This window comes from Neopsephotus bourkii, unplaced genomic scaffold (genome assembly GCF_033783945.1).
Source record: "Neopsephotus bourkii isolate Nb327-2 ecotype Australia unplaced genomic scaffold, CSIRO-AGI_Nbou_v1 NB_272, whole genome shotgun sequence".
NCBI lineage: Eukaryota > Metazoa > Chordata > Aves > Psittaciformes > Psittacidae > Neopsephotus > Neopsephotus bourkii.
In genome coordinates, this window is record NW_026900781.1 from 11,587,515 (window position 1) to 11,731,069 (window position 143,555).

General features: G+C 42.6%; 3 protein-coding genes and 1 long non-coding RNA gene across 19 annotated transcripts in view; 3 read left to right on the forward strand and 1 right to left on the reverse strand.

Annotated features, from left to right (window-relative positions):
- The first annotated feature begins 3,324 nt into the window (after positions 1-3,324).
- On the forward strand, positions 3,325-10,111 carry LOC133208608 (uncharacterized). The gene is made up of 2 exons (XR_009724449.1): positions 3,325-7,174; positions 9,806-10,111. It is a non-coding gene; the product is annotated as an uncharacterized LOC133208608 (long non-coding RNA).
- Positions 10,112-12,495: 2,384 nt separating this feature from the next.
- Positions 12,496-55,149, forward strand: DUSP22 (dual specificity phosphatase 22). Of its 11 annotated transcripts, none has more exons than XM_061346603.1 (7): positions 12,607-12,632; positions 18,961-18,994; positions 26,283-26,365; positions 40,584-40,633; positions 46,870-46,944; positions 48,450-48,621; positions 51,343-55,149. In XM_061346603.1, the coding sequence occupies exons 3-7, from the start codon at positions 26,357-26,359 to the stop codon at positions 51,526-51,528; spliced, it is 492 nt and encodes a 163-aa protein (XP_061202587.1). In that variant the 5' UTR covers positions 12,607-12,632; positions 18,961-18,994; positions 26,283-26,356; the 3' UTR covers positions 51,529-55,149. The 11 variants fall into 11 exon arrangements, with proteins under 11 accessions (XP_061202582.1, XP_061202587.1, XP_061202583.1 ...); XM_061346599.1 differs by lacking the exon at positions 12,607-12,632 and adding an exon at positions 12,639-12,946; XM_061346601.1 differs by lacking the exon at positions 12,607-12,632 and adding an exon at positions 16,294-16,596.
- Positions 55,150-76,516: 21,367 nt separating this feature from the next.
- On the forward strand, positions 76,517-94,697 carry IRF4 (interferon regulatory factor 4). 3 transcript variants are annotated; one of them, XM_061346613.1, is made up of 9 exons: positions 76,517-77,161; positions 77,646-77,832; positions 78,586-78,674; positions 79,235-79,376; positions 81,306-81,413; positions 82,705-83,058; positions 86,559-86,671; positions 93,362-93,436; positions 94,267-94,697. In XM_061346613.1, the coding sequence occupies exons 1-8, from the start codon at positions 76,958-76,960 to the stop codon at positions 93,395-93,397; spliced, it is 1,233 nt and encodes a 410-aa protein (XP_061202597.1). In that variant the 5' UTR covers positions 76,517-76,957; the 3' UTR covers positions 93,398-93,436; positions 94,267-94,697. The 3 variants fall into 3 exon arrangements, with proteins under 3 accessions (XP_061202597.1, XP_061202596.1, XP_061202595.1); XM_061346612.1 differs by lacking the exons at positions 93,362-93,436; positions 94,267-94,697 and adding an exon at positions 90,335-91,108; XM_061346611.1 differs by lacking the exons at positions 93,362-93,436; positions 94,267-94,697 and adding an exon at positions 88,489-89,743 and having other exon boundaries at positions 76,520-77,161.
- A 19,544-nt stretch (positions 94,698-114,241) lies between these two features.
- Positions 114,242-143,555, reverse strand: part of EXOC2 (exocyst complex component 2) — a 127,426-nt gene continuing 98,112 nt past the window's right edge. For all 4 annotated transcript variants that reach the window (XM_061346617.1, XM_061346618.1, XM_061346615.1 and 1 more), the window contains 5 exons: positions 125,375-125,430; positions 122,109-122,231; positions 119,698-119,759; positions 118,258-118,317; positions 114,242-115,951 (listed from right to left, as the gene is read on the reverse strand). In XM_061346617.1, the coding sequence (XP_061202601.1) occupies positions 115,858-115,951; positions 118,258-118,317; positions 119,698-119,759; positions 122,109-122,231; positions 125,375-125,430 (395 nt within the window). In that variant the 3' untranslated portion in view covers positions 114,242-115,857. The remainder of the gene's footprint in view (positions 115,952-118,257; positions 118,318-119,697; positions 119,760-122,108; positions 122,232-125,374; positions 125,431-143,555) is intronic.

Consider the following 143,555-nt stretch of genomic DNA (forward strand, 5'->3'; position numbering starts at 1 on the left):
TCGCTATGGCACCTAGATCTCTAAACAGAAATTTCGTCAGCCACCTCTATTCCATGATGGAATCTTTTCCATCATGTATCTGTGCTTACACAGCAGCATGTTGGTAATATATGTACCTGTGAATTAGTCTCAAGCTCCAAAGATGAAGAGGTAGTTCGGAAGGAAGGCTTACTGACCTGAGATATGTTTTCCCTGTAGGAAAACAAATTGTGGTTTAAGCCCAGCCTGTAAGTCAGCACCACTGAGCTGCTCACTTACTCCTCCCTTTTTTCCTCCAACCCTCCAAGGGGTGGGGAGGAGAATCAAAAGAATGTAACATGGGTTGAGATAAGAACAGTCCAGTAACTAAGGTATAACACAAATCACTACTGCTACCACCAGTAATAATAATGGTAGGAGAAATAACAAGGGGAGAGCATGAGGGACTGAAAAATCTTTGATCAGACTAAGCATTATTTAGCAACAACTAAAAACACTGGTGTTATCAGTGTTGTTCTCATACTAAAGTCGAAAACACAGCACTGCACCAGCTACTAAGTAGAAAAATGACTGCTACAGCTGAACCCAGGACATAAATAATATATTATTTACATGGAAAATGATGAATTTGCTGGTAGAAGCATTAAACACTACTCAGTCTCATCTCTCTTCATCCCATTGCTTCTCGTAAGCCAGTTTAGAAAGTAGGTATTTTCATTTACTTCAAAAGCCCAACTTTTCTTTTATACTGGAAATGAGTTTAACCAGAAAAATTCAGCCACTCCTCTGGAAAAAAAAAAACCAAAACAAAAAAAGGTCCAAAATCAAACTCTGTGTTAAAATTGCTTTAAATCTCAGTGGCTGAAGGCCAGATCATTGGAGGGCAGAAATGAAGGTAAAGGGCAGACTTTCATAAAAAGAGAAGCAAGCAGTCAGCTGTAACTAGTGTTTGACCCATCTACTCTTCATGTTTTGTTCTTCTGAGGTTTCGTCTTTAGAAAATGAAAACCAGTAGGGCATGGAGCTGCAATGTGGGAATAAGAAGGGGTCTGGGGGGACTAGTGAGATGACTGAGGGACAGATATTAACGGGAATGATAAAATGGGAGTTGGATAAATATGTACTGCAGAAACAAGGTAATCTTGCTTCTACATATGCAGAAAACCTGTGCTTTGGGTGTTGGATTGAGTAATGATACATAACTGCAATAGAATAAAGAAAACATTTATATTTTCTTCCTCATTTTGGTTTTGCCACATGGCCAGAGGGAATCAGCTTCTCGATTTTAAGACCTGGCATTAAAGTTTTCAGTACAGAATCAAGTATGCACTGAAGGTAGGACCACAGAGACCAAAATCCTCTGTGTAACCACAGAAAGGCTCACACAGGCAGCATCAACATAGACTTCCCAAACATCAGCATACAGCAATCTTAGAATAACAGAATCACTCCTTCCAGCCTTCTTTTCATCCTTCCTTTCATCCTCCCTTCCTTCCTTTCCTCCCTCCCTGCACCCACTCACCCACAGTACTAGAAATGGTAGGGTGACCTTTTCTATATCAGAAAACTTTCAGGCTTTTCAGTGAATGTTGCACTTGATGGACTGGATCTGGCTGTCACCTTTTGGTTTCAAATAAAACATAAACTTTGTTAGAGGTTTTTGAAGACAGAGACACACAGTAGTTTGACTTAGCAAAATCACCCCTTTTTATGAAAGATCTATTTAGAATTTCTTATAGGGGCAGAGGCACTGAATGTGCAGCAGGAACAGGATGTCATAGCTCCTGTTCCTCAAGAGCCAGTGCTTTGCCTTGGTCTGTTTCCTGATGAACTGAAGAAAATATTATTTCCAGTCATGTGTTATAAAATAATCCCCACTGTTGGAGTGAATAAACTGGAAGAGGTCTGTGTGTTTCAGACAGCATCTTGCTGCTACATAAGACTGTCCACCAAAATGTCAAATGGAAATACTTTTCTTCTGTATCACTCCTATAGGTGTCAGTTATGTACAAGTGGAGGAGGCTTCAGCAAGGAGGGCCAGTGAACAGCTGCCATTTCTTCATGGGCTGTATGAACATTTTTTCCCTTGAGCCTCTTGGGATTGGTATTTCAACCAGCCTAAGTTATTGCCACCTGGCCTAGCACCAGCTCTGCTGCTCAGCTGTGAGTCGTAGCAACAGACATGGCAGAAATACGTCTTGGGAAAGTCACAGCAGCATTACATATCCCAGGGGACGTTTATCCCAATGCTTGCAATTTCCATTAGCCCTTCTTCTACCTACATCCTTTCTACTGAAGACACTGCTTTTAGAAAAGACAATACACAAAACAATGTGTGGAAATACTAATTTGCTCATCTCTTCATGTTGCTTCTTTTTTCCTGTATTGAAGGGGACAACATATTTGATTAATGTAAGATGCTAAGATGACTTTTGCAAATACATCTGTCATCATCCTGCTGACCCAAGATGTGGAATGAAGGTGAATAAGGTGAAGATGTTTAGATTCATGTGTTGGGTTTTTGGAGTTCTTCAGGTTTGGAAAAACTGCATGTCTTTTACCTCTGGCTTTTCAGGCATGTTTTCTGGGCACTGAATATCTGGAAACACTTTGAGGAAAAGGGATCTCGGGGTCCAGCTGCCACAGCATATTTCTGGAAGCAGTTTTGTTCTAGTAACTTTTGTCTTTGTTATTTCTTTCCTACAGTGATATTTTATGTTCAGCCCTGCAGGCAACCTGGTGCCATTAAGCCACATCCATCCTACTGTTCTGCAGTGCTTCCAATTTGCATGGAAAATTATTCATGTTAATAACTCTCTATTGTTCATGTCTTATCTTCCTAAGTCATGTCAGAGAGCTACACTTACAAATGCTTCTGTCAAAAGGCTTCTGTACACTTTATAGCATGAAGTGACTTGTCTTCAGGGAATTCCAATGAATTCAAGGCTTTTAGGGACGTATGTAAAACCAGACAGAATTCTTAAGATTTTCTTAACTTTTCCTCAGGTCATGTTGTTCACCTTGGCCTTTGCTAGCAGTCTCTGACCCAAATATTTCTGCCTATGCTACTGCTGAGCCTTGTCGTGTTTCAGAGGGAGACCACTTGTCATTCTGCATGGTGATGGAAGGTGTTCAGCTCACAGTGCAAGGGAAGGGTCCTTCCTCAGCTGATGTCCAGTGAAGGTATTGATTACAGGTATCACTTGAATTCAGCAAACACAATCTGTCCTACCTTTGCATTTGCTGCAAAGGGGTTTGCCTCTTCCTGCAAACCAATGGGATAACTGCTGGTCTTGTGAAGATACCAAGGCTTTTAGATTCATTGACATTTTTCATTGTTTGTACACAATTGCAGAAAATTGTAACATGTTTTTAGAGTATAAGGGAGTGCTTAAAAAACATCAAAGCATCTTTTCAGTTGCTGTTTAAAACCACTCTTGTTTCTCAGTTTTTAAACACTATCACTCAGCACTGGTTTTGCTTCCTAATGTTGATTTGCTTTCAGCTGAGCTTTTGTTTCACAAACTTTGTGAAACACACCTGCTTAAACACTTTGGCAATATGAAGCAAATCTGAAAATGGCTCAGCATCTATTATTTCATAACTGAAACCCAGTCAGGTTTCTTTTGTATTTTAGTATGATACTGTAAGCCACACAGGAAACCTACCTTCATTTCTATAGTGACATATTCTAGAATATTTGGTCAGATATTATCAACTATATAATATATTAAAATTACTCAGTGTTGGCGCTACTCCTAAATACAAGCCCATTGACATGCAGTATAGCTCTATTTGGATATTAAGAGAGTATAAAATGAGTTTCATTTTCTGCCAGATGACAAACAAAGTAACCATCAAAGCAGGTGAAATAATAATAATTATAAAATGAAAAAAGACAGTGTGAAATTTCCGGAAATAGCTTCTTTATTTATTTACAAAAAGATTAGGTCATCAGGTGAATCTTTTATGACAAATGTGTTCCTGTTCCTACTGAATCAATGACAAAGTTTTATTGACTTCACTGGCAGCATAAGCTGTTCCTGTTAGGCAATAAAAATATAAACCCTGACTCTGCCTTCATGGACATCAGTAGAAGGTTGTATTAACCCTACCCAAGTCTAATTAGCATTTGACTATTGCATTCCCTCCAGGTGGGTCTGACTCCATCTGAACAAAGTAGAATTGTTCACAATGAAGAGACAAAAGTATTTCTGCTTACAGACCCATGTTCAAAGACATGAGTTAATGAAACAAATCTCAGTAAATCTACTGATAAGCAGACCATTCAGCCTCTATCATCAGCATCACCAGATGTATTTCAGTGGAAATACACTGCTTTTCACCAATAGTGCTCTGGCAGACTACACAATTTTCTTAGGTTAAGGGGAAGCTTAGACATCAGGAAGTCTAAAAACTTACTGGTCTCAGAGGCAAACACATCCCCTTGCTCCCCACCCTTCTCCCCAGTACAATTTCCCCCAGCATTTGTAAAATGGCATTTTTCAGAAACCTTTTCACAGGCTTCCCAAGCCTCAAAAGGCTCATTGAAAAGCCATAGTTTGAAGGAAAGTCCTTTTATGAATTATTAAATGGTTAGAGGATGAAAAGCAAAGCTGGGAACTACTGATCATTTTTCACAATTAAAGGAAGTTGCAAGAGGAAGGCAGGGGAAGGAGACTGTGCCAGGTCCTGCATTGTCCAACACACTGACAAATGGGCTGGAAGAGATGGTGGACAGCCAACGTGGCTGATTAGACAAAGTTGTTTCCAATAGTCAAAACCAAAAAGCTGCCTGAGAAGGTAGCACAGGGATCTCACATTATCAACTGACTGGGCAGCAAAATGGCAGAGAAAATACATAGCTAATAAATACAAAACAGTGCATTTGAGAAAAATACAGCCCTAATCAATGCAAACAGTTCTGAATGAGCAGTTGTCACTCAAGGAGAGTTCTTGGCATCACTGTAAATGTTAACATAAAAACACCAGCTTAACATTCAGACCAGGGACTGGGTGTGCACTTGGCTCACAAACCTGACCTGCTGGTTGCCAAAAACTGGAAAATATGAAAAGGGAAGGGACCCTTTGTACTCACCCTGTCTCCCATAGATGCCCACTACTTGCCACTGTTGTGAGAAGATGTGAAGCTGTATGAATCTTTGCTATGACCTAAACCAGCTCTTTTACATCCTAGGTAAAATGAAGTGTCCAAGAGAGTAGATCTAACCTGCAGTCCCAAAGGAAAGTGAAACTATAGAGAAGCGTACAACCTGAGAATCGATGTCTCAAGTTGTTTATGTAACCAAGTCCCAGACAAAGCACCAAAGGGTCAGAACAAACAAAGCCTCAGAAGAGACCACAAGGAGACCTGAACTAACCCCTGACAGGTTAAAAGCTTGCTAGGTGCTGCTGGTGCTTCAGCAAAGGGGATGACTGAGACTCCAAAATACCACAATAAAACATCAGAGAAACACTTAAAAAGCTCAGAGACAGGTGTGAGCAACATGTCCTGTAACTGCAAGGTGTCCAGTAGGTACAGAGACATATTTCAGCTTAGTGAACAGAGTGTATACAAGTGTCTACATGGTACAACCCAGTTGCCAGCTGGACTTAAACCACAAGAACAAGGAAGACAGTATCGGCAATTCCAGCAGTTTTTCCCTTGGACAGACACTTGTTGAAAAGAAAATCAATAAACTGTCAACCTGAAAGCAAATGAGACTCATTGCACACTAGTAATTCTCTTCTGTGACATAAATTTCCTGATGACTGTTATACTGGACAAGGCATATGGCAGATTATGATGTCTGAAAATGTCTTTAGTGTAATGACCCTGAATTTACACCCTGTGCAGTGGAGCACAGGTTTACATACCAACATCAGATGTTAATCTGTACTTAACCAGGCCTTATCAGTGGAATAGTTTGTTAGCAGTTGATACTTTGCTCAGCAGGCACAGTGCTCAGCAGATGATGGTAGAAGAATGGGAATTTGCAGAAGTATGGCGAGACAGATACAGAAATGAACAGTAGAATATGAAGTCCTGGCATTGTTACTGCTTCCTGAGCTTGAGATGGTTCACATCCCCAGAAGTACTAAACAGCTGCTGAGAACAGTTGCTATCATACTGATCCAGAATGTCTCAGGTGACCATATACTTAGAGAGAAAACACATTTTTTTATTATAATTTGCAGAAGACAGGCAAGGGGCACTGGGTCTGCTACTTAACCTGAGAACATCTTAATGTTTTATACTGATACACCCCAAGAGGCATGTTTCTTGCCTAAAAGTGGGCTCTGGCCTCTGCTCCCCACTCATCTCCCATTCTCAGCTGCCCCACAGAACACTCACAGACAGCACACTGAAGTGTCCTGCTTGTGCAGAATCACAGATGCACTGGAGACGTCCTGTCAGACTTTCTAGGTAAGCAGGTAGCTTGGAAGCAACTTTGGAGGGGCTCTGCTCTCACGATCAGGTAGATAATTACAACAGGCCAAAATAACCAAACCAAGTGAAAACTCTGCAAGAAAAAGCAAGTTGCTAACTCTGGATAGTATTTTATCAGGAGTGAGCCACCAGTACAAGCAACAATGCAAGGGCTTCAGGAGTAACTGAGTGTACTTGAAGAATGTAGTGAATGTGTTGGAAATGTAAGTATTTGGACTGCAGTTTTCATAAGCAGTGTTTAAGGGCTACTATCTTACATCTTGGCCAAGAAAACAAAATATGTAATCAAGAACTGTAGCTTTAACAGTTTTCAGTTTTCCAAACACAGGGCATTTTAAGACATATCCCTTTAAGCAGAAGCTATTGGGAAAATGTCATCAAAATAAAGATCTCTACCCATTGTTTTGGCAGGAGGCAGGCAGTGATTACCGAAAACCACAGTCTATGCTGAGTACCATGATGGTGGAAGGATGGCGAACTACCTCTTGGCTCTGACCACACCTTCTTCTGCATAGAAGTTGATTCAAAGATTCCTGCTGGCTTTGGTGGGTCACATCCTAATGGCTCTCAGCTGGTAGCATCTCAGTGATGTTCACCAAGTTCCAATGCGAACTTCAAAATTGACCTCTTTCTACTCTGAAGAGTTTTCATGGACCATGTAAGCGAAGTCCAATGGATACTATGGTCTACAGGTCCTGTAGAGAGATGTTGGGAAGGCTGTGTCCCTTTAGGGACATGAACTGGGTATGTACATGAACTGGAAGAGAGGTTAAGTTATTGTAACATTAATTTTCCATTTGAGGACACTCCGACATGTGCCCAGAGAAATGAATACATAGCTAGCTTATCAAGCAAATGCATTTGGATATTTTCCCTCACACTCAGCAATGGACTATTCTTAGTAACTAATAATACACATGTGCCTTGCAGCATGCTTTCTGATAGCCTTGTTTCTATTCTTTAGGGATCTAATATTTTACCTTATTTCCAAAGAATCATGGATTATAATAAAATGTCTTACTCTTTTTATAATGTGTCTGTTTCTTACAGTGAAAAATCAAAAGAGCTGCTGCTAGGACCAACTTCTTTCTTATATATGCATTGGAGGTATAGGTGTCGGGTTGACCCAGTAATATATGCAAGTCAAAACAGTGCAAATTAAGGGTTAGAACTGACTCCTATAAACGTTAAAGAAATTATGTAGTTTTTAACCACTTAGAGATTAAAATCAGAATTTTCATGGTGTATTATTTTTTCTATCTCTGTTTTCTAAACATTTAAACCAAGCACCCCACAGCAATCCCAGTATCTGCACTTAATTTGCAATCCATCGTGTGTTTTAAGGTGGATTCTTTTAAGCCTGTGTACATGCGAACAGAAGTAGCTGTTGGCAGGTTCAGAGACACGCAAGCGCAGGAATTTGGTACACAGTTGCCATGGCAGCTAACCTACATCTAAATTATCCTATACACTTTTCTCAGCCATTCTCTAAGCATTGTTCCTCCTGTCTGAATTGTCGGTTCTTTTTTTTTTTTTTGAAGACCTGCCTTCTGCCAAGCCCTCCTTTGTGCCACTTTGGAGCATCATCTGCTGGCTCAGTCCTTTCACCACAGTGTACTCCATATTCTGTTTCTATTACCTATTAGTGGAAGGAGGAGGAAGGAGTACGAGGCAGAAGCAGGTGATAGTCTTCCAGCTACTCATAGCTTGTTGAAAGCTGGTTTTTGCTGAAGCAAACCACAGCGGTAACTCCCTTCAGTTTCAGGACTTAAAGCTTGCTGCAACACCACTGATTTTGACAAAGTTACTGCAGATTCAGAGTGACATAATAAAAGCCAAACTTGGCCTTAAGACAGTGGATTTATCAAATGATGAATGCATCCTGATCTGTGGATACGTGGCAGTAAGTCAGGGGGCTAACTCTTCTGTCCAGAAAACAGGCTTTGATGTGCTTTAGCAATGCTTATTACCAAGTAGAAATATTAAAAGAAAGGGCAATTAGTCCTCCAAGCTCTTTCCCTTCCATGGACCTCTCTCTCAGCACAGAAGCCTAGTGCTATTTATGAAAAGGTTTCATTCTTTATTTCTGGTGAAAAACTTCCATTCTGTCAAATTGTTCTGTTTCAGAGGAAAACCATCATACTGGCTATTTCTGACCAAACATCCTTTTTATCTCCCTTCTTGCCTCCTCTGAGAAATAAGTTGTGACGCTGCTTCAGGGGAACCCAGCCCAGGTCTTATCAGTTCCTGACAGATCATGGGTAGCCAACATGCCTTCTGCCTATGGTGGAATGTGAGCTCAGGGTTTACAGAAAGTGAGATGAGAAGATACGAAGCAGAGAGTATTTACTCACTTATGTTTAAGTGAGTAAGCTCAGTGTACTGCCAAAGCAGAAGTTTTGTCTAATTTTTAACTAAGTTCAGTTTTGGTATCAGTTTGACTGTTTGTTAGTTTACAGGCAATTGCCTAGAAGACAATTGCTGCTGCTGAAGACTTGCCATTGCCAAATACATTTGTGTGTAAAGTCAAGAAGTGGGGATTACTCAATTTATCATCTTCCTATCACAAGAAGTAGAAAGATCCACAAATTTGGAAGACTACAGGCCATGCTAAAGTGAGCTCTTTTCAGGGATACTGAAATCTATGAGATTCACCAAGAGCTTTTTGCTCTTATTTTCTGCATTCATTTATTCAGTCTATCCACCCATCAGACTATTTATTCAAGCTATCCAGGATGGCTTGCTTTTTAAAATGGAGTTCCAAAATACTAGGAACAGTGCAGATGCTAAGCACAGGGAATAAGGTCTTGAGAAATGACAATGAATAAACACTTCATGATAATTCAGGCTTGATGAAAATCTGCCCCCATAAATGCATTATGTGGTAGTTTATTAAACAACAGGTAAAGAACTAAAACAATCATGTTTTGGAATAACTGTCAAGAGAGGTCTGGCGACAGTATCAGTATCCCCCTGTGAATAGACATGTGGAGAAGCTTAAGAGAGAAGTGGATTTCCTCCCACTGCTTTTTCATCTCAGTACGTTACTCTCTCCCACTCTAATTTTTTCTCTCTCGCTTCAAAATACTGCATGCATACAATAACATTCTAATAAGAGAAACCACTGCAGGCTGAAGTAGGCATCCTGAAGTGAGCCATGAAACTTGAAAATAAAACAGAATCAAGGTTCCCATTCAGAATGGGAATGCATAACACTTCCCATTCAGAAAAAAAATGTCAGATACTAAGTTAGATAGACATGTCTTCCATCCGTATTTCCTAATATAACAATTTCACATGGATTGTTGTACTTGTGCATGGGACTTTTTAGGGCTTAGTGCAAAGGTCAGAAATCCTGTTATTTGCATTTTACAGATAGAGAAGCTGAGTTACGTGGAAGTGGATTGCTGAGTCCAGATTTCCAGCTTATTGCCCGTAAGGCCTTCCGGTTATATGGTCCTCATAGCACAACACAGATCCATGCAGTTATCAGGGATATTATTTATTGTTTACCCTTTTTTCTCACAAAAAAGAAACTACTTGCCAAAGTTGTTGACAAGGAATTCTATCACTTTGGGGACATGATGTGTTTAGTAGTTATTACTGCAAGCTATGATTCATACCATTTGGACCTCAGTTCTATTTTGCACAGCATGAGAATAAAGTAAATTACATTCTGGAGAGCTTTGCCAATGAAATACTAAAGCCAGCATCTGCGATCAAGCTCACTGCTATGCTTTTCAGCAGTACTGAGGGGGAAGGGAGAAGTACAGTACATTAAGCCGGAATAGTTATCCTTTGTGGCCTTACAGAGAGACTGCTATGATGGTTTTGAGGCTCATGATGGCATAATACAGCCCCCAAACTCTGTGGAGCCTCAGCAGCGATAGGTTCAGGAATAGTTAAAAAACAGAATTAGTGTCTTACTGGTGTTCCCCTGTTCTGCTGTGTGCCGAGGCAGGGCCAGGCACACTGCTAGATCTAAGAGGCTGGGGATAGGGGGAGTCATAAGATGAAGCCAAGGTCCTAACCCCAAGCGATCTAGGTTGAAGCGTGTACTGGCTTCCACTGGCATGGCTCCATGCAGGAGACCCAAGTATGCAGAAAGCAGCAGTGGCTGGCTCACACTGAGCCTCCCGTAACCTGGGTTAAGCTATAGCTTGGCAGTGCTCCCAGGGCCACTCAGTTCAGACAGAGCAGAAGCAGCCTAGCCTCCCCAGCCCATGATTCTTGCTTGCCTCTTACAACCCCAGAACAAGATTATCCAGCAAACCTCTTGCTAGCTCCCTGCCTCCTCACTAGCCAGGCCTGTCCTGCCTCAGCTGGCTTGGGCTGCATTTCTCAAGCAGCCTTGCTCTTAGGCATGTTCCCTTCTCCAGAAATCTAAGCATCTGTGGTGATGCCATGGCTGTTTCAAGGTAAGAATTTTCCAGCCTTCTCAGCAGCTAGTCTGATGGCTTAACTTCTGTTGGTTTACAAGCATATTGCTGGCTTCTGTGGAAGCAGCACTAGTTTTTGAGGACATAGCAATCCAATGACAAGACACTGCTGAGGTGACTGGTCCTGTTCCCTGTCTCCATGTGGCCTGGGTCTGACCCCATGGAAAGTAGGCTGGCACCCCCAGCTTTCTATGGTCTTTATTCTCTGTATGAGTTTGGTGCTGGATCAGACAGGTGTTCAGGGCTGCTTAAGGAATGGGCACAGAGGTGCTGCTGAGGGTAGTGGGGAGGATGGCCTCATGTTTGATTGCAACTGGAGGTTGTGAGATTGTTCCCTTAGAGTTTGCTTATACTGGCAACCACTGCCTCTGTGCAAGAGTCCCACTGCCACCCACCTATCATTTCAGAGTTAATCCATCAGTTATTTGATACCTGTCAGCATTACCCTGCTCTCCATCTTTCACCCTTCCACTGCCTAACCTGGGCTGCAAATGCCCCTGACCTGCTCAGTCCTACTGAAGTGTGCCCAACAAATGGCATCTTGACATCTTATTTTATGCACATTTCACACTGATGCATGTACAAATGCATAGGGAACCTGATGGTGGCTGTAACAGCACCATCATTTTGCATTTGAACCACTAAGAATGTAACTTTTCAGGGGGCAGTATAACTGCACTGGTTAATGGGACAGATCTTATGTAGTAATAGCCTGTGCCTGTGTATTTAAACTGTGTGTCTCTTAACGGCCTTGCCTGTATTCCTTATCACATTAATTCTCTGGGGTAAATTTCCTTCCCCAACCACCTTATCACCCATTATCATGCCTCCCTGAAACATATCCCTGTGGCTAATGGGATATGGCTGTATCATGTCAAGTTTAGCTGTGTTAACAGGGAGCAAAGCGTGGGTTTGGAAGGACCAAGCATGCCTTTGAAGCCATGCCTGCCAAAACGCTGCCATGAGCGGCTTTCCCTGCTTGAGGAGGAGGGTTGGACGAGGTGACCTCCAGAGGTCCCTCCCCACTTCAGCCAACCTGAATCCGCAGTGTTTGCTTCAGACTGTTTGCTGTCTCCTCTCTGTTCGTCTCAGTTAGGGACACCAATGTCCTTCTCCTACTTGCCAACCCACCACACCTGTAGCATGGCTGGGCTCCAACAGCAGGAGACCAAGGCAGGAGCGTACTGTGACAGGGCAGAGGTCGCTTTGCTAGGCCCTGCTCTCTGCATGCAGCCTGGGCCTCACACCTGCAGCCTCACACCAACCCTCGGCACACCGGAGAAACACAGCCAAGCAAATGGTAGGCTGTGGCAGCAGCCCTAGCACCCAATGCCTGGTGCCTTCTTTCAGGCAGGCCACTGTGCTTGCCGCCATGGCCCGTTTGAGGTCGAAATAAAACCGGTTTCGGGACCGCAGAGGCAGGCAGGCAGGACCTGCCTGCTCCAGCAACGCATGCCGCAGCTCTGCCCTCCCCGCGCGCAATGGCAGCGGGTGGTTCATACCAGGGAGATGATCCCGCCGAACACCGCTGCCACTTCCTCATCCCTTCAGGAATGGGGCGAGGCCGCTCAGCACCGGTCACCCGCCGGCTACTGCCGGCCGCTACAGGTGGGGTAGGTCGGCGGCGCGGGGGGCGCTGGGATGTGTAGTTCCTGCGGGCGGGCGGCGCGGGAGCGGCTCGGCTGTGTGGACTACAAGCCCCAGGGCGGCGCTGCGCGGCGGGGCTGTAACCGCACTGGGGGAGGAGGCGGCGGCGGGAGGAGGTAGTTCCTGGTGGCGCGGCCCCGCGGCTTGGCGCGCCTGGGGGCGTCCGAGTGGAAACCTGTCTCCAGCCGCCAGGCAGCCAGCAGAGAGCCCCAGCCAGGGCGGGAGGGGGGAGATGCGCCTTACCCTTCCCCACAGCGGCAAGCCGCAGCCGTCCTTGATTAACAATTAGCTGGTTCCCTAGTCACCCCCGGCAAGCAGTGTCCCATGCACGCTGACCCACCGCCGGCAGCTCGTTAAGCCGGCAGCTGAGGGCTTCTCCCGCGGTGCTGGCGTGCGGGTCGCTTAAGCCATGGGGAATGGGATGAACAAGGTAACGCCGCTCGTCGTTGTTGCTGTGCGTGAGTGCATGTGCGCGGGCGAGGCGCGGCGGTGGCCGCGGGTGGCGGTCCCTCCCCGCGCCCCCTCCTTTGTGTCGCCCCTGGGCGTTGGGTGCCGCCGGGGCAGACCGCGGGCCCCCGCGTAAGGAACAAAGGCCAGGGCAGGAAGGGCTCTTCCCTTCGACTTCAGGGGTCCCCCGCCCCGCTGCGTGGGGGGAGGGAAGGAGCCTCGGCTGCGCGGCTCTCCCGGGGCGCGCCTAACCCAGCCGCAGCGCGGGCAGGGGGAGGGGGGCCCTGGTTTCGGTGATGCTCGTCCGGGCTTCCCCTCCCCGGTCGAAGCGAGCCCACGGGGTTCGGGGGGGCCCCGCGCCCCCAACGGTCGCTAACGGCTGCAAACAGCCGCCGTGCCCCCCCGGCGCTGTGCTCCGGTCAGCCTCAGTGCCGGGCCCTTCACCGGCGGGGTCCCCCGCTGGGGCTGCCATGGCTGAGCCGGCATCCCCGGCTTGCGGCAGGACCCGGAGCTGTCATCCCGGCCGACCCATCGTTCAACTTGTCCGGCTCTTGCTCCCTGTCCCTGACCACCCGTACTCCCCAGGCCCCTCGAGGGTCTCCCCGGGCAGGCCGGTGCGAGCGCCAAGCAGCCGGTGTGTACGGGCAGTGGCCAGAGGGCTGGCCCCCGTGCTGGTGGGACAGGAAAGCGCTTGGCCCAGTGGGGATAGCAGCGAGGAAGTAAGATGGATCTGTTTTGCAAAGGGTGTTGGCTTTTTGGCAGTGGGGGCTTATTGTAAGCGCTGATTCCCCTGGCATGCCGTGGTTTGTATCAAGGGATAACTGTGATTTTTCTCAGTATCTCCACCTCTGTTTTAAACCTAGGTTTGAAAGTGTGGTGGTAACTAGCCTTTTATATATAGCTTACTGTGAGGAACAGGAGTTGAGTCATCTCTTCTCTCAAGCGTCCTGCTTTGGGTACTTTGGGAGTAGCTTTGCTGTAAGCGTGGCCTCCGCCAAAGCGAAGAAGAAGAGCTAGAAATACTTGCTCATGAGTTGTCCAAGTCTGACATCTTTGCGCCTGGAAGCCAGACTGGTGAATGTCTGGAGTGCTTAGTGTGCCACCTGGGAGCTGAAGCCTTTTCATCCTGTGGATTAGAAGCATTGAAATAGAAACATTAGGCAGGGGAACGATCTGGCTAATTAGTCCAACCAAGTTAGGAGGTAGAACCTCCCTTGGTCCTCTCCACTTGTTTTGTAGTCTGGCGATAATGTTGTGGATAAGTGGCCACTCCTAGGAGGTACCTACAGGGACTGGCCAGTTAGGAAGAAACACAGCTGGAGAGACTTCTTTTGGGCTTCTGCTATGTTTGCAGTATTCTCTGAGAACACTTGAAATTATCAAAACGTTTAGAGGGACAGGATATGGGATGCTAAAGGTGCAGTCTCGGGCAGGGGGAAAACAGACAGTTCTCAGTCCTTTGATGGTTAGCACTCTTTGTCTGCATTACATCTTCCTATGGTACTGTGGGGGCAGGAGTTGGCAATCCGTGACTCCAGGCAATTTGGTTATTTTAATGCTGTTAGTTGTTGCCCTGACGCATACCGACTGGAGCTTTCAGCCCAAGCATAGTACTACTTTTATTTTTCCTTCTTTTTTATGATAGTATCAAAGAGGAAATGTTCAGCAGTTTTCAGAAGAGCTGGCTCCTTTAAGGAGGCTACAACCACATTGGGTACTGGCCATCAGGGTTATTTTTGTAGGGGTCCCGTGTGTAGATCTGGTACTTGCCACCTTCAGAATGTGCCCCTGGATCATCTGTTCCTTTTGATCTTGTGAGTCAGTGAGTGCTGGAGGGGTAAGGGAAGGTGTGGAGTCATCAATGCTGATATCGGGGCATTTGCTTGACTCAGTGTAGTCTATCAATACAGATTACATTAGTTTCAAACTGAAGTGTGTGGTTTGTTTTTATTTTGTGCTAGAGCTATATGCAGATGGTAGAAGTAAATAAGCAGGTTATCCAATGGTGGATTATTTCATTTAGGGAATCTGTTTGTACTGATGCCAGGGGAAGAGGATTAGTGGTGACCTGTAATGGGTATGTTAAGGAAAAGCTCCAGAGCTTGCTACAGCTGCTGTGGCTGCTCTTGGATGCTGAGCCCTTCTCAGTGGCATGGTCCCCTTGTATTTTTCTGTCATACGATATTGATGTATTTCATAGCAGATAGCAGTCACACCTGACTTTCTGTGGCCATTAGTTCTGATCAAGGGCTAGAGGCCTTGCATTCCTTTTAGGTGGGTTTGTCTTATGTTGCTAGTTGTCTCTGTAAAATCAGATGTGCCTAGGGTTTTATTTTCCTTAAGCCCACCTGAGCCTCCTGACTTTTCCTAAATTAAACTGAAAGCACTGGTTTATAAATACCCTTCTTACTCTGCTCAGAAGAAAACTGGCTAGTGAGTGTGTGTTGATTTAGCTACTATTAATTTTTAGTGCTTTTCTTTTTACATCTTTTACGTATAGGATGAGTAACGGGGTCTGACTTGAGAAATGGTTTGGCCTGAGTTGTCTTCATGCTTAATGTCTAACTTTGACTTGTAGTCAAAGTTCCTGCTGAACTGTCTTTACAAATTACAAAGGTATTTTTCTGGAGCTGAAGTCTAGTGGCTGGGATGGTGACAAGAGACTGCAGTCCTTAGATTTGATTATCTGTGAACAGCATATGCTTAGTAAAGAGTGTTTCCTGGGTTTTAGTTCTTGTTCACCCTGTCAGAGTTAACTGCCTGTTATCCATGCAGACTTTTCTGAAGGGTTGTGTGTTATCTCTACAAAAACACAGATAAGCCCCATTCGTTATAGAAGTTGATGCATAAGAAATGTAAATGACTGTGAATAGTCAGAGCTGATGCAACCAGTTCTATGGAAGCCAGTGAAGCTGCACCAGTTTGTGTTGAGTGGCAAATTCCACTCCCTGACCTGTGCTACTTGCCTGTGCCGATAGGCAAGGTGGGCTTATCTTCTCCTTCTACAGAACCTGACCATCTCCAGAGAAAGCCCAGTGAACTCCTCTGGAGCACCCATCTATTTCATCTAGAAGCAAACATTGGGCCAGGAGTTAGATGCTTTATTGTAACTGTATGTCTGTATAGGAAACAGCAGCAAAGTAGCCCTTGAAGCCCTTTTCCAGAGAGGTGTGTTTTCAGGAAGGACTTCTCTGGACTTCTTTCCAGAGAATCATTACCAGCTGGAGCAGCTATCATCCATTGCAGGGCGCTGCCTTTGTGCAAGGTGGAGAAGGTGAGGTGCTTTCATGCGATGTACAAATAATGACGGGCGTCTCTTGGTTGTGCGTTCTTCTACATCTGTTATTTAGTCCGTGGTCATTTTCTTAATGTTTCGGGTCATATAAGGAGGCTGCTGTTTTTATTCATAAAGCAGTGGTTGAAAAGTTCACAAAAACAACCACCTTATTTTCCTTCTCTTCTGACTCCCACCCCTTCTCTCTCACACGCCCCTAGCAGCCATCGGCCTTCATTTTGCACAGCCTGGAGTTGCAGTTACTGAAGGCAGTGTGAGATGACACAGCTGAAAGTTCCCAGCCGTAGTCTAGTGCCGAAGTATTAGTCAGCACGGCATGAAGATTCACTTCTTTCCAGGTAGCTTTCACCCATAGTTATGTTTCTTGCTTCTAGAATGACTAGGACAACACGGGTAACATGTGTTTTTGGTTGCACGGTGTCCTAATTTCCTATCTAGCATATAGCGTTGCTTCATGATGCACAAATGCAAACTTCTGGACTTTTCCTCCTTTGCCAACAACAATCTAAAAAGCCTATTTTTGCAACACCAACACCTCCCAGTTTCTTGGTATCTTCAATTTATAATGACTAACCTTAATGACTGACTGGAATTTAAGCTTTTATCCTCTCTTGAGAGCACATATTTGATGTAGAAATAATGTCCTGGAGTCTAAAATGCTGTAGTTTACAGTAATGGTGATGTGATTTGAGATTTGTGCTGCCGACAGGAAACACCAGATAGCTATTTAAACATATCAGACAGGCTTTTCTCATGATTTATTTTTTTAAGCTTAAGATGAGGGAGCTGGCTGGGGTGATCTGATTGGTGAAATTCATTCATAACTTGAGTCTTCTTTTGCTTTAGAGCGTGTTTCCTGTTTGCAGAATTTGGGCCTTAGCAATGGTCTTTGGGTACTCTACTCTCTGGAGCAGCTACAGGCTTCTGATTTCTGGCCTAGGCTGGTAGCCTTTGAGAGCTGCACTTCTAGCAGAGTCATCAGGTGTGCTTAAAATGATGAATTGGGCCATGAAACTATGAGTGTTGTGGTTGCAGAAAGGTACTGCAGAATGTTTTCAGGGTTCTTTTTCCTACTTGATAGCCTGGCACTGGAAACTGCCCTGCTGATTTCTGATGCCTTTGTAATAATGTTGAATTTGTACAAATGAAGAGGAAAAGAAAGAGAAGTCTGAGCTTATCTGTGCAAAACTTACAGGTGTCTGTTTGTACCAGACTAAAGGAACATTTTCTTATCTAGCTGGTGTTGTCAAGCAACCCTTGATTTGTAAGCAGTTCAGGGTACACCAAGGGCCCCAGAGAAGTGGTCTTTCAATATCACTGGTGGAACTGAGTGCTGTGATTAGAGCTGGTATAAGAGAGATCATCCAGCAAAGCTGAGAGGGAGGAATGTTTGCACAAAGTGAAGCTGCAGAGTGTGTGAGAAGTGCTCAGGCTTTGTTTTTTTGCAAGGCTAGATAAGTAGCAGTGAACATGTTTTTATCACATGAAAGCCCTGGAATTAAGGCGGGTCATAAGCTATTTTGCAGGCCCTTCTACCGCCTTGCTAACCTTTGCGTGGTAAACTGGGTCGCCTTTCGGTGGGAAGGCTGCAGTGAAACAGAGGCTGGGGTGATAATCCCCGATGAAAAGTCCTTCATGACTTTCGGAACTTCGCGGCTGCGGGGCTGAGCAGAATGGGTGGAGTTTTCCCTTTAAATAGCTGTGCCTGAGAGACTGTTGCTGCTGTTGTGGTGACACTTGGGTGTTGCTAAGGCTTTAGGAAGTCAGCGCTGACATATCTGTATTGGTGGTATGCTCTGCATGCACCGAAGTAAATGGATCATATGGTTTCATCACTGCAGTTCTGGTCTCTTCAAAGGAGATGGGCGTGGGTCAGAGACTTCAGGTGGCAGAGGACAGAATTCATGGCCAAAAAATGTGGTTTTGGTGTGCCTGGGTTTTTTTTCATGTCCTTACTGCTGTTGGCAAGTTGGGAGGGTTATGAAAGGATGGGAGGGGTAGTGCTGCAGTGTCACCTGCCTCTCTGTGTGTGTGCACAAATGTCCTCAGATTGCACAGTGTGGTCCTCAGGGTGACCTTGAAACTCCCCAGTTAAAGTCTTGCAACTGAGCACTGTGCAGACTTGGGAGCTTTGGTGTAAGTGGGTAGATCTGGGAGAGAAACATGCAGCTTGAGGACTTTCATCAGTTCTCTTAAGAGAGATTTCCTCTATGGAAGAACCCCACAGTGCTGCAGCCCTTGACTTGCATGGCTTTGCATTTCAGAAGACTGGAAGGATGTCGTTTTGCAGTGCTTTGTCCAGCTTGCTTAGCAACCTCAGGCAAATCACCCTTTTTGTATGAAGTTTCATCATTAGTTAAATGAGGGTAACTCTTTTCCTGCTGTTGGGGGGAGGGATGTGCTGTGAGGCCCATTTGGTATTTGTAAACCACTTTTGCTATCCTTTGAGAGCCTCCTTTGTGTGAGTGTCCCCATGATTAAAAACCCCTGGCTGCCAACAAATGCTCTCAAAAGTGTGGAGTACCTAAAGCTATGTAGTTTGAGAAGGTTGCAGAGAGGCACAAAATGTTGTCAGTGCTTTTTAGATTGTGTTTGACAATAGTCTGCTGAAGTAGTATGTTCCATCCTGTATGCAAATTAAACTTTGTCAATTTGTCTTACCACAAGATATCTGTATTTGATGCTATATTTCTTTCTCACAGATTCTGCCTGGCTTGTTCGTTGGCAACTTTAAAGGTAAGATCAGTTCTATCATTATCTCTAGGATTACTTAGCAGGGGCCTTAAGGTGTTTTACAGGCCTATGGAATTCACTTACATCTCTGCAGTTTCTTTAATCCCATCTTGTTTCATTTCTGGATGCACCTGGTAGCACCTAAAGAAGAACTTGTCTGCTCTCTCATCCATGCGCTGTTCTGCAAGTACTTTAAGAGAAGAAAAATGAACACCATCTCCTCGGAGCATGCTTCAGCTGGAATTCCTAAACATTGGCCTGCCTTAAATGATTCCTGTGCTTGGCAGGCAGGCCGGCCTGTGAGCCAGACAGATTCTTTGTAAGGCTTATTTCAAGCCTTCCTTATAAGTAAACACTTAGTATGCCTTCTGCTCGTTGCTTTCATTATTTTGGTTATTTATAACAACTGCTAAAGAGTTCTGTTATCACTGCTTGTGAGACTGATAGGTCTGCATATTGCTGTCTGACCACTGATACTTGTACTGCCTCTGTCACAGATGTAATATTATATGGATTTGGTTTTCCTTTTTTTCATGAGGCTTATTTTTTGTGTACAGAAAGACAGAACCATATTTAGAAAACACAGGAAACTTAATGTAGGCATCCAAATAAATGACCTGTTCTGAAAGTCGCCAATTGTGCCCATACAGTCGTTTTCATACCTGCGGACTGTTTCTGCTATGCTTGAGTACAAAAGCAAAGCAGGACTCATAGGGGCAGTTGTGATATCCTGGCCTTCCTGATCTGGCTGATATCACAGCGGTCTATTAAGACTGGACACCATCTGCATTAGATTTAGATGGTGCTGCACCTCCTCTCTGCCTCATGCCCTCTTCTACTTTTTCCCCTCTATCCCAAAACCTGTGAGTTCAGTGGGTTTTGCCCAGTTTACTTGCTTCTGCGTTGCTGGTCCTGTGTTTACTGCCCCTTGGGAAGTGGAGCTGAGCACCTTGTGAGGCAGCCCAGAGGTACACGTGAAGTTAAAGGCTGCCTTTTGTCACACTGGGATGCAAATGCAAGTATATCAGTTTGAGGGGAGTTAATCATGCCATGGTAAGGGAAATGAGAGGATGGAGGTGAGTTTATACTGGTGGAAGTAGGTAATGAAAGGAGAGAAAAAAGAAAGCTAGCAAGATAAAAGGAAAACAAGGGGAAAAAGGATAGTTTTGTTGCTGTCCTCCCTTGCAGTGGTATGTCAGAGTGCTCTCAAAACTAAGTTGGTCGCAGCCATGTTGCTTCCTCATTTTCATTTATTTTATTTCATTTTTTTTTCCTGTCAAGAAATTTAGGAGAGGGGTAGGATGGGAGGATGTTTGATAGTGGAGTCCTTTAGGTTTCAAGCTGTTTGGCAGGATGGGCTCAGGGAACATGGCTCTCAATCTGCCCCTCTCACTGTGGCCATCTAGTAAGACCTTGGTAGTCCAGCCAGGGGAGCAATACTTAGCCAGAGCATGTGTTTCTTGGTGCAGTTCTGGTTTTGGGTGAACCAGGTAAGGGGAGTTGGCCAGGGTTGTAGAGTGAGTCAGCATCTCTGTGGAACCCAGGGCCTGAGGCCCTCTGGCTGGTGCTTCTCTGGCCGCTCAACTGTGTGCCTTGCAAATGGTGCTTAAATGGCATGTCAGGGCACTTACACGCAGAGTAGAGGCATGCACATGAAGGTGGTGTTAGTGGGCAGTGCTTCTGGAAGTCGGGCAGAAAAAAAAAGCAGAGGCTGAAATGCTTCAGCTACTGCCGTAAAGTGTAAGGGTGGGTTGGCTTTAATCCCAGTGTTTGTGTTCGATGTTCTGTTTATCAAATTGATTTAGAACACAAACAAAATGTTCATTTATTTATTGCTATGACCTTTGCACATAATGCATTTAACCATTATGTTCTATCATCATGAGTATCTGCTGTTACAATCTTAAGTTAGCTCTCTTACCTGGAGAGGAAGAGAGAAGGTTGGTGTTACAGTACTTCACTAATACAACAGCCAACTCTCTGCATGCCTTGTTTCTCAGCGCCTCCCCGCTCCTGCCCTGCTTAAAAGCAGTTTGCATGAGCCCTCTGTGCAGTGAGGTCATCCCAGTTAGGAGCAGAGTTTGATTGCCATGTTCTTGGGGCACGTTCTGATGTGTGGCACTTCTTGAAGAAGAGACTAAGAAGTTTTGAGGCTGCCATAAAGGGGATCCTTGGCTGAGAAATGCTCAGCAGAATATATAGTTGGGATTGGTTAGAGTATCCCAGTTTGGGCAGTTGAAATGTCTAGACACTTTCAAAGACATGGTTTACACAATTATTTTGTGGAATGCATGTTAGAGCATGCGCCTATTTCTTCAGCTTGAGCCAGCTAGCTTGAGTTGAATAAGGTGGCATCTTCTCAGGAAGAGGAGTAATACTGGATCCCTGGCATTGTGCATCTCTCCCGGACTTAGTGCTGAGGCTTCGTAGCCCCGTCATGGCCTCTGTGCAGGGGGTAGTAGAGAGGAGGGAGCATCTGCGGAAGGCGGGTCAGGGAAATCTCTCGCAAGTGCTCTGATCTGCCCTCTGGAGGAGAGCTCTTCAGGCAGCCGGGCCCGCAGGGTTTCTATAGCTAGGTCAAAATGGTTCTTCCAGGCACACTCCTGTCTCCTTGCTGCATGGGATAACCCTGGGGACACTGACAGACTGGGAATAGGAGCAGTTGTTCCAGATGGGTGCCTCCCTGCTGAGTGAAGGCAGGATGTTAAAGATGTTAAACACTGTAATCCTGGATAGCTGTTACCTGCGGAGGAGGTATCCAGCAGTTGTTCTGATTGGGGAATTATTATTCATTTCTACTTTATGTATAGGGTTTCTTACTGTCTTTTTAGGTGTAACCAACTTAAAAACAATCTGTGACAGACAGCAAGTGCAGACTCCTCTGCTGACGAGATCTCTGTCTGAGAGATAAACTGAGGAAAAACTTGTGAAATAAATCTGTGGCAGAAAAGGTTTGTTGTCTTCTGCTACTCAGACTTTTGGGCACATGGAATGAAAGGGGCTTTTATAGCCACCATAGCGTCTTTAGGATAGAAATTTATTTGTAGTCCTGATATGGAAAACACTGAAGAACATGCTAAAAAAATCTCCACAAGTCCACATAACTTGAGTGTGTCTCTGGAAAACTCCTGAAAAATCATAGATCTTGGCATGTCTTTAAGTGCGTATTATCTTGTAAGATCTATAAGCATGATTCTGCTTATTAATAGCATGTTAACACTGGTATGTTGCTGAGAGAGTGTGTATGAGATTGGACAGCTAGAGGGCAGAAAAATTTAAGAAGAACCACAGTTGCCCATACAAAATGCCAAGACTTGAGTTTGATCTAAATGCCCAAAGAAAACTGAGCTGCTGGGCTTCCTCACTGAAAGTTAATGAAGAGTTATTTCTTTGCAGGTGGGAGACTGGTGGCTAAGAGAAAACTGAGGGAAGAGAAAGAAGTAGTTAACCTTCCTGCCTCTAGTTTGGAGAAAATTTTGGGTTGCTCCACATGTACCTTACAGATGAAATTCAGTCTTCTCAAAAGACAAAGAGTTTATTGTGGGATTGCATGCTGGCGTGTCTACTGCATTGGAAACCTGATGTCCCTTGAAAGGCATCTGTGCTCATGATGAAAATAGGTGCTTTGTCCCTCAAGAGACTGATATGACAGGGCTTTTTAGCCTGTTTCTCTGCACAAATAGAAAAAAAAACCCTGTTTCTTCTGATAGGAGGCACTAAATGAATGCTTATTTGGCACCAAAAGGTGTAGCAGTAGTGAGCACCACAGACTCAGGAGTATTTCTACCTTGAATATTAAAGACCTTGTGTCCTTCCTTATAATCATATTTGGAAGATTCAAGTTTTTCCAATGGAATATTTGGGGGCTTCCTGATTTGAAGGGGAAAGCCACAATATGAGGTTTAATTCCCCCCAAAGAGTCCAGTGTTGCTGTGGATGAGCTGGAGAGTCTAGGGAAAGTTTCTGCCCTTCCAGTTAATAAGTGTTAAAAAGGCAGTGCCCACCAAGTGGTTCTGCTGTGTTTATGTATATCCAGTTAATACCTATTATCAGCTGCTTTATTTTTTGGGAGGGTGGGAGGTGGGGAGTCCCCTTTTCTAAGGTTTTATTTCAGGTACTGAAAACAGGAGAGGGTAAAGATTCTTTTTTTTCAGGTTCATGGTTTGAAAGAAGATGCTTATAGTTACTCTTATTAAACAGAGTACGGGACCCTTTTTCCCACCTTTCTTGCTCCCTGAAAAGGTCATTCTGAGATGGTGGGACAAAATATGTATTAGAACATAGTGTGAAATGGGGACAGGAGATGTGGAGGTTTTGTTTATGTGCGTAGTTTCTCTGTCTGTGTGTGTCTGTAAGTGCAGATGGAGTCTGGACCAAAGCTTTACTGATGGGAGGCCATTCTCAGTATTAGCTCTTAATGCTCCAAACCACTAGAGAGGAGGTTCTCCCTTAGGCAGGTACCTGTCTCTGGTTCTCTCCAAAGCTAGGCTGTTTGCTCCCCACACAGTAAGGCTTCCCAAAGGTGAGGAGAGACAAATTCTGGCACACACACCCAGTGCACACCCCCCACCCCCCAAGTACTATTTTGATGACTGCCATTGCTTTTGCAATTGAGTGCTTGCAGTTCTGTGTATGAAGAGAATAAGGCAGGAGTCATAGAGTGAAACTGAGGGAAAAGAAGTGAAGTGTGGGTGTGGGAGGGAGAGAGAGAGGAAGACTTCTCCGATGTGAATTGTGTCCTTTTTTGTAAGGAGTTTCCTGAAGGCTTTACTCAAAAGTCCACATCAACTGAGAAGTGCTGTATGAGAAGGAATATGAGGTAACCTACTGTGAAGAATAATACCATATGTGATGGACCCTTTGCAGGCAAACAAGGTGGACTCTAATAGGTTTATTTCATCTTTAAATTTGGAAATGGAGTGTTGCATACAACGATTTCAAAATGCAAGCCTGCATGTAGTTGCACAGCACTGTGCTGTGGTAATAGTGATTCTTCTGGCTTTTGGTGGTTCTTTGCATAGCCCCTTAATTTTTTCGGTAATCTATGGTATGAGACCATGAGTGACAGGATATCTCATTTTTACTGCTGTTTAAGTAGCTTTATCTGGAGTATCTGTAGAGGCTTATGGCAGGTGCCAGGGGAACCAGGGGAATTTCCCATTTATAAACTGTTTAAAGTCTGGGTCCAGATAATATAGTCATTGTCTGGGAAGCTTTTTCTCCTGTATGTTTGTGCTTTGAGTGGTTATTTCCTAAAGATATTGAGGACCTGCTGGTTACCCTGGGATGTAGGTCTGGTTTAGCCATTTCCACCTTGTTTCTGGTAATATCTGAAATCTTGCTGTCTATAGTTTTGATGTGTTGAAATTCCTTTAGCCTAAGTCCTTTATTAACTGAAGAACTAAAATAGTTCAGTCCTTTCGAGTTGTGCTGTGTCCATTAGGCCTTTCACAGTGATTCAAAGCACTCAGTATTTAATTTGGATCACATCTTCTTTTAAAGCTGTTTGCCTTGTGTGGGAAGCTATTTCTTACCATGTTATACTGGTAATCAGAGATTGGGGGTCTGGTGGTGCTAAGTATTGTGCCATGTCTGGTGGTATGTATTAACACAGTGAGTTCTAGCCAGCAGGTTCTGAAATATGCCTTTAGCCTTTGGAGAACAGAAAGCAGTGATTTTTAGGGACATTTAGGCTGGCTTCTGGACTTCCTTGTCTGCTTAGGTGTTCTCTGAGGAATCACGACTGCCCTATAAACTTAAACAATCTGGAGATCAGGGGAATTAGAAGACTTCCCCTGGCAAACATTTGTGCTTCTTCTTTGAGATGCTTACTCTGACATCTTTTTAGGAAAGTTTAATTGTTCTGTGAAGCTAGGCTTTAATTCTGTTTCAGACCTAAATCAGCTAATTTTCTCCTGAAGGATTAGGCATCTGTGGTGGTTGTGCAGGCTTGACCAATAGCAAGTGAAATCAATGCAATTTTGACCTGTCTCTCTGTTCTATTAGCCTTAGAGAAGCTTTCAGAATTGGATTAGGTTTAAATTTTATTGCCTGTTCCTGTGCTCATGTGGGTCTTGTCTATGGAGCAGTATAATTAAATGCCCAATTCCTCTTTGTGATGTAGAGAAGGCACTGAAACTTTATAGTAGAGTGGAATAAGATGAAGTAAGAGATGCTAATTGAACTCTTGCAAGTACATAAAGAATGTCCAGGTGATACTATTGTTATTTTTGTACCTAGAGAGAGACAGTTTGAAACCTTTGTGGTCAGTGCTCTTTTTTTTGTGTGCAACCAGGCTAATGTGAACAGATTGTATGGGCAGATTTGCAAGGCAGGTGTTCACAAAACTACTGCTGTAATTGCCATGGTGTACTGTGCCATTCTCAAGCAAAATAGGTCAAAAGTAAATGGACACAAACTAATTTTTACCTGAATTAGTGGTTCTTCGAGGTAATTTTCTAGCACATTAATGGTTTAATATGGGGAAGGTTGCTCACTCATGATAGAGGATCTATTTTACCTTCTTTCTCATAGAAACAAACCTATGTTTTCACAATATCTAGCATCAAATTTTCAGTCGCCCTAGTGTGCTTTCCAGTTTTGAACGTTTGAAACACTTGGTTACAGGTCTAGGAAACACCTTTTTACAACTGCGCTTCCTTGCTGTAGCATTGTGCTTTTTCACACATTGTGCTGTTTATCACCTTGATCTCTCTTCAGAATTAAAATTATGGTATGTATTGGCTAAATGCACATTTTACCCTACTAGTCTCCAGGAAATAAGAATCTAGTTATCATTTTGATTTGCCCAATTTCCTCAATTGAGTTTACTTCAATTCAAGTGTTACAGTGGCTTCACTTCTCAGCCCGGGATATCACAAGGTTTGTCTTCCAAGTGAAACTGCATCTCCTGAAGGGGTATTTGTGGGTAGATAAGAGGTAAGCTATTTCTTGTACAGCTCTGACTGCTTGTTCAGATGGCCATCACCTGCACATGGGCATACACAGACTTACATTTCAGATGCAAAATACATGAAACTTCTGACTTAAGAACATATTCCTGAGTCACTTAAGCTGGTTCTTTATATAGTATATAATTTGCTTTGGAGTTAGAAGTGTGTCTTCCCATTACCCGCACTGATGGTGTTCTAGAACAGCTGCATTTGGGGTTTTGCTTTACTTCATGAAGCTTCAAAAAAAAAAAAGTACACGATAAGTGATTTTCAACATGCAGAGTGGGCTATTTCAAGAGGTTAAAGAAATTCTGTTCCTTTTCTTCCCTTTATTACAGATGCCCGAGATGTAGAGCAATTGAGTAAGAATAACATTACGCACATTCTTTCAATCCATGACAGTGCTCGCCCTATGGTCGAGGTAAGAGGTGTGGGGGACTCCATGGTAAATACTGACTTTGTTGTTGTTGACTGTTACAGCCATCTTGAGGTTAATTTCTTGTTCTGTGCAATTGATGTTTTGAGACTGGTGTTCCCATGTTTGACAGCTGTAGTTTTGGCATCCAGTCTCAGATTTTGTTGTTGCTGCTGTTAATAACAAAAAAATTTAAGTGACAAAGGAAGAAGTAATTACAGTGTCAGTGTAACGCACTAGGGGGATTGTGTTACTTATTTATAGTAAAGGTAAGTTTTCTTATGTGTGCAGGTCAAACAAAACATAAACAACATTCCCTCTCCCCTTTCCCCCTTACCAAACCTCCTTTGTGCTCAGGCCCCTTTCATAGCAGATGGTTATGTAAGAGGTTTGTAGTCCTTTTCTGTGTAAAGTAGCCTTATTTCGGCTAATCATCTAATATAGCAGAGGTTTGTAGGTCTCCAACACTTTAACATGAAGTAGTATTCCCCATTTTACTGAAGGGAAGCTGATTTGAAGAGCTGAAATGACTTGACTTCCAGTGTCTTGTTGAGCAGTGAAAAAGCTGGGACCTGGCTGCAGGTCTTATCTTTTGGATTGTTTTGCTTTCTTCTTTAAACCAACTTACCTTGGAAGGAGGGGAGTTGGGGAGTTTGGCTGGGCTCTGCTATACCTTAAGATCCTGCTGTGTGATTTTTACTTTGGGAACAGCTGTCACCTTAAATTTGTTTGTTCCTTTTCTGCTTTCTACTTTTCATGAAAATATGCCAAAATAGTGGGTAAAGCGGGTGTTAGCTCTCAGGTGCTGCTGGGAATTTCTGCATTTCATTCTCTTCATGTAAGGTCTTTAGTGAATTCAGTCCTTAAACTACAGAATTTCCACCTCTTGCAGGCAAGTCAATAGGTAAGCTGAACAAAAGGTATCCCTAATATGTCATGGTTAAAACCAAACTCAAGTTAATGGTGAACTCAGGGTTGACCTTGTACTTAGGAGTGTGCTGAAGCAGAGCTTTAGCTGTTGACTTTTTATTGTCTCCATTTGACTTCTGTTATGCCTGATGCTTATTAAGTCTGAAATGTATTGAATTTCAAGAGTGCTCTTAGTCGAAGAGATAAACTGGGCAAAGGATATTTAATGTTTCCTGTAGGGTGCTGTTGTCTAAAATGAGTAGGAGCTTGCTTTGTTTTATTATCATGATTAGAAAAGTAGGAAGACTAATTATGGCACAGATAACTATGGCCAGTGTTTCTTGTGGAAGTGGTAGTTTTGGCAGCCCACAAGCCGCCTTCTCGCTTGTGGTGGTGCATCTGTTTGTGAGGCTTCATGGTAAATAGACCTGGGAGCTTTTGTGGGTTAAATATAACTAAGTCACCATTTCTTTCTCTAGCTACTGCCACAAAAGACGTGAAGGATTGTATTTATGCAGATCTGTTCCTAAACTGGTTTACAATAATCTGTCAAAAGTTACAGTGGCATGGGAACAGTTAGTGGCTGTTTGAGGAAGGGATTGCTTTATTCATCTGTGCTTCTAAAATAAATGTTTCTCCAGCTGTGCCTTCTGTTTTCTGTGCACAATATATTCCTTCTTGTGACAGTGGTCTGGAAAACAGCTGTTAAAAACTTCTCCCCAGTTCTTAAAGTAGTGGAAGCAAGTTCCATTTGTCTGGGAGCTGATTATTAATTACTTTATCATTCATGGTCTTACTGTGGTGTTTGTGTGCAACTAAATGCTTCTGTTAGGAACCAGAGCCTAGAAAACATTTACTAGGTTGTGTTACTTCCTTTGTTATTTACATCTTTGTCAAGTTGTAGGTAGGTTTGTTTACAGCCTGTGTATCCACATTGTGCTCAGGGGTTGTTCTCAAGTCCACTGAAGTCAAATGGGAATGCTTTCCCTACATGTCTCCCTCTTCCCCTTTCTCCCCAGATTTCACTGGTGGAAAAGCTAGGGTTCAGAAATTTGATGTTATTCAGACCTCTAAACATGGAATTGCAGTGATCTGAGAATCTGCCCTCCCCAAGATTGTTTTGTATGTGTGTCATGTTGATTACCTGTAAAAAGCTGCCTTTTCTTGGACTGCAGTAGTTGCATTTGTCTTTTGCTGATAATATTTTATCTGAAGTATTTCCTATTTAACCTGTAGGAAATGCTGCATATACTTCATTCAACAAAACATTTTATTTAGGTCAAGCTATGGAAGGTGGTTTTAGACATCAGAAACTCAGTAGTGTTGTAGTAACGTGTTATCAAAGAGAATTTGGCCTTTTTTTTGGCTGTCTGCGGAACAAGTGAGTATCTGTGCATACCTTAGCTCTCAAAGAGTTCACAAAGTCAGATACTGAAGTTTCAGTAATGACTGTTTTGATGCAGTAATACTTATGATACAGCACTTAAAGGTGATGATGTTGGGTAAAGAAATGACCAAATGAAAAGGACCAATCTGGCTTCATGGTCCATGCTCAAGAATACAATGCTAAAAAATTAAAAGCAAATGCCAGTGTATATGGTGAACACCAGCTTGCTACAATTTTCCACTGTAGGAACTTACCATATTACCCCTCTGTGATGTTACAGTTACTTACTTGATTGTTTAAAATGCTCACAGTACCTTTTAAAAAGTGTGGTTTCCTCTGTGCTTTATATACCGCAGTATTTGGATATATGTTCCTTTAGTTCCTCATAAGTTGGTAAGCTATTAGAAAATGATTGAATCATTTCACAAGAAAGTATTTTATTGGTTTAGGTTACATAGTGTGTGCCTGTTGTGAAATAACTTAGTGTTCGTATGCAAATTTGGTTTCAGACATTACATCAATGATCATTTACAAACCCTCATGGATGTCTGATTTATGGGTGGCTCGTTATCAAAGATTGGACTTAGGAAGTTGTGTACTTTCAAGCTGGAATAACAGGAAAAAGTGGGTTTAAAAATCAGTTGGATTCTAAGACATTTTATACCATTAGACGTTGGCAGCCTGCATTAAGTGTAAGATACGGAATTGTTCTGTAGGGTTTTGCGGGATTTAGACTGGAAAGAATTTGTCAAAATCTGACCTGAACTATCTTGCAGTATTGCCCCTTAGTTATTTTTGTATGAAGTGTTTCAAGGAAGTTTGTCCTCTGATAAACCCTGAAATTAATTTATGTTTAGAGAGCATCCTAAGGCTGTTGTTCCAGTAAAGTACACCATGGTTATACCGGGTCTTAACCACTTAGGTGGTTTTGTAAAGATGCAGATTTATAACTCCATCACAAAAAACTACAGGTAACTGCTGGTCCAAGAGAAAGGACTGCATACTGTATGGAACAGGGTTTGTTATTTCATATGCACAGAAGTCTTGTGTGTTCCCCCACCCCCTCAAGTAAGAGCAGAGCAGTGTCTGACAGTATCATGTGTTCCTGCAGAGGCACAGAAGCAATAGCTTTGGTGAATCAAGTTGGCTTTTCCAGGTCACTTTGGATGCCTGCCCATGGAATACTGACAGATGTTTTATAACTCCGCACAAAAGCCATATATGGAGGCGAATAATTAGGTTTCATGCCACCTCCATTCTAATCTGTATCTTGATTACTTCAGGTTTTAAGATCTCTGTTCAAAATGTGAGCTACACTGAAAGGCAGATGGGGAAACATATCTCAGAGTGTGCTTTAAACAGTAGTGTATCTTGGTGGTAACCTGTTGAATCTATCCAGCAGGCTGTCATCTATCTTTGACAAGGTCCACCACAACAGCCTCCTCTCTAAACTGAAGAGGTGGATTTGATGGATGGGCTGTTTGACAAATGAGGAGTTGGTTGGACGGTCGCATCTAGAGGGTAGTGGTCTATGGTTCAATGTTCAGATGGAGATCACTGATGAGTGGTGTCCCTCAGGGGTCCATACTTGGACAAGTACTGTTTAAAAAAAATAAATCATCAGGGGTGGAAAACCTGTGCTATGAAGACAGGCTGAGAGAGTTGGGGTGGTTCAGCCTGGGGAAGAGAAGGCTCCAGGGAGACCTTACAGTAGCTTTCCAGTTCCTAAAGGGGCCCTACAGGCAATCTGGAGAGGGACTTGCTATGACGGCATGTAGGGGTAGGACAGGATGGAATGGTTTTAAACTGAAAGAGAATAGATTTAGATGAGATATTAGGAGTAAGTTCTTCACTGCGGTGAAACACTGGAACAGCATAGAGATGTCCCGGCCCTGGCAGCATTCAAAGTCAGGTTGAATGGGGCAACCTGAAGATGTCCCTGCTCTTTGCAGGCGGGATTGGACTAGATGATCTTTAAAGGTCCCTTCCAACCCAAATTATTGTATGATTGATCTCTTGGTAGAACTCTCTTTTTAAAGATAGGACAAATAGCTGTTGGAGTTGGAGACCAAAAGGCTAAAGGTCTGACTGTTGTGATATCCATATATTCTAATCCAGCTGTTGTGGTCAGTCAGAACCCACAGAGAATGTGGAAGCACTCTTAATGACTCCTGAGCAATTCTTCCCCTTATTCCTTCAATTGTTACCATCCAGTTGTTAACTCTACTGCATTAGCTCTGGAGTCTTAACAACTTTTGTGTCAGCTGATGTAAGTGAAGGAAGTAAAGGCAAAGCTTTTACTTACCAAGCATCCTTTACTTACCAGTTGCAGGTCCATTGAATCTAAGAGTGTTCCTCTGGATTTTCCAGGTGTTTGACTCTGTTCCGAAGGATGTTAAATGGAGATGAATGTGGGCCCAAGTCAAACAGGTTTTGATGTGGATTGTGCAGCTGCTTGAAAACAGCTGCTTCACATTCTGGAAAGCAAGTGTTGTAGTGGACTGTCATGTCCAAGTAGCTGCTGCACAGGCAGCATCCTTAATCCTCTCTTACTACTCTTCACACTACCCACAACCCCCCCAACTATAGATTTAAATACTGCCAAGAGCAAGATGCAATTAATGATACCATCTTAATCTGGTACATGCTATCTCCAGAGCAGTTGTTTTCCTCCCCTTTTTCCTGAACTGCTGGCTGTACTAAGCTACTGTCCAGTCTTAGCTTGTGCAGCCAACTGTATCTTTGGAAATAAAAGAACTTCACAGGCCAGCTCATTTTATAAAGAATTTTAGATTATTTTTTTTCTTCAAACTGTACATTTCTAATCACAGTAGAAGTAGGGTTTCAGATACTCAGTATCCAAGAAGCTGAACTGAAAGGGAAGAGCACAGCTAAAAAAATAATCTCTGCTGATCTTTGAGAGCTATCTTTCATACTCCTTGAGTAAAAAGTGAAATGCATTAATAGAATATAGGCAACAAAAAGATGCTGTGACTGGAACAGAACCAGTAAGTGTGAGGAATAGAAGTTGTAGAAAAATAAGGATGGTATAGAGAAGCCGTATAACTTATTTTCACCAGTTTTATCTCTGCTGAATGCTGTGATATGCTTGTTTTACAAGGTGCTAAGAATGGGAAAGTTGCAGCCAGGGAAATCACAAGAGTGAAGTGCTGGATTAAGTTTATGAATTTAAAAAAGTGTGTGGCTGGCTGGTGCATCCAGAACTTTGGAGGACAGTGAAGAGCTGAATGACTGAACACTTATCCAAAACTGGGAAGTGTTTCTGAGATCAAATGGTCACAGCCTGCAGGCTGTGAGTAATGCGTTCATGCTTGCATGAAGATCTGGAATTTTGTTTTGTATTTTTTTTAAGCCTGGCTGGATATTGTAAATTTTAATGCAGTTTTAGGTGGGCATGGTAGTCTGGCACGTTTACCAATGAGCTTTACACTGTACATGTGCAGGCCTTTAAAAAAGGAAAGCAAACCAAGCTCTTCTAGAGGAATTGAACTGATAGGTCTGGCACACTGCAAGTAATCTGCTAAGCATAGTTTGTAGATAGCATTTTTGCAGATATTTTGTTTTTTTTGCTATAGGAAGCTCTCATATCTGCTGTTAGCACTTATGTGATGAGGTTTACTGTGGGGGAGCTTTTACTGAAGCCTTGAAGGGAAATAGTTTCACGTCCTTTTAGTTTTCTAATTCTTTCTTTCCATCACTGGTTTGTGGAAATTTTTCTTCCTGGTTGCGCATTTTGGATTGACTCCATTTTTTAGGTGTGTGTATAACAGGATTGCCCTGTGCTAAAACAAAATATCCTGTGTTGTTTGGCTGATAACTCTGGAAGTGCTGAAAGCTGTCTTAGTGCTGTCTTCTGTAGTTCTGTAACCTGACAGAACATTGTTACACAGACACCAGTCCAGAAGGCATTTGTCTGAACTCAAAAGCATATCACTGCTCAACAAAATAACTAAATCAGGAAATATTTGGGAAACCAATCAGCCCTACTTAAAACAAACAAACAAACCAAAACCCACCAAAAAAAACCCAAACAAACAAAAAACACCCTCCAAAAACAAAATGCCAAAACAAAAAAACACATGCTAATTCTGGACAGATGCTGCTCAGCAAGTGAGAACCGCTAGTCTATTAAAACCATGTATGATGCTGGATAGCATAAAGTAGTCTTGAGCTGTGGGAGGCCATTCATATATGAAAATTGCATCTTCATGACATGATGAGAGAAGTCCCTGCTGGATATGGCTGGGCAACATGTGCTCTGCACAGGCTTTGCTGTCTTTGGTATCCAGCCCAAAGACTTACGGAACTATTTAAAAGGGGGATGGCAAGACAGTCTTCAAAATCAGAGTTGCTAATATCATATTGCAAGGTCATTACTGTTGTGAAGATCAGCTCTGCAAATTAATAATGTAGTCAAGTCAGACTGCTGCATTTCCATCCATAGCACTAAGCTCCTATATCACCAGTGTTGGAAGCTGTCAATTTTCAGCCTTTGTGCTGCAATCAAGAGGAAGCATACAAGCACTTTTTCTAATAAAAACCTTAACTTTCTTCTAGGATGTTTCACTGCCTTTTCATGGTAAGGGTTTCCCCTCATGAGATGTTTCAGAAGACCATGCTGAGCAAAATAGCTACCATTTTTCTTTCAGGTGTAGTGGCACCAGACAGTTCTCTCTGGTTTAAAGTAATGCCCTGTCTGGCATTGGCTCTGCTTGGGAAGTTGGGAGCTCTAACTAATTTTTCAAAAATCATGTTGATAGCCCACTAAGAAGCCTCCAAGAGACTTCTACAAGGTGGGTTTTGAAGTGTGTTGGGCTGAGCATTGATCATGAGGTACCCTGGGCAGAGGCTGCTGTGGTGATGCACTAAATTAGTTCACTGTTTGAATTGCTCAGTACACACTAGCTGTGTCAGGGAAGCACATTCCAGTAGTGGCAGATGGCAAGGAGAAGAGGATGAGAGGACTGTATCAAGCTTTCGGAGATGAGCTGTTTGCACAAGACATGTTTAGACCAGTAAATGCCCGGTGCTTCTCAGAGCTTGGATACAGGGCTGGCCAGAGGAGAGTAAAATGCTGTTGACCCACTCTGTGCAGAGGAGATGGTGTGGAGAGTGTGTTAACCCATGCCTGTTATGTCAGCATATTCCAGAGGTGTAGGGATCATGTTCTGTCATTCCCTGAATGAAAAAGGCAGGTGGGATATATTGTTTTACTGCAGTACTCAGATCCCCTCAGGGGTTTAGGCACCAAGTGTGATAGGTAGTGCTCAGATGTTAGATATGCTCTAACATGCCTGGGAGCTTGAATATGTCATTTACTCAGAGCAGACTAACAAGGTCCTTCCTCTCAGGTGAAGAATGGAGTCATGTAAATATTCTTGGTGTGTTCTAAAGAAAATAAACCACAATTCATTAGTCTCTTCTCCCACTCTGCTTTGCTTCAGATGAGCCAGGATAGATTGAGCCCTTTTTGCAAGTAAAGGAAAATCCTTAGCTCTTTATCATTTCCCCCTTACGGTTTAGAAAGGGGATAGAGAGGAGAGATGGGGAAGGAGTGCTTTAATAGGATGTGCTTTTGATTGGCACATTCCAGCCTTAATGATACAGACTTTTCAAAAGTGTCACTGAGACTACTTTCTAAAAAAACCATGAACAAGCATGGCAAAGAAACCCCATGACTTGTAAAAACTATCGCATTATTCAGTATAACACAAACTGCGTAAATTGTATTGCAGAAGCATCCCACTTTCTCCTGTTCATAATCTTTGTGTAATTTCAATTTCATTTATATTTTTCAAAACTAAACCTGCATGTGTCGTTCACTAAAGTCAATTGGTGGTTGTTTTTGGCTGAAACACAAATGTATTTTCTATGAGTCATTAATAAAATCAGCACCAATGGTGATTGCTACAGAAAGTAACTGAAAGGACAAACAAACGGTTGAACGGTTTTCAGTTTAGCAGGTTCAGTTTGGTGCATTACTGGACAAAACCCTTGATTAACTCCTGTTGGTTTGGTTTAAGGAAGCTTTGTGCTGGCTGTTTCCCACTTTAGCTTTTTTGCTGAAATGCCCTTAAACAAATATAAGTCCTGCCCTCATCTGTTGATGTGACGACTCAAATTAACACATGGTTTCTGACTAACCTGAAAGAACTTGCCAGGTGCTGGAGGTTTGCTATTTGCATCTGGGTTCACAAATATAAGTTTATGGTTTAGGTTTAAAAAAAATTTCTTGGAAGTCATTGATGGTATCTTTACATAAATTTAAATAGAGAGGTTTAATGCCAAAAATACAATCCTGCTCTTTTTTAAACTGATTTTTTTTCCAACCCCTGCCCCTGGAGAACAGAAATTTTGTAATTTGAGTTTTTTTCCCCCTTTCCTCACCTTTTAACATTTGAAGTTCTAGATTCAGGTTTCCAACTACATTTATTTAGTGCTAACTAAAACATCAGAAATAACTGTATGTATACCAGTGGTGGGGACAATGTTCTGAGAACATCTATAGAAAAGAAAAATTACTTAGAAAACCCACTAAACATGAAATACTGAGTAGCATTTTTAGTCCTTTCTCTCACTCTCATGCATACTGTTTTGCCAGAATACTCAGTTTTATATGAAAATTGCTGACAGTTTTCTTTCACAGGTGAACTCTGTTAGCATGATTTAATGTGTAATCAAACGGAACATAATCCTGAATGATTTCAGAACATCTTTGATCATTACAAAGGAGCAAACATCCTTATAGGTGCTGCATTTGTCTTTGCACCTTATCCTGTGGGGAGCTGAAATTATTCTTGGTATCATGCAATTAAATTCGTTTGTGATCTTTAGAGATCCTGTTCTCAGTCACTGACCCATTATCTGACATGTAGCACTTTTAGATGTGTCATTTTGCTACTGCAAAATTCTGTGTGTTCTACTAAAAAAAAAAAAAGCAAACCCATTTTTTAATGTTTAGTTAAAATGAAGCTGGAGTTTCTAAAGTAGAGTATAGGTAAGTAGAATAGAAACAGAGCATTTCTTAAACTGGACTGTTGCTTTTCCTGAACACTTCCTGGAATACTGGATTTAATAACAAAGATTTCATTATCTTTTTTTTTTTCTTTAAAGCTAATGATAATGAAGGTGGTGTTCTATACTCTGAGTTTTCCAAATACAAGTTAACTGTTTGGTTTCCCATCTTAACAGATGACCTCTAAAATCATTTGTATAAAGTAATCTGAACTCCAATTCTGTGATTACTTTATTAACTGTAGTGTGAAACCTCTGCATATATGTGTGCACCTATTTTTTGTTTTGTTTTAATATTCAGTATTTACTGCAGCAGAACTTAGTTCCAGAATCTGTGATGAAATTGTGCAAGTGTTGTTGCTGTTTCTCAAGTAACAGTGAATTTTATGAATTCTACTTAACTCTCGCTTGTTTCAACTTTGACAATCTTGAAATCAGAATACTTGCTCTAGTTCTGTTAGCTCTCACTGTATCGGTTTAACTGTGGCACTTAGTTTCAGGGCCTAAGAGAGATAGAAATCTAGTTTTGGTGGTTACTCTGCTGAAACAAAAAACTCAGAAAAATAAATTATATATTGTTTTACTGATTTGTTTTGAGGGGGCAATTTTAACAGATTAAATACACCAAAAGAAATGTGAGTGCTGCTTTTATTTGATGAGGGTATCAGTTAGGATCATCATGTGAATTATAACAAAGAAGGTTAGAGAAGTGTGTGTGTTGAGGGTAGGGGTGTTCGATGGTGAAGGTGATTGATGGGGAATGGAAAGTGAGCAACAGTAACAAGTGTGAAGAAGTAGCGAATTGAAATGAGCAGAAGAAAGCTTTGTTCAGCATCTCATTGACCTAGAAGCTTGGGTTTGAACACATTCCACATGTACGGACTGTTTTATTACCTTAGAACATACATAAATTCTAAATTTTTTTTCTTTTTTTAAATGAGTAATCTGGAGAAAAACTTGTTTGGAGAGGTAAGACAGGACTGACACAACTGTCAGCTGAAGAAATGTTCAAATAACAGCATATTGGCAGCAGTATTCAGTAAATAAAGTGGGTGTATTAGTTCATGTAGGATTTAAAATTAGTATTTCTTATTTCCTCAGTTTTTATAATTTCTAGCTTTTTGCTTTGAACAAATATCACATTTTGGGATAAGCAGCTATTCTGTAGCACCTAATTTAGTGTGTGTAGGTAAAGTGGTACAATGGCTGTTTTGAGTTGTTCTGTCCTTCCTCCACTGAATAATTTTCAGTGAATTGTCATTACTAGGGAACAAAATAGAGTTAATTTAAAAATAAATAAATAAAGACTTCGGTATGATTGACATGTAATTTCTATTTTCCCAGCGTTCCTAATATGCTATTTGGGTTCAACTTGGGATACTGCATCTGCAACCTGATTCAAGTTTAAGGAAACTGCAGACTGGGTACTGAATTGAGGCCTGTTGAAATTTTCAGCAGGAGCTGGTCTGCTTGGCTCTTCAACAATCTCTTGCTTTGGCTTACTCTGTTTTAGTTGCTGTTTCAATGATCATTGCAGTCTTACATCTTACACTTTGCAGTTTCAGAATGGCAAACAAAAGTGCTAGGTAATAAAAAAGTGACATGTCTCTCTTACATGCTATTACCCCATCTAAAATGTTGTAGGTATTTACTTGTTTGGTTGGCTTAAACTCTTCTGCTTTGAAAGGTCCCTTTGGGACAGTTCTTAGATGTTATGTGCAGTGTATGTGCACAGGAAGGACAACAGTGTCTTGGGGCACAAATATACAAATAACATTATGATCCTGGGTCGTTTAAAAAAAACAAACCCAAAACCCAACAAAACAAATCAAAACAGCAGGCACAGACAGTAGGGTTCAGTGATTACATGTCTTCCTATTGCCAATATGTTTGAAAAATAAAGTCTATCCATTGTATGTGAGGAAAAGCTAATTCCAGTAATCAACATATGAACGTCTACACAGAAAATCCCAAGTCTCATTTATGAATACCTGCTCAATCTTGTGCCGTTGTATTTCAGGTATGCAGTTTTAATGAATGCTATTTGATTCTGTTATTATTACTTCAACCAAGAGAAGCAAAACTTGATGGTAGGGTGGGATCCTCAGGAGTTACCAACTCTGGCCAAAGTGTTTTTGGGTCAAAGTCACTGAAAGTTTCGCTGTTGATTTTTGTGGGAGTCAGGTTAGGTCACTGCACTGTACTTTTGAAATCCCACCTATAACTATTTCTGAGTTGAGTGTGTGATTATTTCCTCATAGGGAGGAGTCCATCACCACAGCTTTCCAAAAACACCATGCAAGTGACATGCGTTTGTCAAAATACCAAATTCCAGTAACTTTAACCTTTCCCTGTCTCCAAAGCTATATTAGTAAAGCTAATAGCTTGATGCTGAACATCTGTGGACAAAGTAAGGAAAAGTGTGGCGTGGGCTTCACTGGAAGTTGTAGGTGCTGAAGCCTTCCAGGATCAGGCTCTGGATGAGCCATTCAGTACCATGTGCGGTCTCTCATAGGCTAGTTTCATGCTTGCTTGCGGTAGTGGGAACTAGTCAGCCATGACAAAAAAAGAACACTGTGGGTCTTAAACTTGTGCTGGTGCTACTTCTGCTTTTAAAGTGAGCATGATCTGAAAGCCCCTCTGCACTCAGCTTGTGAAAAGCACTCAGCATGTGCCACAGCTTCTGAAATCTGTGGAACAACTTGCTTCAGTGCATGCTGGAGGAGAGAACCTTCTGGCATATGGTGTGCTCTGGAGTTAACCCATCTCCTACCTTCAATTATCTTCCTGTTTCTGGCCTTGGTGGTGCAGTTAGTGACACGGCGTTGTCTAGAGGTGTGTGGGAAAGAATAGCATGTAAATTTACGTTCAGGCTCTCATTCTACTGGAGTGACTTGAAGTGATACTAATGTCCAAGGCAGACCTCTCAGATGTGTCATACAAAAGGCTTATTAACATTATTCATCTGTCTCAATATAATTATCATCTTTGGTTCAGCTGCATTGTCTTTTGAAATGAATGTATCTGTGTGAGCTGCTGTGGGTCAGCTTATGGTTGTGGAGCCATCCTGGTTTCCCACAGCAAGCATCCCTTCTGATGCAAGGCAGGAGGGACTGTACTTGTTGATGTCATTGCCTCCAGCAGCAGGCTGCTTTGGTTTACAAACTGACTTTGTTCTTAATCTCTCTCCCCTCAGCTGTATTTTGCCATGCAGCTCTCATGCAAAATGCCAGTTGTTGTCACTGCCTTGGTGTTGGCCTGATGGTGCCTTCTCTGTTGTCAGGCATTGCCGTGTCTCCATCTCCATGCTTAGCACTGTCTGCAGAGTGTTCCCCTCTGACTCTGCCTCCCCCAGACCAGAAGGCCACAGACAAGTAACTCTCCTCCCATTGTGGCATGCTGGGGATGGCCTGTCAGAGTGAGAGAGTCTGGCAAAGCCTGGTGAGGACAGGGCAGGCTCTCAGGTCTGTGTGGCTGTGGAGAAGATGCTGGCTGAAGGGGTTCTGCTTTGTTGAGAAAATGGCTCTACCATGTGTAGTGTCATGGGGGTGAGGTTTCACCATGTCCTGTCTGACACAGTGGTGAAGTTCATGCATCTTGCAGAGGATTAGCGTGATGGTGTATCATGATGCGAGGGATATGGACCTCTTAGAAAAGGGATTGCTCTTTGGTGTGAGATGGCAAGTGAAGTAACAGAGTGTGTGTAGAGGAAACGGAGGTTTCTGAGCCAGCAAAGGTGGTGTTGGGGAAGATGCCTTAACAGTTGAGCAGTGAAATTGTCCTCACCTCAGCTGGCAAACGAAATGCCAGGTATAGATGCATGTTGTGTTCCACCTTGTTGGCAAAGGATCTCTTACAGGTAAATGTATAACTTTCCCTGTGTGTTGAACATGCAGGCTTATTACAGGGGTTTACATTGTTACAGAAAGATAAACTCAGGTGCATTTTATGGTGGATATTTTGCTATGAATCCTGATCTTTACAAGTAAATCTGAAAAATTCATACTGCATTTGCAACAAGTCAAAAGACTCCCAGTGAATGATTTTTTTGTGTGTGTGTCTGAGCTGCAACCTGTATTCTTGGAAGTCCTGTTTAAGAAGCTAGCTAAATATACTTTCAGAAGTGTTCTTTTTCTTAACAGTTATGGGGTAAAACAAGCTTTAAAATAAAATGACAGTTAAAACAAGTGTTGACAATGCAAAACAGTAGTGCATGATTATAGTGTTGTTTTAACTATAACCAGTAACATTTTTAATGCATCAGAAATGGTTATCTGACTTCCCTACTTGATCTTGTAACTTTTCATGATAGCGGACTAAGAAACTAAGGCTAAGTTTGTGGAAGAAAAGTATGAGTTTTACAGTTGTCCTGCTTGAAGTTTCCCAAAAACAAAATACAAAACCCATGCCACAGACATGTTTCTTCTCCAGAATGCATTTTGTTTGGTTTATCAATGAGGTAGAGAAAAATGACTTCATGGGATCAGAAGAAATTGGTTATCACAATTTGAGGTTGTAGCATCTGTTCAGAGAAAATGAAGGGCAGGAGAAGGTGCAATTTAGTTTTGCTAGAAATGTAAGAAGAATGAGATTATAAAAAAGAGGTTTATGCCTCTTTACTAAAGATGCTTCTGTTTTAAGAAGCTCTATTATTGGGCGTTGGGATAAGCATGACTAAGCTATGTGCTGGTGTCTTAGCAACAAAGCAGATGTGAAAAGAGTTTTAAAACTAAAATTTGGCTGCATAGAGATGATGTCTGCTTGTCTGAATAATGGTATGCCTTCCTCAAAGGCAATAAAACCGCACCAGTGTAGAGCAGGACTTGCACAGTGGTAGATAAATGTATGTAACGTGGATGTTTTCTTCTCATTCTTTTTTGCTTCTTTACACAGGGAATGAAGTACCTCTGCATTCCTGCTGCTGACTCACCCTCACAGAACTTGTAAGTTTTCTTTAAAAATAAATTGCAGAACCCCAGAAATCCCTCAGTACTGGTGATGCCCGTTTTACAATGACCTAAAAGATCTCATTCTGATCTCTCACAAGTATAGACAAATGAGGTTTTTAATCCATTAAGAAAACAGAGTACCACTTTATCCCAGCCACATTGGTTCAGACCCTGCTTTTTTTGTGTCAGGGTTTGTAGGAGGATCAGTTTGTCAACACTCTTTGTTTTTGGCCTCAAACTTCAGGAATTTCTTAGTGAGTCTGTTCCTGATTTAGTCTCAGTTTATTCTAGCCATTGTTTTTGTAAATCCTTTTGCTTGGCTGTTCTTTGTTTGTGCTACCTCCAGCCATTAACATAAAGAAAATATTTGAAGGAGGTATGAAACCTTCAAGGGTTGAAGCAGCCTTCAATATAGAGCCCAGTGTGCTAACTACCCCTGCAACTATCTGCTCTGGACTTTTTGAACCTACCTCAGAAGGCCGTGCTGCTTTTGGTAGCCAGCTGGCACCATAGAGAGTTTCTGCCCTGCAGTGCCTCTTGCCTTGAAGGATATATGTACTGAAACTAGGGTGTCCCAGCCTTTCTCTCGCACCTCTGCTAACATTCATGAAACACTCATGGACTTATCCTTGGTTTTAATGTTTTAAACCATTGAGCATAGCAAGTTTTGATTCCAGAGAGAAATCAAAACAGGTTTTGTAAGCGAACTTGGATGGTGACCAGCTCTTTCTTCTAGAGTTCACTGTTTATGTTGGGGAGAGGTGAGGGGGGTTTCAGCCACTTCCTGCTACCAAGTTTTGTAGAGAAACAAGTATTTGAAAGAGGCCTGGGAGGTACGGAAGGAAATGGAGCACTGCTTTTTTCTCACATCACACCAATATTCCGGCTTATGCTTTCAGGGGGTATTTTTAGAGTATGTGTGTATCATACCCTAGAAAGATTCCAGCGTGGCATTGCATGTGTGGTGATTTTCCTTTTCATTGTGCATTTCTGTCATGAAAGGAAAAAAAAGACCAACCAAACAACAAAACAAACCAAAACACACACTCACACTTCCAACCCATAACAAAACAACACTCCAAACCCCTGAATTTCGAGACAGGTCTGTAATGAGAAGGCAGATGACCAACTGCCATTGTCATGGACAACTGGACATACTTTAAATAAAAATAAATGTAAAAGATTATTTTGGGAAGGAAAAAGAATATGAGATTAGAGGGAAATACTCTCATTGTCTGCTGGTACTCTGTCGTCTGTAGCATTTCTGAAAATGTTTTGAAAATCTGTTCCCTTTGTTAACAGAGATCTGGATCAGTTGGGAATGGAAATAGAATGGCATTTGTGATGAGCATTAATCAGTGTACAATTCAGCCCTTCCCTCCCTGTTAAATATCAAGGAGCTATATTGAAAAAACCACCTCCAGCGCTTGAGCTGTCTGGCACAGTACCAAAGCTCTTAAAGCTTCAGTAAGAAGATACAATATTTGCATGAGTGTTGTTTCTGTTATGCTGCAGGCATCTAAAATACTTGCTTTAGTATCAGGTGGTTGCAAGCAAACGTCATTACTTCTAATACTGATACATTTTTATCACTTAAAATAAAACTTGATGAGTAACCGATTTTTCTTTTTTGCTTTGCACAGTTCAGATCTTCAAGTAAAACCAAATCACAGTGCTCACAAATAGCAATGTTGCTTGCTTTGCACATGCAGTCTTCTGAAAGCAAGAGGAAGTAGTCTTTGTTCAGAATGAACAGAATTGACACAATCTTATTTGGGAGCAATTAACTGTACTCCCCTGTGGAGGGAGGGATAGCTGAGGAACAGAAAAGGGAATTGGTCCCTCTGCAATATCTTTGTGAATCTACCCTCTTCTTTGAAAGAGGGATTCTGATGGTGTTAGGGGAAAAAAGGAAGGAAAAAGGTCCATGTGTTTTCTCAGCAATGGTTCACAGGCACAACTGACCAGATACACATTGCTGGCTTACTCTGAGTTACCAGCTGGACTTAAACCATGACACTGGCTCTCCCAACAGCAAGTTTGTCAGATGCTTTGCTGCTACTTTGCAGGTGCTGGCAGGTTGATAAGGTCCAGCATGAAGCCTTTACCTGCTGAATTTTGGGATTGTGAGCTCTTAATTCACTGCAGCTCATTTTTGTGATGGAAACTTCTGGTTTCTTATATGTGTAATGCACATTTACTCCTAGTAAGTTTGTTTAGTGGAGTTCCCTTCCTCAGAGGCGTGAATTGCCAGGGAAATACAGCAGGGATTCCCCTGTTAACATGTGGTTCACTAAAGTGTCTCCAGTGTCTTGCTTCTACTTGCATGTTCTGCTGCTACCAAGGCTAGGAATCAAGCAGTTGTTTTTGAGACTCCAGGTGCTTCCTATGCATTAAATGAGTGTTTTCCCTGGACTGTGAGACATTTACTTTGGACCTTTGACTTTCCCAGATATGTCAGCTCCTATTAGAACCTGTTGCTAAAACATTAATTCTATAGAAATGAAATCTTCCCTTCCTGCCCTGTTCCAGCTAATTGTCTTAGGCTACATATTTCTAAAGGACTAACTTCCGATGGTCAGGCTGTTAGTGGTGATAATATAGAAGCCAGATGACCTATGAAGAAAAATTTAGGTGGATCTTTGTTGCATTTACATAGAATCACAGAATAGTTAGGGTTGGAAAGGACCTTGAGATCATCTAGCTCCAACCCCCCTGCTATGGGCAGGGACACCTCACACTAAACCATCGCTAAAGGAAAGATGCTTCTTCCTATCTGATTTGGATGCTTTCTTTTTAACCTGTATAACATTCATAGAAGTCTGATTAGCAACAAATGAACATGCATATCTGGTCTCATAGCTGCCCTCAGCCTAGTTTTGGATTATCCAGCTTGCTAATGTGTAAGTTAGGTAACTTTTACAATGTGCTGGTAGGGGGACTCCACTGGTGGTTCTTCCTGTGGTATTTTCCCACTGTGAAGATGATGCTGTTCAGGACCCAGCTTTAAGCCTGGAGATGCAAAAGCAAGATATCATGTAATAAATTGTCTTGAAGTAACTGTGCAGTCCAACAAATAGGCTGCAAATCAACACATTTGTCAAGTGCTTTCCTGTTACAGATAATAATCAACTGTTTTGCGGTTAGTGTAAGACGCCATTCTTCTTTGTGTCTGGCACTTGCCACGCAGATGACTGGTCCTTAATCTTAGTTTTCGTGTAAATATGGTTTGTACCATAACTGTGAAAATTAGTTTAGGTAACTGTGTCTCCTGGAGGCAGCAGGGACCCTGATACCATAGGGGTGTGGAGGAATATGTGTCTCTTACTCTCTGACTCAAAGTGAGGAGGGGCTGTGGTTCTGCAGAGCAGCACTAATTCTGAGCTTGGCTATTTCTCTTCTCTTTTTCATGAATACCCGAAACACGCTTGGCAGTGTTTCACCAGTAAGGAAGGTGAATAAAGCTGAGTGAATGGAGTTTACTACTAGCTATATTTAGTACCTTGCAAAGGTGTTATGCTCATTTGCAGGTATTTTTCAAACCAGAGCATTGAAGGGTTTAACCAAAACTTGTGCTAGACTATAGAAGTGAATTCACTGGTGCTTGGAGCTACGCTGTTGGCCAGATTTTCTAGAAAGAGAAAGGAAGGGTGCATGGGAAGAGTAGGATGTTGTCCCTAGCCAAGTTTCATCTGACTGAATCCATTCAATCTTAGATAAGAGCTCCTTCATTGTGCAATAGCAACGCCTCTTGGACACACAGCCCAATGTGTTGTTTGTTCTCTGAGTTTATGTGAAGCTTCTTGTGCCCCTCTCACAGATCTGAGTGCCATGATTTGTTAGAACTTAGCCACTGAAAATGTGTGGATTGGCTGTCTGAGTAGAAATGCAGATTAGTCTGTCTTACGTGCTCAGATGGTTTCTTGAACAACAAAATTCTGAGTTGACAAGTTGTCCGAAAGCTTGGGATTTCACTGTGCCGTGAGGTTTTCCAAAAAATTGACTTAGGTCTTTTCCAACTGTATTTTCCATATTGTATCTAGTGATGTAAGAGCTGCTTTGGAGAGAGAGTCCTGGCCTTTGGGATCCTTCTTTTTTGGATGTTCAAACTTAGATGTTATTGCCTTTGCAAGTTCCACAGGCACTGTCACTCTGTTGCATCACTGTTGTCCTCCTTCAAGTCTTGAGTTTTTATAGTATCAGCAGCTGCACTGTTGGGCAAGAAGGGAAGCTTCCCTTTATGTGGGTATTCCTGATTTTTATGTGGCTACTGGTGCTGGGCTGAGGTTTTTTTTTCTTTTACTCTTGTGGTATAATATTCACCCTGAGAGGGGAAACATCTTGAATACAGGACGTTGTGTTTCATGGGTGTTGAGTGCAGTGTGCTTTCAGGTTCATTTTTGCCCGTAAGCCTGGTATTGATTACCCCTTAAGAAGCTCTTTCCTCTGTGTCGCACACATTACTACTGTTTGCAAGCTTAAATTGCAGGAGCACTCAAAGACTACAGTGAACACCAGCTCTTTTGAACAGGAGGTGCTGCTTGTACCTGTGAGTAATTGCAGGCTGCCCCAAAGGCTTTGCAGTCTGAAAGCCAGAGGCAGGGCAAACAAATGGGGACTGGGTTGCTAAGAGGTGGTGCTTCAGATTTACTGAGGTAATAACAGCTGCCCACTTCCTTTCCCTCGGAGTTGCCCCACTAAAAATGAAGAGGCATAATAAGTAAAGGATAATAAGAGTAAAAACCTTAAGGTTTATAAACTGAGTCTTTAGCTTCTCCACATTCCCTCCTCAGCTGCTTAAAAAAAATAGGTAGGCTATAGGCAGGGGTTGGCTGACACCCTGAGTAAGGGCAGGCAGAGGGGTACTGCAGTCTGAGGTGCTAAGACTGGAAGAAGATGAGGAAGACAGGGCTTGAATTGAGTAGTTTTTCATAGCAAGGACAAAAGGGAGAGATTTCATGTTGCAAAGAAGAAAGTAGTAACATTTAGATGTGTCCTAGTACATGGTTTGAAGGAGAAGGTGAAGTCAAAGTTAAGCGTAAGTTTGGGTAGTGAGTGCCTCTTTGGGAGAGAGTATACCTTGAGAACTGTTCATGTAGTCATGCTGAGTTTAATCTGACACCTGAGCGTTCACAGAATCATAGAATTGTTACGGTTGGAAAGGACCTTAAGACCATCTAGTTTCAACTCCCCTGCCATGGGCAGGGACACCTCACACTAAACCTTGTCACCCAAGGCTCTGTCCAACCTGGCCTTGAGCACTGTCAGGGATGGAGCATTCACAACTTCCCTGGGCAACCTATTCTAGTGCCTCACTACCCTTACAGTAAAGAACTACTTCCTTATATCCAATCTAAACTTCCCCTGTTTAAGTTTTAACCCATTACCCCTTGTTCTGTCACTACAGTCCCTAATGAAGAGTCCATCCCCAGCATCCCTATGTGCCCCCTTCAGATACTAGAAGGCTGCTATGAGGTCTCCACGCAGCCTTCTCTTCTCCAGGCTGAACAGCCCCAACTTTCTCTCAGCCGATCTTCATATGGGAGGTGCTCCAGTCCCCTGATCATCCTCGTGGCCCTTCTCTGGACTTGTTCCAACAGTTCCATGTCCTTTTTATGTTGAGGACACCAGAACTGCACACAATACTCCAAGTGAGGTATCACAAGAGCAGAATAAAGGGGCAGGATCACCTCCTTCGACCTGCTGGTCACGCTCCTTTTGATGCAGCCCAGGATACGGTTGGCTTTCTGGGCTGCAAGCGCACACTGAAGCTGGCTCATGTTCATTTTCTCATTGACCAACACCCCCAAGTCCTCCTCCGCAGGGCTGCTCTGAATCTCTTCTCTGCCCAGCCTGTAGCTGTGCCTGGTATTGCTCTGACCCAGGTGTAGGACCTTGCACTTGGCATTTGTAAAGACATGCAACATCAAGTTACTCGTTTTAAGGAGGAGTAAAACTCTGAAATACAGACCTGACAGTCATCAGAATAAAGCATTAGTGTTTATCACATCATATTGCCTAAGATTACCAGTTTCTTCAGATACAGTGGAGAGTAACTGTACCAGTGAGTTTTGAGTTTCATTTGCAGACACTAACTTTTACTTTGTAAGACCTGTATTCAGTTCAAAATTCTAGAAACAGCATTCAGTGAGCTTTCGGATACATTTCTCTCTTTCTAAGTAGTGATTTTACTAAATAGAGCACTTTCTTTATTTTGCTTCTGTTTTCAGGGCAAGGCATTTCAGAGAGAGCATCAAATTTATTCATGAGTGCCGGCTTAGAGGTGAAGGCTGCCTAGTTCATTGGTACGTATACCACTTCTTAAGGGTTTCTTTACCTTAATTTGGATGTTCATCATTTTAACTAGTTAGTGTTCATCTCCATTTTATAGCAAAATCCTTTTGGACAGAGAAGCCCCCTTTATTTGAAGTGGCCTAGAAGATTTACAAATGCTGTTAAAGCCTCATGCTAGGACTTTTGAGTCACTGGGGTGGGCAGCTGCCTGGAGATAAAAGGAGCCCAAGAAATTGTTCTTGAGCTTCTCATCAAACCTTGTTGTAGGATTGATTTGACTTACGCATTGACTAGAGACATACTATTTATTTCTCGTTATTTTAATCATTGTTTCTAAATGTGATTTCCATAATTCCAATTTAGTTTCTGTAACAGCTATTTTGCTGACTTCCGAATTGTTAAAAAGAAATTCCTCTGAACAGAAATTGCCTTTTTTTTTTTTTTTTTTTCTTTTAACCTTTACACTGCTGAAGCATTCAGATATTGCATTTGTTAATGGCAAGTCTCTCATTGGAGAGATGCTCCTGGGACAGTAGAAAGTAGAAAAGGAAATCCCGCCCTGTTTTTTTTCTTGCTCTCTGCTACTGGTTGTAGTCTTTATGCTGTATGTCCAAGTGACATATCTGAGTCTGTATCTGGAATCAGAGTCATCTTGTGATATGAACACTGGACTTATACACAGATCCTGAGCATAAACCCCCAGTTTGCTACAGACTCATGATAGGGCTGTGCATGAGTCATTTGGTCAGTGTCCATGTATGTAAAACAGGGATAATTAACCTGAATTCTGTTAGAGTTTTAAAAACCACATATTTAAATTTGTGAAGCATTTCAAAAGCATAAACAATTCTTTAAATGTCAAGTGAAAGAGTCTGGTACAGATGTAACTCAAACATATTCTTTATACTTACAATAGTAATAGTTGGGAATTTTTTGTCCAGCACTATCAGACTATTCATAGTGAACGTTTATTACTTTATCCCAGTGTTTCATCTGGTGAAACTGGAATCCTGAGAGTTGAAGTTGCACACTGCATGGCTAGCAGAAAGAGGAAAAGAACTCGAGCAACCAGACATGTACTTCAGCAGTTCAGTTAAAGTTCATTTCAGCCCAATGAAATGGAAGCCTTTGTTTGTAAGGAAGAGGGAACAGTCTTACTTTGCTGCTCTGATCTATATAAGCAGAAGAAAGTGGGTGACTGACTTCTAGATTACCGAAAACCAAATTAACTTGGAACTGTGCACTGTCCCCTGTTTTAAAGAAGACTTCATACTTATTTCTTCCTTTGCAGTGTCATACAAGTTACTATTCAGAACCCCCATTCTTGATCTTGTCATAATTTGTTCTGATACATTTTAAAAAGCATCACCAAAACCCTTTAAGTCAAACATTGCAATATTTCTTCCTTATGGCAAGCAGCACAGCAGTCTGCTGTGATGTTGGGAAGTGATGTTTTTAACTGTGATAGATGAAGTACAGCACTACTTCAATTTATTACGCCATCTTTTTCATGCAGCCTTGCAGGTGTCTCCAGGAGTGTGACATTAGTGGTTGCCTACATCATGACCATCACAGACTTTGGCTGGGAAGATGCACTGTCGGTTGTTCGCGCAGCAAGATCATGTGCCAATCCTAACATGGGCTTCCAGAGGCAGCTACAGGACTTTGAAAAACATGATGTTGATCAGGTAAATGAACTGCAAACAAATGAGCTGTGAAACACAACCCCAAGTCAGATCCTAGGCTACTTCCCATTATTTTGTGGTCTGGGTGGCTTATCTGACTCCCTGTTTTTGCTTTGAGAGAGTGGCTTCATGGCCAAGCCTGCTCCACAGGGGGGGTGCAGGTAGAACTGAAGGTGTCAGGGAATTGTAGATGAGAGAAGAGATGAAGCACAACATCTAAACACCTCCTGCCCAGCTGTGCTCTCAATGCAGTGATTGCTGCATGTGTGCTAAGACAATACATGACTGACACCTTCAGAGAGGTAAAAATGAATTGCTCAGAACGCAGCAGAATAACTAGCCTGTAAGTGCCAGCTGCATGGAAATAGTGGGTTTCCCCTCAACAAATTCATTTGGAATAGCAAGCAGGAAAGAAATCATAATCAGAAATCTTTGCTATCTAGGAGTTAAACTAGGTTTTCATTATGATGCACTTGTCATGTTCTTCTTAACTTCTGTGGCTGGGACTTCATAAATTTTCTGATGTGTAGAACAGTCTCAAACATGACCCTTTGTTTGTTTTCTTTTCTTACCCTTGGAAGGCTTTGTAGGACTAGGGGAATTGAGGGAACAGTAAGAATGAGTGACAGAGTCCGATGAGACAGAGTGGTTTTCATAATACAAAGACTAGTTTCTTACCCTTAAAAAGCACATCCCACGCAAAAGACCTGCTCCCTGTGGGTGATCTGTAACTTCCACTTATGTTAAGAATCTACTCTGCCGTCCTCTATTTTCCGTTGCTCAGCATGTTGCTGTTCGCTGGACTTTTATGCCTATCACGCTAATTAAAAATCAACAACAGAGGCAAACCAAAATCGGAAGGCAAAATACATGAGCAAAGGATGTTGTTTTCATTTTTAATTCCATGCCTGTCATTCTGCTGCAGAGAGCTCAGAGTTTAGAAATTACCATTTGTTTTGCATGATGCAGTTGCAACTGTAAATATTCGTGTGTTTTTGTTAATATTTAACTGAATGTTTCCTGGATCGTTTGGGACTGGTGTAAATGGTAAAGTAACTGATTTTTAAGAGACAGAAGTCAGAGGGGACTTTCCAGGCTTGTCTCCTTCCTCCCTTACAGTCATTTCTGCTCTAATTGGTCTGGGCTAACAGCAATGACAATTAAGGCTATATGCAAATAGCCTGATAAAGACAGTAACGTCTCTTCTGGTTTGTTGGTGTGTTTTTTTTCATCCACCATGGACGACACATTCTGCCTTTTTTTACTGAGGGGGAGGCAGTAGATTGCAAAAAGCAATATCCACCTGTAGTCACTGGCTGGGCTGTAGTTTCCTACTGTCTCTTAACAGCAACCACATCCTTAGCAGGTGTCTGTTTACATACCTGATTTCAGTGGAATAATGCCATCTGCCATGGGTGTGAACTTTTTTCTGATTTCACTAGCATGGGTGTTTTGCTGTGACACTACAGGGTGGTATCCGGTGAGGTTTCTGGAATGGGGTCCTCTAGATATCAGTCTTACAGGAAGGGATTCAGTCACTAAGGTTGCAACATGGTTTGGACCAATTCCAAACTTCCATGTGGTAGTCTGAGGCTTCAGATTTGACTCAGGACATTATGATCATTTAGAAATGGGAGGGAGTAACTATACTGAGTTCTTGTCACCCAGTGTAAATTATCTCTATGGATAAAGCTGTCCATAAGCCCCAAACAGAACAAGGCTATGAAAGCTAAGGCTTCAAAAATTAATACTGTCCCCACTGGAACCACCTGGTTGGGGTCTCTGTCTACTTGCTGCTTCTGCAGAAAAGAGCAACGAGATTGTTAGTGGACTAAAATTCATCAACTGGCAAAAAAAATACAGAGGAGGATGTGATAAATGCCTAAAAAGTTGAGTGGAATAGAGAAAGTGAACAGGTTTGGTTTCCACTCTTCTCTCTAATGTGAGATGGAGTTACCAATTGGCAGGTCCCAGTCAAGGAAAAGGGGAGGGGGTTTTACACAATATGTACTTACAGAGCTTGTTGGCATCCAGATACCTTACGTTAAAAAATTTGTGGATTCAAAAAGTAATCTTATGGCAGAAAAATTCATTTGTTGCTGTCAAACACGGAGAATAGTGCCTCAGCCTCTGAAAGTACCTGAGCTGAAAATTGCTGGAAGCTGAGGAAATGGTTAGGAAAAAGGGTCACAGCATTATTGCCCTGCCATCACCTGATTCTTTCTTCAGTATTTAAATCTGACTGCTTGTACCAGGATACAGAGCTGGGCTGACCTTCAACTGGACCTGGTACTTCTGTTACCATGAACCACATTCAGTCATTTATGGCAGTAATATAGAGTACTATTCTATAGCTTTTAAAGCTCCTGTATTAGCTTCCATGCTAATTCATCTGATTGTGTATGCAACAGGAGGAGGGTGCTTTTAAATCCATACGTCCTTGCCTAGTAGGTGTTCCTTACTCTGTATTTCTCCAGTCAGCCAAGCTGTTGTGGATGTGTATCATTTTTAGGGGATATAAGGGATCTCAGTAATTTCAAATGTGTGTTCCTATGCCAAAGTATTCTGTGGTGTTGTTGAGGGACATGCAGTATTTGGAGAGTTTTTCTTTAAACTACTTGTGTTCTTAAAGACTGTCAATTCTGTAGGACAGGAGAGAGTATTGCTTCTTCAGTCTCATGTTACTGTCTCATCATATTGTATATGTATGTTCAATTTCTGCAGTTCAGGCAGTGGCTGAAAGAAGAATATGGGGAAAACTCTTCTCAGGATCTGCAAGAAGCCAAAAATCTTCTGACTAAATATAAAGAGCAGGCAGAGTTGCAGCAGAGTACTGGAGGAAGACAGTGGAATAACAACTTCTCATCTGTGCAGTCTCTCTCATACAGTAACTACACAACAGAGACCTAATTGTAGCGGGTTGATTTTCTTTTCTTTCTACCTTTGAAAAACATCTTGCCATAATTTCCATCCCATCTTCAGGACTCTCAGCAGTAATCCTGCAAACAACTGATTTGTTGAAAGCTTCTTGATGAAAATATTGCATTATGTGTGTGTGTATGAGTGTGTTTCACACAGTTTTGTAATATGGGCAGGATCAAGCTCTCTGTATGCCCAGGGACATGATCCAGTTACTGTGGCTGATCCAGTCAGCCAGCCACAGCTAGTATCTATCGCCTTAGGCCCACATTGCCTGGCATTTGCTGTGAGGTTAGCTCAACTCCTTTCGTTGGAGGGTAGCAAAGGGCTCTGAGAGATGAAGTCTGGTGATTCAGGCTGTGACAGTTTGATGTCTCTGCACTATTAATGTGGCAAAGATATTATTGCACCTGGACAACTCAAGTCTGTCTCTGCTGTTCCAGTTCACAGTCCATTGACAAGTAATACTGTGGAGGTGGGCTTGAACTTGAATGCTAGGCTGCAAACTGGAGTAGGTGAGATATGGGTACATGTACCTTTCTACCAACAGTAGCATCTAGGAGAGAAGTGGGACAGACAGCTCTGACTAATAACGTCTTCAACTGCCACAGTTGTACTTGCTTCAATGCACGTGAGACAGAGTTGTTGGTAGAACTGCCACAGACTTAAGAGCACCAAGACTTACCACAGCTCAGCTGATGTGCAGTGATTTAAGCCGTAGTCCCTTGATTGAGCATCTTGTCTCCCAACATAAGCTTCTCTGGAGAATAGTTTATCTGGTCTCCAGTGCTGCTGAACTTCATTCCCTGTGGAACACGTGCCTCTTCAACACACGCCCCTGCGCACATGATAACGTGTCTCCAAAGAGTGGGCTCGGTGTGAGCACGAGCACCTGTTTTTCTTTGCTTGTGCTGTGGTTTGCTCTTTGACTTCAGCTACCTCAAAAATGCTGTTCTTGTCATTGTGGTTGTAAATGCAACCTTGAAAATTGCCTTGTGTAATCTTAATCTGACACTGAGTGAAGTAAGTGGGTGCGTGTGTGTGCGAGAGTGTGAGTGTGCATGTATATTCCACAAATGTCTGTATTTGAGGAGTTCACTGTTTTCTTTCAAAACTGCCCATATTTCTGACTGGTTTAAAAATTGAGTTGTTTGAATTCAACTTTCTGCCATGTTAACACCACTATATATTTTGCTGTGATCAGATTTGAGGAATGCATTTGTAAAATATGTGTTAAACTAGGTTAAAACTAGGGGCCATGCTCTGCTCTTGGCAACATTGTGTGTTTCTGGAATAGAGCCATTGCCTGACTCAAGTGTATTCTAAGACTGTAATTTCAAACATGTCTCCAGGGATGCTGGACAGCATATTGACTTCTGATGGTGTAATGGGGGGGTAGCACTGATGCCAAGACAGTGATTTCTTGTCTTTGACTCAGAGGTTGGAAGGCCTATTTTTTTTTTTGAAGATTTCAGAAAATAAAAAAGTACTTCCCAAACAGCCAGGATAGAAAAACAAAACCAAACCCCTCATTTGTTTAAATGTGGTGTATATCATGCTAAAACCTATGCACTGAGCAAGAAGCAGTTGGCACGCTAAATAGACTGTTGTCTCTTTCAAATTGTTCATATTTTGACCTCCCATCCCTTCACAAGATTAGTCTTCATGTGATTTCCTGCTTGCTTTGCGTGGCAGTAAATTCTTTGGGTGGGAGCAAGGCTGTTGGGGTCAAATAAACTCTGGCTGTTCAGTATCTGTTGCCAAGTATGTTCCAAAAAATGTTATGGCTTATGAAATATGCATCTTGCATATCAATAGTTGTCAAAAAGGAAAAAAAAGGGAATGGGATGGAACTGACCTGACCATTTGTTTCATGTGAGTCCAAGGCCTGCATCAGGGTTTTCATTGCACTAACTGCTCTAAGTGTACTGAACACAAGAGCAGGATAATCATGTCTGTGTTGCAGTAAGAGATGCTATTACATTTGGAAAGGTGCTGGAATTGACTTTGTTTTCAAGCTTGTAGCTAAATGAATGATTACCTACTTAGTATATCCAGCAACTGCTCTGTGTTTGCTTGGTAAGAGTAGCCTTTTGCTCTTGAAGATGTTGATCTCCAAATAATTGGCTGTCCAGGAATTCCAGCACAGCAGTGCCCATGTTGGCAGTCACCTCTGTGCTCTGAGGGCTGATGTAGTAATTGGAAATGACTTTGCTCGGTAACAGGGTCTGACATGTGTTGATGATTCTAGTCCATTTGTTCAACCCTCTACTCATAATAGGATATGTAGTGCAACTGCAGCCTGTCCCCAGAGGGCAGCTTTGCCAGAAGCATTCTGCTTGTGCTCTTGCAGGTATCTAGTCAGTCCATTCTGTAGCTGACTGACAACACTGTGTATTCCATAACGCTTGTGGCACTCTTGTCCTTGCAGTAGTAAGCTTTGTGAGTGCTGGTAGGTTGGCAATTGTTTTTTTCTGTTGCGACAAATGCAAGGTAGAATGGGAGACATCTGTTAATGTTTGTGTGTCTGATTATTCTGCACCAGATTTTTTAAAATAGCTTGGTTATTCCCAAAGAATCAGTCTCACAAACAGAATTTTTTTAGAGCTGAATTTGGCTTTAGGGCCATATAGCCACATCTGTGTATATTATGCTGCAGCTTGAAAGCCGATACAGGGTAAAGAAGGAGGATGGAGGGAGTGCCATATTGTCAGTAAGTGGAAGCGCTCCTCTCTTTTCAAAAGACAGAAGAGGCCTTTTTTGTACTCTCTTGCTCACTATTTAGTGGTTTATGTACTGCATACTGCATTTAAGAGTGGTAAAAGAGCAAGAGCAGTCTAAGAAAATTTGAATCTGGTTTGTCCATGTGGAGCAAAATGATAGTTCACACCTTTATTAGCACAAGGTGCAGAAAGGAGAGTAGCTACAGTTCCCACCTTGGCCTGTTAGAAAGGGAGAGGAGCTAACACAAACTGAGAACATGACATGATTTGTCTTCCAACTAGTCTTTCAGTGGCAGTTTGTAGGACATTTCCAGCTATCTGGAACATGACTAGACCCCATCCATCTCGTAGTAGTTGGCCTTTGTCGTGTAGATGATACATTGTTTTGTTTATGTACTTCAAAACACTGTCCTCATTTTATTGTTCACTGGAAAATATATAAAGTTTATAACACCTTATTGAATATCCAGGTTTTAAATGTAAAAGTGATTTTTGGGGGGCTAAACTTGATATCCACGTGTGATTACAAGCAAATGTTTAGTGTTATAGGATGTAGGTAACAGGTTAAATGCATTAGTATTTATTACCCTGATTTTTAACCTGGAAAGAGTTGCTTCCTTACTTTTTGTGGTTGAGTCTGAAGATTTGGCAAATCATATCTCTGCTTTTTAAGAAGGACACTGGTTGCTGTAGTGGCCACTGCCTGTAAAGAAGTCAGTGAAAAATTACAGTAATTAATTCAGCTGGTCTAAGAACTCTCAACCTGGTAAGCTTCTTGATTCTCTGTCTTCCTGGGCATCTTCGCGAAGCCTTGATTGCTTTTTCCAAATGTTTGTATTTAATACGTTATACAATTTTTTTATAAATAAAATTAAATGTTAACAGCTGATCTGCTGCGTATTTCTTGAAACCACTAACAGCGTCCGGAAGGCTTCTGGTCACTGTTTGTATCCCTGCAGGTACAGTAAGAGTACAAAACTAACTCATTTGGGTGGTTAGATTACTTTTTTTCTCCTGCACACAGACTACTTGACACTTCCCCTCTCTCCACAAAGTTCTTCCATGTGAGTTCAAGGATCTGCAGCATAAGCATCTCTTGATAGTAGTCCCACAAGAGTCTGTTGCATGTTGTGCTCTCACTTGTTGCTGGCCTATCACTGTGACACTGGGTATGTGATGAATCCAAATTTTTTATTCTTTTAAAATGCCTTCTTTGCTATAGCACACTGCTTTAGGGCCTAATTATCCGTGAAACTTAACTGATTTACTGACAGCTAAGACTCAAAGCTCTCAGAAGTGGTTTGTCAAAGGAAGCTGATCTGAGGGGCAGATGATGGTTCTTGGGGGGTGGAGAGGGATATTAAAAGCTTGTATTTTAAAGGCGGAGGGGAAAAGCCCCATTTAAATTCCTACAGGTAACACACTGAATTTCTGGTTTGACACTAGCTCTGCTATGAGGGTAATTCTGGCATTGGAGCAGTTAAAACAAAAATCCCAAACCAGACCTAAAACCCCCACCATTCTGAAGGTATCTTTAATCATGCCTAAAGACCCAGATCTCATGGCTACTTCAGTCACTGCTGAAGGCTGAACTTGCAGTTCAACTCCCTCATCGTGAAGGCAAAGGTAAATGCTCAAGCACAGTGGGTTTTGGATCTTTTTGCCCTCTTCTCTCTCTCCCAGTACTTGCTAGTTTATAGACTGCTGGGAATATACAGATGTTTCCTAAGCTATCTCAGGGATTCAACTAATTAATGATACCCTTTCCCAGAATAAAGTTAGTGTGTCTATAGATAGCTTTGAATGTGCTAGATGCACCTTGTTCATAATACACTGAATATTAACTGAAATATAAGTTGGATGGCTCTGATTTTATTACTGTTGTCTCAGTCCTCTTCCTGTTTTACTATGAAGAAACTTTAAATTCCACACAGCCTGCTATGTGAAGCTTGAAATAGTAGTGTACTTCCTTTCTACCTGTTATCCATAGCAATGGCTTAGGTGTATGTGCTGTAGAATTGATGAGACAGAAAACATGTTTAAAATCACTTGTGAGCTAGAAAAATCTCTTTAAGTTGTAGAGGAAACTTTCCCCTATCCCAAAAGGAAAACAGCAGCTTTCAAATGGAAAAATACACTGCTGCTTTGTCTTCCTTCCGACCACTTGGCACTTCTCAAAGGCAGTTTTTACCCAAATCACGTGTAAAAGTTGTGCTGCAACCATGATGCCATACTTCTGTTCCCAACTGTGTGTCTCACCTCAGTGTTCTACGTCACTGTTATGAGTTCTAGAAAATGGCAGTTCTGACTTAATTCATGTAGGCCTGTCCCACTGTGCATTAAACCGAGGGAACTGGAGGGTAAGCCTACATGCCCTTGGATGTGCTCATAACCTGACACAGTTTGGGCTTTGCCAGCAAATTACAAGAGCTCTTCCACCTCCTCAAGAGGACTGTACACTGGGGCAAGGGAAAATGATGATGGTATCTAAAAAATATTAGACAGCATGAGGGACATGGTGTTGCACTGTACAGCGTTTGTGCAGAACCCCCTGGAGACACAAAGCATGCGACAGAAACAGCTATTTTCACACTTGTTCTCAGCAGAGTTTTAAATGTGGTTCTCATTTTCCATGTGCCCCAGCTCCTGCGTGTTTCACAACTATTTCATTGCTACATTTAGCTGCTGTCCAGTACTATTCTTCTGCCCTCACCCAAGGAACAGCTGCTACTTTATACATATTTGAATGTGTGCTTTGCTCTGGTGAGTTATGCAACCTGCAATTTACCAAAAGTGAGTAGCTTGTGAGTAGCAAGATGACTTCCGGTAGTTTCCATGTAGTTTCTAGTGTAGTTAACAGGAGCAGGCATCTAACGAAGTGCGACCAGGTGCCTTTTTGCCCTTGAATGACTGCATGGCTCAGTCCTTGTAGCAGACTCAATTCTGCTTTGCGTGAGCTGAGCACATCTGCAGTAAATTGGGAGTAAAACTCATTTGCAAGCAGCCTCAAAAAAAAAAGGGATTTTCAGCCAGACTTGCACCCAGTTTCCATTTTAGTTGAGGCAATTATGAATATGCAGGCTTGTAACTCCATTATTCATTGAACTGCAAGTAGAGAGATTAGAACCAAGACTTCCAAGCTACTTCAAGCATGAAGTGTTTTTAAGTAGTTTGCTCCTTTGGTCACCTATTCACACAGGCGCAGGCAAAGCACAGGTTTAGATCTGGGCAGACACATTTACAAACAGTCCCTTTGAAAGTCTGAGTTGTTATTCTCCTTCCCTTCTTTCTGTGAAAGCAAGTGAGTAATTTGTCAGATAGAGGGGATGGGAGTTTTGTTATGATTTCTTGAATCGCTTCCTTTCTTCCTCTCCTTTTCCCCTTTTTTGTGTGATGTATTTTTTTTTCAGTAACTTGCGTATCCCAAAACTCTTGAGTCAGTAGAAGTGAGTGCCAGTGTGTGACTTGCCAACAATTTATTTCCTGTGTTTATTAATAAAAAAGCTTATGTTTCAGGGTTGCTGATTGAATTGACTGTGTTAACAAATACAGTTCTGCTGTTTGTGCATCAGTCCTGTTGGGTGGCTGTTTACCAAGCCTGCCATGACTTCTGTGGATGTTGTCATCTTCTGTGGCTATCTGGCTCCTGTATGGCAGTGGATGCTTTGGAAAAGTAAAACTGATCCATGACAGTGCTGAACCTGGCATTTGAAAACTAAAAAAGGGATATTTAACTTTCATGTCTATGCTAAAAGGTAGTGTTTGTTGGGGGGTCAGCATCCTATGCAGGTTACTGATTGCAAACAGTGTTTTGCTTCCTTCTCCCTATTCCTCACTTTTCAAGGCAAAGTGGGACTTTGATGAAAGACTGTAAGTAGGGGAAAACTCTGCCCTGTGTTTAGAGAAAGTATGTGTTGAAGATGTCAGAATTACAGCTGTGTCTATGCATGCTCACTGCACATTTTCCCAAGGATTGCATTTTGGAAGTCTTTGCAAGTAAGTCTGCAGCATGTAACTTTCCCAGAGAAGCTACCTATGGAATCCCTGAAGGCCTCAACAGAAGAATAAAAGAGAAAACCACCATGAATCATCCCCCTACCAACTCTGAGTGCTATCTATGCAAGCTTTGGTCAAATCCTCACATATTAGACATGAGTCTTCCGTTCTTAGGTAACTTGATAATGTCTGGTTTGCACTGGGGTTCTTATCAGACCTAATAGGATCTCCATTTCCCTGGAAGGTAGGGTATGCCATGTAATGGCTTGTGTCCTCTGAGGAGAGGCCCATTTTTGCAGAAGTCTGCAGCCTGGGCCCATTAGCAAGATGCAGAAGGTGCCTCCTGCGCAGGAGTGAACAGGTTGTGCCTTTACTGCCTGGTGCTACCATTTACTCCAGGAAAAACCCATGTGTCTTCGGTTTGAGAGCACTGAAAACCATTGCATTTCTGGAAAACTTGGAGTCTATATATCTCGATCGTTTCTCAGCTGGGTAAGGCTTTATAACTCTAAAGTCAGTAACAGAACAAAACCCACGAGGGTATATTATAGCAATGAACTGATTCACTGCCAGTGCTGGGCTTTACTGTCATTGGAAGGATCTGAAATACTCCCGCTTTTCCTTACCCATATTTTCTTTTCAAGGGACTGAGATGGGCCTTCTGACATGCTTAGAGTTGACCTTTGTTTCCCCAGGGTAATCACCTTGCATCAAGGTGCACTGGAGGAAATGTTGGTCTTACGAGATCTTGCATATTTCCAGCTGGTCTTTTCTCCCTTCAAATTATATATCCCTGATATGCACATAAATTTCCAAAATGGTGTAGAAAAGGTTACAAGAGCACCTGCGATGCAGTAAGACAGGCTAGGAAGTTCAGTAGTTTTGATGCAAAAGTCTTGTGGCTTTGGTTTATCAAGACGGCCATTTAGTCAGCCACCTTTGACCGATCCATAAAATTCTGGACTGAGAAGCATTTGGGATTCTGTTCCCAAATCTGCAACTTGCTGTGTGACTAGGCAAATTGCTTCAGTTCTGGTTTGCTTCGTTTTCCCAATAAACTGGGAAAGAAGTGAAGAATTTCCTAGGTATAGCTCTGCAAAGTCCCCGATGAAAAGCACTGTGTCAGTGTTGGTTGTGTATTGTTCAATGAAGTATCTGCCCTCCATGACAGCGGTGCCAAAATACCTTTGTAACAGGGAGATGTGATGGCCTCTTGCTTATTCTCAACACCTGAGTCCCACCTGCATAGGAGGTGCTGCACAGGATGGTGGTTGGGTATTGATGGGAAGAGGGAAAAATCAAGGTCTGCTTCCTCAGGTACTGGTTGCTGTGTTTCAACACGAGTTAATGTGAAATGCAGGTGTCATTTTTATACAGAAAAAGATGGAGTGAAATGGAGGAGGTCCTGAGCAATTCTCGTTGTGACTGCCTTAGACAAATTCATCCCACAGGTGCATCTGTATAACATAAAATCTTGGGTAAAAATTAAATAGTGGGAATATGTAACATGCCTGTGACATCAAGAATGCAGGGGGAGGCAAGTGGAGGAGGAATAGCATATGGAAAAAATTATAGCATGGAATAGCTAAAGGCAACACTGAAAGAGCTGGCAATACATGTGCTGAGATATGTTCCATGCACTCCAGGAAAAAGTCTTCAGGCAAAAAAAGAGAAAGGGAATCTCTGCTGTTTCCTTTACTTTGGATATATGGTTACAATAGAAAAAGTGATGTCCTGATTTCCTCCTAGGGTTGTGCTGGAAAGCAAGTACACATGGGGAATACATCTAATAAAAGCTGCTCTGGCAGATGAGAACTGGAGGAGGAACAAAATTAGTGCCTCCTCGCCCAAGCTGCTGCTGCTACTTTTGGACTGTTTCATGGAAGACATGAATTTGATTCATTTCCAAAGGCAGCTTGGAAACTCCAGGCAGCAGAGGAAGGGACTCCCAGTGGACTTTGCTGTTTTTTTCTGAATGCTTTGCACTTGGGTGAAATGCAGTGTCACTTCTTGGGTCATTGCTGGGGGGAAGGTTGGTGTGTGGGGACTGACCCTCCAATCCTCAGTTTGAGAGTGATTCTGGAGCCTCAGCACCTTGTAACACATAGAACTTCAGGCAGGGCTGGGGAACTTGCAGTCCCTGCTGTGGGCACCTCAGTTAAAAGGAAATCTCCCTTTAATTTCCAGACAGAATAGATGCAAACTGTGTATCTGAGAAGCCTCTGTCTTCCCACTAATGGCCAAGGTCTCCTTGACCTCTCCATGGCTGCCTCCAGCACTAAGCTGGGTAGTTAGCATTGTTTTAGTCCCTCCAGGTTTCCCTCCCTCCCTTCAAGACTAAAGGTAGTTGCTGAAGACTGTGCTGCTCATTTGTTCAACAAAATTACACACTTTTATCCACTTTCAATTTGAAGCATGTATGTTAAGGTGGTTAGAAACTGAATCTTTTACCTAGGTGTAAATAACTCATGTGAGGGCTGGGCTGCGCACTGGTAAGAGTAGGGAGAGCATGGTTCAGTGAGTGCTCTGAGAGTAATTTGACAGCTCTGATGGGAAACAATAATGGGGAGGAAGAGACAGTAATCAGTGAATCAATCCACTTGTTTAAAAATACCTCCTCTTTTGTGGCTTTGGTTACAAGAATGTTTTGTGGGAAACAGAAAAAAAGGCATTAGTAGTTGTTTTAAACAGGCCATGTTCTAATTTTGCATTTCACAAAGTCTCGTGAACCTCTGAGCAAGAGAATTTCCACCCATGTATGTGCTGGGAGAAGAGAGAGGGCTGATGAGCAGCAGATATGTTAAGCAAGCAATTGCAATTAAAGAAGCAGGAGCTTCTGTGCATGGTGCTCGATTGTGGTTAAGGAGTACATTTGTCTGAGAAGGGACAGGATGAGACACTAGAAACTCCATTTTAACAGAACCTACCAAGATGGTGACTGAAGGAAATATTTGACTATGAAATTGTGAGTAAAGGCATTTTCTCCTGGGAAATGGTAACAAATACAGTTGTGCTTCCACCACCTAGAGTAAAGCCTGCACAGCAAAGAGGACTTCCTACCTGTGCATGATCCCATAGGCTCTGTGCTTCACCACACTGCATGTCCTGGCTTCCCAGAGGGCTCGTCAGCTAGGGTGCCTCCAGGTCTGAGTGCACAGAGCCAGGCCAGAGCTAAGCTAATGACCCTATCCAGCTCAAGCTGAGCTGAGCACAGAGCTATGGCATGGTTTACTGGTGTACCCTAGGGAACTGGGAGCCTATAGTAGCATTGAACTGACTGCTACTATTGAACATGTTCTGCTTGGGAGAGGATTAGTCTGAAAACCTGGAGGGAAAGCTTTAAACATTGAGTGCAATCCTAAGATAAGCCTTTAATGTGCATTTTGACATTCAGAAGTCAACGATGCTTTGGGCAGTTTTGCTTTTTAGCCACCCTTCAGAGGCGGGTGATCAATATTCTTGGTCTGTCACATGTTGTTGCAGCTCAGGAAACAGGAGCTTCACATTTCAGGGATGATTTTTATCAGGCCCTGCAGATGCAAAGTCATAGCAGCCAGAAAAAGGAAGATCTCTGTTATGGTGTATGTTCCCTTCCACCTGTCAGTAATAATTAGATGTGAGGAGATTTTAATGAATATCACATTCTAGAGAGGGGTAACTTAGGTATTTGAACACAACTACTGATAGAGTATAGCCTAATCTTAAGGTTTCAGAAGAACTTGCAGCAAGGTGGTATGTTTAAAATCCTCCTGGCATCTGATTGCTTGAACAATAAACGTGACAGCTCTTTGACTTCTAGAGACGTCTGCTGTGATGGTCTTTGAAAGTATCACAGAAACCATATGAAGAAGAAAGGCTCGCAGTCATTGTGTGACTTTGGCTTGTCATCAAATTTCTCTTTTTCCTACAGTCTCCTAGAGCTTTGCACCAATGATTCGCAGTTTCTGCTACTATTGGTGTGTTGGACAGTCATGATGCATGCTTGTTAAGAGGTGAACAGTCATAACAGATAACCTGATCTCAATGGGCTTTGTAGTGGCCTGGCTCAGTGAAAAGCATCATGTTTTTAGAGGAAAGCTAAGCAAGGCTTTGATCTTGTTCTGCTGGTTTCCTATCACAAAGGGCATGAGGGAACAGCTCTACAAGCAAACAGCAGTGCCTGTGGGAGATGGAAGGAAAATTAGGTGGGACTTTCAGGAACTGTGTAAGTTTCCTGATAAAGATACAGTGAGGTAGAGTTAAGCTTTTGTTCTGGATTTTCTGAGAGGGCAGAAAAGATGGCTAATACTGTGTGTAAACAGAGAGGTGAAAGAAAGACTCTTCTTTGAGAATTACATTGACTACTGTAACTTAATGCACCAAAAAGAAAAGAATAATATGAAAAATGAAAACACAGTGACTAACCAAGCTGATGGTTTCAGACCAGAGCGTATAGACAAACTGGCTCCTAGTCAACTGTACTTGGCAGTATCATGGTTACAGCACTGTTGTAATACCTGTAGTGAGGACCAGGAATATGAGGAAAGCATGAATGCATCAGTAGAGAAGTTTGGGCCCAACACTGTTTAATATCTTCATAAGTGATCTGGAAGATGGGATCAAGCGTACCCTGACCAAGTTTGCCAATGGTACCAAACTGACCAGGGAGTGGACACTTTGGAAGAGAGAGTCATCCTGAAGGATGACCTGGATAGGCTGTAAGAGTGAAATAGCAAGAACTTTATGAAGTTCAGCAAGGACAAGTGTAAGGTTTTACAGCTGGGAAAACACAATCCAAGAATACAGCACAGGCTAAGATCGATCTGGTTGGGGAGCAGCTCTGTGGAAAGGGACCTGGGGTTCCTGGTGGACAACAAGCTCAATGTGGGTGAACAGTGGGCAGCTGTGGTGAAGAAAGTCATGAGGTTGCTGGGTTGCATTAACAAGAGCATCGACAGCAGAGATAAAGAAGTCATCATCCCACTCAGTGCTTCTTAGGCCACACCCTTTTACAATGAATCCTATGGGGAAAACAGGGGTGATGGGCACAAGTTACTCCCAGGGAAATTCTAACTGAAACACAGGAGGAAAGTTGTCCTCAATGAGAACAATCAGCCACTGGAACAATTTCCCCATGGAAGTGGTGGATTCCCTAACACTGGACACTTTTAAGGTTCAGCTAGGCAGGGTACTGGGATATCTTGTCTAGACTTTGCTTTTGCCAAGAAAGGTTGGACCGGATGATCCTTGGGGTCCCTTCCACCTGGAATTCTATGTTTCTATGATGAGATTTAGGACTTGCAGACTTAGACTACACGAGACCGTGCTGACATGTGATGTTCTCCTGACCAGTGGGAAGTTAAGCACAGATTTCCATTCTTTGTACTGACGTTTTGTACTTTAAAGTCCTATCTACACAGAGTGGTGAAAGGAAGCCATAAAATGTAGCTGGAAGATGATGTTGCAGGTGGACAACTTCTGCTCCCTTAAGCTCTGAGGAGGTTCATTAAAGTATGTGCTGAGCTGAACAGGTTTTTCTTAGTTCTGCAGTTATAATAGCCTTGCTTGTGTTGTTAGTGACACATCCCATGGCACTGGAGGCACCTATACTTGTCAATCCTGTGCACTGTAGCTGCTTTGTGCCTTCACAAACTGAAGACAGAGGTGACACTCTGCTGGTACCACTCTATCGCTTTTCTGTGCTGGAACACCCTGTTCTGCCCTACAGACCTTCCTTGAAAGGCCTTTGTGCTCTGGAAATGTGAGCTAGCATTTTAAAGTATAAATTTATAGATTCTGAGTTCCCAAGAGGATCCTTTAAACTTCTGGCAAACATCAAAATTATGGGAACTTGGTTCAAGGGGACCTTTGAGGGAAGAGGAAAGAACTGATCCCAAGCAAAGCTGGAGCAGCCCTTGTAACATGGGTTCACAAATGAGCCTTGGGCAGCAATAATGATGTTCTTGAGTTCCCTGTTGTTTATTTTATTCCCCTAATGAGGACAGCTTGTACTGCTGCTTCTCCAGCAACATCATAGGATCATCATTTGCCTTGCAAAAAAATTAAGCACCAGCCCTTGAAGCTCTCAGAGTCCTTAATAGAGAGGACTTTATCTGACTGTCTGATGTGGAAATGCACACCTATACCAAACATATGATCACTGGAGTATCTAGTCACTGCTTTTTCTAATATATTGAGATACATTATACATTAAATGGATCTTGGTCTAGGTTTCAGGCTGGAGCTTAGGTGGGTAGGGAACAACATCACTGAAGCTGTGTCCTGGGACTGCCATTAGTAATATGCTGCTACCAGTGCTGTGGAGACTTGGAAGTAACCAGGCCAGTAAACTCCTGACCTGAGAGATGCCTCAGAAGCCTAGATACATGTGCCATTTTATATGGGGCATTTACCATTTCTCAAGCAGCACTGTGCCAGCAGGGAATTTTGTCCACATCCCTTTAAATGCCTCTGTCTGTCCTTTTCAAAAAGTCTTTTAAAAAGTCATTGCCTTGCAGCTGGGGAGGGAAGCCTCATAATTCACAGCTGCTCAGGCAGCATAGCAGCAGGCAGCCCCTTGCATTGGCAGGGCCAGGATTGTCTGTCCCTGTGCAACAGGCAGCTCCTGGCCCGGACACTTTACCCCAGTGAAGCCAGTGGGAAACTCCTCCTGAGCTCCGTGACAGCAGGATCTGGCTTTCGGTGCTTTGAGTAGCAGTTTGTTAAGGCCACCAAGTGGCTTTTTCTTCTTCCCTCCTCCACCCATCCTCTTCTCAAGGCACTGCAGCACTGGCATGGAGCAAAGGCTAACATAGTAACAAAGGGATGGAACAGGATTTTGCCTTACGTAAGATGAAGCCACATTGCTTCTCTACTTCTCATACCATTGCACTATCACAAATAAACTCTCCCAGCTGCAAGGACTAAACACCCGTGAAAGAAAAAGGGTTAAAGAAGCTTTAAAAAAGAATCTAGAAGCTTTGACAATATGCTCTTTACAGAAACCACTGGATGCTTCTCAAGCATAGGAGCTGGTGAGCTCTGCAGGGGGATTGTGGAGGCCTTTTGAGTTTGGTAGGTCTGAATATCCAGAGGTGATAATAAGGAGTGATGAATTGCCCCATGATGGGCCTGAGGTGCTGCAGGAAAACCAGTGGCATGTCATCCATGCTGTCTTGCTCAGACCAGTAACACATGGTGCCTTCCCACCAATCACAGCCAGAACTGCGTTTGCTGTAAGCAATCACGACAGACAGTTTTGGGGGGTTTGTTTTTAAAAGGTACTGTGTTTTTTGATGCAATCCCCTCGCCAAAAGGAAAACAACCCATGAATTATGTAACAAAACAAGCAGTGCAAAGTGGGTGACGGAGCTTCTTGGTGTTTGCTAGCATGCAGTGCCTTCAGCAGCAGCGCGTGGCTAGGCTTGCATCACCGGCATTGTGAGAAACTTGATTTTGGTTCAGGAGGGAAGCATTCGCCCATGCTGGTAAGTCACCCTTCAGAGTACCCTTCCTGTTCATGCTAACCAAGGTAGCCATGCATGCAGAGATCTCTCTCTTTTTTCACCATCAGAAAAGAGCCGCCTGGTACAAAAGTTCATGAGATCGGCCATCCAGGCTGCATCGGCTGTCAACAGTCGCTGCAGCTGTTAACTCCTAGGAGGCACTGAGGGACAGCATCAACTGCCAGGCGCAGTTCAGAGTGCTCGGGTGGAACAAAGCGAGGTGGACGATGTGTTTAAAGGGGGAGATTTTCCTATGTCACTAAAAGGAAAGTGGCACCCCAGCACCACTGAGGATTTCCCACCCTACCTTTGCAAATCTCCTGTTGTGGCCAGCATGCTTTGCTTATGCCCCGGCAAAGCCAGTAGTATAAAACCAATTGCTCCCCATAGGAAGCCCTCTGCAGGGCTTTTCCAGTTCTCCCTGGCAGCACCTACACAGACTAACACCTGGTGTATGACTTTTCTCCTACCACAGCTTCACTGGGTCCCAAATGCTATTCTCCTGACAGGACCACTGGTGGATGCTACAATTACTATGGTCCTCCTTCATGCACTGATACCAGAAGCTGCTGTGATCTAGAGTGGAGAAAGGTAGGAGGAGATATAATAACCAATGGTCACTATAATTTCTCATATTCATTGTTCAGGGAGACATTTCCAAAGCAGACAGAATGTTGTGAAGTTTCCTCCTGACTTCTGGCAACATTTTAGCTCTTGTGTATTTCCCCTCACATTTAGTAGTTTTATCCTTCATCATCCAGATGTTTGTTTGCTCCTTCCAGACTCTGTATGCTTTCAGCATGTATGAAAATACGGCTGTATAAGCGCTGTGCCATTGGGCTCTCCAAGGAAGGCGAAGCATCCTTAAACCTCCCTCCATCAGAAGCATGCCTCGCAGCCAGCTGAGGACCAATGCAGCCATTGCTCTCCCCCAGCAATAGCCTGCTGTTTGGAGAGCACCTGCACCTCCAGCTTCTACCTCTTCCTTGGCAGGTTGCATGTGGCTGGCTCCAGTGCGGAGCACAGTGCAAAGTGAGCACTGAAGAGCGCTGCTACAGTCTCCTTGTTCCACTGGGCCCTGTGCCTGGGGAGATAAAGCATCAGTGAGGAGGAGAAGTCAGGTTACACTGCCCCTTCTGCCCTACACCACGGTACCAAAAGATGCTCTAGTCCAAAAGACACTGATATCCCGGGAGCAATAGGTTAGTGTAAGCAATTTATTAACCCTTTGTAATGTCAAGCACTCTCCATGCTCCCACTATCTCTCATTTACAAGGCCTTGCCTTCCTGTCAAGGAGGACTGTAACACAGACATCCCAGTTGTCACAGGACTGAAGAAGGATGACTTCCCCCCTGAAGGAGCTTGCACCAAAGACTAACCTAGGGCAGCTGAGGATCCAGTGGTTCATCTGGCACTGTATTGTAAAGTGATGTTTGATTGAAGTTGATGAAGGCCTTTCATGTTATTCGAACTTCCAGAAAGCATGGTTTATGTACGTGCTAGACTGATCAGTGATAGCAAGAGAAATTCTGACTGGATGTACTTGCTATTCCCTGCTCTAACCCTCCACTGAAATCCTTGTTTGCAAAGACTTGTTTCCTTTTCAATCGCTCTTCTGCACATCTAATAGGACTGACCCACTTCTTTTCAAAGTGAAGTACATACTACTGTACATTCATTTAGGGCTCACATTCACTCTCTCTAGATTACAGCCAAACTTGCATTGTGCTGCTGTGAACGACGAGTCAGGTCTCTCCTCAACAGCAAAACACAGGCAGGTTATTTGTGTTGCTGCCTGAGGAAGAGCAATTAATAAGTGGATTTTTTTTCTTTAACTAGTTTAGATTATAGCTCCTTTTGCTCACTAAATATTTGTCCTCTGAGGCTGCGAGTTCCCTTTTTGTCTGTCGAAAAGAAGAAGGTAACACAAACTGCTAGACCATCACCACCACCTCCTTCTCACAACCATCTGCATCTCATCACCATCTGCTCAGTAAGTCCAGGCTGAGGATTTACCCCTCGCTAATCAAAATAGGATGAAACCAAATCATGTTTGAAATTATACAGGGTATGCTATACCTATGGTCTCTGAAACATCTCCTTCCATGGGAATGTATGTGGCACAAGTGATTTCCACTTTGCAATGGCCACAGACAACAGGAAACCCTCACAGTTTCTTTAAAGCAGTGAAATCTCAGCAACAGCCACATCTATGGTTTTTGTGAAACTTTCCAAAGCTCCCTCCCTTCCAAGTTCTTTTCTCTATCATTTAAATTCCTGTTTTGCATTGCTTTTCACAAAGATGCTCAAAAGGACAGAAAACCCAGACAGTTTTATACTTGAGAATTGCCGTAGGAAGTGGGAGCAGAATGGGCAATACGTGTACAGCAGAGGTCTAGGGTTTTTTAATGTTCAGTGTTTAGTTTTCAGTGATTTTTCTTGTTGCATCACCCTAGTCCTTTCCCTCTCCAAGTCATTTTCTGATTTAACTGGGCTCCCTGCAGATCAGTTTCTTTGAAGTAGAACCTCAAACCCAAAACCAAGTTGATCATTTGAACCTGGGAAACGATGTGGGTTTGAACTTGGATATAAATTGGCCCAGTAACAGTACTTACATTATGCTGGTATGAAAGCCAGCAAAGATTGGTTAAAGCAAAAATTCTTCAGAGTGGTCACATCAGCAGCTTCCCTTCCCCTGGGCATGGATATCTCACAGCATTCCCCCAGAATGTCTAACACTTGGGCTGTCATCCAGCCACCGGTTCTTGACAAGATCAAAATGTGCCAGGAATCAACCAACCTGCCAGCCAGTGCTTTGTGCTCCCCAGATACCTGGAAATTCACTTCTTCCTTGCTGGAGGAAAGGATTCAAGACAGTGATCTCAGGGGTCTCACCCCATTCCATGCACCCAAGTGGCAACCACCCCATCACTGGATGCATCCTTTTCCTACTCCTGCAACAGCCGATCTGGCCCTTTCCCTCTGTGTCCCACACTCCAAAAAGGGAGTTTTTCTGAGGGAGTGCATCAATTCAGCCTTTACCTTGTTCTTCATTGTAACAAATCATATTTAGATTTGGTACCACCTCTGGAGCAGTCCCACTTCTCCACACTGGTGAAGTACCTTTCCTAGATTGACTTAACTACTGATCAAAATGCAGTAAGTGGGTTTTGTTAGTCATGTTTGGGATGTTGTCTTGGTTTCAGCAGTAGCAGTCATTTTTCTCCTTCTTAGTAGCTGGTGCAGTGCTGTGTTTTTGACTCTCAGCCTGGGAACAGCGCTGATAACACTGATGGTTTTAGTTGTTGCTCAGTAATGTTTAGTCTGACCAAGGACTTTCTGAGTCTCATGCTCTGTCAGGGAGGTGGGAAGCCAGGAGGAAGCAGAGACAGGACACCTGACCCAAACTAACCAAAGAGGTATTCCATACCACAGCATGTCATGCCCAGGATGTAAACTGAGAGTTACTCAGAAGGGTTAAATTCACTGCTCAGTCGGGCTGGGTATTGGTCAGCGGGTGGTGAGCAGTTGTATTCTCTTCCCTTGTTATTTCCCTTACCATTATTATTATTGGTGGTAGCAGCAGTGGTTTGTGTTATACCTTAGTTACTGGACTGTTCTTATCTCAACCTGTGGGAGTTACATTCTTTCGATTCTCTTCCCCATCCCTCCAGGAGCTGGGGGTGGGGGGGTGGGGGCGTGGAGTGAGCGAGCGGGCTGCGTGGGTCTGAGTTACTGACTGCACTTTAAACCACAACAGATGTCTTTGGGTGCAGTGTCTAAATTTCATTTATGGGAAATGCTCTGAGGATAACATAACTGAAGAATCATTTGGGTTGGAAGGGACCTTAAAGATCATCTAGTTCCAATGCCCCTGCCCTGGGCAGGAAGAGCTCCCACTAGACCAAGTTGCTCAAAGCCTCATCCAACCTGGCCTTGAATCAACCTTGTAATGCTTGGACTGGTAACAAGCAGGCCATGATCCAGAGCTGCCTTGTGGCCTTTCAAGGAGTGTAGAATGAGGTTTAAAAAGTAAGTACTTTTTGGCAAAATTGGCATTGTCACCAGCACCCTGCGAAACACAGGCATGTGAACATGCGTACAGACACACAAAATCCAAGGTTCTGCTCCCTTACAAAATGAATCAAGCTTAGAGCACCCCAAGAGTAAAGCCAGCTCTTGCCATTACTTTTAGACTGGAAATGTTCATGCTTTGTGGTCCTGGATGGCTACATCAGGTGGTCCAGATGAAGAAGCACTACCAAGCTCCTATCCTTCATATTCCTCTTTGGTTGGTCCTCTGGCTTCCGAAAGGAAAATCCCTTCTTTACTACTTGATTTCCCTTTCTGCCTCTCAGAGCACTTGGTGTTTCCCTCAGATGGCAGTGGTGTTAACTAATTACCTCTCGTACCTGTAATAGGAAAAATACACTTTAGAAATCCTCCAGCAGCATTTGCCCTTAAGGACATGCGATCTTAAAATGGATGTATCCAGGTCATACAGCTTTTCACACACTCCTGCATATTGAAGAATATGGTCCATAATTCCAAACATGAGTTATTCCTAATTTCAGAAATCTGCTTGTAAGACACACTCTGCTTGCATTTCCTTTCCCAGTCAGCATGAGGAGTGTTGGAAAGCATCAGAAGCCCATCATGAAAGGGCTGTTCAGCTGTACCCCTCCAGATCCCAGCTCCACAGTTCAGCGTGGCATTTGGGAAAATGGAAATGTTATTGGGCTACTGGTGGGAAGAGAGTTAATAATGATCCAAGAATAACCAGAGATCCCTGAAACCATGTGGAAAGATAAATAAGATGGGGGGAAAATGAAAAAGACATTGTGGAAACACCTCTGATTTAGGTGCAAGTATATTGATTATATTATCATCAGAAGAATCTCCAGCATCCGGCAGACCGTGTTGCTGCCAGTGGAGCATTCACTGCCAGCAGTATGACGTAGGAATAAGGCCATTTGAACATTTGGCATTTGAACTTCTCCAAATGGCAGAGGGTGAGAATATGACCTTGCAGACAACTCATATTCTTGACATAATATGGGAGCATGCCCGTATTCAGATGGGCATGCTCCTCTCCTCCCCAGAGCAGGGACACTTCTTTAGTAAGATATGCACCTCTATGTCGGATGATACCTGGTGGAACTAAGCTTAATGAAAACCCAATTGGTTATTCTTCCATATGAGCTCAATTTACCACTGGTTGTCTTTGGATTTTAGCACTAATGCAGTGAGTTTATCAGTGGCAATTCCGAATCTGCATTTCCATTGCTTCAATAAACAACACTGCTCATGAATCTGTAATTGTGAAAGTTCTCATTGAACGTAACCGGTTGTAGAATGTGGAACTGGTTATAATCATAAATTAAGCCTGGCTGCATCCAGCCCTTCTGATCTCTGAAGACTGGCTGGAATGCAAGGGAGTTTGTTTTCTGCTGAATTTCTATGCTCTTAATGCAACAGACATTGATGGTATGACCTTTCCCTTCAGGTGCCTGATGGGATTTGAGTGCCTTGGGCCGCAGCTGGCAGGGTGGCGATGCTGACACTGCTGAAGCCTTTCATCCCCCAGTTCCAGCAACACAGCCCTTCAGTGCCTGTTTTATGAAACAAACTCCATCAGCCCAGCACTCGTTGTCCAAGGGCCTGCTGCTCGCCCAGAAGAGCCTCCTTCCCAAGGAGTGGGACGTCCATAAGAATTTTGCTGTTGGTTTGAAGAGCTGAAGGTGTCAACCCAGGGTTTCTAAGCTGGCCTGGCAACCCAGCACTGGGGAAGAGCACTTTGCTGCTTCTGCACTGTGTTGGTTGGATGCACACACCAACCTTTTCTCTTCAAAGCGGAGAAAGGCTATTTAAGTCCGAGGCACAGGCTGATGTACGGAGGCATGATGGCAGCCTCATGAAAGGCAGTTTGAAATATTCTTGGGTACTAAGCAGAGGGGAAGTACGTGAAAAGAAAAAACACTGAACACTGAATCCACCCAAAGTAATCACAATTGGACTGTGCAATGTTTCTGCTTAAAAGGATGTGGCCATACTCACTGGTTTGCTTTATTTCTAATAGTTTAAAATGACTGTGTAATTAGTAATATGGAAGTTATATGATTGATAGGCTAATAACTGTTTCAGGAGTCACTATTTTAAATGGAGGAGCTTGCAAATACCCTCCCCAAAATCAGAAGAGAATGCTTATGACAGCAGAAGTTACCACAACAGAGGATGCTTAAAATTGCCTGTTGCAACTCATGTGAGACTTGCTTACAGAGTGAGTCCTTTGCTGGAATAAGTCAAGGTAATTGGGAATCTCACCCAAATTTCCGTGGTGTATCTGAATTCCATCAATGCCATCTATGGCATGAAGATCTTTCTGTTGTGTGACTTGTGAACTCAAGTAGAATTGTTGATTGAAGCATGGGGTTGCGAGGCTTTAATAGTACCACTTCTTGGGGTCTGAGTTGGGCTTCTGTCTTGGGCAGTGGAGGGCATAATCTCACGGGGACTTGCAACCAGGAGTTTGCAAGGACTCCTAAGGGAAGAAGGCACTCAGTGGAAACCAGTGCCAGTAGCAAGGTGCCGAGTCCTCAAACATCTCTCAAGGAAGAAGTTTTGGGGCAGCTAAAGATGTAGGAAGGCAGCTGTGGGCTTTTCAAAACCACTTCTAGGGGCTTGACCCACTTCTGAAAATGCATGTACCAATGTCACTTGTCAAGGGCTTCAGCAAAAGCTGTACTGGGTTTCCAAAGAGCCCTGGTCACGGGTCTTCACCCAAGGATAGAACTGGACAGCTGGGGACAGAGCCCACTCACTGCTGCACTTCTGCTCACTGGTGGGTCTGCCCTGGGATGCAGTGAGTATGCAGGGATCGGACCTTTACTGCCCACTGGGACCTGCCACTGCAAGCACATTCCTACCGGCGCTGCAGGCAGCTCTATGTCCAGTGTAACCAGCACAGCCCTCCCAGTGCAAGAGTGTTTAATATGTCTGCCCTTTGGTTCAGCACTGCACCTTTCAGTAGGGACCCATTTCAGAGAGCCCCTGGCAGCTGGTCTGAGCTGACATCTCTCTTTGCTTTTCTGCCTTGGGTGCAATTCCCAGGTGAGTCAGCTGGGACTTCAGAAGAGTCTGGTGAAAGCAGAAGCCAGCTTTCTATGTGCTGAGGGTTTGTGAGTGACTGTTGAGAAGAAACAGTCATTTTTCCTGGCATGCCTCTAGTCAGTGTGACCTTAAGAGTGTGAAAAACAGGGGCCCAGTGGTGACTGCCGTGGTTAAATAGCAGCAAGCGCGCTTTCACAAGAGGCCTTCAGTCATCGACACAGAAAACTTCCATGAAGGCAGTGGGGCTTTTGGGTAAGGTTTGAAGGCTCAGGCACTCACAATGGCGTGGAAATCACTAGAAACAGATGGCTATGTGGTGCTGTAAGTGTTCTGACCACCAGCAAAGCCAGCTAGGGTGGAATTGTCTCTTATCATATGCAAAAAACACCCAACGAAAGTTTACCGCCACGCTGCTGCAGCATTTAATGCAGACATCGCAGTTGTGTTATTGATCAGAGTTTTCTATTTTACAGACCAAAATGGTGGGCCCCCATTTTTTTAATTAATAATTCTCATTTCCTGCTTAAATGGAAATGGCTGATGTCCAGAAACCCCAAGTAACGAAGTCAACAAAGCTAATTAGATTTGCATGTCTTGCTCATGAGAAGTCTAACTTGCAAAGGCCGAGTGTGCATGCAGGGATCTGGCTTTAAGCATCCTCTCTGACATTTAGGCAACTGGAGATAGCTTTCTAATAGAGTTCTTGCTGCACAAGGACAGTAACCAGCCACCCAGCCAGGTAGTTTTCCACGTATGTATGTTCTGGGTTTTTTATGATAGACTTACTCCTCTCTTAAAGATTTCTGAATGTGTAACCCATCTACACATGGATTTCTTTGGACAAGAACAGCTACTCTGGGTTTTGGTTTTGTGATTTTGTTTTTTTTTTCCTTTGAAGGATTTTGACCTAATGCAGATCAAATCTGCACGTTTCACGCTGGCCCAGAATTTGTTGTCTTAGAAGCTGCAAAAGAGAGAAGGCATCAAAAGTGCCCATTTTTATAGTGATATATTTCAAGATGGTTTTATACCTAATGAAGTTACAGTTGGCGCCCTGAGTACCACACAGTCTTGCCCATAGGGATCAAAATTGGATTTTTAGAAAGCCTTTCAGGTGCGTTTTGGTAAAGCTGTGGTTGCTTGCCTTGTTTTATGGTGGCAATCACCTCCAATCTCAAAGATGTATTTTAATGTGTCAAAGGTGCCTTAACTCATGACTGAGAAGATTTCGGATAGGCACTGCCAAATCTTTCTTTAGCGGATGGATGGTATGTTACACACCCGATACCTGAAAACGCCTGCACTTCTCACTTCTCCCTCAAAACGTGGTGATAATTACATTTAAATTTCAGAAGATGGCGTTGAAGATTTGCAATTAATATCCTAAACTCCGCTTGCACCCTCCGCTCCGGCGCCCTGCCAGCACGGTGCGCAATGACTGGTTTCTTGATCTGATACGTTACAGCAGAAAGGATGTGGATGTGTGTTGGAGACGTTCAAACAGAACAACAACAAGAAAGTGCCGTGGCACCAAACACGTGTTTGAAACCCTGAAAGACTTTCATGCGAGCTGGGACCTCGCTCCTCCAAACCTCCTTCCCTGGCTCCCACCACTCTGGGTCAGGAGACTCAGCAGGTGGGCTAGCCAGGGTCACCCACCAGCCAGCCCGGCTCCGGGGGTGGTACCTAACACGGGCTTTCCCGGGGCAGCATCCCCTGAGCGCAGTGGGGGGTGCTACCGGCTGTCCTCGGCTCCGGGTCCCGCCGCCTCGTCGGGGCTCGCTGCCTCCCACCTTACGCCCCGTTTCACGGCCTGCAAAGCACGGGGTGGGGTCGCCAGAGGAGAGCCCGACCCCGCCGGGTTTCCTTCTCCCCAGGGGTGTGTTCTCAAACCCCTCCGCGATCCCGGCTCCATAGCCCGGGCCAAGCCGGGCTGGGTGGCAGGGGGTCCCTGGACGTGGGTGCGCGGCCGGATGCTCCCACCGTCCCCCCGAGCCGAGCCGCCCCGGGGCCCGGCCGGCGCCGTCTACCAAGTTTCTGGTGGGTGTAGCTCGCTGGGTCTTTACAGTAAAAGCCGCCTGGCTCTCACAGGTAGGAGTTTCCCCGGGCTATTTATGTACGTGTGTCTGTCTGTATAGGTTTATAAAAAACCCACCCAACGCGGACGCAGAGAGGGCGCCGGGCTGCGCCCCCCCCGCCCCGCGGCGCCTGTTTACCAGCAACGGGTATGTGTCACTGCCTCAGATGTTTTCCAGCTCACAAACTCCCCGCTCCCCTTCTTCGGCTCCACCTCCGGACCGGGGCCCGCCTTCCCCCCCTCTCCGCCCCCCCCCCGGGCACGACGCCCTCCATCATATAAAGAAACTTCCCGGGGCCGCTGGCCCAGTCGCGGTGCGCCCCGTCTCAGCAGCCGCCTCGGCAGCCAGCGGCCCCTATCCGCTCTCATCTCCGCCACAGAGGTAAGCGCCGGCGGCGGAACACACCGAGTCCCCCCGGGTCCCTCCCCGGCCCCCCGGGCCGCCGCAGCGCTCCGCCCGGCCGGCCACTCCGGCAGAGCGGGACCCGACGGGTCGGGGAAGACAACCAGGGATGGGTGATGCAGGCACCTCGGCTTCCCCCGGGGTGCGCTTCTCCCGCGGCTGTCGGCACCTGAGTGAGCCGTTTGGCTCTGCTAAAATTACTGTTGTAGGATTTCCCCCCTAATTTAAAGCAGAACAGTAATTAATACCTGCCCCGTTTTCTGTTCCCGAGGGGAAGGCGCGCACCAGCCACCGGCCCTGCCAGTTCCTCCTGTCCTGGGGAGGGTCGTGGGAGCGGGTGTGGGGGGGATCCGCTTCATGCTCTGCCTAATGGCGGGGAAAGCACTTTTGGGGGGTTGCTGCAGGGGTTCGTTGCATGGGGTAACCGCGGCCCTGGCCACCCGCAGGTACCCTGGGGAGAAGTTCGGGGACCAGGTTTGGTGTCTGGGGGGATGTTGCCAGCTGAAGGAGGGGTGTCAGGGGTGCAAAGCTGCCTAACTGCCCCAGTATTGTGCACTTGTCAAACAAGGCTCTCTCAAAGTGTCTGTGAGTATAGAGAGAGGGAAAGGCTGTGGGTAAGGAATCACTTTATTAGATTGCAGGGTGAGGGGAAGAACCTGCCAAACTAAGCTTTTGGGCACCTTTTCAGGTCGGGGAGACAAACCTGACGCCAAGTCCCCATCACTGGTGCTGAGGTCCTCATGTTAGAACCTTTCCGGTGGATGCCCATCACTGCAGAGCTGCGCAGCTCCCAGGGCTCTGCACGTGTGTAGGGCTCTGGGTGCCTGCCTGCAAGCTCCCGTGTGCCTGGGGAGAGTCAGTGCCCTTATGCCGGGCTCTGTGGGTTGCTGTCTTTCCACTTTTAGGTATTTGCTATGTATAGATTTGAATGTTGCTACATATGCGTGCTAGGAGCAGTTGGAGGGGTAGATATGTATAGGACATCATGTGTTCAAATGTGTCTTGCGTAAGTGAGCTTGTGAAAACTACTTTGATGTTATAGTTAGATGCCGTATAAATCATAACTGTGCGTGAAGCTCTCCAAATTGTGTGTGCGTGTCTAATGTTACAGATGCGCGCTGTCGTGTGCATATTTTTATGCAATTTTTACCTTTTTCATTAGAAAGTAAAAAGCCCAGTTGAACTCCGAGCAGGACAAGGGGTTTGTGCCTTACATCACCTGCGATGCGAATCTCAGCAGCCCCTGTATGTTCATGCAAAACAGTGTCGGGACAGGGGGGAAGTTTGTCAAAGCCTGCAGCACCAGTGGTGCCTGGGGAAGGCTGAGGGGGCTGTTCTCAGTTTCCTGAGGCTCGGTACTCTGATTCCTGGGGCTCTCCTGGAGCCCCCCTTCCTTTTGTAGCTGTTGCTTGGAGTGATACATGTGGTGCCAGGGACTGGGGACTGTTGGCCAGCTGCTACATGGGGACTTAGTCCATCACCTGACCTGTGGGTTTTCCTCTCCCTCCTTCCTGCCCCTCTCCCCCTCCTCTGCAGCCCCCCAGAGACTGGTGCTTGGGTGTGTGTGGAGAGGTGGGCTCGGTGAGGCACCCCAAAACCTCCCACCCGACCCCTGACACAAGTGGCATGAACTTGGAGCCAGGTGACTGCGGGATGAACTCGGTGAGCTGTGGCAACGGGAAACTCCGCCAGTGGCTGATTGACCAGATAGACAGCGGCAAGTACCCGGGGCTGATGTGGGAGAATGATGAGAAGAGCATCTTCCGCATCCCCTGGAAACATGCTGGCAAGCAGGACTACAACCGTGAGGAGGATGCTGCCCTCTTCAAGGTAGGGCTCAGCCTGGGGTCAAGGCTGTGGGGCACAGCTGGGGCAGGAGGGATGCCTGGGGGCTCTGCAGTGGTTCCTTGCCATCCCATCCAGCTTCTGCTGGGTGCCTGCGGCTGCCATTGCCTGACTGGTGCCCCTAGATGTGCCCTAATGTCCCCATGTTTACAGAATGAGAAAGTCTGCCCTTTCAGTCTCTCTCTGTGGAGCTAAATGCTTGTGGGACTATGGCACATCCATTTCCATATTCACCTTGGATTATTTTATCCCCTTTCTTGTGCCTGGTAAACTGTTTTTCCTGCTTTACCGTGCTTCTTTTTTTCTTAGCCTAAACCTGTAGGGAGTAAATTCATGCACATATAAGCACAGATATAGATGTTGTTTCAAGCATTGTGGACTTGTACCTTGTAGTTGATTATTTTTCTTTTTTCTTTTGTTCTTCTTTTTTTCTTTTTCTTGCTCTTTTGATTATCTGAAATGTTTCCAGGCTTGGGCTCTTTTTAAAGGAAAGTTCAGAGAGGGCATTGATAAACCAGATCCCCCTACCTGGAAGACAAGATTAAGGTGTGCTTTGAACAAGAGCAATGACTTTGAAGAACTGGTAGAGAGAAGCCAGCTGGACATCTCAGATCCCTATAAAGTGTACAGAATAGTGCCAGAAGGAGCTAAAAAAGGTAAAGTATCTCAAATTCCCTGTGTAACAGACTGTGAATACGTCTCATTGTAAGCACATGAGGACTGAAGTGTGCTTGTGTGGAATGGCCCTGTGGTCTTTTAAAGTCTTTTAAGGAGCCAGAATGCAGGGCTCAAGTGCAGCTTGTTCTGACTTCAGAGGCCATGTCTGTGGGAGGACTGCTGGCGTTTGAGTTGGAGCGTTGAAAGGGAGCCCTTGCAGAAGATGCAGACAGGCGCCCTCCACATCGCTGGGGGAACTGCTCCTTCAGCTGGAGCCTCCCTGCCAGTTCTGTGTAGCAGGAGCCAAGCGAGTGGCTCAAGGGACAGGCTAAAAGGAAAATAAAGGGCTTGCTGGATCTAGGTTTTGAATACAGGGAAGGGCAGAAGTGATTTAAGCAGTAGGTAACTGCTGGGAGGAAGGGATGCTCAGTTTGCAGCCTCCTGGGCAGAGGCCAGGGGCAGTGATAAACTGGGCTTGCAGGAGGCAAAGGCTTGGCAGAGCCTGGGGAAGATATCATGGAACACTGGGTATGGCCTGGCAGCACCTTCCTGTGGGGCACTGGAAAGCCCAGCAGGACTGAAGCTGCCTGCAAGTGAGGGCTGGGAATCCTGTCCCAAATGGGTGCTGGAGGGTACTGTAGTCCTCTTCTTGGTCAAAGGCAGGCTATATGGATTTGTCTTCAGTGTGCCAGTTTCAGATTTCCTCAAGATGTGTTTGACATCATTTATTTTCATCCCTCTGGTGAACTTAGGTGCAAAACAGATCAGCATGGAGGAGCAACCGTTAATGATGAACCACCCATTTCCAATACCATCTCCTTACACTTCACTCCCATCTCAGGTATGGCATCAGTTACACATTTCACTTGGTGCTTGTACATTGAGCAGCATCATTTCTGTGCTATGTGCTATGTCTGTCTTTGCTGGTGTGGCTCTCTAGTTCTCTCTGGGAAGAAACTTTATTATGAAAACAGAAATCGAGAAGCAACTTTTCTAATGTCATATGAGGCCACAGGGCAAAATGATTTCTCTTGGTGGTGTTTATCCCTGAGTAATAGCTGTTTTCTGCTGGATGATAGATATTAGTGCACTGCCATTCTCTTGATGCCAGAATGTGAGCACCCAATGAAGCCTTGCTCTTCCAAGCAGACATTTACCAGCAATGCTTTGACTGCCTTTTGTTATTCCACCCTGCTTGTTATTTACACCAGTGGTGAGAAGTTCATTTGAAAGCCTCATTGGTGGTGGTGGCAAGGTGCCAGGCGTGTAGCCTGGGCAATGCTTAGACCTCCATGGGCTTTGGCAGAGAAAATCAAGGAGCTGAGATGTGAAAGCTGATGTAATGCCTAGCATTAGTTTTGACAGCTGCTGAGTAAAAGAATATCTCATTAAATTGAATAGGTACCAAACTACATGGTGCCCCATGAACGGAACTGGAGGGAGTTTGCCCCAGAGCAGCCACATCCTGACATCCCCTACCAGTGTGCCAGCGTCCCCTTCGCAGCTCGCAGTCACCACTGGCAAGGGCCCGGCTGTGAAAATGGTAAGAGGCTCCCGTTTAGGGTTGCTTGCTGAGGTTGGTCACCTAGAAGGACCGCAGATTTCAGTTTTCTTATTTGTGGCTTTGATTGGAAGTAACAGAAGTAGCTGGGTTCCTTTCAAAAGGAGGGTTATGCTGTCCATGGCAAGAGCATTTGTCCTGGCTCTTGCTTTCATTGCCACCGTATGTGCGGTGGCAATGTTCTGGCATACGCAGTGCTCTGAGTTGATACAAGTCAGCCCCCCAAAGTCCTCAGTTGCCTCAAAAGCCCTGAGCAATAAGAATTCAACCAACCCGCTGCTAAACCTCAAATGGGAACATGTGTTCTTTAGCTTTGCTTTCTGATTTTGGATCTTTTGAGGCACACATCAGTGAGGTTTTCCCTCCAGCTTTGTGGATTATTCTTGTGTTATTCTCCCAAGAGGAAAGACAAAATTATTACTTTATTTTAGTGCTGCAGCAAATGGGAGAAATTGTCATGGACTGAGTCTTTTTTGGGGCTGGTACAGCAGAAACAGAATAAAGGGACGTTCCCTTCCCCAGAGATCTCACAGTACTAAAGCCTAGCATAATCATGGCTTTCTAAGCTCTGCATCCTTAGGAAAAAGCCTGAATTGTGAAAATTTGCAGTGCTAAAGCCTGTAGGGGGTAAAACATAAGAGAAAGGGAACTGTATGCTGTAGACCTTTGCAGATAACTCAGCTGACAATGCAGGCATTTGTGTTGTGAGGAGAAGCAGCTGGTTCAGAAGGACAGGAAAGGATGGGAAGTGAAAAAGTACTTCTTAGAGCAGATACTGCATTTTCAGAGGACAGCTCTCTAGAGGTTTTGGTGCAGAGAAATCTTTGGGTCTGCTAAAAAGGAAATGCTTAGTGCACTGCAACACTTGCTGGCAGCGTACTGGAATTATTAGGCACAATTGTTTGCTATTTGCTAATAAAAATGGGAGGTAGCAAGCTGGATGAACTCTGCCCTGAAGTACATCCTCTGCAGCAGTTAAACACAGGTTGCTGAATTTGGAGGCAGTTGTTGTTGGCTGGTATTGGCTTTCTCACTGGGCTCTAAAATGTGCTTAGAGGTCTGTTTTGAATCTGCATTGCTCCAGCTCCTGACCGTGGTGGGTTCTGCCACTGGAAAGGTAGTGTGCACTTGTCTGCAAGTCACTTATCCTCCAAAGACTTCTATTGACATTAAGAAACAACGGAAAACATCAATTGTCCACGTTATAATACAGTTAATGAAAGGCATCTCTTCAAGCAGTCTGCTAGTAGTCCTGGTAATAAACCATTAACAATCTCCTGTAGCACATTTTTCCTTCCCTACTTTTAAAAAGAGTATTAATTCCAGCTATATTGTTATACCAATCTTTAGTAAAATTCCTTATATGAAATCAGTTGTTTTATCACACTCCTTTTAAGAGCACTGAAGTCTAATTAAAAATGTAAATGATTTCTGTGGTATTATAATGCTATTATTCTGTGCTATTATTCTATAATGTATTATAAAATATATATTATTCTATAAAGTTATAAAATAATACATATTATAGTATATTCTATATAAAATACAGTCTCTCTATATTTATATATATTTTTATATATTCACATTCTATAATGTATTATAGAATAATGCATTATAATAATAATTAGAATATAGTACCATGTTAGATAAGGAGGAAAGGACTAGGAGGAACACTGAAATGTTAAGGGAGTATTTCAGGCAGACCCAAATAAAAATGCTCAAATCATATCTGGAGAGATTGATAGAGTTGGCATACCTGGAATAATTGGTAAATAGGTCATTTTTGAGAAGGGAGAAAGGGAACATTCCTGGTGGACCCAGAAAATCTTGCTTTTGCATTGCTATGACCTCTGCCCAAGGTTTTCTTTTAGCTTTTAGGCAGCTGTCACTGACTTTTGTTTGTGAAAACAGGTTGTCAGGTGACAGGAACCTTTTATGCTTGTGCCCCTCCTGAGTCTCAGGCTCCTGGCATCCCGATTGAGCCAAGCATAAGGTCTGGTGAAGCCCTCGCCCTGTCAGGTAAGGTCCGTCACCCCCCGGGCTTTCTGAGGAGCTTGGCAAGAGACTCCCATTTCTGACTTTTCCTGGCACCATCTCTTCTTTCTGATATAAAGGAAAGAAAAAAAGGAACCTCTTTAATGAATGGATTTGGTGTATGGTCTTAAGCCTCTGTTTTCCATGCTACTTCAGCACATGTAGCCCCAGCTCCAAGGGATGTAGGTGGTTAAAGTTATGGAAGTGCTTCTCTGGCTCACGGTGTTAGTTGCTGGATTGCTTTGGTGAGCCACCAAATCAGGCCTTCCCAGGGGAGTCTGGAAATCTTGGGGGGTCAGTGACTACTTATTTGGGAGGAGCTCCCACAAAACCTGGTGGTAGCTGGGTACTTTGCTATGCTCCTGCTGGTGCTGTCTGGCCTTGCTCTGCTTCTTTATTCCTGATGAAAGTAAGGCATTCGGGAAAGAAAATGGAAGTTGCTTCAGCCAGGTTTGCAGACATCCAGGTGCTGGGGGACTTCGTGAATAACTCTGGGAAAAGGTGTAGGAATGTCTTTTTTACAGAAATAATGAATAAACCTATAACATGATGCTTGGCAGGTTTCTTATTCTCCTGAATCAGGGTCTGTATGTATGTATGTGTGTGTGTGTGTGTGTGTTTGTGTATAGATATATATATAAACATACATTGTACACACACACACATGTACTTTTATATATTTTACATACATACGTATATTACACACAGAGAAGCATGTGTATATATACAGTTCTGCGTGAGTTCTGAGAGGTAAGCCAAGTCGACCAAATGGCCGTTTGAAAGTAAGGCTGGGAATTCTGGGTATAGCCCTGTTGGAGCTGGAGCCAGCAGTAGCTTCTCTTAAGGCAGCAGAGTGCAAGTTTGCAGGTCCCCTGTGCAGAAACCTCCTTTATGCAAAATCTGAGGAGAAACACATCTACTTCCTGATAAAATGTGAGGAAGTGTACTGAGCCAGTGGGTTTAATTGTGACGTGGACTTGGAAAACATGATGAACATGACTTTGCTTTTTAAGTTGAAATATGAAGTTTGTGGGATGTTAGTTCCTACCAAATTCCCACATCAGTAGCCCTTATAATAAAATGAGGCACCATTAATGCTGCCATACCCCCAAAATATTTATTTCTTTATGATTTTTGCTAATGTGAGCTTCTGGGTGGTTGTGACCACCAGGCTCAGATATCTCATGCAGACTCGTCTGTTGGCCTTAGTACAGATCTGAGACATAAAACATTCATACTGATGTATCACAGCGGTTCTTCCTCTTTCTCCTTGTAGATTGCCGACTCCACATCTGCTTATATTACCGTGAAATACTGGTAAAGGAGGTGACAACTTCTAGTCCTGAAGGCTGTAGGATATGCCATGGCCAAAGTTATGAGGTCAGCAGCCTGGACCAAGTTATCTTTCCTTATCCAGAGGATAATGGCCAGAGGAAGAACATAGAAAAGCTACTGAACCACCTGGAACGAGGAGTAATACTGTGGATGGCACCTGATGGCCTCTACGCTAAGAGACTTTGCCAGAGCAGGATCTACTGGGATGGGCCTCTGGCGCTTTGCAGTGACCGACCCAACAAGCTGGAGAGGGACCAAACATGCAAGCTCTTTGATACTCAGCAGTTTTTAGCAGGTAATTCCCACTGCAGCCTTGATACGGTTTCTGGAAATGTCACCTGGTTGCTCTATGGGTGACATATTTACGGTGAGAGATTTACGGGAGTGCTCTTTTAGGTGACCTTATGAATTACAATGAGAATTACCCCTCACTTCTTCTGGGCAAGCATAGTCAAGGGGTGTTTGACTTCTGAATGTTCCTGTCAAATTCTGCTCTCTGTGCTTGTTCAATACTCCTGCACAGACAAGCAGGAGTGGACTGATGCTCAGCTGGTGGCACCCAAAACCTCACATATCTTTAAGAAGCATAAGGAGGAACCTAAGGAATAGTCTTTTCACAAACTGAGTGACAGAGGAAAGTGAATCCTGATCTTGGATCTGCTAGTGTAATTAAGTCCTGGGTAGGTCTGTTGTCAGCACGCACAATGCTCTCAACTTGACCCAGAGAGAGCCTGAGATCTTGCTCAGAGTGTACAAATAGCCTCAAGAATTTCAGTTAAAAAAAGTTCTTTTCAGGCTTTGCCAATATTTGAAAGACATCCTGGGGGTAAAAAGGAGCAGAGCTCCTGGAGCTTCAGGGTTCCCTAGTACTCTTACTAAGGATTTGCATTGCCTCTCCAGAGCTCTGTGGGAAGGTCTTGTTTTGCACAGGGTAGTACAGAGCGGCAAGGGCACACTTCAGGACCGTGCCTTCTCTTTCCAGCCTATGGAGGGAATAGGCAGACCCTCAACCCCACTTTGCAGCACTTCTGATCACTCAGATTAGAGGGAGGAAAGCTCTCCACCCAGGGAAACTGGTGGGAGACAGTAAGTGTTCCAGAGGACAGCATGGACATCAATAATGCATATTTGCCCTTTTTTTGAGGTGTGTGGCATTGCTATATGTGAACTGTGTGCCTATGGTTAGCTGTGTTTTCCCATTAGAAGAGGGCACCAGCACTGGCATGACCCTCTCAAGACAATAATGCCCTGCAGAATTAAAAAACCCAAAACATCAAACCCAAACCAAGAGTTTTAGCATACTTTATATTCCAGGGTTGATGCACCATCCTAGCAAAATGGTCAGGCAAGAAATGCATTTAAAGAGAGAAATCTCACGTGAATGTGAGAATTGACAGTTAGAAAGGGGAATTTGAGGTCAGGGTATTGGCTTGCACTTCAATCACATGCTAATTTGAAGACGTATAATTCTGTCTCTGGTGATGGTTTTGGAAATCCCTTTCCCTTTTCTCAGGTGGTTTTTCAGATGTACTCTGGGTTCCTCCAAACGGTTGACAGGACATCTCTTTTTAGACACCTAACCCCAAAGATAAGCTGAAGCAGTAGTTACTTTTTCCCCCTCCTAAATTGCTTATGCACCAACGCCTGTGCAAACCCAAGCATGTGGTTGGAGTCATAGTCTGTGGTGTGTGCAAAGTGAGTTTTTGCACGTGTTGATGCTCAGCTAGCTTTGTGACCTGCCATGGGTGAATCACCATCTGCATGTTAATTGAATATACTGAAGTCCCAGAGTTCAGACAAGCTTAGGGATCCCCCAGTTAGGAAACTGGGACTTTCCTGGGAAGAGAGGCAGGAGGCACTCACAGAAGTGTTTGGGATTTGGAGAATTGCTGAGACCAAGTGAAACAGGAGGGAAGAGGAAGGTGGAAGAAGTTCCCTGTTAATCAGTATGGTTGGACTGGCCTTTGATGGATCACTCTGCCTGGTCCTGTCACAGCACAGAGGGAAGCAGGGCTCCGTGGAAAATCTCTCTTCTACTCTGACATACGTCTGGAAAGTCCACAGCACTTTTAGGGAGTTCTGGTGGAGGCTGCAGGGAGAGCTATGCTCAGTGTTCTAAGTGAGCTGTCTGTTGTTCTACAACTACAACCAACCCTCCCAGTAGGACTAGTAGTCCCAAACCAGTGTTGGGACACTCTGTGGTTGTCACTGCATTGATACCTTGTTCTGAAAAGCTTGCAGTTAGAGTAGAAATGGCAGGAGTGTATTTTGGGAAAAGATGCATTTGTTAAGCAAAGTTCAAAGACTTCCCTGTATAGCAGGGAAAAGCTTCATTATAAGGTTGCTTCATTATAAGACATTGGTTTTAATATTAATTTCAACTTTTTCCAGAAAGCATAAGCAGAAGTATAAATGAAAAGGAAATCTTTACCAATCAACTATGTAGAAATACTGTATGTAACACAGACTTTAACGAGGATATTATGTAGATGGATTTTTGTCTTTTCTGGAAGGATATACAGTGTCTAAAACACAACACTGATTTTGGTCACAGTGAAAGTCTCTTATGAAGGCCTCCCCTGCTGTCCTTCGTAGGGGGCACTTTGACTGTTGGAATAATTATATCACTTGACATTTTCCCTTTGTGCAAGAGTGTGGGTTAATAAAGAGAGTGCAGAAGCACAGAAGATACAGGCTCTTTTGCCAGCTCTCTGCATGGCTTAAATAAGGTCCTCCACCTTCCCTTGCCTCTCCATCGCCCTCTGGTCTCAGTGATGACAGTGGCTTCATGTCTGTGTCTAGCTGAGGCTGAATCTCACGCCTAGCAGTACTTTGAGTCTCTGGGTCTACTAAGCCATTGGCTTCAGTCCTGCTGTTGGGTGTCTGCTTGAGTGGGTCCCAGCTACTGCCAGCATCTGCTCCAGAAGGTTCTGCTGTTGAGGCCAAATAGAAACATCAATTGGAAGATATCCCAGTCTGTGTATATGAAATGACTTGTGAGGCAAGGCAAATAGAAAATTTGCAGTTTTGTGCCTAGCTCCCCCTGATTTGTGGGAAAGTCTCCAAACTCAGTGTATTCGCCTTACCTGACTCCCTTTATCCTCCCCTGGAGTTAATTCCCCTCCCACTGTCCTCCAGCATCATCCATTTACAGCTCAGCCATCCACAAAGTCTTTCTTACCAGCCTGTACCTGTTTTGGCTGGGACAGAGTTAATTTTCTTCATAGCAGCCCATGCGGTGCTATGATTTGGGTTTGTGCTGAAAACAGTGCTGATAACACGGGGATGTTTTAGTTGATACTGAACAGTGCTTGCACAATGTGAAGGCCTTCTCCGTTTCTCACTCTACCCCCACAGCACGTAAGCTGGAGTGGACAAGAGGCTGGGAGGGAACACAGCTGGGGTAGCTGACCCAAGGTTACCAAAAGGATAATCCCTACTATATGACCTTGTGGGCATCAGTAAAACTGTGGGCAGGGTTTGCCAGGGGTTGCAGAGGTTGCTGTTGCTTGGGGACTGGCTGAACATGGTGGTGAGCAATGGGAGCAATGGCTTTTTCCATCACTTGTTTGTCTTGTTTTGTCTCTTTTTTTTTTGTTGTTGTTGTTTGTTGGGTTTTTTGTTTGTTTGTTTGCTTTTACCTATTAAACTGTCTTTATCTCAACCCACAAATTTTTTCACTTCTGCCATTCCAGCTTTCTGTCCTATCCTGGTGGTGGGAGTGAGTGAGCAGCTGCATGGTGCTTGCCTGCCTACTGGGGTTAATCCATAACATGCCTCTTTCTCTCTTCCCAGAACTGCAAGCCTTTGCTCACCATGGACGTCCGCTGCCAAGATACCAGGTGGCTCTGTGCTTTGGGGAGGAATTTCCAGATCCGCAAAGGCAGAGGAAGCTAATTACAGCCCATGTAAGTAGGACTTCTGCCTTACCTAAAGGAAACATATTCCATGGAGGTTATGAGTCTGCCAGTCAGGCTTTCCTACCTTGTGTAGGTGCTGAGTGAGGTAATAAATTCTTGGAAATGTGGCACCTTCCAGACCAGGGTTGAATCCCCAGATCTGCCTAGGACTGACTGGTAGTCCTCAGTAGGGCTGAGGACCTGATTTCCCTCTCTGTAGAGCATAAGTGTCATCCATAATTTCTTGCACATCCCTTCAAAATCTAAAGCTGAAAGGTACCCTGGAAAAGCTGGGCCATATTGTCATCACCATCCAAGTTGCACAACACCTTGGGCTGCCAGGTCAATGCAGGACATGGTGTTTTCACAACTGCTGAACCTAAACGTGCTCCAGAGCCGGCATCTCAGGGACTTCAGCCCTTACAGGATGCAGAAGTTGCCTGTGCAGCTTCAGGGTTAAGGTAGTTGGAAAGCTCATGGGCTGACTGGCTACAGTTTGCACACACTCAAAGTTGGTCTTTCAGGATGCTATCTGAGAAAGGGTGATGACACCAGGTACTTTCTAAATTGGCTGTATTGGCCCATAAAACCACAAGAGAGGTGATAATGCTGACATTGGTGGCAGGGCTTAACTTACTGAATCTCTGGGAGGAAAACTGGTGTCTTTAATTTTTTGAAAACTCCTGCCCCCTTTTTGGCTTTCCAGATTCCATCCTTCCGTTGTAGCATCCCCTCTCCAACCCCCTTCTTCAGCTCCTGACCTGGCAGCTTCTCTTTGTACCTTTTGCTCTTTCCAGAGCTTTGCTTCCCCCTTACCAGTTGCTCCTCAATCTCTTGGGCTGTCCCAGCCTGTGGGGTGGTGGGGCTCCATGGTCCCACCAAACAGCTGTGCCCCAGGAGCTGTACGGCTCACCTGCCTCGCTGCCTTCCCATCTCCCTCATGGCAGGACAGAAGGTGCTCAGCTGCTTCCAAATACAGATAAAAGGAAGTGAAAGGGAATTGGTGGGCCTGCTCCAAGGCAGCGATCGCTTCTTGGAGATGGGAACCAGAGGCAACATATTTTTCCTCCAAAGTGATGCCCATATCTTAACATGGAGGGGCTGGCTGACCAGCAGGAGAGGGTTGTGGGGACGAGTTGTCCAACCTGTTTATCCCCAAGGGTAAGGTGAGCTTCAGGTGCTTTTTCTCAGTGTGCAACTTAAATATTTGCTGTTAAGAGCCCAAAGCCCTGAGGTGAAACAGTGGTTTCTGAAGAGACAGAAGTGAAGATAGCGTTAAATCATGCAAAGCTTTCTGGGTGGTTGAACAGATTCCTCATCAGCTTGAATGAACAGAAACAAGAGTAATCTTGGTGTTAGACTGAAGACTGATTTCACAGAGTCATTTGGCAATGTATCTCAGTCTACCTGTGGGCACCAGCATTTAGAGTTCAGTCCTCAAAGTACTTTACAAGGAAAGAAGACTTTCAGCACTTTGCATATGCATTTGGACGACTGGCCACAGACATTGTGTGCCTATATGCATCACTCAGGGGCTGGCTAAAGGGCTGCCATTGCTAGTACATCATTTGTGTCACTGGTCGTGCCCTTCTAAATGAAAGTCAAGGCAGTAAGGAGTGTGTGCAGTTTAGAAAGGCACCTGGCAGCAGAACAGGCAAGGCTTAGATTAAAGCAGAGGTAGTGAGGCTACTGAGATAGTTTTCCCATCCTGGTAAGCAGAACTGTTTTGTCCCGCCTTGCTTTTAAGTTAGAACCTCTGTGATGAACCAAGATGAGGAGCATGAAATTTTGTCACATGTCTGATTAACATTTTGTCTGTTCTTAAGGTTGAACCAATGTTTGCCAGGCAGCTGTATTACTTTGCTCAACAAAACAGTGGACATCTTCTGAGAGGCTATGATTTACCAGAACTTGTGGCTAGTCCAGAGGATTATCACAGATCTATTCGCCATTCCTCTATTCAAGAATAAGATCTTCAGAAAAGAGTATTTTTAAAGGCACTGTAAGGATTATGCAGAGTGGAGGAACAGATCTGGATCGCAATTTGGAGATCCACATCGCAGCTGGAAGTGTTCAGGGGTTCAATATAGGAAAGTGACCTAGGACAACCATATTGTATGATACAAATGACGGGTCTCCAATGTTTGGATGCTACATCTCACATAGGTTCCAGTGTTGCTGAGGATAACTCAAAACTGACGAAATGATTGCTATGTTTACGTTTGCTTAATGTTCTCCTTGGGTTTTGAGGACTGATTCTTACCGAAGACTTAAATCCAGCGTTTACACTGTTACCTTTGCAGGGCTATTTATTTTGGATTACTGATCTCAGGGAAGGTACATAAATTTGTGGTGTTCCCAATTTGAAACTGTAGCTACTATAGGTGCATAGCAAACGTAGACAGTTTGTTGAGACTAGCCGATACATGTAAGTGGTTATAAATTTAGATTCATGTGATGCCTATATTCTTGTATAGAATATTTCAGTGTATTTTTTAAAAACAATGCAATTCTTCAAAGACGTATTTTTTTTAGTGCCTGACATTTGTCCTGACAATGAATTTTGTTGATGCCGCTGTTCTTACTGGATTAGCCCCCATAATAGCAGTTTCTAAGGTGATGCATTTATGGTACTGTGTTAAGAAAAGTGACCATTCAACTCCAAGTACTTGTGAATTTAGTGGATAAACCACTAAAATTCTAGAGTCCCGAAGAGCAGGTTTAGAAATAAATTACATTTTTATTATAATTGAAAGCTACTATGCATTATATATATATGCATTAGAATTAACTTGAGAGACCTTGAAAATAGCACAGAAATGGTCCTCCTAGCCCTTTTTTTATGTCACATGCATGAGCCAGGTTAAAATAAGCACTATCTCTGACTTATACAGAGCCAGCTCTGCTCTTTGTGTGCACTTGGAGCTTTCTTCCAGTGGTACTTAAATGAACGTAAAGGGAGAGTTCAAGGAGAGCAGCGTCTGGCCTCCTGTATTAAGACAGTCAAGGAAATACTTGTTTTAACGTTTGTTTTCAAAAATCTCATAGAATTTGATGTGATTTGCAGCTTTTGATGATACGGTGCTGTTACAAAGAGAAGAGATCTGTTGGGTATGCACGTCGGTGAAATTTTCTCGCTGGCAAGCAGACTGTGTGCTCTTAATAGCTAGCTCCAGAACATGATCTCCCCATGCTTAACAGACATACTTCACTTGACTTTCCAAATGAGGAAGAAAAACCGGTACTTGGTCTGGCAGCAGACTTGCGTTCTAGGGACTTTAAATTTATACATCTTAAAGATGCATACTCTCTTGGGATATATTATCCCCCTCCTTCTCCATAGTGCCAAGCAGAATTAACAGATCGTTTTTACTTTGTTACTTGAAGTGTTTTTCCTGGCTTAAAGATTTTCTTAGGGGAGACCTCTTTCTTAGACATGAAAAACCACTGCTCTAGGTGACCTTCAGAGCTTCTGCATATGCTTTTGGCCTGTGCGTACATTTTACTGAAAGGGACTGTTGTGTTCAAACTGAACTGGTACGATACAAGTGTTTGATGTGTTTTTCACTTTTTTTCTAGTGGTTGTTGCTTCACATGCTCATACGCTTCAGCTCACATCTTAGAATAAAGTCCTTATTCCCTACCAACTCGATTTGTATGTGTTGTTTTCAGTCGTGGGACAAATCTAACAGCAAATCTAATGCATATGATTCTGCGCTGTGAACCTGGGCAGCACTGCTGGCTAAGTCTATGGGGAACTGTGTTCTAAGCCAAAAGTGCAGAGAAAGGTCAAATGGTAAGTATTTTTGCTTATGAAAATGCCTGTGACATTAGCTACAGTTAGTAGAAAAAGGGAAAATGAGGAGGTTGCCCTTTGGCTGTTGGCTTCCTGGACTATGGATGATGCAGCAGAGCCCTGCAGCTGGGGATCTGGTACTGATCCTGAGGGCCTCTGGGGCTGGGGACCAGGCTGGTGCCTCCCATCCCAGCCGAGTACCTGGGGACCCTCTGACGCACTGTTCGCTGGGTTGGTAGCTACTGGTCGCTATAGTTTCCAGAGTGCTTTCAAGTGGGAAAAGCTATGAAAGGGTGAAAAGGAGGATGACAAGTGAACTAGATAGTTAAGAATAGGAGTGAATTTCAGCAGGCAGCCCCTGCTTTCTGTAAATCAAGGTCCTGAGAAGGCTCCTTGGGTACAGTAGCATACAGCCAGAGCAAGGTGTGAAAACTAGTTGCAAGATTTGTAAAGTGTGAAGATGGGGGGAGGGCATTTTACTTGGAGGCTTCTCTTGACTATCAAGGTGCATTACCGGTTTTGGCTTTGGAAGGAGTGTTTAATTATTTCCCTTGAAGGAGCGTCATTTAAAGTCAGTGGCTGTGAAGAGGGAAGGAGGAGAGTACCGTGTTCTGGCCAAACACGGTTTGCTTAGTTTGAATGCAGAGAGATGCAGGTTGAGATATTTCTCTTGGAGGGATGGGACAAGGGGAAGAGTGGAAGGAAAATCAAGCTGTTGGTTTGTACCATAAATTATTTTGCACGTGAGGACTTTAAAGCCGCATCTGACTTTTGTAACCATGTCTTACTCTTCCAAATAACTAATGGATACGTAAAGTGGAAAAAAAAAAAGCAATCAAGAAAAAACCCTGAAAACATTTTCTCCTCTTAGTAGTTTTTTACAGTCACTACGTGAAAGCTTTTGAAGTACTTCCTACCTCTGTTAACTGCAGTTTATAGTTTCTGAGGTCTACTTCCTTCCTGGTTTAGTTTTGTGGCGTTATAAATGACATGTTTCACTCCCATCAACACCAAAGGCATAGCTGGTGTGTTTTCAAGCAATTTCAGCATGCAGTTTGTGTCAGTATTGCTTTCTCTGATTTTAATACGGCCCCTCTTAAAACCATTTCTTGAAAGGGTTTTGTGCCAGAGCTCTGCAGCTGAAGTACATACATTCAGAATTTGGTTCTGCTAAGTGGTTTTGCCTACTGCTGTAAACTGTATTAGCCTCACAGGGACTGTAGGTTAACCAGAAATGAGGAGATACATTTTAAGCTGAAATACAGTGTAACAGGGTTTGTGGAAAAAACACAGGATTCACGTGAAAACCCCTGTGGCCTTTTAGGCGGGCATAAGCATGCTGTTTACATCAGCATTTGTCAGCAGCGTGGAGGTGGGGAAACACCACTCTTGGCAGAGAGCTTTCAGGAAAAAGCAAAGCATTTTCTCTTGCAAGCTCTCCATCATTGTCCGTGTGTACTTGTAAAGAGGCTGAGGTGGGGAGAGAGGAAGAGGACTTACCAAAACAAAAACGATGAAAGCAGCTGAGTAGTTTGAAACAATCATATCATCCAGATTAGTTATTTGTGACCAACTGCTTGCAAGTTTGGTCAGCTCCAAAGAGAAGTCAACAGGTCCCTGTGACTGGGAGCAGTTAGGAGGCAGATGGTGTGCAGCTCATTCAAGCACTAAGTTTTCAAGCGTGTAGCCAGGTGAGTGCATCCTTTTTGCATGACAGTGGGGTGGTTACGTCCACTGTGTCCCACAGCTGGCTGCAGTGCTGGGCTACAGGTACTAACTGCCCAAACACCTGCAAAATGCTCAGTGGCTTGGCTGTTCTGAAATGACAGTCAAGAAGGAGGTAACTTAGGTGTATCAAAGTAACATCCCTCCAACTATAGACACTGAATAACTGATGAAGATGCTGACTGGATGAGTTGCTGTTGCCCTGGCAAGAGGTAAGGCAATCACCTGTGCTCAAGTGCAAACAGAAGAACAGTCCAGATGTCTTTGTTCTGGGCTTGGGTTTGTTTTTCCCACTTTGCACTGGCAGCCTGTCCCAAAAGCTGATGTCAGAGTGGCTCTGCACAGGGTGGTGTTTCGCAAAAAGGCGACAGTCCCTGTTTTCACCTCTTAGATAGGAGTAGCTTGGGAAACAATGGTGATGAAGCACAGGACTTCATTCTGTGAATGTACTTATCGTTTCAGCAGCACTGGCGCAGCGTGGCTGCATCGCACATCTCTGCAGGCCAGCTGGCAGTCTCCTGCTGCTCCAGTTACACTGCTGCCCACTGTCCCCAGACATGAGAATGTGCAATGGGGACTTTCTGAAATCAGTCTCCCAAGCCTTGTCTACCATTTCATGCTCCTTTCAAAAGACATGTCATGAGTAACACACAAATTTTGCCTCTCAAGCTAAGAAAACAGGCAGATTTGGGTGACCTCACAGACCACACGTAGTATGTGTCCTCTGTGTTCCTGGGAAGTGACTTCATCTTTGACCCTTGGGCTTGCTCTATTTTGGCGTCAAAAGCAGCGTATGCATTCTTGCTCTAGAAATGTCTGAAATCCAAAAACTTGTGGATTCTGACTGCCCATGTCTGCTTTTAATCCCTTTTCTGGCCAGGCAGAAATGTTGTCCATGTAGTATCAATGAAACCACCTATCACAGGAGATTCTGTGAATGTGCATGTGAACCCTGTGATGTTAGAGCAGATACTTGTATCTATGTAGCTGAAGTATACTTGCCCAGGTCTCTCAGCTGTATGAGTACGATTGCTATGTCCGTGTCACCATATGCATGTAACACATTTCACCGTTGCATCTTCACTATGTTGTCCACCTTTCTCCTTCTCACTTTCTTTGTGAAGAGCAAATGTTTGAATATGGATGGGGCAACAAAAGCAATGTCCTGATTTCTTCAGGTCTGCAAGACACAGAATTTCTCTCCGAGCTGGTGATGGCCAGAGCAGCAGAGGCAGAAGTCAGACACTTTTCAGGTTCAAGCACTTCTGCTGTTTGTCTCCAAAATGCGTTAGCCTGTCTCTGTCCATGGTTAGGCCCTATTCATGTATCAAGGGACTGTTTGTGTCATATAGTCTTGCGCCTTCTCTTCCTGGTCTGATGCAGGTACCAGCCTTGGTACACAATCATGAAGAAATTTTCTTTTAGTGGTGGGTGCAGCCATCTAGTAATGCGCATTGCTAAATACCTTGTTGTGGGTCTAGGTAACACCTTTTTGGCCCGCTCTTAGGTCCTCTTTAAATCTTCCACTACACTGACAGCAAAATCTAAAGGTAGGCAGTGTTTCTTACTATTTGCACAGTGCCCAGCATGATAGGGCACCACCTTGGGAGTTCAGCCTCTAGAGAACAACACAATTCCTGTAATTGTGAATAGGATGAAATGGGGTCTTGCCAGTTGTGATTCTCACCCTAGAAACCATAAAACCATATTCGCAGAATATAATTGTGGCAATCACTTATGCTAGGCTTTCCCATAGGAAGCGGGTGTACAGTTTATTTCAGCCCAAGCCACCACATTCAGATTACTTTTTCTCAAGGAGGTGATTGAATCAGTTGTTTCTCACGCGCCTGTTACAGCCATTCATAGTTCTCTTGTAAAAGCGAAGGCTGAGCATTTCCAGTTTCTAGCACGGAGCATCTAGCTTCAGATAAAATCACTTTTAGCGCTAGACACCCTGCCTTTTCCCTTTCAAACTTCTCCTGGGTTTCATGATCTGTATGTCCCCAGAAACCAAAGCTATGGGTCAGGTCTTGTTACATCTCCAATAACTCATTTTCATTTCCTTTTTTCACACATGATCAAGAGGTTTAGCCCTCTTCATGACTGTTCCCTCCCACAGAAAAACCCATGTGAGGAGTAGCGAGAGAGGAAGACTTCAAAAACAGGGTGAGTGACCTCATCATGTATCTACTGTAGAGACGTCAGTCTCCAAGAAATAGGAAAGGTCAGAGCTGTTTAAGAGCAAGGGGTTTTTCACAGCACAGCTGAAAACCCCAGGCCAGGTCTGATGAATTCATGTTATCCTCATCCTTTGTCTCATCTTTACCCCAAATATTTGGAGACCCTCCTTCCAGAGGAGTTGCTGACCAGTGATTTTTAGCGCCAGTTGGCATCCTGAAGCACCAGTCACAGTAGCTTTCACTAGGCTTGGACTTTCCAAAGAAATTGGTAAAACAAATGACAGACATTTGCATGGGGGTAATACAAAATCTTTTATTCCTTTTAAATAAACCTGATTTTTCTTCCAGAACTTCTCCCACCCCCGATATAACCAAGTTCTCATTGCACCGCATTAATAATGTTATTATTTCGACCAATTAGCCCGGATGGTCCCTGTGCTATGTACAGTGGATCAGAGAGAGGCGGACAAGACTCCTTTACGGTGGGGTGGCAGGAAGGTGGAGGAGCCAGGAGCTATGGTCCAGGTGATATGGGCTGGGGGGGGTGTTTGCCTGCTGTCCCTTGACACAGATACATGTCACCCATACCCGTGAATGAGACAGTGCCCGCCTGAAGGGTGACTCTCGAGTCTCACTTTCCTTTAAAACCATCGCTCTACAAATAAAATGGCTTACCTACAATCCCCACACAGATAGAGGCACCGTTTAAATATAGCAAGCACTGATGTCTATCTGTAAATTACAAGGAAATGAATAAATCGAGGCGACATAAACCACAAAAAGGAAGTTTGAAATCAACACGGAGCTGTGATAGGTCGTCTCCTGCCGAGGGACCCTGCCGAACCCTCACCATCACTACAGTGGTGACACAGCCACTGAACCCAATGCACCTGCCCGGGCTCCCCTGCTTGCATGCCCACGTGCTGCTGCTCGACAGGGATCTGGCCCACGTCTGGCAGTCTAGACCTGTGCTGGCGGGGCACCGGTGCCCATGTAAAAGCTGAAGGTGCCCCTTGCACCCAGGATCCCTGCTGCAGAGAGGGTTGGCATGGTGCTTTCTGGAAACCAATGAGCTCATTTCTAGAGGCAGTGTGGGGTGTGCTTCAGCACAGGGGGACCAAGAGTATTAATGCAGGAAGTTGAGGGGAAAGGTCTTATTTCTTTTCTTCTTTCTTCTTTTTTTTTCCTACTCTGAAGCACAGTTCCTATGCTGCTTACCATCCTGCGGCCTGCTAGATGAGGGTATTTGGCAAGGTTCTTTGTCTCATCTTTGTTTGTATGATGAAGGCTGTTTATTTTTGTTTCCTTTACAAAGTTGATATTAAAGCCAGAATCATTAAGTAAAACATGAAGGTTTTAAGTACAGCGCATGTGCGTGTGTGTGCAGATAGCAAGCCACTACCACCCCTCCAAAATGATGTTTTACGCATATGGCTAGGTTCCCCCATGTGAGGGAGGGAAAGAGTGCTCATGATACCTACAAGTTTTATGAGCATATTGGGCTGGGGAGAGGAGAGAATGAAAGGTCAAACAAGCATGCGTACATTGGTGTCTGCAGCAGGCTCTCGACATGCATTAGACACTTAATTTTTCAACTGCACCTGGGGAGGAGTGTCCATCAATGCCTTGTGCCCTATTAAACCCCAGAGACTGCACTGTAGGACACAGGCAGCTGATTGTGCTGATCCAAAATGCCATCTTTCCTGCAAGGTGTTACTGAAAACAAACCTCATCCTGCAAAGGCTCCAATAAACCTTTTCACCTCCTTCCACATGCTTGATGTTCCCAGGACACTGTAGCACTGCTATCAACAACTCCTTCCCCTGGCCATCAGCCTGGGGAGGTGGGCTTGACTTCTGGCAGGGAAAGGTGAGTGCTCATGTGCAGCCTCTCTGGTAAGCCCGTGCGGATGGGCTGGTGCTGGAATTAGTCTGGCAGGATGCAAGGATTATCAGCACTGCTCTTCACCCTTCCAGCCAAGCTGCGTCTTCTCCAAGAACTCCCCATCTTCAGATGGATGAGGCAGAGCAGGGTGGCTGCAGGCGTGGCCCTGGTGGGTGCAAGCAGCAGGTGTGGAGGAGGAGAGTTCAGTTGCCAGGCTTATCTGGGAATAATCATTAGGGCCATTTAGCACACGCTGCTAAGGTGAATTAGCTTTGCCTTCCACAAAGGAAGGGGCAAGCAGGTGTGGAGGGGAGAACTGGGTTTTGTCCAGGAGGAGTCATCTATTTCTCAGAAATAAGGTGGTACAGGCAGACGTGGGGAGCAGACAGCCATGAAAAAAGTTAAAATCAATGAATAAAGAAGCTCTCCCCAGCCTCCACCTCCCCCCACCAAAAAAGGAAGAGAGAAGCTGGAAAAAGAGGAGGGCAGGTATGAGCTGCACAGGGTAAGTTGGTTATGGGACGGGGAGAAATGGGAGCTCTGATGGGGTCAGGAAGAGGTCTGAGAAGGGTGAAGGAGGGACACCATAAGGGAGTGGGCCAGGAGCAAGCCTGGGAGACCATTCCAGGAGAGGATGGAGGAGAGGACAGGGAGCAAGATGGCTCCCCAAAGGGCATTGGTCATGGGGGAGGTAGCAGTGGGGCTGCTATGTGGATGTGTAAGTGGAGGGTAAGGGAGGGTTTGAGGGATACAGTGCTGTGGGTCATGATTGGAACAGGGAAGGAACCTTGAGGAAGAGGTTGGAGGGAGGGAAGGAGCAGAAGGTGGCACAGCAAAAGGGACGTTGCATCCTCTGGTGCTCTGACAACCAGGAAGAAGGGAGGCCCTGGAAGAGGCTGCAGGATGATAATGGTCAGAAATAAGGAGCTGGTTGTGTTCAGAGGGATCAGTGCTGTGTGGCTAGGCCTAGAGGAGCTGGAGGAAAGGGTTATTGGAAGGTCTTGCCAGGAGGCTCTCAGTGACTCTGGGAGAATGAGAAATAGTGGTGCTTGAACTGGGATAGAGATAACCAGAATGGACCCAGTGCTAGAGAGAGAGAAAAATAGGATACGCAAAGCTGTTGGAGAGGTCCTGAAAGAGCTTAGCTATGCAGAAGGCAAGGGGAGGCTGAAAACAGCAGCAAAGCCATGACCGTACAGCTGAGATCATGGCAAGACCAGGCAGAGAGGCAAGAAGATGATGCTGAGGGAGAGAAGAAGGTGGTCATAGAGAAGGAACTGAGACCCCAGAGGTCAGATAAGGAGCAGTGTGCAGCCTGGAGAACGTTTGTGAGAGGAGTGAAAGTTAACAAGTGGTCCTGATGTGGTGATGCCTGAGTGAAACTGGGATGTTGAATAATTCCTCAGTTCCTCAATAAAGTCAAGTGAAGCTTCCTCAGCTTCAGGTAAGCATCTCCCCACAGCCACTCACGTGCTCCTCCTCCTGCCCAGCTCTCTCCAGCTTCATGTTCAGAAAGGGAAGGCAAAGGGTATTACTTTTGGAACTAACACAGCAATTCTCGCTCAGCCTGCCAGGAAGTCTCGTCAAGACTGTGAAGGGTTCAATAGGCCAGGAAGGCTGATTTTAAATAGTGAATAGTTCAACTGATAATTGATTTTGTTGCCAACGATGTAGAGGTAACAGCTGCAGTAGAGGTAACTTCTTTTATAGGAAGTAAGTGCCAGCCCCTTGGACTGGAGATGCCATGACTATGCTCCCAGCAGAAGGCACTGCTGTGAGCCGCATGGGTGCAAGCAGGTGCGTGTGCCCAGCATGCAAAAGGATTGCTTTGAAACAGCCAGTCCAGCAGAGACTGGTCTTTTCCTTTCCATGAGCAGGCAGCCAACCCCACACACTGAGTGTCTCCATCTCCCTACGTGTCCCTTGCAGACACTCTGTGGGCTGGGGGAGCCACTGCTCCCCTACACTGTTCCATAGGCAGAGGGGAGAGGCTGAATGCACTGGGCAAAGGGCATCTACGTGACGCTTGAAAATGATTCACACTAATGGCAGAGCCTATAAAACTTCTCCAAGCTCACAGCCCCTGTATTTTGGATCTTACACAAGCATAGGGCAAGAGGGAAGGTTATCCTTCCCTCAGTGTCTGTGGAAATGTTTGGTCAGGTTTGCCAAGGGGCAGAAAAAGTCTATTGTAAGTCTAGAATAAACCCGTGATTAAAGACCATTCAAAGCCAACCTTCCACCCCAGAATAGTCCTGTGTTTATTTGTGAGAACTTACGTCTGATTTTAAACACATTGGAAGCAGGTGAATTTAAAGATGTATACACAAAGAAAACATGCTGCGCATCACTTCTTCTGCTGGTGATTAACGCAAAGGCTTTCTTTTCTCTTAGAGGAATATTGTGAGCTGTGTTCAGTTGCGTTAATGACAGCAGCAACAACAACAGCAGTAAGTATTATTTTAGTGGAAACAGGTGTTGGGGAAATGCCTATAGTCTGAAACACTGGAATGGGGCAGGGCTGGGTGGGGAGCCTCAAAATCCTGATTCCACTGACTCTGTGGGATGAGATTTCATCTCAGTATATATTAAAGTCTGGTGTTTTAAAAAACAGAGACGACTTCAGTTATTTGGGAGGGGGACTGTGATGTTACCTAACTACCAAGGACATCCCATATGAACCTCACAGCTGCCTGCCTGTGCTTTGGTGGCCAATTTGGAACCAAAGCAAATGATGCGGTGGAAATAATTGTCTCACTGTCTGATTTAGTCACTCCATCAAGGTATTCGCAGAACGTAGCTGCTTTGTATAGGATAACAAAAAAGCAATGGGCTGGGTAATTCAATTAAAAGCAAAGAGCTGCAGCCTAGGCACTGACAGCATGTGGGAGGAAGTGGTGTTGTTTCCACTGTGACTGGCAGTGAGCGACTAGCAAAAACAAGGTGGTTTGAGGAACGCTTGCGTGTTAATGGCATTTCCCTGTTCTGTTTGTCAAGCAAAGATGGGAATATAGAGTCAGAATTTACTTGAATCTGTTCTTTTACAAGAAAAGATGAGGGGGCTCCACGGGAACGATGCTGAGGTGCCGCAGTGCGCAGGCAGCACCCTGAGCTTGCCTGCAAACAGCGCGTGCGTGCAGCCGGTACTCAAGCAAAGGCTCTGTGGGTGAAACAGAAGTAAAGCATTGCTGTGCGCAGGGTTGGTTGGAGATGGTAGTTTGTCTGCTGGGGTGCTGAGTTACTCTCACTGTGCCACAGTAGGGCTCGTACTGCCTGCTGCCAGCTGGTGTCTAGTACCTAGAATAAGGCTGCCTGTGGCATAGCTGATTCACTTCAGCCTTGCGGCAGTTGTAGGCCCATGGTGCAGCCATGGGCTCAGCAGTCTGGCTGCGGCATCAGGCTGGAGTGTTTCCAGAAGTGAATCAGCCTCTCTGCCTGATGGCCGTGTCAGGCAGGATAAGCCAACAGCGTGTAACAGCACCTTCCTCCTCCTGTGCTCTGTGTTCATCTTTCCCTTGTTATTGAGATAAAAAGGCCACCTCAAATGGTGCTGGGTATTCCACTGGATTGCCTATAGGATATTAATTCCCTTTTGACCACCTCAGATGACTTTGCATAAGGAGAAAATATTTCATCATCAAATCTCACATTAAAAGGAAATTGCCTATAAATAATTAATTCCAGCCTTTCAGTGGCTTAACCTTTCAGTCAGTATTGGGAGAGACAGAACTGAAGTGCAGCCCGGAGAGGGACGGTTCCTGGGCTCCCCACCACTTGTGGGAGGGATGGCATCCCTTGCCCGTCACTGGGGTGTTTCATATTCCTGGCATGTCCCCCCTTTAGGGGCTGGCTCCCTCAGCACGAGCTGGGAGGGAGCCTGGCAGGTACCTTTTGTTTGGCAGGAGTATGGATTCCCCACCACTTACCTGCAGCAGTGAGGGGCTCTGCGTATGGCAGGTAGCAAACCCCTTGGGCCCCTGGGGAAGCATCACACAGGAGCCAGGGTGGTATCCATGTCTGCTACATGTCTGCAGAGAACTGAGTGCATGTGCAGAGGATGCAGCAGGAGCTTCTCAGCACAGAAATTTGACCTGTATTTGATGATAAACCAGCTGACAAGTACGTGATGCCTTTCCCACTGGAACAGGGATTGCTCTGCAGCTCTGCGCTCCTACTTACAGCTGAAAACTGGTCTGGAAACTGCTTTCCCTGACTACCAAACTCCTCCCTGTGGATCAGGATCAGCCTTCTTATAGGTCTTGCTTCTCCTCAAATGCATTACAGCAAAAATCAGATAAATGTGTAGATTCTTTTCCTCCTGCCCCAGCTAACATATTGTGGGAATTTGAACAGAAGGGAGATGCTCAGCACTTACCCCTGTAATTTCAAACATGAATGCTGTGGCATAAATCTGGAAAAGCTCAGGCTTGAACTGACATTACCTCTGGCCTCCCCTCTGCCCATCCTGATCTTCCCATGTTGGTGATTGTTTTGTCTGCGTCTTGGTTCCAATTAGACTACAAACTCCTTGTCTTGGTGCATGTGCATTTCTCTACCACTAAGCAACATGAACCAACGGGCCCAGCTGGCAGCTGTGTATGGTGCTACACTACAAGTACTGGAAATCTTCAGGGTGCACGTAACATTGCAGACAAGAACTAGCATTGCTATAGCATGATCTGCTAGAAATTACCAGTCACACACTTGCTGGCATTCTATGGAGCACAGCTGTCCTGGGCTTGCTGGGTATCTTGGAAGGCAGAGCCTGCAAGCATGTCCTGCAACATCCTCTGCCACCAGCTGCAGGGTCATTGATTCCCAGGAAAACGGTGAGAGGAGAGGCAGGGAGTCTCCTGTGCAATCAGAGATGCCTTCATACCCCTGGAATGAGCATCCGGATCACTTGGGGGTTTCACATGTAAAAAATACCAGAACCCAAGGATGTACCCCAAGCAAAGTTAGCAAGAGCATGGCCATGCGGTGGGCATGGCTGTATTGCACAGCTGTAGTTGCTAAAGGGCTTTTCTGTCTTGTGGTCTCCAACCATGTTCACAGCCAATGGCATCAGATATTTTGCTTGTCTGAAATGGTTTTTTCATTCCCACCCCTGGGGAGTGCATCTCCTGCTGCTCACTAATGGGGTTTGCATGAGCTGGGCACCGCTGGGTAGGTACCAGGATACTTCACCTCCAGGTAAAACCTTTGTGGTCGTTGTGAGCCAGCTGTACAGAGACACACTACTCGACCACATTCACTTACACAAAAAGGCAGTTCCTTTTGTTCTGTGGTTGGCATCAGGAACTTTGCACCAATGATTTTTTTAAAGCTGCTGTTTTGTCTTACCCTGTTATAAGCGTTATTACTTCTCGCTCTCCCCAGTCTCCACCCCCACCATGTTTTTATTCTCACTTACTGCTTCTGCCTCCTTGCCTCAGCCACTACTGGCTGAGGAGGAATGAGACTCAGGCAGGGAGGCAGACAAGGAGGCTTGCTGCCATTCATTTTGTTGCAGCAGAGGCATTGTCACTGCCTGTGCTGGTCTGACTTTGGGTTGTGTCTCACACAGATGGGAAAACAAACCCACTGATATTTGAATGGCCCTGTGGCATGTTAAACCCCTCTCTGGCTCCTGGGATGTTGGAAAGCCCTTGTCCTGGGTGATTGGAGCATCCCTGGCCCCGTGGTCCCCAGCACCTCACCACTCTGTGGGCCAAACCATGCTTGTAGCAGCAGCATCATTTCTGGGAGTTGAGCTACATCCCGAATGGGAGAATGTTTGTGTTTTCTCTTTCTTGTTTTCTTTTGTTGTTTGTTTTTCTTTTCCCACTGTCATCACAGGTCTGTCTGCTTTGCCTCTGCCTGTCAATGAACTGGGGCTGCTGGACAATGAGAATCCTATTTTGCAGATGAAGGAGTGAGTTTTGCGACATTTGGGCTTTGGCCTTTTTCCTTTTATTTTTTTAAATTCAGGGAGGGAAGCAGATGAAGCAAAATTTCATTTAGGTTTTTCCTGGGGAAAAAAAAGACCTCCAACAAAGATGGAAAAAATAAAATAAATAAATAAATATGGATATATATATATAAATAACTAACAACAAGCTTGGACAGTTCTCCACACCAGTAGGGAAGATGGAAACCACGGGGTGGATGCTGGCCCAGCCCAGTCTCTCCAGTTACCTACACACTGTGGTGTGGACACCCATGCTATGCAAGGGTGCAGTAAAGGCATTGGGATGCTCAGACACCTCTGTGTTCCTTGAGGAAGGCTGCCCATGGCTAAGGCTGAACAAGGGAGGCTTGAACTCGATGCAGGAGAGGCTCGGCGGTGGCGAGCCCTTTACCCCCACCAGGGGTGGTGATGTTGAGGCTCAGTCACACTGGTGCCTATAGGGAAAACTGTGCCTGGCTCCTGGCAGCCGTGCAGCAGTCGTGCATGGCAGCGCAGCGGGGCTGAGCGGGCTCAGAGCATTGCCTGGCTTTATCTAAAGACAGAAGACTTACTCAGAAGCAGAACTGAGGTGCCACTTGGCTTTACTCCAGCTCTTTTAGATGTAGTCCCCGTTTCTCTTGGTTTTACTTCAGCAGTTACTATATGAATTGCAGCTCAGAAGTGGGGAGGGGAGCACTGCTGGCCAGGCTGGAGCTCCTGGTTTGCTGCTGGATGTGGGGAGTTCCCTCTGCAGGGGCTGTGTCACAGAGCACCCTTTATCTACCACGTGGTTGTTGGGGTGTGCGGGGGGCTTAAATGAAATCCATATCTCTTCTTTTTACCCATTAGCATTTTGTGTTTTACCTAGCTAGACTCATTCCTTCTCTTCCCTCTCTCTCCTTCCGCCTTCCCCCTTTCCTTTCCCCTTCCCTTTCTTTTCCCTTTCCTTCCTTCGTCTTGAGGAACCACTGTGTTCCCATTACTCTTTCCCCAGGATGCCTCACGATGATGTAAGTTGGTGACACATTTAGTTCATGGATTCCCAAAGTGATGAATCAAGGCCTCTGCTTATGACAGCAATTCATATAAATAGAAGGCCAGTTTCTTTCTCTCTTGGCAGTTTTACAAAGCTATGGCAATGTAAATAGAGATTCATAACAGTCAGAAGAGAGATCACTGGAGCAGCCTGAAGCGTTTTCCTAGAAAGGATTCACACAGAATGAGTCTTTGGCCCACGCTGTTATAAGCAGAGATAAACAGAAATGCCTCTTTTCAAACACTGAGGCTGCTCTGCTCAGAGTTGGGGAATTCAGAAGTGAGGGACACCTTTCCACACCGGTCACTCCAAGGGATCGACCTGATTCTTCTATTTCCAGGGGAAAGTGTAACTTGTGACAAAGCAGCACGCTGCTGCCCGAAGTTTCCTATCTCAATTAGAAAGAGCAACGGACGATGAGCACACAAGCCCATGCAAACACACCCAAATCAGGTCATCTTCATGTTGGAGTCAAAATCAAAACAGACCCAAAAACCCCCAAATCAAACCCTCAAAAAACTCCGAGGTTTGACTTCACCTTCCGTGAAGGTGAGCTTGAGACTTCAAACAAGATCTTGCATTCGGGTGCTCAGTTTTCATTAGTGCTCTCCTCTGCTTCACTGTCTAGACACCAAACCAAAATGAGGTTACCCAGTGCAGCAGCACCTAATGAGGGACGTTTCTTGTCCTCAGAAGCTTCCTGTCTAAATCAATGGGGCAAGTGGTTATTAACTAGAACCGCCACCACCTTTGACAAAAATGATACAAAGAGAGGGTTGATAACAAAAAGATCAGGGGTTCCATAATAAGAAATAAAGAAAAGAAAAAATAAGAAAACAAAGGACTTACTTATTTAACTCATGGACAGCATCTTTTCAATGGAGTTATAGCCCAGAAGTGTTGGAAATCACACCAGGGACCCCTCTGTAGTCTCAGGCACCAGAACTGCATCTTCACTCAGGGCCACTGTCACCAGCCCTCTGGGTGCCCAGCGCTGAGCAGAAATGCCCCGTAACTTCACCTTGTGAGCTCACAGCCCCAGACATCGCCCTTGCCTGGGTAGTGCTGTCCATGCTGATGGGCATGCTTGTCCCTGCTTGTCCATGCCCATGGGCAGCTGAGAAGGAAGGACCAGGCAAACACGTATCTGCAGGCAGGGGTGGTGGGATGATTCTCCAGCCTGGCACTGGCAGCTGGGTCTCAACAGAGCACAGAGAGATGTGGTGCTATTGGGGAACTTGTGGGGCCGCTTTACAGACTGGGACTTGAGGGCTCTGAGGTGCTGGTGGGACCGACAGTGGGATGGTGCTCAGCATTTGCCTGGTGGCAGTGAGAGGTGGGTGTAGGCTCAGGGTTACCTTAGAAGCTGCTTTTGAATGAACCGAACAGCACAACTTGCAAATGATCACGGTGGAAACCAGTAGCTAAGGGGGGAATTAAAGCAGGCTCCCTTGCGTCCTTTCAGCACCGTAAGAAGGTTTCTCCACATGCTTTGGGTAGATGGGTGCCCACAGGGAAAGACCAGGATGGTGGTGGTGATGGAAACAGACCTATCTGAAGTAAAACTTAAAACCCCAACAACCTATTTCTATGAGCAACTGCAGCCATTATCCTAATCAAGAAGGAAATTCCAGAATTCTGGACAAGCATTGGGGTGGGCTAAAGGAATTACCCACCATCTGGTGGCAGGCAGCCCAGTGGGTGCAAAAGGAGGCTAGGACTGTTGAAGGATACAACTGCAGCACATGAACCATCGCTCTGGCAAGCTTGGGAAGAAGAGCATGGATAAGGGATGGTTTGGCACAGGTCTCAGTATAGAAGGTCCTGTGGACTATGGTTCAGAGGCGTGGGTCACTGCCGCAGCTCTGTTTGAAGAGGTGGGTGCTCAGCTTGTCAGAAAGCCAACCCTTGATTTACAAACACACTTATCATTTACAAGCCCACTTACTTATTTACAAAGCGTGTTGATGACTGTGCATTGCTCTGAACTCTCATAGAAAGTTTCTTTAATCTCGAAAGTTTCAGGTTACTTAATTGCTTTGGGTTGTTTTTCCTTTTTTCTTTTGACTTTTGCACTTCACGCACAATATTCTGAAGACAGAGGAGAAAATTCTGAAGGCTGCATGGCCAAAATTGAGAAATATCAGCATTGGATTCACCTGTGTGGTGTTTATGTGGCTGGGTATGTGCTTCCCTTAGCTTAAGGAGACAGGAAAGGAAAGGCGAGAGTGAACTCAAGCAACAAGATGCGATTACATTACATTGGACCCTTTGGCTGTAGCCTGCTGCTTCAGCTCATAGGGATACTCCCAAGCTGCCATCCTTATGATTAGTCCTCATCCAGTGTTCTCCCCGTATGCTCCAGGCACTTGCTCCTGTTTTCCTTCCCTGCCCCATCACCACCAGATCCAAGGCTCAATTTCTCCCTGTCTTTCATCCCTACTCCCACCCTAAGCCACACCTGCCCTCTCCACCTCCAGCTCCTTCTGCTCTGCCATGGGCCATGCCAGGGCTCAGGCTGTTGCTGCCTGGCACCGTCAGAGCTTGTGGCAGTGGGACCTTCCTTCTGGTGAGACCCCAACAACACACAGCCTCCCCTGGTTGCAACGCTTGGTTTCATGCAGTGGGGCTCAGGTGTGGACCTTGGGGGGCTCACGGGGAGCTGTGAGGCTGGAATAAAGTGAGGGGGGAGAGGTTTTTAGCTGTCCAGATTTAGGGAGTGCTTGTGAGCAAGATGGTTTATCTCTTCAGGGACTTTTATCTTGGGAAAACTCAGATGGAGGTTTTTCACAGGCAAGCAGCACATTCCGGACACACAAGCCAAAATCCTGACACATTTCGAGTAGTTTTTCCAAAGCCTGGGGACATGAAGAAAAGGTCACCATGGGGAGGGGGGAAGGAGCATATTTTCTTCCAGCCAAATGATCAGCAACCACTTAAAATTTCCGGGCAGAGAAAACGTACTGGGGCAGACTCCAACCTGGGATATTTTAGCCCAAACAGCTGTCATTTGCCAAAATCACAAGTAACTGTAATTAGGAAGCAACAGGCAACCTCTGGCTTTGCTGGTACCCTATTAAACATGTTTTTACATTTTCCAGAGAATGAGAGTGCTGTGCAGGTGTGCTTGCTCTCGTTGGGATGAAGCAGCACTCTGCTTTTCCTCTACCCCCACCTCCTTTTTTCTGAATGAAAGTGTTTTACAAACGAAAAATGAGGTTTCCTGAAATGAAGAGCTGCCTTCTATTCTGAGCTGGCTTCCATGAATTGTATTTGAGAGCCTCTCATCCTTATCTCTGAACTTGCCGTGGGGTGACAAGCAACCATACTGTCTGGGTTGGCTTCAATGAGTGAGTGGCTGGGCTGGGCAGAGTCTCACAGACCTGGTGGGGCCTTTGAGGAGGTTCTGGTTAGCCCCAGAAAAAGGCTTGCCATTCTCTTTGTTGCCTGTCCCAACATTTGGGGTCCAATATCACGTATCTCTGTTTTTCCTCCTCAAGGCCCATGTGGTGTCCTGCGGGACACGGGCTGCAGGAGGGCTGCCTCCCTGTTACAGCACATCCCAGCCAGAACACCCTCCTGCTGATGTCCTGCGGAAAGGCTTGGCTGCCTGGGCAGCATCACCCACCCCACTTGGGCACTGAAGGGTTCAGGTTCCTCAAGCTGGAGCGGGGAAGGTTTCCCTGGACCTCACCGATGATGGCCTGCAGCTGCCCTCCAGACTGCTGGCTAACCCGCTTTCCCTCGTGCTGTCTTACTTGCCTCCATCACTTCTCCAGTTCTTCTCTTCCTTTCTCTTCCCTTTGTGTCCTAGTTATATAATCATAGAATCATCTAGATTGGAAGACCTTGGAGATCATCAAGTCCAAACGTTACCCCAGGACTGCCAAGTAGTCCCCTCTTTTCCTCTTCATTACTAGTGTCTGGAGCACCACCAGAAAGGGTGGGAAGCAGCAAGGATGTGCGTTAAGTCCAGTTCCCATGGAATGAGAAAGTACAAGCACTTCCACAAATGCAGCCTGTCTAGCACAGTGCCCATGGGCACATGGCAGAGAGAGGAAGCATCAGGCAGGTACTGGAGACCGTGGGCCAAGGTCACCACAAGGTGACTTTATCTAGGAACAGCATAAACACATGGGGGTGGCTCATACTGAGCAGCATCCAGTACGCTTAGTGGTACTTGGTGAGCAACAAAACTCTCCCTGACCAGGAAAAAGCAATGCAACTGCATATGCTAATCTATTACGTACAGCTTTGCATAGGTTAAGATAATAGTCTAAATGGCATGTGAGCACAGGAGTAAAAACTTGTAGCCATTCATTCTTTCTAACGTCAACCTGGGGAATCATGGCCACAAAGTACTGCTGAGGCAATAGCTCCACAGGAAAATTTAAAGCCTGGTAAGACAACCCCTTTTCCTCGTCCATAGTGCTGATGTGACAAGCACAGCAGTGCAGCAGACATAGAACTACTTGGTGCATTCTTGTGCAGACATTGGGAGCTGCAGGGATGCTATAGTGAAACTTCCACCAGGTAGGCAGGAAGAACACTGTAAAGCTGGAGCAGTTAATCCTCATGCTCAGGAAGGCATCATGCTTTTTAGAGCAGCCGTAGCCTGAGTTTTCATCCTGTGGGGCAAGCATAAAAGGAAAGAACGCATGCTCGTGTCTGTGAGCAGGCGTAGATGTGCCGGGGGACAGGTCTGAGGAGACAGAGCATTTGTTCACCCCCATTTATCTCCTGCCGGCACCTCTGCCGCCGCACATCCTCTTCTATCCCAGGGTCGAAACAGCACAATTTCTTACCTCACATAACCGACCTTGTAAAACAGATTCCCTTTGCCAGAGAGAAAATCTTTGTAATGCTGAGGGTGAGACTGAAATAATACATTGATGAGAAGTGCAAACTTCTAAATAAGGCATTGCCAACTGCAAAACCCCACTGGAGTAGCACCCCCTCTCCAGAAAATCGCGCACATAACCAATCCCTTCCTAAGAAAAGCCCAACCACACTGAACCAAAAAATAAAACACAACCTCCCAAGGGACTGATCAGCTCCAAAACTCTGCCAAAAGGACAGCAATCAGGTTTCAGCAGAACTGGTGAATTAAGTAGATGAAAACCCAAACAAACACAGATATGGGAAGTGGGAAAGACAAACAACCTTCCCCACCCCCCAAGATGAAGAACAGAAGGAAATAAATGCCTGGGGTATTATTCCCAAAAGCCTAACATTTTGTGGTGAGGCAAGTCACTTCAGACGATGCTCCACCAGCCTTGTGGGGCTTTGTTCTACTCCCAGCTCTCTGCAGCCTGATAAAAGCACAGGAAGGATGTTCGATGGCAGATTGCCCCTCAGCCACTTTCAAAAGGGAGTTGTTCAGTGAGATTCACTCATATTTGTATTAGCTGAAACAAAAAAAATGAACAACATTGGTAAAGCAACCAGGCTGATGGGAAAAACACCCTGTTATAGAGAATGTAACATTGTGAATACAGATAACACCTCCTAGCAAGCCTCAAACACCTATTTCCAGATGACTGTTTACCACCATGTGGTCGGTCGGGGCTGACTATATAGTGTACAAGTCTGACTACTACAGCCCTGGTGTTGTATTGGTTTTACTTTAAATAGAGATGTGTATGGGGTGTGTATGCGCTTGTTGGCTTGTCCCTCATTTCTGTAGCAAACCAGAACTGTCATGCTTAGACCAGAATCTGTGAGCTGGTCAACCTGATAAAAAACACTCTCAGAAAGGCTGAGCTATTTTTAACAGTAAACGTTTATCACCTGCTATCCATGGTAAAAGCTAGTCAGACTTCAGGTTGTAAGACGGAGAACCTATGGTATTTCTTCAGTTACTTGGGCCATATGCTGCTCCCAGGAAATTTGAGAGAGCTTTTGAAGCCTGGATCATTTTCCATTCATAAGAACTGGAGGATTTTATGCTTGTTTGGGGGCTTTTTTTTCCTTTCCTTTTTTCCTTTTAAACCCATCTCACAGATAAAACTTGTCACAATTCACTGCTGGCAGGAAACCTGCTGAGTACAGCAGAGGCCCAGGGTATCCTTGCATATCTCACTTCCACCCCTGCCACTAGCACTGACTCATGGGCTGGGTGGGGTGAGTCCCATCTCTGCTCTGCACCTCCTGGCGTGATCAGGGCATACCTGGCTGGACAGCTCTGCTGGCTTATTTAGTTATTGCCAGACGTGATTTTGGGACTACTGAAGCGGATGGGTGATGTTTGTTGGCTTTCACAGGTTCTGATGTTCATCCCTGCAGAATATATCAGGAGTCACAGATCAAAGGCCCAGGGTGCTACTAGAAGCTACACTGCATTTGTAAGCTGAGTTTTCAGTATGCTCATGGATTGCACATGAGGGTATCAGTTGAGTTAGAGCAATGTCTACTTCATTGAAGCACCAAAGGCTTGCCATGTGTTAGCCAACCAGAAATACCATGACTTAGACAGAGATTCCCTTACCTTCTACACAGGCTGTACCAAAGAGGGTTACAACAGGTGCCTACCAAGATTTGTTTGCCCCAATGGTTCAGAGCTCTCTGGTTTCTATTAGTTTATTTTCAAATCTATGTCTGTCTATATTAATGTCAGGTTCTAAAAGTAAGCAGCACTGTTAACATTGAATTTGAATTATCTACTGGGTATCTAAAAAGATAAGCTGGGGTGGGAAACCCCTCTGCGAGCAGAAGTACAATCTCGTCACACGAGCGAAGTTTATCAGAAAAAATGAGTAATCAAGACTGTCTCATTTTGCTAATTTTACTTTATAAATTATCTGATTTGACATTCTGTGCTGAAAATCTGCTTATGAACCAAGAAGAGCAAGGGGCGTACTTCACTTGGTTGAAGCAGAATGCATGGCCACAAAAAATTTTGCTGCAGTAGTACTGCAGTATGAAAACCCCTGCCACCAAAAACGAAGACTCTAGTAGTTGTTTCTAGAGCACCATGTATCTAGAAATAGCTGGGTATGCTGAGCTTCAGGTTTGAGTCTATGCAGAGCCTCCTGGCTAGCTGCAGTCACATCAGAACTGCAGTAATGTCACTTCACAGGTGTCACTCACGCAAAGAAGTGAGAAACAAAGTTGTCCTCTCTGCTACCTGCACCCTAAGCCCACTTCAAGAATGAAGGAAAAGGCAATTCTCAATCCTTAACTTAATGCATGATACTATAGCATGAGCTATATTGAGACATTAGCCCGTTTTATTTAGGCGCTTTTGCCTGGGTCTCCAATGAACTTTTAATACCAGCTATTTCAGAAGAGAGAGGCAAAGGGGTGCCAAAATAGGCTATAAAACTAAGCATGTGTCAATAGCATCTGTTACAAATAAGGCTGGATTCCACTTTCCATTGTTTTATTCCTTTTTCCTCGAGTTGTTTAAATTTTCCAATTCAAAAGGAATTTGGCTGAAGATCTGCCTTACTTGGTCTGGACTTCAAGGAGGGCTGCTTACAGAGGAGCTGTACAAAATCTATTACAAGACTTTAACACTGAGGGCATGAGAGAAAAGAAACACAAACTTCATCTTGGATGTTCAGAGTAGAAGAAACCAGGTGCAGTAAAGGAGCCTGAGTTCCCCTGCCTGATCCCCAAAATAAACCACAGCAGATCTGCTAGTGCTGCTACTCCAAAAGCAGCAAGTTCCATGCAATGATAAACATGGCAAACAGTGTCATTTAAGTTAATCACTAACACACATCATTTTAAAGGACTTCAAGGGTGCATTGATGACTCTCCAAATGAAAGTCCCTTGGGCTGTCAAGTAATACTGAAAGAAGTATGCACCTTACAAGATAAAACACCTTGTTCTGAACTAAATACACCATTTCAGACATGCTCTTTTAGTATTTTCATTAAAGACAAGCTCCAAAGCTCAAACAGCACAAAAAGAAAGGGAGCTGAATCACACAAATCTCTGTAACCTATGGCAGCACTACATAAAAACAGAACTTAAAACCAGGTGAAGTCAGAAATGGCTATCAAGTTCCTTAATGAAACTGTGTTCCTTGTTATTCCCAGTTTTCCCTTTTATCCCATGCCAAAAAAGCTCTCGTAGGTACTGCAACATCAAGAAAGCTGTCAACCACACTAAGCCAAAATACGCTTAATGTGCATCAGCTTATGAAAAATTACTTTTGCCTGTAATTAACCATCTACCTTGTTTTTTTTTTATGCCTTCCTTTAACAATGGTAGAAGAAACAATGGCACGTGTTAACATGGCAGAAGCAGTCTTAACTCTGCAAGTATCCTAATGTTTGTACGCTTAGTGCTGACACCTAACACAGAACAGGAAAACTGCTAACGAGTTTCATGTATTCTGATGAGGTTCAGGATCTTTTCCCTCTAATTTTTAGAGATATTGTAAACTGAGAAGAGCAAAATAGCAGTATGTTTATAGTGTGTAAGACACGTAAACCCCCTCATTAGTAGCGAGTCCAGACATCCCATTTGGACACAAACATCAGTATTTGCACCTGTTACTATAATCACTATGTATCAATTAATATTCTCAGGAAAACTATAACACTTCAAGGCTATTTTAGAAGTACAGGTCCAAAGAAGTAGGCTAGAGTTGACTCAAATATGTTCTGGCAGCAAGTCTGGAAGTATAAATCCCCTGTAAAGCATTGTCTCTGATGACTGTGTATGACCATGGCAGAAGATTCTTGATGTTTCCTTCTTCACAAGGCCAAAAGCAAATCTAGGAAATTGCAATCTACCTTCTCTTGGATAGGAACCAGAAATGACTATCACTACATTTGAACTTAAAAAGGAGTTAAATTTGTGAATATTTTTATTTCCCAGGGCCTTTGCTTAGCCCAGTGTGAGACGCTGGCAGGTGAAGGACTTCCTGCACATCATTTGGTGGGCTCAACTCCATGAAATTCTCCCATCATAATAATTCTTTTTAAAATATTAATCACCATTACACCTTCCTTTATATCAATAATTTTTTTTTTTTTCTGAACATACATAACAGTGTTTTTAACTAAAGCAGAATCAGAACAGGCAATACCTAAGTTTAACTTTTTCTCAGCTCCATATTCAGTGTTATGTTGGTTTTTATGGCTCTTACCCTATCTGCATCTCTCTACTTTCTAATACAGCCACAGCCACATTCTATTAATTCAGAAATGTTTCCTTAGTTCTGGATGGCAAAAGGCTGCCTGGGTAGAAAGCAAAACCAGTCTCACCTTCATCATAAAGTACCCTCTCCTCAACAGAGCTGCAATAACTTTGGGAAAGATTGGGAGACTGAACCTACTTTTACAAGTCAGCAGTCACACATTATCACTGCAGCCAAAAGTATGCCTGCAAAGCTCTGACAGCACAGATTTCTCCTTTATTCTCTGCTGCCATACAGAGAAATTCAACTGGTTGGAGTTCTGTGCCTTTTTATACAACTAGAAGATGCAAGGGGTTTAGCCCACAGACTACGACTTCCCTGATCATCAACACACTGGCACATCTGCATAACATTTAAAAATCTTCTGAGCAAGTGGTCTTACATTTAATCATACACTTGAAATTCAGCACATGCATGAAACTTTGCAAGACTATGGTTCTTTTGATACTTTTAAACTCTTCAAGTGGCTTTTTGAAAGCTATAGGAAGGTGTTTAACTTCCACAATGATGTACTATGAGCACATTTCATAAATATATTTTCTGAAGAGTATCAATCTAAAAAGAAGTACTTTGTGGGTAAGAAGGCCTAGGATTTCTTCATTGTTTTACGCTACTTATTATTTGATCTATTTCACCGAGTTAACACCCACACATGCAATGAATTTTTTCCTATTTTTGTTCCTATCGTTTTACCAGGGGATTTAAGTATTTTGTCCATGTCTCCCCCCATTACACTGATACAGCATTTACTTTTTATTACTACTTTGCCTACCTCCTGAACTACTCATTACTGTATTCTGAACATTTATCTTGAATAGTCACAGGAGAATGCTTCAACATCTTCAGAGGCTGAATAACTCACCACAGTATATTATGGCTGAATTTTCCTACAAGGCTTTACTTACTTTAAGGAAGATACATTTTACAGCCTTATTACTTCCTAAATTTTTCTCTTAAATGAGAAATAAAGCTGTCTAGGTTTTTATTTTTTTTCATTCAGTGTAAATTTTTTTTTCCAGACTGCATTGATTTTAGATGTTTCTACAGGTTCAAAGTTCATGTCAAAATTCATTTTATCTTGTGCTGTTTTCAACATTTACCTTTGGTTTAAATGTCAGAGCCTTTCCCTTCTGTTACTTTGATTTCTCTGCTGCCTCTCTTTTCTCTGCAAGCCCTAACTGATTGCATATCTTCGTGTGGTCTCCCCATTTTTTTCCACTTCCAACAGTATTTTTTAAACCTCGTATCTTTGAACAGGTTTTCTTTGCTTAGTTTTTTTTTTTTTTATTTCCTTCTTCACTGACCACTTTTTTTTTGTAAACTTCTTCTCAGAGGAACTGGAGTCTGCTGTACATAGAACTATGAAGTCTCAGCAGTCCCAACTCACCTTCCACACAAAGGATTCCAATACACACTCTTGTGACATGATGCTCCCTGACTTCCTTAATTCCACCAAATGGATTTATTGAAATACAGTGCTCTGACTTGACTGTGAGGAGTTACTTCATATCAGGTTGAAATAAAGTAATATTTTGATCCCTTACATATTGTCTTATTTGCTGTTAATGACACATTCTGTAGTGTTACTTCAGAAAGGCAACTAAACACAAACACCTGACTTCAGGTTGACCTCAGGTTTTAAAGACAAGCAACAAGCTATTGTAACTGTTGTAACAAAAGAGGAATAAGTGACTGATGTTACAATAAACAGATGCCTGAATACATTCAGCACAGATGATAAAATATGTTTTCAGTATTTAGGAACATGTTTGATGGCAAGTGTAGAAAATGTAGACTGGTAAAATTCATAAGGAGATCACATTTCTTGGAAAGTTAGGAATTCAAGAAAGGGTTGTGACAATATTTCTTACTATTTTTATTATTTTGAAGTGAAATCCTTTACAGACTGAGCTAACTGGATGACTATTTCAGTTAATACCAGCAACTGAGACTACGACCAGCTTACAATGGATGTTTAACAAAATAACATTGCTCCAGGTGTTTAACAGTTCTTCCTGAAAGCCAATAATGACATATATTTGAAGTTACAAACTTCTACCCAACATGCTATTACTACTACTAACAGTTATATTTTTTTAGAAGTAAATACATGGGCATCAAACTGTTTCTTCAGGATTTCATCATACAGGAACTATACGTTGCATTTTTAAAGCATGTAACTAAACTGGCGAAAGAAAACAGCTGATGTTAAATTGTTTGAAAACTCTGCACTGTTTCTGAAGAGTCCCACTCAAGATGGCTATAAATACAGAAAGAACATGTTATTACTTCATGATTCACTTGCAAGTCTCGATTTCAGTTATAAAATTAAACCCAGTCCTCACTCCCCCAAAAAACAAACAAACAAACCACTTTCTATTAGTTGCTATCTTCATAATAACATACATAAAGTTATAACAAGTCCCAAAATGAAAGTGAGTGTCAAATCCTCCCTGTGGGGAAAACAGTTCTTGATCTTTGTGTAAGTATATTTTAATGGCAGCAAAATTGTTCTTTCCTCCTGAAGCCCTGCTCTTCTCCACACAAAATCAGTAACTGGTGGCAAAAAGAGGACTAGCAAGAGGGAAGTGGAAGACAGTGGAAGTAAGCCTGTAAGAAAAAGAAAAGACAAGAAGAGCTAAAAGGAAGCAGCAAAACCAGTGAAATATCGTGCTCCTCCTTGCTTCTGACTATGTGAGAGGCTATTAAAACTATTCTGCTCCTTAACACCAAAGAATACATTCTACACTAATATGTTACGAACTTGGAGCGCTTTTCTGTTAATTGCCAGTTTATTTCAAATGTGAAGGTTATTATCAGTATTCCAATAGAAGGGAGAAACAGGAAAGGCAGGAACATGTTTGTTTTAAAAAGAAGCAAGAAAATAAAAGCCTCCCAAGAAATCAGACTTATGCCCACTAAAACTGTAGACAGTAATAGAAAAAAGTGATAATTTTAAATGCAAAAGAGGCAGTGCCCTTCTCCGTATTGTATATGAACACTTACTCGTCAGCTGCATGTAATAATTTCTATTACATACTTCTCAATAGCTTATAAAGGCTGAGTCTTGCAGTCATATCAGTATCACTCTACATCTAGAAAGTAACAGATTGATACACTGAACAACATGAGTAATACTAAAATTTAAGGTGATACTTAAGTATGTTTCAATGTATTTTTAACAACTGAAACTGAGATTGCAGCACACCAATGAACATTTCTTCATGAACATACAGCTAAGACGAGTACATGTAAACAAAATTGGCTTAATAACCTCCACAGAATGAAATTCAGTAGACAGAAAACCACTTTATCAATATATTCATGTCCAGAAGTCTCACTGAGGAGGATACCCAATGCCATTACTCATGGTTGTATCTTCAATTTCCTTTCCAGTGAAATTCCTTTTGTTTTCTTCAGAGTCTTCAAAGGGATTGAAGAAGTACAGACATTTAAGCACAATAACTTTTTGAGTTGCCTGCATTGTTGTCTATGTTTTCATCATTGCTGAAGAAGAAGCTTGAAAACAGGTCAGCTGCAAGTGCATGCTGCTTTTAAATTTGTTTAGCAACTCTTCTAAGAACCTGTAAAAGGAAAATAGTTACAACTTCAGCAGATACTGAAAACGATTACCCCAAATTCTGGCTATTCTGTCTGTGACTTCAAGTACACCATTGGCTTAAATAAAGGACCTAGTATTGAATCTATTAAAATCTCTGAATATTACATTTAGAAGTATACCAAGTGTGTCAGGATGATCTGTGGTCACATGGGACTTAGCCACAGAGATTTTATCAAGGCAATAAAATAGCCCTTTATATGGCTTTCCTTCCAGATAAAGATTGTCTTTTTGAGAGAAACATACCTGCAAAAGACAGTGGCAAAAGGACTGGCAAAGAGTGTCTAAGACAATTCTGTAAGGCAAATCCAGAAACTGCCAGAGTTGGGAGTTGGACTAGATGACCTCTGAAGGTCTCTTCCAAACCAAACTATTCTATGATTCTATATACCATAAAACCAAGTACCCCTCATCAAGGTTATGGCTTTCTGTGTGTAGCTGAACTGCAGATTTCAGTTCTCAAACTTGTCTTTGGAAGTTATTTTGCAAGTTTCTCTTCAGTATCATGGCTGAAAGATCAAAGATAGTATGGCTGTTCCAGAAGCATTAATCCACTGGCAACCATGTGTTTTTGTTCTTTATAGATTACAAACTATGCATGACTTCTTTCTGGAGCATAACAATGGTTTGTTTACATCTATATAGCTGCCAAGAAGGTACTTGGTGCAGTGGATAAGATCCATAAGCTCCAGGTGTAGGACTAAAGATGTTGATGGCTCTGTTGTGTTGTATTTTAACAGTGGAGCTGCACTGTGTGAAGTTCTACAGTCTTGCCTCTGTGTTTTATATTCCCTGTACTCTAGGGAAGAATGAGTTCTCTGAACTTTTGCTCTGTTTCAAAACCAAGCTAGATAGGGCAGACCTGTATTACCTGAACTTTTTGGCAAGCTGTGAATATTGAACAACCAGTAACAGAATAAATTATACTGCATGTTAAAAAACCCCATCCAAACCAAAACCAAAACCCAACAAACCAAAAACCCTCCCACCAAACAAACCCAAGAACAACTTGAACCACAAAAATCAGTTATCTGCTTCCTCAGTAGGTCCTCTGGAAGATGACTATGGCCACATTCATCACTTAGTATCATAGTAATGACTGTGAAAAGAACTGCTCTAAATCAGTGCACAAATCTGTGTTATTTTACACAAATACTTGTAGATTACAATGAGCTGCCTGGAACAATGACAACTGTGGTGTAACAACCTGGGAAACAGAACATGTTTTAGACTGTCTAGGGCTCAGAACTCTGAGGCAGACATAAAAATGATACAGTTCTTGGTTCTCATCTGTCCCATAAAGTGCAAATACTTGTGACTAAGTGAAAAAACAAACAAGCAAACAAACAATTCTGCAGGTGGTGTGGAAAGTCTGAGTTTAAAGAACTCTCCTTACTCAAAACTGATTCCTATCTTAAAACAAGTGTTAAGAGCCAAGTAAGGCAAGGAATTATCTTGAGACTTGCTGTGGCTAGTGAGGAGTAGGTCTGAATTAACATACGGGACATCTGGAAGAAGGCACAGACCACAGGCTGCACAGTCTCTTCATGTGTCTACAGAACGAATTCTGACTGTTAAGTGCAAATTGATTTGATGCAGTTTAGTTTCTGAAATTACCATAATACCAACCTCAAGTTCAAAAAAACTACAATAATATACATTACAATGCAATCCATCCTAGTTTTACCATACTACCCTTTATTAAGCTGTGCTTGTAAAACAGACCTGATGCAGCAAAGCAGCTTGGTTGTCAAAGTTTGCTACAGTGGGGAAGGAAGAACCCAAAACTTCTCCTCCTCATGTTAAAAAATCTCAGAACCTTCTTATTTGTTTTTAAAATGAAACACACCAGTTTTGACAGCTCCCCATACACCAGCTGGCAAAAAGCTCAAACTTTGTTTGTTGGCCATTTTATTGCTTCCGAAATTCAGTAAGACGAGACAACGGACCTCACAGAAACTTTAAGATTAACAAGGAAGGCTTAAATAGACGGAAATTACAAAATAAATACAAAGCTACATTGAACTGATAAGACTAGGATGGGCAAAAGGGATATGCCACAAAGCCATTGGCTCCTCCATGTAATTTAATTGGCCATGATAAACAAGAACTTGGCTTATTCGTAACTCTTTCCAAACAGGCTTCTGCTCTGTAATTCAGAAGGTTCAAGTACAGTGAATGTTAACCCTCTTACAACAAAGTTCTGATACAAGACTAAAAAGCAGTATCTCCAGAGACCAGAAAGAAGACAAGAAGGTATATTATACTCACTTCTTGTCAGTTCCACTTGAGAGCTGAGGCAAGGCTTCCAAAGCTTGCTTAAAGCTTGAGCTGCAAGGAGAACAAAAATACTCTTATGGCACTGCTACAAGGCACAGCATTCACAATTTCTCTCTATAAATTGTGGAGATATGCTGTATTTTATAAATTCTTATTTCAATGAATTAACACAATATTAACTTGAAATCTGACATTCATGTGCAAATTGAACATAAAGTGGTCATGGGTTCAAGCAGGTTTCTTGGCACTCCTAATGTGATTTATAGCGTACATCAACAGGAAATGTTAAATCAACATCTGATCTGAAACTGTGCTTGACATCATGTATTCTTTGAGAATTACAGATAAAAAGTAGGGCTAACTTCAAGGTTAAGGGTTTCTTGGGGCATTATCCAGTCAAGTTTTGAGTAACTCCAAAGATGGGGTTTCCATCCCTCTCTGGGCAACAGAGGTGGAAGTGAAGTGCAGGGAACAACACAGGACCTTCACATATAGGTATAATCTCGTCAGCAAAAGATTTATGTGGTGAACTGTGACAACTCTAGTAGTGACAAGTCCAGGGATAAAAAGGCATCTATGAAGTTTCAGCTTCCAGGGTTCACTGTGAATTATGCCATGCCAATTAGAGACAATGCCACTTCCATTTTGTCCAATTGGAGCCAGTGCCAAATAGTTATCATTTAGAGGTCTTCATTACTCTCAGACACTTAAGATAAGGAAGCAAGTCTTTTGAAACGTAATGCAGTGACACCACAGGATGCTACTGGTTAACACTATCAAAACACATTAGGCCTTCAAATCTTGCAATATTTCCTATAAAATGTTGATTAAGTAAGATGACCAAATTGCCATCTGTAGCAACATTTAATGCAAATCCTAACAGATGTGTAAGTAATTCAAATATGTTAATGAACCTGCCCATATAATCCCCAACATAATCACAAAGAAATTTCAGTCAATCAACTTTACTCAAAACTGCTGAGAGCTATCATAGCCTGGTTTCACATGCCTTGACTGCATCAACTACTGCTGCAGCTAATGCTTGCCCTAGTTCTCCTGCCAGTGTCTGGCAGCTTCTTTGCTGTGAACTTTACGAGATTGCTGTGAAAAACTTGATAAAACCCAGCGACATTTGCTTTTGTCTTGTTTTAGCATCACTTTCCTCAGCAGCTGTACTGCCATTAAGATGTTTTACTTTCCTGAGTGGCGAACTCCAGCTTGTGTCTAAAAACTCAAGTAAAAAACAAATATAAAAGTAATTTTCTTTCAACTGATAAAACCTTGCTAGTAATCTGGTTTTCATATATTTACCTAGTACATTACATATTCTATTTGAAGCACATTTCTTAATCTTCAATTTACATTATGAGCTTTTCCATGTTTACCAAGAATTCAATTACTTTGAAAAGCAGACATTACAGCACATCTTACTTGCTTTCAGGCGTTAGGTATATGGCCACGGTATCTCTCAAAGCACAGATTTCAAGTCTTGCCTAAAGAGAAAAATACAAATATTGAAACAAAGACAGTGTCCTTGCATCAAGTGAATACAAGTATCCCAAAGCTTCATCGTTTGTAGAGGCAAATATTATTGCAGGCTGCAGTTGTAAGGAGCCTTGGCTTTTAAGAGTTTGTTTCCTGTATTCTTCTTTGCCATGATGCTGTATCAGCAGATTGCTAAAGGGAACTCTTTCATACTTCTGATTCAAGTCAAACTGTTTGTACGGTCACTATGTAGTAGTCTGTAAACATTGGTTTGTCTGTTAGTAACAGTAATAAATCTTCAGTTCTGTTCCATCTTTTCTGTTCTGGATAAAAAGACAGAAGGAGGCAACCTTAAATTGTCTGCCTGGTGGTTTTTGGTTGGTTTTTTTTGGTTGTTGTATTTTTATTTTTTTTTACATTTAAACAGTGAGCTTAACTTCTCACAGCACAGCTTGGCTGGGGAGGAGAGAAACCCAAGAGTATAAAAATCTGACAATATACATTTTATTCTTGGTTTTCCTGTTGAATTTATTCCCCCCCCCCATCAAATGAGGAAGTAGAATGGCTGTGCTTTGTTTCTTGTCTGTCGCCTGGTAGGCACACAAGCTTGAGGATTTTAGTCCCACACTGTACTGCGTGTCTAGGTATTAATTTTCACCTAGGCAAACTATGGTGGAGAATGAACTCAAATACTAAACAAGTTTCACAGATGGTCCATTAGTCTTTAAAAAGCTATCATCACAGATTTTATACGAAATAAAAACATTCTGCATGTGATCAATACTTTCAGAAATTTCATTTAAAAATACAAAATGAACTTCATCCAAGTTCATATTCTGCTCTTGTTCATCACATAGATAAAATATAATTCAGTTAGCTATTACAGAAACATCTAGACCCATCTAATATGACATCAAGCTTCCAAAACAAAGCACTTTATAATGCAACACAGACATCTAATTCCACTTCTAATGAAAGGCTTTTGATTTTAGGTCCTCCCCTCTCCCCTAGGTAGGAAACCAGACGAGATTTATACTCTTTTAGCTCTAGAACTTTCTGGCACAAAATACAACATAGCCACACACCAATTTTATACTTATAAGCTATGCTTTTCTCACCACAAGATGTTTCACCTCGTTTTGTATGGTGCTCCAAATTGAACAGCCTTGGATTTTTTGAAGTCCTATACATAAGATTCTGGAGTCTTTCCTACATTTTAGGAGGTAGCAGTACTATGGGGAAGTGTCACTTTCTCAAGTACCACAGCCTAAATAAACATGGTGGTAGGACAAAACCTATAAAACTGTGGGTCATGGGAATACAGATTCATGCTCTTTTGGGGAATTGCTTTTTTTTGATCAGTCTGACCAGGCTTGGAGCACTCTCTCGCTGCTGCTTCTGCTAGGATTTTATATGTTTGGAGGAACAGAAAATGACCATGAGTGACTAATGTACAGACAGGTGAGAAAAATCCTTTCAGCGCTCAGTTTAGGCAGCAAGTTCATATAGTGGGCTCTCTAGCCAAACAGAAGTCATGTATGAGTGGCTTTGTTGCTATTCATTGATTTGTTTATAAATAGACAGTCAATCTTATTTGGCTGTGATCTTACATTAATTCTGTCCAATACAATTACTACCAGAAGATGGAAAATAAGGCTTGCAATTGGGAAATTATTTTCCCACCATAATGCAAGAATGCACTCATGTACAATGAAAATTGGGAGTTTGCTCTTCTTGCTCAAAGGGATTTCTTTTAAAAAGATTTTAAAAAGATCGTTTAAAAAGGGATTTCTTTTAAAAAGATTTTTTTCTTAGAGTCCTTTTAAACTTATCCAATAGCACTTACAGCTACCAATCTAACTGTAAATTAAGAATGCAGTGTAAGAGCATCTGTTCTACCCATGCAGCAACTAAGTGCTCATGTAGAAACAGTATAACACACAAGTTACCAGTTTTGCTGACTTGCAAGATCCTACTTCATCATATTTTCAAGATTTTAAAGTCTCAAAATATCACAAAATCATTTTTTCTCTAAAGTAATTTTCTGATGACAGGCCAAAGACAGTATTTAATGACACTTCAAACAGATACCTCTACAATGCTTTTTATCTCATAGGATATATAGGCAAACTTTTACGCATTCAGACACAAAATCAACACTAAAATACAGTCAAACTTAAGAACCATTATAATCTGAATGGATATTTAGCCATAAATCTGGAATAGGTTGTATACTAATCCTTTTTATCTCCTTGCTTTCACTGCTGCAGTAAATTTAACAAATACACAGATTGTATATCTCTCTGTTATTCTATTTTCTAGATTCAGATGTTTGCCAGTACAGAATATTCAGGTACCTGTAAAGCTCCATTTTTGCTGAAGGATGAAACACACTGCATCAGTCGACTCAGTTCTTCAGAGACTGCTTCTACAACCCTTGACATTACTCGAGGAACCAAGTCTTTGGAAATTGTAAACACCTAATTTTTACAAAAGAATCATGAGCACAATAGCTATATTAACAGAAATATTTTCTACAGTAACATTTCAGTAAAAAGTGTTGAAAACTTTGATTGAAAGGACCACTTCATTTTTATCAATGGAAAAAAAAATTTCAGAAGCAACTGGAATACGAAGGATTTCTTTTGATACTTGCCTGCACTTTGACAATTCACCTGTCAATAGCTATATGATATGTGATAATGACAACTTTCTTACAATGTCTAAAAGCAACTAAACCTTAAAATATGTGCTCTTGTCTGGCGGATGCAGGTAGTTGGGTGGCTGTACACAGACTGCTGTTTTGCAGATAGCATCTTTAATTCAGGGTTGTGTGACTGACGGCAATTAGACACTCAGCCACATTTTTCCCCCATGTATTTTGCTCTTTCTTCTGGAATCCTTTATATTTGACCACTGTCAAATAACTGATGTCTGTTTGTTCTGTGGCAGATAAGCCTTTGAAAGGGTTTGAGACTACAGTGCTGTAATGGATTCTTCCATTGATGCCATTTATTATTTCCCTGGCAAAAAAATTACACCTGTTTTTTTTTCCATGCATCAAAGCCCGTATTTTTAACTGCTTATTTGTATACCTCTTTAAAGTGATACCTGTACCCTCCATCTGAGGTTCAGAATATCAATTGCAACACAACAGCAACAGAAAATTAAGCATTATATCTCTGCCTGATGCAAAGCATGAAAATGCTGATCTTCCTTAAAGGGAGCCTTAAGGAAGCGAAAAATTTATGGTGAAGAAAAAAAAAAAAAAAGGCATGCTTTTTCTACACAAAATTGGGGAAAATGCAGGCTGAGAGGTTGGAATATAGGAGGAAGTGAGATTATAGGTTAGACAGTCCAAACTTGTCTCAAGACTTAAAGGTGACAGTAAAGTTGCACAGGGCTGGGGCAGATTGGTGACACAAGGAACTGAAGTTGATGTGACTGGAATGGTGGAAGAAGGAAAACGAACCACATAGAATTTCTAACACACCCCAGCCCCCATTTCTGCTTTAAAATTATTTTAAAAATTAAGTAGTGGAATGCTTTTTTTGCTAGAATACCTTTGCTTTTCATGAAGTTTAGAGCTCCTGTGTGACGAGAAAATGCAGTAATTGACAGAAGATGTATTAATACATGTGTGTAAAAGTAAATGGGGGTGTGTGTGTGTGTTTGAATTTTAAAAACCCCAAGATTCCTATACAGGTTTCAGTGATTTAAGTAATGAATTATGTATCAGGAACCCCATAAAGCTGACTATTCCAAAAGGCAGGTCTGCACTGTAGGCTAAATACACTGACCACATATATCTATATGTGAGCTATGAGCTGCTAGCAACACCTAATTCAAACATAAAGTCTGTTGTAACTGTTTTGACTCACAAAAGCTAAGTGTCATACTTAGCTGCACAGTGAGAAAAAAAACCCACAAATCCAACCAGAAACAATTTTGGAAGGGGTCATCTTATTCAGCAGCAAATACTGCTGTGCAATTCAACACAAGCATACCAGGAACACACCCAAAAATCTACTGAGAAGAGAACACTGGTGCCCACAACGAGCACTCTTGAAGTTTTACTATACAGAATCCAGGAAAAAAAGTTCTCAGCAATGACGAATCGTCACAACTTTGCAATAAGAAGCCCTTATTTTGAGTTCAGTTAAATTTGAATTCAAAGGTACAGAAACAATTTTTTCCACTACAGTCCATGCTTGTTGTTCAGCTGATGGTTAATTTTTGCTGTTTCAAACTACAGAAACTTGCAGTCTTACTAACTAAATTTGAATCTGACCCAGCTTACAGAATTTCACCAGAAAACAGCGGAAACGGGAGCTTCGTTTTGACACACATTTTCATTTTTTTGCAGTATTTCACATCTAGAAATTTGAGGCAATGCTATTTGGGCCAAAATCAGCATCAGTCCCAGTGAAGTCAGTGAGGCAGTGCACCCTTCTGCTGAAGTATTTTAACAAGTATGCATGTTTACAGCATCAGCTCAGTAAGTCACAAATGTCTTTGAATTTTTTAAAGAAAAAAACCTCATTTTCATTTTAATTAATTTTCACTACACTGAAAGCCAACGTTAAAAACAAATGCCACACTGGTATATGTTTTTGGTGCTGCTTATGCCCTCATTTGGAAATATTCGATAAAATCAGCAGTGCTTCTGTGAAAACTGCTGTAAGTAAATATCGAAACTGAATAAAAACTATTGCAAACAATATTTAATTTTTCTGAAAATATTTTAATTTATATAAATCCTTATTGTTTAAGGAGGAATAAAATAAACTAAAACATCAAGTGAATCTCATCAGATTTTAATTAGATGGAAAAAGGAGAGCAGCTATACTTATGATATTTTGAAAGGTGAGAGTGTTTATCACTACCAATGCTTATACCAGGAGCAACAGTAATCTGGTAATGTGCTTGATGATTTGAAGGAGGGAGTATGTACAACAGAGGCTGTAATTTAAAGAACTACAGAAAATTCCTGCATATTATCACAAAGGGCCAAATAACTCCAGCTCTGCTAGCATATTATTTTAATAATAATATTTTAATATTCACTATCATAAGCCATTACCTACCTAAACATTTCAAACAGCATCTGTGATGTACAGAGACTGTAAGTCTCTGTGGTTTTAGGTTTCCACTTTTTATTCTGTGCACAAGAAAGACATACTGCCTTTTCACTCTTAAGTGGCATATGTTGAACATCTCTTCCAAAGCAAAGCACAAGCTCACTTTCCTGTGTTGTGGAAAATAGTTATTCAGAGAAAGTGCGCATCATTACTATCTATGTATCTTTCTCTTTATAAATTTATCTGTATAAAAAGGGAAGAACTGAGCTTTATACTTTAGCTTTCCTCTTCATCAGATGGTGGAAACAAAAAAGTGCAATGGAGTGTTAATGAGGATAAACAGGAACTGTTCATCTCCTTCTGCACTTAAAAATAGCAGTGGCATACTTGGTTGGCTAAACTTGACCCAAAAGCCCTTTTATCTACAATGAAGACACTGAAACAGCTACAATTTTCAGGGGTGATGAAAGCTGTATTTACCATACAAAGTACATTGAAATTATACATCTAAAGGTAAGCATGAAATGTGAAGTTTTTCTCACCTCTGCATGCACAGCAATGATATTCACTAATGCTTCTTTCAAATAGTTTCTGACACCTGAAACAAAGCAAACAAGATAATTACTTTCATTCTGTTGTCTCAAAGACATAATATTCTACGGTTCAATACTGTACTTTTTCTTTTCATTCTTTTATTAGCATTTTTGCAATCAGAGGCAGAAAGAGAAAGTTCTATAGCCACACCACCAGTCTATTTCCTTTTTAAAAATCAAATGGAGAAAGGCACATTTCCTTACAGCAAAAGGTTAAAAAAAGCCAGTAGGTTCCCGTTTCAGTATTCTTCTCTTGAAACCTAATTTCTTTAACTTTGCAATTTCATAAAAACCTGGAATTATGAAAAATAAATTCTGGATGTCTTGCTAGAATACACATAGTATTGCACAGGACATATACTACAGCTCCGTAAGTTCTAAAGAAACAGAAGACAAAGGCAAGGCATTTTGTTTGTACAACATTTTTCAAGATCTTACTCTTTTATCAGCTTCTCTGACTGTTACCTACTATAACAGACAGAAATTGCAAGGACATGTTTCTGTGAAAGTGGTTCAGAAGATATTACTCATGGCAGTTTATGGAAGATGTCATGCCTTTGCGGATATTTCCTCTTGGGGAGGATGGAGAAATGAAATAAGCATTTTATTTACCAAGCATATGAACTGCTTGTCAATTTATACTAAAAAGGGAATTCTAAACAGAAGCACATCCAGCAGGGTATGCTTTAGTGAGGATTGTCTCTTAATCCGCTATGCTTTTGTAATTCTGGACAAACTCCCCAGACCAGGACCCCAGTTGTGTAAGATTTAAAATAGGCAAAAATCTAAAATTGCCCCATTTGCTTTTCTGGGCACTTCACTTCATAAACAAAGGCAAATCAGAAATCATTTAACACATTAGAGCATGCATAAGTGTTGGAAGTGCAACACAACATAACGAGAGTGTTACTGATCCACATGACTTCAACTTCTGATTCCAGTTACTCTAGCATGAATCAGAGACAGCGCAATCACTTCCTTCGGTATACCTAATTGACAGTAAAAGATCGCAGTTCACAGAATCATAGAATAGTTTGGGTTGGAAGGGACGTTCAAAGGTCATTTAGCCCAATCCCCCTGCAATAAGCAGGGCCACCTTCAGCGAGATCAGGTTGCTCGAACTACATCGAGCCTGGCCTTGAGAATCTCCAGGGATGGTGCGCCTACCACTTCTCTAGCCAACCTGTGCCAGTGTCTTACCATCCTCATTTTAAAAAACCTGCTTTGTCTCGTTCAGCCTGAATCTCCCCTCTTTTAGTTTAAAACCATTACCGCTCATCCTATCACAACAGGCCCTGCTAGGCCTAAAGCTAGGCCTCTCCCTAGTCTGGGGAATTGTGGACAAAGACTGGTGAGACCACATAGCTCAGAGATCACAGTGTGATTAAGGCTGCTGTTACAAAAATTACAAAATGAACCTTCAGCTCATCTTACTTGCTCCACCTTTGCTCATATAACACCAATGCAGCGACTTAATCCTGTTATGAACAACAGCTTCAAAAGGAGTTACCAAAGACCATCAAAATGAGTTATTCTATGAGAGAATAGTGTTTCACAGCTGCCAATTCAGTTGTACTTATATATTTTTTTTAATCACTGGTTCCACAACTCACTTCAAGATCTAAAAGGAAATACTCATTCTTTCTAACTTAGGCAATTATGGACAAACTTTTTATAAAAAGAGTAGGACAAAAGGATCTCTCTGCATGAGCTTGAACACTTTCATCACCTGTGTCTACACTGTGCTATATGATGCAGCCTGGAGCTTAGACTGGAGGGTGTGTCCTAAAGGGCATTACGGGTCTCCTTTTGGAAGGAAGAGTGCTTTGTGGAAAGTGGAAGGAGAGATGTTGAACAGTGACTCTTGTTTCAACATGCAGCGAGGATGAGCTGATCTCTTTTGCAACCAGGCTTCTCTATCAAGCCAGCGTCTGCTTTAAAAGTTCATACTGAAGACGTGAGCATGAAGATTTTACTGTTCTCACTAAAAGCAGTTTGGTTTCTGAACATACAGAAGAACTAAGACCTTTTTTGAAGGAATGTTCTATTTTTACCCTGGAAGAGATGCAAATAACTGAAAGAGGTAAAGAAAAATACAAGGCTTTCCCCATATATTCCAAAACACCTCTAACGCCTTTTCTTACTGTTTATTATCTTCCTTGAAAAATCTCAGTCACTCTTTCCATTTCAACCAAAACAAGTCAAACAGCACAGTACACCAGGCTGCAAGCTTTTAAGTTCTTGTTATCTTAGTGTTTTTTTTGCAACAAGGAAAGGAGGGAGGGAGAAATAGGGCAATACCAGAAATTTTATGAATCGACTTTTTTTTTTTCCCTCTCCTGTACCCTGCAAAACACACAATGCTACACACCGGTACTTGAACCACACCAAAAGATCACAGGTGTGTGTGCAAATGCAACACCTATGAAAATTCCTTTTTCCTCTTCTAGCGTTTTCCTTCTTCTGCTTCACTCTGTCCCTCTTTAAATCCTTAGCAGTCTTCCTATCACAGAGAACAAAATTTGTATCACATCTCAGAAGTAAGTAAACTTGACCAGGCGCTGAAGAGTGGTATGCAAATCACATCAAGAAGTACAGGGCGAATTTGGGAGCTGGTTTGCAGTTAATCTCACAGTGCAAAGTGTTGATTTTGGTCTGCAAACCTATGTGGTATTCAGCTTTTAGCACCTACCTGCCTCATCTTGTGACAGTAGGATCTTTCAATGTGGAAACTGTATTTTTACTTTTGCACAAATGCCGCACAAGATTAAGACTTGGATGGTCTCACTTATCTATGGATACTTGAGCACTGCCACAGCATGTTTATCAATCAGTCTAATTTTCACTTATTAACTGAGCAGCATTTCTTTGCCCCAGCTGATTGTTCTTCAGTGAACCATCTCACTAAAACCCTGGTACAGCTGGGGAGCTGTAATGAAGTTGCAGAGAGGGCAGTTGTGTGTGTGCTGCAGAGAGGAGGCCAGCAGGCTGAGCTAGAATGAAGCATTAATAAGGAAACAAGTGAAAAGATGGAATGCATAAAGACTGAAGCTTGTGGCTTGTGTAAAAGTGTGTGTGGTTCCAAGGACTAATCCTTATTTTCTACCTAAGATCCTAAGCTTAGGTGTTCTTACTACCTACCTAAGCATGCCTCTTCTCATGCATTCATGCAGGCTGTCTCAGAACAGGAACTGCTAATTCTGCACCCAAATTAAACAAGTTTTGGCTATGCTAGCAACAGTTGCCTATCAATTGTGTCTGTGGAAACCTTCCATAACCTATTTCTTAAAGAGTCATTCACCAATTTACTGTAACCACTACTGTTAATTTCTACAAGCATGAAATACTAATGTCAGCAACATCAGCACCAGGTGTTAAATACCACTATCTGATGTGCACAGCTAGGATATAAAATGATAGTTTATGTCTTCTAACTGAAGAACTAAGAATGAATTGATAAAATTGAATTGAGATGGAACATATGGTAAAAATGAAGTGACAGTAGCTTTGTGTGGCACTTTGCTAACACATCCCTGCTGTACAATAAGACTGCTAACATAAATCTCAATTAAAAGGTATAAGCGGACATATTTTATCTTGCATCCTTGTACCACATTCAAGGACAAATAGGTGAACTGAGATCTTAAAGATTATTTTTTGCAATCCTGGTAGCACTAATTAGGTGCCCCTCACCTTCTGTAGCTATGACTGTAAGATCAGGAGGTTCAGCAGAAGCTGAAGTATTTCCTCACTAGGACAGGTTTTGCAATTTAAGAGCTAACAATTCAGCACAAACTGTGCAAAGCTATGCAGTTCAGAGACAAGTCTGTGCATATGAAACAGTAGTTGCCTTAACTGCAGCATCTAATAGTGTAAAAGATCTTGTCTTGGTAAGCTAAACAAACCAAAGACGAAAAGAAGATGCAACTGCACTTCAAAACTGCAAGTGGAACCAGACAGAGAGAAGGGAGAACTACCTACACTGAAGAACAATACTGACATGAGAAGGAAAGAGACATGTAAATGAACTGACCACCAGAAAACTTCGGCTGGAAGTTAAAGGTAACCCTTTACTTAAAGGTAACAGATTTGCTTGGATTATGCTATGTGGTGTTCTGACAACCACTGCTACTAGGGAGTTAGTCTCCTATCATGAATTGAGCATAAGTACAATAGGTATTTTCCCCCAGCCCTTCTTTTTGTCTTATTTGTGAAGGATTTTCATTTTGGCATGTGGAGACAAAGCCAAACATATCTGAATGTCAAGACCTGCAGGCATAGTTAAGAGATGTACTATATTTTGAAAAACTACAATTAAAAAATATCCAATTTCTGATTTATATCACTGCACTGTTTGTGGCAGGCTTTGTTGAACCAAAGTATTACTTTTTTGGAGTATGATTCACTGGAAATACAAGCAGTGGCATCCAACTGTGAATTTGTTGTGAAATTCATTTCAAAATGAAAAAATTCTGTCTAGAATAGAATTTTTGTGCAGCTTTCTCTGTGACTGTTCAGCAGCCCACACAATTACAGTTTTTGGGACACCATGCTGCCAGTCCTATTATACAGCACTGAAAGCTAATGCACCATATAACTGTAGGTTGCAACTATTAAGCTAATCAAGTGAAACATAACATTCATAAGTCTAAAATACCTCTTATTTAGCATATGAAGCACAAACACAATGTCTTTCCATATCTTCTGACAGAAATGTGTTAAGGAATGTCTCAACAAGCCTTTGCAATTTCTCTCAGGAAAGCATTATTATTCTGTTACAGCATAAATGCATTCCACTCGCACTCTATTCTTAACACCAAAGACTGATTTGCTGGAATTCTATCTGCCACTAACAAAGCCCCAGTACTGGGCTAAACGAAAATGGATGGGAAGACTTACGACATAAAAATGAGAGAAATGAAGGACAGTTTCAGCTATCAACTATCACAATGGCTGTGATACAGCTTTTTGAAAAAACTTTGAAATAGCATGTTCCAATTCTGGGCTCTCCACTTTGTTATCCTTGTTAGATGTAAATTTATCTGCAAATGAGTAAAATTTACTAATTTGCAGATTGTTAATCTGAAAATAAATACCATAAAGCTGTGGCAAGGATGACTGTGTGAACTATGGGAAAAGCAGAAGGGAAAAAGATTTGTGGTTCTGAGGAGTAACAGAAACCAAATTTGTAGCTCGCCAATGCAGGAGTCATTCAGGATATCTTCAGATGGAGTAGTGCTACCAGTTGTCCCACATGTAGTTCTCAGAGCTATGTTTCCCCCAAGTACTTAGATGACAGCAATCTACTATGAAATCTCCAAAGTGACTGAATAAGCATGCAAAAGCTGTAACTGCAATACCATATATGTAATTATAAGATGCAGAGAGGCTACAAAAACTTGCATGCACAAATAGAGCAAAGGTTGCACACATGATAAAACTGAAATGTGTCAGAAGCCAACACAGATCTTCAAATTTACGCAGTCCTTCTAGAGTAACTTGCTAGAGAGGATATGAGCATAAAACATTTTTATGTCTTCTGCAGACTCAAGAGTTCAAAGAATGAAGTTCAGCTTGGAGAACTGAAACACACAGGAAACTTTAACCCAGGCATGTCAGGTTTGACATACTTTAACTCTTACAAGATTGGCACCTATTTGAAATGAGCAACTGGGAAGTCAACCGTGCCACTGCCTCTCACTGAACAAGCCTTTCAGGTTGTCTGTTGTGCTAAAAGGAGGAGGGGAAGATAAAAGCACATAACTGTTTAGAAAAAGCATGTGGTGTCAGCAGGTACCTCTGCTTATCATCAGTAAGCCACACCAGACATGAGGATAAGAGGCTAAGAAGGGTCAAAAGAACAAAGTTCTGAAGCAAGTTGACATTCCAATAAAAATCAGGCAGCAATAGTGAAAGCTGCTGCTTTTCTGTGGAGGAGTTAGAAAGCCATCACAGGAAGTTCTACATTTTGACAGCTGTCCCTCAATTCTGGCTTTCTTTGCTAGCAAAGAGAGAGGCTTCACCAGGAGCTAACGGTTCTTGATACACTGACCAAGCTACTAGTACTGATTCAAGACTGAGTTGACTGGCATACTGGCATATTAGAAACCCAAGCTCTAAGGGAGTGAAACAGAAATGAGTCTTGGGTAGGCACAGAGCCACAGATTTAGGAAACAGCAGTGAGCATTCTGGCCTCTGTAGGAGGTCAATACTTGCATGGGCAAGCAACTGCTGCTGGTGGTAGCAGTGTCTCTCAGTGCCTCTGAAAAGAGAGCACTAAATTTGTTGGCCTTGAGGCTTGAACATGACTTGGTAAAGCTAGGAAAACTGATGCCTGGGAGTCTGAAATTTCAAATTTTAAACACAACCAATTGTATGTGATATTTTTACAATTTATTGTTCTGTTTGGTGAGTCATGCCAGTAAGTCAGTCAGCCTGAGAACTCTTTGTTGCCTGATTACTTTTTAATAAAAACTTTCCTCAAAAAAATTGTAACAAAGAATTTGGTGATCCAAAGGGATTAATATTTTTTAATACCTAGCTGCACAGCACCAACACTTGACTGTTCCTGGATGCTTCATTTGCTACGCTGGTAGTAAACTTAGAGGAGGACAAATAGAAAAAAAAAAAATCTGCTCAAAAAAGAATAAATCTGCTCTAAGTCAACTGCTTTTAAATTATCTGATGTATGTTCTTTCCAGTTACATTATTACATTACACCCTATTGCCAGGTTTAACTGAATAGATATTGGAAATGTTAATCTCCAAGTTTCATGTATATAGTACCAAACTCTACTGCAAGTGACACACAAAGTGTTTTGTACTGTGTGTCAGTTAAGCTCCTGCAGCCCTTCTCTAAAACTGCTCTATGAAACTGCCAGAAAAAAACCCTGCACATATGTACTGCAAGTCATTAACCAGTCCTATGTAGTGCACATTAAAAAAGAAACTAATGTATGGTATCCACAAAGCCATGTAACTTCTTTACACAGTCTGATTTTAACTGTTGAATTTCCTCTAGGTTCTGGCTGCACTGCAGCTGAAGCAATAGCAGTATTTAACACCTGCTTTAACTACAGTTATTCTAGCATGATTTCCAGTGTGGTCAGGACATTTTTTTGCTCCAGGAAACTTGTGTTACAAAAGCAGTACTATGGACCAGCAGGACACCCTATGGCATGGCAGCCTATTACTTCTATTTCTGCAGCTCCTGGAAAGGCAAGACTGTGCTATGCAATACACCAAGCAAGCACGGTCCTGCTCTGTGAAGCCTGCTTGGGAATTTCAAGGTTAGATGACTGCCTCCTGACAAGCCAAGGTGCCAAACTGCCCAGCATGCACCACAGAATTTCACTTTTCAATCTAACCGATAGCTACCAACTAAAATCAAGTAATCTTTTTGAAAACAGAAAATATAAACAGGTAGAACAGAATGGGTAGGAGGGGGAAGAGGCACTAAAAAATGAAACATTGTCTGGGGTCGCAGCAGGTCAGCAGAGTAGTCAGCACCATCTGCATGCAGAAGTTGCTGGAAGAAATAAAGTAATAAAAAATAAGCTGTGCAGACATGCCTTGGTACACAAGTTGTGATTTAAGAGACCTATAGAATGCTATGCTTCCCATACCTAGGGATGACTGCCTCACACCTTCCAGAGCATGATGAAGCTCTATCAACTACCTTACCCCAAGAAATGAACAAGAGGCAGCACAGACCAAAAGTGAAAATTAAAATGAACACCAAAATATTTTCAGTTCGCAGCATTCCAAATGAACATGTCTTACGTAAAATATTGCAGAGACTCAGGCTACAAAACTATGGAGAATGTATAGAAAAAACTTTTTATGTTATGTTGGTATTGTGAAGCTGTTTGGAATAAATTTATTACTGACTCTTCTGGAACATTTGGATTTGAAAAATATATGCAAACAATTTGGGTTTAGAATTAAGCACCCTGGATGATATGAAAGCGGACAGTGGCTACCCATGAGGGCCAAGACCATGCCTAAGGCTACATGAAAGTCCACCTGAATAAAGGTGTTGTCCTGCCAAATTATTTAGAAATCTAACATTTATAATCAGCACAAATTTAATGTGACCTACAGTCTGTTTAATTCAAATGCAGGAATTAACTGAAATAATTAAATTTCCATTATGAATAAGAATTTTGTATGTTTCCAGAACAATAAACTGTAGGGTATTTTTTTAATGAGGCAAATAATTTATTTAATGTTTCTGGAAAATAATATTACAAGTTTGCTACTACTGCAATTACTATAGTAAATGCAATACATTTTAATTTAGAAAAGTAGTGTTTTCACTTCCAAGACTCCTTCCAAGACCTTTCAAGATAGGTTTCTGTCTACTCTGCAGCCAGGAGACTATCTTGTTTGCAGGCACGAGTCTTTCATGAACTACAACAATGGCACATGAGTATGTCATTCTACTTTATTGAAGTGCCCCCACCCACACAGTGATATCATCTAAGCTGACATCCCACAGATGTTTTTTTAAAATGTAAAAAAAAAAAAAAAGTAGAGACGTGGGTTGGAATTTCCCCATGGACATAACAAAGCAGCTCACCTCTACTCTTTACAACAGCACACAGGTTTCTCCCTACAAAGACGGTTGATAGGAAACCAGCTTCAAATACTGGTAGTACCAGTGGCCTGCTTTCTAAATTAAGGTAGCTAGACAAGCTTGTCTCTTTCTGATTATTAAAAATGTATTTGCCATCACACTTTGTTGTGTGCCCTGGATAAAAACATTTTTAGAAAACAGTCTGTCGGATGTAGTTGTACACTTGTATCTGGCAGTAGCTCTAAAAGAACTCCGGCAGGTCATAACCTTTACCACCACTTAAGCTGCTTTATTTACTTATTCCCTTCTCATTTTGACCCACAAATAATTTTCAAGTTGACTTTTAAAAAGCTAGTGATTAGTAGCAGTCATAAAACAAATAATGAGCAGTGCAAAGAATGGCTTTCACTCAGTTATTGCTTCTGCTTTGCCCAAAGAAAGAGACACATTACCTCTCAGAGAATTAAATGGACATCATTATGTTCAGTAAATTCCTTACTTCACAGTAAGATTTATGCAATCTGATTAAAAATACTATTTTTACTACTCCAAACATGATTACATGTGTTAAAAAATACGTGTATAGTATATTAAAAAAAATAGCCCCATGTAAAAGAAAGGGCAAAGTTGGAGGAAAGTATTTAAAAGCAGTCTTGAATTGAAGATACAATTACAGCATTCACAGACTTTTATGGATTTATATGATAAACTGAAGCAACTGAAATGCTCCAATGTTATCACAGCAGGTTAAAAAAAACCCCACTTGCAGACAGGGGTCTAGAACCTCATTTGAGTCTAACCAAGAATGTAAAGTTTTCGACTCTGCCACTTCCTGCTATTGCTGGAAATATTCCCTCCTTTAAACGGAGATGGATTTCAAGGTACTGTACTTAGTGTTGTTTTGAGAGTACATTCGGAAGAAAATGTGAACGTGTAGGCAAACTGGAAACTCTCTGGAGAGATTACCCACTTATTTAACCACATTTCCTGTTTTTTAACCCGTTTGTCCCAAGTCAGTCCTTAGACTACTGACAAAAATAGATACAAGTCTGCTATAAATAGCATATTAGCAGGTCTTTCTTGGTAAAACTGAGAATGTTTTGATAAATTCATTGTTCTTACTAGCTCCATACTTATTAAACTGTGAATTACATTAATACTTCCTTGAAATTCTTCTCTGCATAGCTCATAGTAATCATAAAGTGCCTTAGGAATCAGAGAAGTCACTGCAAGAATTAATAGCAATCTAAAAAATAGCCACTGATAATTGAAACTTAATGACAAAATTACTGGTAATCTATGTGGGAAAATGCTTTTACAAAGCACAGTTCTGAAGCAAGGGAGGACAGAACCTGATGAGTAGGTTCTGAGTCAGAAACAGGCTAATTATTTTGAGATATGAAGGCCAGAGCACTATATCTCAGAATAAGTTGCCTTGCCCTGATTTTCAGCCATGGCACTGATGTTGATGAATGCCACTTGAAGGACTTGACACAAGTAGCCACAAAACTACTCTCTAAAACCACTGAACACAAAGGATTTCAAGACTTCCAGTACTTGCAGTTTTTGAACTATTTCAATTCAAGCAATAGAAATTATGTAATGATGTTCAAAGAACCCAAAAGTTTGTGTTTCAGACAGCTTGCAGTAGCAAGAACTCTAAAGACTGCCAATGCCGTGATTAATACCTTTGTCTATTGTAGGGAGTCTATTGTAGACTTAAATTCAGTTTACAGAGGAGAACACTAAGAGAATAATACTAGTTCTGTGTCCTTGTGTAGAGCCCAAATTAAGATATCTTTAAAGAAGTTACTGAAGGTGTTCCAAACTATCGGGTACTTCATCCAAACTGCCAGAAGGATCTGTGGGACAGCTGAAGAAGTCTGAAATCCAAATACTTGCTGCTTTCTGATCCTTACTACCCTGCTTCTTGGGATAGACTATCATCTGCTTTATCACTAAGAAGATACAGAGAAAAACCTATAGAGGCCAAAGACTATAGAAGGAAATGCGAAGCTTGACAGTGCTTTACTTGTTAAGAAGAGGTATTTGCTAGCATCTTATTTTAAAACATGTGCACATAGCTGAAGGCCAGTTTGATCTGTATTTGATCAGGAGAATTTTCTTTTTAGATGAATTTACTTTCATTTGTTCCATCAAACACAGTAACAAAGCATAAAGGGGTTTTACCAACCCAGACCTGAAAATCATGAAAAAAGGATGCTGCACACCATGCTGAGAATTGAAACAATAAAACTCTCAAATTACTTCTATTATTGCAGAATAAGGCAAATTTCAACCTGTTAATCTGGTAACAAGAAATGTAAATAGCAGAAGAAAACAATCAAAACCCTCTAAACCAAACAAAAAGCCTATGTGCTAGAGTAAAAAAAGACCTACTTTGTAGCTTATAGCCATCCATACCTCTCCACGTAAGCATACACAGGTATCGGCTCACCCAAAGTAAAGAAATGCATTTGTGACCCTCACCTGAGCCCAGTACTTAAGATATATGACCCATACAGACTTGCCTTTATGTTGCTGTCATTTAAGTATTAAAAACACTGTCAGGCACAGATACAGCCATTAAACGGTGCTCTACATGCAGTTGCCTCATCTACATGTGGGTGTAACCCGTAAATGCAGCCTCAAGACAGTGTAAGAATACAAACACTTCACAGCCAAGTTGTGCCCTACAGATTTAGCAGCACTTAAGAAAATCTTAAGGTTTCTACTTCAGCATTAACAGTGTTGGGGCTGTTAGATCCTTTTTTTTTTTTTTTCTAAATTTAAGTGACTATATGTGATTGACTTAAGAAACCCAACGGTATCAAATAATCACAACTATCAGATATTTAAAGTAGCTGGTTTGAGGTAGACAAAAAAAAGACATTTCACCAAACTACATCATAATGTTTTAATGGTTTTATTTTTTTGATAGTATATATTGTTCTTCCTGAGTGGGGAAAAAAAGGTTCTGAAGAATGAAATTTATGTGTGAGATTCTTAGATATAACAAACACTCCTTGATGTGAAAATTAATACATCTAAGGATGTATTATTACCTTAATTTTTTCTACCAGCAACCCATTAGCTGTGGGATGGCTCCCTAAACAAATACTGCTAATTTTCCTGAAGAAAATTTTTTAAAATTCCCCCCTTCTGTCCCCCATAATTTACAGAATATAATTGTCATATCATCACCTCTATAAATTCTATTATCACTAGATCGCTATTATAAGAACAATTTTAATGCTGAAGGCTTTTATTTTGATAAAGCAGAGTGTGTTAATAACCAATATGAAAAGTGCTGAAAAATCAATAGGGCACACATCCCTGGTATGACTAGGTTTCCACTAATTTTAGCAGTTCATAAGGCAGGATTGAGATCCTTCTGTGTATATCCAGAAGTTTGGCAGAGTGGGAACTTCATAGCTATTTTCTGGCCACAGAACATTCTGAAGTTGCCAGTATCTGTGAGCAAGAAAAACACTGAAGCAAAACATAATATTGCATGTAAGAGGGGACAGACTGATTAGTGTGTGTGTATATATATATATATATATTTGATATATTGGATATATTTAAAAAAAAAAGTTTCTGCATCAACAGTTTTCTCACAAAATAAAGTTAGAGCATGCTAACCAAGAAACTGCTCTGCTCCAAAAGCTCTCTCTGTGCTTTGTTCTGGTCCCTCCTTCCCCACCCCAGATTTAAGAAAAATAGAGAAACTGCAGAACAGACGAGTTGGTGGGTGGTGGATACTAAAGAGTATCATGATGTTGTAAACCTATACCAATGTTCTTCCAAAGCCTGGTACTCACATTGTTTCCAGAACTGTAGCCTGTTTGTTATTTACCTAAAGCATTTTCTAAATTCTTCACAAGTGAGCCACTTAGGAAAAAAGAAAACAATTGTACAGCTTCACTTCACAATTTTGACATAGTCTTCCAAAAGCCTGAGTGCGATAATGTATCATATTTGGTGGTTCTTGCCAATCCAAGACATGCTTTACTGTACAGATGTGCCCAGTCACATCTAGTGGTGTCAGTGGGGATTGGAGTCAGCAACACAGACTTAACCTCTTCACACTGCCCCCAGATATCCCAATACAGGAGGCAAGAAGCATCAGTTCAAAAAGATGTGTTTCACAGATAAAAGAGAGTAGCTATATGCACCACAAAGATACAGAATGACCAATTCCATGGCAAAAGCAAGCCACTTCTTTAATTATAAGGTATACTAAAAATCAACATCTCTATCAAAACTGTGAACAGTTGAATAAAAAAAATATGTAAAGCAATATTTCTTTCCATTAACACAAACCTAGCATAGTCTACAAGAATATTCATTTATTTCTTTCAAACACCCTGAAGGTGTCCTTTCATGATTTTGTAAAACCTAAAATTATTAAAACCTTTCAAAACACAGACTCACTCAGGAAACTGTGTGTTCTTCTCATAATTCCTGAAGTCAGTGGTACCGTAATAATAGCCTGTCATATGCAAAATGACAGCAATTTCATAAACGAAGAATGGGCTTAGAAGTATACTATGTTTATGAATTTACTTCAGTTGTCACTCAAATATTATTATTATAAGAAATGAGAAAACTGAAGCCAACGAATCCAAAAGAGACCAATTTCATTAAAAAAATAATTTGCAACAATACAGACACTAATAATTTTAGTTTTCAGTTATGTCCAGCATCTGTCTAACCTTCAAGCTACATAAAAAAACACCTTAGTCACCAGAGAAACACGACCTGCATTTATTATAGTGACTTAAGACAGACACACTTTGGTAAGTAAAAGAAGAGGCAAACCTGGCAAAAGGAAGTAGAGTATGAACTTTTTAAAAGTTATTTCTTTTTCCAAGTAAGAAACTTTAAAAGTAGTGTTTTGAGCAAAAAGATTACTAGCAGAAATATGATACATAATCTTCCTGTCTTTTAGAGTGTAACTTTGTTAGTACAATTAACGATTTTTTTTAATGTTGCTATTCTATTGAATTATATCAGAAGTACAATGGTCACAAGCAGGCAGCACTGATAGAATATAAAACAACTAATACTTTTGGAACACGATACTGCAAAGGTCTGTGAATGTTCTTAACCCCCAAAATCCAAGGAGTCAGCCACACACTGAAAGAAACCACAGGACTGGCTGTTAGTATTTTTACATAATTTCTTCTAAATGGTTTTGTGTACCATTTGTGTATACACAGAATTTTTATTTGTCCATAGTAATTAAATTCAACAAACTGGCAACCAACTCAAAGCCATGGTATTAGCTTACAAGCAGCCACTAATAGGTAGCAGTATTTGTAGGCATGGTGGAAGTACTGACTCATGGGAAAGATCTGCTCAAAGAAAGGGACCTTGGTTACAGATGCAGTGGATTCTTTGAAAGATGTAGCAGAGGTCATGCTCTGCTTCATTTCTCCAAATACTCAAATTTGAATTCTATGGCAAAATCTCAGGGTTTTTTTTTGTTGTTCCCTAACTTGGTAACTTGCAGTGACCTTGAAGAGGTAGTCATCATTTTGATTTTCAGCCAGTCCTTATTTCTACCAATGTACGTTATTTACCTATGAATCATGTACTTCAGTCAAATACATGTAGATCAGCAAATCAGTAATAATTACTCACAAAACTATACCTTAAATTCATGGCAAAAAATGACAAACTGAATTTCATGTAGAATTTTATTTATGTCTGTTTAAATAATGAGTGAGCTAGAACCAGACCACAGCAGCTTTTAAAGATGTTACTGCAGTAAATGCCAAAACAAACAAACAAAAAAAGTCAAAACCCAACAACCTTAGTGCCTTATACTCTGATAGGAAAAGCAAAAAATGAGGTAAGAACTGTTGTGAGGCACATACAGTATTCAGTGAGAATGCATATTTATCTCATTTATTAGAATGAAGGTGAGACACTGTAACTGGCTTCCAATGTTACTATTTCACAGTTTTTCATTTTCAAGTTTCTCTGCATCCCTACAGCATTTTGAAATGGGCATGGATTTAAAATGGAGAATGTCTCTGCACGACCTGAAAAATAGATCCTTAAAATCTGTTCAAGTCCAAAATTAACATTTGGAAGCTATCTGGACTCTGGAGTGACCCATAATAACTGGAAAGTTTAAGATTTTTCACAGTTCAAAGTAAAGACTTTTAATAATTTTGAATCACTTCAACTGCTGAACAGGTCCAACACTATAATTTCATCCACACATCAATAAAGTTTAAGTGTTTCATTAAATTTAAATTGCTATTTGTCGTGTAAAGAAATTTTAAGCTAATGAAATGCTTTTTATTACAATGGATCTGCTGTACTGTTAGGAGCCTATCATATTTTCCCACTTAATAAGTTAAGAGTTCAAGGGCTCGATAACTTGGCTACAGAGAGAATACGCTCCAGGCTAAATTCTGTATAGAAATTTTGTATAGAAAGCTGAGACTTTTTGTTACACTAAATTTTTCAACTTAAAACCAAGCACACAACCCTTTGTAGAAATGGTTACTGAAGCATCAAACAGACAGCTGTCTTCCCCACTTCGCTGGTTTTTCTGCCAAGCTACATCTTGGAGATTGTATTTTCATCAGTGTTTTTAAAATGTTAATAACTGCAGCATCCTTCACTACTGCGCATATTCAAGGATTAGAAAATAATTTGAATCATTCCTCTTTCACCTTTAATTCAGTATCGTTTATGCTTGACCATAAACCCTTTATGCAATGTTTCAAGCCATAACCAGAACATGAACTGACCAGTGAGATTATTAAGGGTCTCAAGGCTTTTGGATTTCCTCTGCTGAGCACGTCTGCATCAAAACCCAGGTATTTTAAAATCATTATCTACATCTGCACAAGTGGTGCAGGAGGGACCATAACACTGTATTTTCTATGGCCCTTGAAGAATCCCCACCACAAGCACCTCTACAAGTGATGAATATACAGTTATGGATTGAACAATCCAGTTATGGACTGTTTCTAACTAGCACCACTATGCTAAAGGGTAACAAGAGAAAAGCATTCTCTAAGCACACAGTGTGAATTACAGGAATCATGCAGGCAGCCTCCTGCAGACAAGTGGCTGTTTTGATGCAGTTGAGTTTACTTAGACCAATAGCAAAGTTTTAACTTGAAACTTTCTATTTAAATACTACACACAAAACTCCAATCCTTTATAATCTGAGCTAGAGGACTACAACTTAGCTTCAAACAGCATCTGACAAACCTCTACTACAGATCAGCCATTATCAGTCATGATCTATAAAAATCTTTGAATGCCATACTGGAGGCAAGTATGGTACAACTTCCTACAACCTGCTGACAAACAAAAGAGACTTTTGAGTTGTCAGACGCTGCTGTAAGTAAATTCCCTAGAGTTGCAATAACTCATCTCATTCAGGTATTAGAGTGACCTCTAATACAGTCAGTTAGAAAGGGTACATGAACAGACACAATTCTCAAGCTACAGGATGACTATGATACAGTCTGACCAAGAAATTGCAGCAACATTTTATAGATAGAAAGGTTTTTGCGCTCATGCTCTTCCCATCCATCAAGCAATATAAATGAAGCCTGGTCTAGGTCTTCAAAATTTTCAAATGAGAAAGACTTTTAGAAACAGAAATGCCACAAGTAATCGCAGGAAGAAGTCTGAAAGGTAAAGCCAAAGAGAAGATGGGTGGGATAGCGATGAGAGTCTAGTAGACAGCTACTGGTATGCTTAATAGCCAAAACCAATATAAAATGGGACCGAGTGAAGGCAGACACATGCAAAGCAAGAGGAAGCATGAGAAATAAAATAGTTAAGTTGCAGATGAACATACTTTACGCTTGCACATGTGAACTCTATAGAGTCTGCTGAGACCAGCCAAGACACTTGATGCAAAATAGCAGGAGAAAATCCTGCATGCAAGAAGTGTGCAGAAGCACAGGAAGATATCTAATAAAGTCTACATGCAAGTGCAACTCAGTATGCAGCAGGTAGGGACCAGAAAATGCAGTGCCTCTTCAGGACAGTTTCTGCTGTGATCTCTGTAACAGTCAGAAATTAAGGATAACCAGTCAAGCAGAAACTATAGGAAGCTGAAGAAACAGATCCTTCTTCTGTTCTCATCTTTTGCAACTTTTTTTTTTCCTGTTACCAAGTACAGAAAGGGTAAAATGTCCATTCAATTTCACTAGCTAGAATGATCCTTAATACTTATAATTCAGACACTAATGTAATGTGTTAAAGAAATCATATTGTTGCAGACATGAAAAAAACAATGAAACCTGAATGTCTGAAAGTGAAATTGATGAAAATCTGAGGTTAAAATAAAGTTACACAAATGAAGGTATTTTGAAACATGCGGTGAAACTTGTGCTTATATTTCAAGTAGGAAATCAATTTCTTTTTACAAAATTAATTGAAAAGCTACAATATGGAACCCCTGACTTTGAAATTTTAGTACGATTCAACTCTGTGAAGAACTGCATGTAGTAAACCAAATGCAAGAACTGCATGTTGAATTCAACTCATCCTAATAAAAATTTGATTGTTGGCAAAGAACATGGTTATTATTTCCTTCCTATAATGACAAAATATCAATTTACTAATGTATGTTGGAAACCGGTTTGAATGAAATAAAGAAAATGAAAAAAGAAAGCATATTTTAACTGGAATATTTGAAGAGGACTATGTATAAGAACACTGGTGTTCTAAATGAAGTTATAACACACCAGCACAGATACAAAGCTGTTTCTTCAAGTGCTGATCCTCTTTTGTGCAGTCCTGGGAGGAGTGGGGTACAGGGAAAGGAACGAAACAAACACCCTTTCCTCTTCACCCCCCCCCCCCCCCCCCCCTTGTGGCTACAAAAAGTTCCCTTTTCAGTAGCTGAAGTTATTCTCAGTGCTGACACCCCCATGCACTCTAAACTGCAACAAGAGAAACACAGCAAGAAAATGAAATACAATGGCACACAATGCAAGAATGGGCAGGTTGCAAGATAATTCTGAAGTCATCCAGTTGAAGTGTTAGAAGAAATATAAAGAGTTAGAGATTTCAAACCAAACTATTTTGCAAATTTATTTCAATCAAAAAGTAACTGCCTATTTCTCAAAAACAAAAAAACCCCAAACAAACAAAAAACCCCCACAAAACAACAAAAAATTCTATTATACCCAAATGTTTTTAAGATGTAAATGCACTTGTCATCTTTCATGTAAGCAGGGTACTGGTGCCCCAAATTAAACAAAAGAAGAGAAGTTAGGGTTGACAAGTATGTCACTGTGTAACTACAAATTAAATATGCCTTTTGATATTTCAATTTTAACTGTTGAGTACCTTTTCATCAGGCTATTGCCATTAGAAGTGTTTTATTAGATTTTTAGATTAGACAAATAACAGATAAGAAATGTGACAAGTATATCAAATCTGATTTAGCAGATCTGACGCACTTAATCTTTTACTGTAAGAATGGCATTTGATATATTTGAAATGTTCCAAACAATGCTCCCTTAACATGCCAAACAGCAAAAAATTCAGATTTAAGTC

What these genes read in the sequence shown, in the direction of transcription:
- DUSP22 (XM_061346598.1), top strand. Translation starts at nt 12,511, where the DNA reads ATGTGTAGTTCCTGCGGGCGGGCGGCGCGGGAGCGGCTCGGCTGTGTG. An exon ending in GGAGGCGGCGGCGGGAGGAG is followed by an intron (nt 12,633 to 18,960) that starts GTAGTTCCTGGT and finishes TCTTTCTCACAG; the next exon opens with ATTCTGCCTGGCTTGTTCGT. An exon ending in GACTCACCCTCACAGAACTT is followed by an intron (nt 40,634 to 46,869) that starts GTAAGTTTTCTT and finishes TTCTGTTTTCAG; the next exon opens with GGCAAGGCATTTCAGAGAGA.
- IRF4 (XM_061346611.1), top strand. Translation starts at nt 76,958, where the DNA reads ATGAACTTGGAGCCAGGTGACTGCGGGATGAACTCGGTGAGCTGTGGC. An exon ending in GCCAGAAGGAGCTAAAAAAG is followed by an intron (nt 77,833 to 78,585) that starts GTAAAGTATCTC and finishes TGGTGAACTTAG; the next exon opens with GTGCAAAACAGATCAGCATG. An exon ending in ACACTTCACTCCCATCTCAG is followed by an intron (nt 78,675 to 79,234) that starts GTATGGCATCAG and finishes TAAATTGAATAG; the next exon opens with GTACCAAACTACATGGTGCC.